This window comes from Rhinichthys klamathensis, unplaced genomic scaffold, assembly GCF_029890125.1.
Source record: "Rhinichthys klamathensis goyatoka isolate OS25496 unplaced genomic scaffold, OSU_Roscu_1.1 h1tg000068l_1, whole genome shotgun sequence".
Taxonomy (NCBI): Eukaryota; Metazoa; Chordata; class Actinopteri; order Cypriniformes; family Leuciscidae; genus Rhinichthys; species Rhinichthys klamathensis.
Window position 1 is genome coordinate 1,617,320 of NW_026606611.1, and position 107,219 is coordinate 1,724,538.

The window sequence follows — 107,219 nt, forward strand, 5'->3', positions numbered from 1 at the left end:
GGGAACATCTCTAGGCAGAGGTGGGAGTAAGTCACTAAATGCAAGTCTCAAGTCAAGTCCAAGTCTTAACATTGCAAGTCAAAGTCAAGTCAAGTCATTCTGTTGTAAGGGTCAAGTCAAGTCAAGTCAAGTCATACTCTTTGTCAAGTCAAGTCAAGTCAAGTCAAGCCAAGTCGCAACTTAGTCATCAAGTCATACCAAGTCGCACACAGGCTAGTTTTACACATTTTTTAACTCTGGGACTTTTATTACTTATTTAGACACAGAGGGCTGATGGGTTACAAAAATAAATAAATTAACTTGTGTGTAATAAATAAATTAGCATTAAGAAGCACTTTAAATGCTCTAAAATAAAAATAAATTAAATGAATACAAGTAAACAAGAATTAATACAACTTTTCCCATTTTGTAAAAAAAACCTAAAAAGATATTGCATTCTAAATTAGTACTGTATGCCAAAGTTTGTATGTTCTTACTCATCCAGGTGATTTGATCCCATAACACAAAATATTATATGGAAATTTTAAGAAAACAAATCTAATAATTTAAATGATTTAAACCCGACTATTTTTTTAATACGTGGGTCGTTATAACTGACGTTCTCAATCTTTATTACTTTCTCCCGCCCGCAACATTTATGTCTCGCTCCCGCCCGCAAAAATACTTTTTTTTTCTGTAGCCTACCTCATGCTTTTAAGTTAGCCTACGTGTCGCCACCATACACATGAGCATAAATGCTCCTGATAAATTATTTGTTATTAAAGCATTAACACACAAACCACTGTTAGACATAAAAGCAAGCAGCTGCGTGCATGGTTTGGCGTGACTGCGCGCCCTAATTCCTAAAAAGCTGACATCAGTTCACCGTGATCTCACACATCTCTGTTTTTATCAATGAAGCTTTCATAATATATATACTTTGTTTGTTATAATTCGAGGATTTGCCAGCATACAGAATTCAGCACTGAACAAAAAGTCAGTTTTGAGCGGTGAGGGAAGTCTATCGTAAATGCTTCTGATTGGCCATTGCGTTCCTAGAAATCAACACATATGTCTGTGATTGGCTACATCGCTCAACGCTGGAAACATGTTAGAAATAGAAACATCTGGCCTGTAAATCGTTGCTATTTTGTTTTAGTTGTTCTTATTGCTTTTCTGCAACAGATGAATAAAAATGTATTAGTTTTTATGATTTATTCATAGATATTTCTAGTTTGCGGGAGTCCCGCGAATCGTTTTATTCTCCCTCAACCCGCACACACAGAGTGAGTGCATTACCGCCCGCGCTCCCTCTTATGACGAATAAAAAATCCACAATAATTGAAAAAAAAAAAAAATCCACAAGTCATTTCAAGTAAATAGGCACAAGTCAGAGTCAAGTCTAAAGTCACAAGGAGCAAGTCTAAAGTCAAGTCGAGTCTTTTCAGAGATCTAGTCAAGTAAGTCTCAAGTCCAGAAAATTGTGACTCGAGTAAAGTCATATGACTCGAGTCTCCCACCTCTGTCTCTAGGGTCTTCAAGTGGGCACCTTCCGTCCTCAGTGTTTCGTCGACTAGCCCACGACACCTCAAGAGGGCTCGACAGTGACTTTGGCATCCCAGAGTCACCCCCCTCCGTCCCCCACTCAACTCAGCCCAGCTTACTGACCTTTACCTCCCTCCTGCTGCTGAGGTTGCTCCTTCCTCATAGTTCACATGTGACCTAACCACAATCTCTCACAATCTCTCCGCAACCTGACCATACGCGCCAACCCGTTTGACTGTAGGCCAATTTATACTTCTGCCTCGGGTGCGCGCAGTAGGTACGGCACAGACGCGTACCATATGCCGTACACTTTGCCGTAACCTGACGCGTACCTCCTCAAAAATGTAACTACACGTCACGACGACGCGGACCGCAGATCTGTGATTGGTCGGCTTGGTAGCATCGCGTTTCCTCCTACGCATGTCCCGCGTGTTCTTCTGCACCGCACACCATTTTTAAATTCTAAGTACAGTGAAACTGTTAAAAAAACAAAAAATTAACTGCTTTTTCACCTCGATAAGCTCCAACTCCAACATGATCCGCTCTCTTTCAGTCACCATTGCTTGTAGTAACCTAAACTCAAAATAGTCGCGAGGAATCTAAACACAGTGGAACATTAAAACCCTCCGCCGCCAACTAGCGTTTCGGCGCTGTACTGCAGAGCAACGCAGACCTAAACGCAGAAGTATAAATGCTCACGACGGCGTCGCCTACATGCGTAGCCTACGCCGTACACTACGGCGTACACTCGACGCAGAAGTATAAATTGGCCTTAAGGCTGTCGAGCCCCACTGCCGTCATTAAAGCAGGTTCAGTGGCAACGGTTCCGTATGGCATACTATCGCAAAACACAATATCTGTCCAAACACCAATCCTCTTTTACGCAAAATACACAGGAACATAATATTACAATGCAAACTACACAAATAAACCAACAGACTCTTCGAGTTTTCAAGAATTCTTCGAAACCGTAGAGTGGCGGCCTGTACTCAGCCAGCCAGAATCTTTCCGTCTCAACCACAGCCAGTTGCTGCTCCTTTCTGCTGCTTCAGATAAGTTCTTTACTGCGCGACGCAACTCTTGGCCGCTGAATCCGACGTCTCTGAGGAACCGGGTTGTAGAGTGTGCCACAAAACCTCGACAACCCACTTCCACTGGATAAACCTGGACTCTCCATCCTCGCTGTTCTGCTTTAGTGGCCAGATGGGCATACCGCAGTTTCTTCCTTTCATATGCCTCATCTACCGCATCCTCCCATGGCACTGTTAACTCTATCAGTTGAACAATGCGTGCTGATCCAGACCACAAAACAATATCTGGTCGTAGGTTAGTGGTGGCAATCTCAGGTGGAAAAATAAGCCGTTGATCAAGATCAGCCAGCATTTTCCAGTCCCTAGCAGCTTCCAGTTGTCCTGGACGAGAATTGGTGTTAACACCTTTTCTTGGTGGTTGCTCGCCTGGGCGGAGGAATATTGTCTTCTGCGTGTAATGTTTTGCTAGAACAGGCGGCAACTTATTGGTCATACTACGCTTGCCTTCCAATGCTGAAGCCAAACATCGCAGTACTTGGTCATGGCGCCAAGTAAACCGACCCTGGCTAAGAGCCACCTTACATCCTGTCAAAATGTGCCTTAATGTGGCAGGTGATGAACACAAAGGACAAGAGGGATCCTCTCCTACCCAGAGGTTTAGGTTCTGCGGTGATGGGAGAACATCAAATGTTGACCTAATAAGGAAACTGATCCTACTCTCTTCCATTGACCAAAGGTCTTGCCAGCCCATCTTGCGCTGTTCCACACTCTCCCATCTCATCCACTCTCCCTGCTTGGCCTGGGAAATGGCCTATAATATATGCCAATATTCCTTTACTATAAAGTCTCACTCTGCTGAGGCAGCGTGGAACTCCCAACCATTTCCTGATATATGAACTTATTAACGCTTCCAGCTTATCCACTGTTGTCAAAGAAACCTCGTACACAGTCAGTGGCCACAGCAACCTCGGCAGTAGACCAAACTGAAAGCACCAGAGTTTTAGTTTGCCTGGTAGAGCACAGCTGTTTATGCTCTTCAACCCTTCCACTGCTTGTCATCTAACTTCTCCCACTCGAACTGTGTCCTTTAGATCCCCATCGTACCATCTCCCTGGACTCTTCACTGGCTTCTCAGAAACTGTTGGTATTGCCTCACCATTAATGAAGAATGTTTTATCTACTACCTTTCCTTTAACTATCGAGATGCACCTTGATTTAGAGGGCTTAAATTACATTTGTGCCCATTCAATGTTATCTGTTAACTTCCCCAATAACCGATTAGTGCAGGCTACTGTTATAGTCATGGTTGTTATGTCATCCATGTATGCTTTGATTGGTGGTAGTCGCATCCCAGAAGCCAAGCGCTCTTCTTGAAACCATCACTCACTTTCTCAAAACCTTAAACACAAAACCAAATTTTCAAACCACATTCAGAGAACATCTGACTCTTCTTTCAAAATCAAACATTTGAACACTACAAACACTACAGATCATTCATTAGACATACATCAACAAAAATGGAGCAAACAAATTGTGCAATTATTTTAAAAAAAGTATAATGACAACTTACACTAGTAGGGTGAATATATTTTATACTGTATTTATATATATATACTATATATAATATATATATTATTTTATTGCAAGTATAGTGTACTAAATATTGTATAGTATTGAATGTCTGTATATTCAGCACTTACATACTGTGAAATTACAGTGAACTAACTGCAAAAGGCAAAAAGGTCAAAATACTAATGCTTTACAGAAAGAGAGATTTATTCAACAAATTTGTTCAGAGAATGGGATTTAGGGTTTTTGCAATTCAGAAAAACTGTATTATAAAATGTTGACAGTCTGATTCAGCTGTGGCAAACTAAATATTGTGGTCACTACCAACACATTTCTGTCATGAACGAAACATGGGATGTTTTGTCAAAAATAAAGTTTATTAAATTATCAACTAAGATGGTATGATATTGTTTGGTTCAATCAATGTATACTGAAACTATCAAAAGTGGGCAGGCACTGTTGCACTCTATAGAGTGACGCAGTGATGACGTTTTTTTGTAGACCAACCCAGAAGTTCGCATCATCCTGGTTCCCTCAAGAAAAAACAAATAAAATTTTTCCATTTGCTTTTGGATTATTTAAAAAAATAAGCTATGTGGCTAACAATGGTTTATAATGCTTACACATTTCATTAATCATGATAATCTTCACAATTGAAAACAAGATTTAGGATTTTTGAACCCTAAATACAATCGCTAGAAGTAAAAAGCTACACAATGTACAGCTCATTGAGGGGAGGAGCTAAAATAATAGGGCAGATTGTGGGCGGGGCCTGTTCTACTGTGACATCACAACAGATGCATTGCTGAACTGCTAATTTTGAGACACCATTTCTAAATTATGGGGGAAATAAGAGAGAACATGGATTTTTACCATAATAGGATGGTTGTGTACACACACTGCGGACACATATCTTCAAATCTTCATCTTATTGTCAAAAACAATATAAGAGTGATTTTTGCATACTAGATCCCCTTTAAAGAAAAATATATAACAGCATAATCAATGCAAATAAATACTGTACATATATGCACAATGCTCTGGTGCAAGCGGTTAGTAAATTTGGCCCTTAAAATTACAGCTGTTTGGAGGATTATTTTATGTTTTTTTTGTTTTTGTTTTACTTTACTGAAAGGCTTAATAGGTAGTCTAATGTCCACTTCTAATTTATTATTTTAACTTATTAAGAGCAAAATAAAAAAATAAATAAATGTATATATTACATGATGTTTTTGAAATCCACCTTTCTGCTGGGATCAGGATAACCAGAATTTTTGGAACAAGGGAATCCCAATCTTACTAAAAAAGTTTTGAACAACACAAACTGACGATTTGATCCAAATTAAAACCAAGATTGGATCTTGTGATCTAATCCGATTTCAGAATCTTTTTTTCTTTAGAACAACCCATTTTCAAAATGTTATACAATCTGATAGGATCAATTTGATAATTGATCAATTTCTGATCATTTACATCGAGAGGACAAAGTGCTTCCAAAGAATGAACTATACATCATTATATTGGCCATTCTATTGAAAATGTGCTTATTGAATTACTTAAAGTCATACACTGGGGGTGTTATTTATTTTGAGTGATATTGTAAAGAAACAAACTAAATTGAATGTGGTTATATGACATAAATGATATGTTATGATTTGTTGAATTTTCTGAATTTTATAAATATATTTAAAATATATTTTATGGACATTTTAAAATGCTTTCCCTTATTAAAAGGAAAAAAATAACATTAAATAAATTTTTTATAATATAAGACCAGTATGACTACTATACGTGTACTTAAATATGCGGTATTATACCGTGAGTGGTTGCATTACAGTAGTAACTTGCCATTTAGTTACTGTTATACTTCAATTACTTCAAGTACCTGGCAACACTGTAAATCCCTATTAGGTTGAACGGTATTAAAAATACCTGACAACATTCTTCCAACTGAATTCTCTCCACACGACTAAGCTTGTAGATTGTGCTTTACAACTTTTCATCCAATCATCACTTGAGAATGAGATAATACAATTTGTTTCCCTCCATCTTCCTTTTGTCTTTAACATATAATGTGTTATCAGACACAGTTTGAATCCATCATATGACCTCGAAATAATCTTATTACAACAACAACACTTTTTCATTGACTAAAGGGGTCAATCTTACATCTCAGAGCTGTACAAATGCTCAGCAAATTAAAGACTTTCTGATATTTACTCTAAAAAGCAAAGAATTTGCAAGCAAAATTGTGTGGTGTTTTATCACTTTTATTTCAGATTTAATAAAAATTAAAAGTATTTTATATATACATTTTTTTTTTTTTTTTTTTTTAAGGGATATGGGTAAGGTTAGAATGGAAGCTTGTTTCCAACACAGAATAAAAAAAATTATAAATAAAATAAAATGTTTTGAAATTATGACTTTTTTTCAGTATTGCGAGATATAAACTCATAATTGTGTGTTATAAAGTGAGAATTGCAAGTAATAACTGTGAGTTATAAACTCACATTTGCGAGTTATAAAGTTAGAATTGCATGATATAAACTCACAGTTGCGAGTTATAAACTTGAAATGTTCCAGATGTAATTAACTGGCCATTATCCTTCCCATACAGTGGATGACAATGGCCATGAATAACGACTGATCTTCAAGAAACTGCCTGATATGTTCCTGTCCGCATCCGTGCTGTGCAGAGCTCTCCGGTTGTTTCGAGGAAGACGAGCTGGACTGGCTCTGCTAAGAGCTGTTTGTGGTCGCTGAGGAAGAGACGGCTGTAGATGTGTCCTGAACCTCACAGGTGTCACAGTCAGCAGAGGCAGTGCTACATGCCTCTGGACACATGATATGCCTGTCAGATGTAGGCCATGGATCGAATTAATCTGTTGGTAGGATAACAATAGAAAACGATTCAATTATTGACATGTTTTTCAAGTGTTTTTACATCATTACCAAAAAGCTAGTCTAGATTTAAATGATTCGATTTTGTCTAATTCTTACTGACCTGCTGGTATAAATGGGCCGTCCGTGCGATGCACCATCTGCGCGTCTCGTCAGTGGAAGCTTGCTTGGCGTCCCAGAGTTTTCTCACGCTCTGTTGGAAATGGTCGAATTTACAGAGCTGAGAATGAACTTTTTTAAATGCCAGTCCATCCTTTAAATTTCTGGTCAGCTTGAAATTTTTATTGAGTGTCTTCCTGAATAAGAGAAAACATTCAGAAATGCAATGAGTTAATGGCACATTGTAAAGATGATTCATCAAAGCACAAAATTATAATCGGGGAAATTATTCATCTTTTGCGAACCCTAATTGCTTCAATTGGACGTGTCTGATGTATCTCTGTAAAAGACATCCAAGTCGCAGATCAACACTCTGAAGTGTTTGACTGATGTTTCCTCTGCACAGGTTGTACATTTCAGAGGAGATGTTGTTGTTCTGAAAAGATCGATCCAGATGTTTGAGGTTGTTTTCTTGAGCTTTGATGTCAATTACGAACGCTTGACCTTTCACCCTCTCGTGAAACAGTTTGTCATCATCCTCTTCACTGTTCTTGATGTACTGCTCTTCAGTGTTACCTGAGACTGCTGAAACATATTTGTTAGTCTCTGGCTTGTCAGGTGTCTGAAGTGATGGCTTTACTTCAGTCTGAATTTGAGACCGTTTCATGATTGAGGAAGGATGGGTGTGGGCAGGAGACCGGCTCTGGAGATCTTCCACTGGCACCGCATCAACCTTTGTCTCCTCAACAGACTGCAGGATCTGAGGGAGATGAAAAGATTTGACAGGGGATGGACGATGGATGTTCAGAGTTGATTGACTCTGGAGGTCTATCTGAGTCATCTCTTCAAATGTTGTCCCTGTTCTCAACATTGACTCTACATAAGCTTTTCTCTCCTCTACAGACTGCGGGATCCGAGGGAGATCAAAAGATTTTACAGGGGAAGAACGATTGATGTTAAGAGTAGATGGACTCTGGAGGTCTTTCTGAGTCATCTCTTCAAATGATGTCCCTGTTCTCAACATTGACTCTACATAAGCTTTTCTGTTCTCTACAGACTGCGGGATCCGAGGGAGATCAAAAGATTGGACAGGGGAAGGATGGTGGATGCCAAGAGGAGCCGGGTTCTGCAGCTCTTCTTGAGCCAACTTGTTAAATGAGGTGACCTTTCTTGTTTCTTCCATGGACTCCATGCTAACTTTTGTCTTCTCTACAGATCGTGTAATGTTGGAGAGAGCAGGGGCCGGAGGAAACCTGTCGTCGGCAGATGGACTCTGGAGGTCTTTTGGAGTCCTCTCTAGTGCTGTCAATGGTCTTCCCAGTCTTGCCTCCTGTACAGGCTCCTTGAGCTGAGGGAGAGTAAGTCGCTTGCTCACAGCATCAGTCTTTGACCTCTTAGGCAATTTGGCAGGAAATTTTGGCACCTGCTGCTGAACTGTAGAGCCATATTGCTGCCCAGATGAAACGTCAAAGTCTCTGTCCACCTCTTCAGCCACCTTTCTCTGTTTCTGTGGAAGCACCTTGAGACCCTCTACCGCTTTGCAGTGATCTTGAAAAGCCTTGTTGAGGTTTTCAATGGTCGCTGTAGTTATTTTTAACGCCAAGCTCGTGGCTGGACTACAGGTGTTTGATTTGGCGATGTTATTCAATACACTGATCAGGTTTGATGAACACTCTGATACAGCGTTTGAATTCGCCTTCATTAGTGGTACTGTGGGACAGCACTTCAGAGACTGGATGCTTTTAACCAACTTGGGATGCAGATCCTCTTTCCTTGTTTTATCTGAAAACACACATTCTACACTGTAAGCTACCCTGATACGAAATTTTAGATGATCCTAAATCACATTGCAACCAAAGCGATTCAAATATGCTTTTTATGAATGATGGTGTGTAGATTAACTTACCTTGTGTCTTCATGTTTGCACGCTGTTTAGCAGCAACCTCTCGCATTTTCTGAAAGGTATCCCGCAGGCGGCTTATGTTGTGCTGCATTATAGTCTGGAACTCATCGAAAGTCTTCTGCAAGCCCTCCAGCTGCTCCGTGCTGACCATAGAGTTTTGCACTTTCTCTATTTCCCATTCTAGCGATTTCTCTGTAAGTAGTAAAACATATGAATCGTTGACTGTTATGTTCAATAAAATTAACTGAAAAAACACATCATAAAATCGCAGTAGATTTTTCCCACCAAATCGTGCAGTCCTATATGGGTGTGTTCCATTTAATCAGTATGTCCTATATCAGAATGTCCTATATTTAAATGATTATATACAGTATAAAGTGTCGGTATAATTTGTATTATTTTAGTGCTAGTTTTCAGAGTTTTTTTTTTTTTTTTTTTTTTTTTTCAGAGAAGGCTTGGCAAATTAGACCATTAGCGATCACTCTGTCCCTGGCCAGTGTCCTGACTTTCGAACTAGGGGGCTGATTGAGACGCACCCTATGCTGTTTCTTAACATTGATTAGTAGCGGCTCCTGAACGCAAATTTAGGTAGGGCAGATTCTGGGTCTTAGCGCAAGTTTTTGATAAACATTTTGTTCCTTTATATTCGAATCACTGAACACATGCAGACACAGTCTTGGCAGAGGTCTAATGTCCTCACGTTATTCAGCCTGAGGGTGGCGCTATAATGTTGATTGACAGGCATGCATAGAAAGTTTTTCTTTGTGGAAGTTTTGCATTTGGTGAGCTAATAAAATATTAAAACTTAAAATCAATATTTTGAGTGCAGTTATTTAATTAGGCTATGCCATCCAGTACCGTGGACTCGCTCTCTCTTGTTTCATACAAACACAGCTGCTGCCATTTTGTGACTATTGTTTTGTACACTGTTGGATTATAAGATACAAACAGGTACGATTTTAAAAGAGTTTAATCTGAAATCAATATCTCTTATATATCTCCATAATTATTTTTGAGGCGAAATGCTGTGTAATAAGTGGTAACTGTATACCGTATCTCTTAAAGGGGTGGTTGATTATGATTTCACTTTTAGTGTGTAATGTTGCTGTTTGAGCATAAACAACATCTGCAAAGTTACAACGCTCAAAGTTCAAAGCAAAGGGAGATATTTTATTTTAAAGAAATTGCTTTTTAAGGATTACAACAAATGGCTGGTAGGGACTACATAGTCTCAGCCTCAGACGTCACGCCCACGGAACGTTGGCTAAACGTCTGATGCATATGGTACACTTAACTGGAAACACTTCAGGAATGTCGAAGTCGTCATCTGATTGGTTGAATTTTATCGGATTTCCGGGGGGCGCGAGTGTCGCGTTTGTTTTCGGTCCGCCGGAAAACAAAGTGCAGACGTGTCATTGCGGAAGAAAAACTGTTGTGTTTACATGAGTGACAATGAGCATTTATCAAGATCAGCTAAACGTAGGATTCTCAAAAGTATGCCGGTTCACGGCATAGACTCTTGAAGTTTTCTTTTCCTTCTTTGATTTTCTATGCTGACTGACTTGTTGCACGCAGGTCTGTTGTTGTGGGGACATTTCCACGCACCAGACGTGACGCTGAACGAAACGATCTGTAATTGGTTGTTTTACATGTCGGTCAAACGGCCTTATAGGCGGGCCTTGGCCAAAGAAAGCTGCTATGAGTTCCAGACCTTCAGCCGTCAGTCTGAAGGTCTGGCTATGCGAGACTAGGGACTACACGACATTCCTCTGGGGTTAGTGACATCATCAACCATAAAATTTACATAAACCCCACCCCCGGGAAGACGATTTATAGATTATCAAGACAGACAATTGTCCATTTTTAAAGTCCAAGGAAAGTCATTGTGAAATTTCCAAACATTTGGTATCTCTGAAAAGCTGTGCTTAAACATGTTAAGAAAAGCTGTTTTAAGAAAAGCTTAAAACTGTGACGTATGATGTCAGAGAAATTCACTAAATAATGTCCACAGGACAAAAGTCATGGGTCCCACGAGGTTTTATGTTTTGAATGTATAGTTTTGTCTGATGATCATCTGCCCTTACAGACGAGCTGCGGCTGACATTGATTTAAAAGTAAAAAAAAAAAAAAAAAACTTTAAACATAAATTAACAAATAAATAAAGAATACTAACGTATGTCGTTGAATCGCTCCAGCAGTGATTGAAACTCCCCCTGACGCTTTTGGCCTCTGTACTCAAGGTCCGAGATTTTGTCCAGCAGAAGTTGGCGCTTCATAATCCATTGTATTCTACTGGTGAAATCTTCCTCATCAAATGATTCCGGAGAAGTGTCTACGCAACAGGCCAATTCATCCTTAACGGATAATGTTGATGATGAAGAAGAAGATGATGATGAGTTATTGTCAAAAGACATCTCTGATCGTTTATGAGAACTATTCAGAGATGCTATTCAACAAAGTAGGCCTACTAATAGCCTACTTTGTACAATGTCTGGTCTTCTATGAGAACTATGATTCAACCGAATTGCCGTACTCGTTCAGACAGATATTCACTCACTGTTCACTGATATTTTCTCGCAGTTAACTCCTGCCTTGCATTTGTTAACTCCTATCAAGTGATAATGAAATAATGTGTGAAAGCTCTTAAAGAAGCCCGTCGTGACATCATAATCGAGAATTCCATATTGTCAGCGTCCCTTGAATAGCGCTGAGGCAGAGTTGCCATGGCAACCGGGATGAGTAAACATTCCACAACAAGTCCGCGTGAATGTTAGTCATTTAGCACTGCTACATAGTCCCCGTTACAAAGCAACCTTCATAAGCATGTAACGTTAACGTTAAATATTCCTAGCTTAATTAAAACAATGAGCGGATTATCTTCATTAGAATAGCGAACGTCATCGGAGGACAGACACAACATAGCAGGCACGTGCACAGGTAGGGCTCAACCTGTGCAGAGCACATGCCCTTTTTGCCGAAGTGCCCTTTTTTTTTGGTGATGTTTATATATATATATATATATAAATTAATGCTATTGGTCATCCTTTAAGTCTATCTGTCTGTTTTAAAAATATTTAGCCAATGAAAGATCTTAAAAAGAGCTTCTGTAAATCTTGTTCGATCCTCAAACGGTCAGTAAAGCTGATAACTCCGCCCCCTCTATCGTGACTGAATGAACTGAAGCTCCGCAGCGGCCGCACAGCAGACAGCAGCTGAACGAAGGTTTGCAAGGGTAAACTAAGATCTTGTTGTTTGAATAAGTACTAAACACGTTGTCTATAAAAGCTCATATTTTATTTATTTGATGTCTGACTAAGATATGTGGGACCTGAGAGAGAGGACTATATGCTAACATTTGCCATAGTCATAGCCAAATAGCCTACACTTAAATAGCCTGTGCATACAGCAGCATTTCATTTTTTATAAAATGCGATTTTGACCAATTGTATTTTACAACAGTAAAACTGAGCGCCTATATAGCTATAACAATCTAGTTGGTAAGCTGTTGATGAAAATGTAATGATGCCGCCGGCGCCGTTTCCATCGGAGAATCATAAGCACATGCGCGCCCCCGCGCTGTTCGTACTGGAACTACACAAATCGACGAGTGACCCTCGTCACATATATTTCTAAGAAATGTGTTCTTTGATTTATGATTGCTGCTGATACACTTAATTTATTAACATTTAATCATGTTATGGTAATAATATTACATTATGGTTAATTCAAGGCTGTTAATATGGACGTATTCGCTGTCTAATTCTTGGATCTATAGTATTTTATATACTCTCTGGTCGTCCTCACATGTATAAATGTAGTAAAACATGGCTTTACTACAGTAATGTTGTAGTAGTAACTAAAAAAAAAAAACACATTACAGAAGATCACTGTGAAATCTTTATATTTTATCATCCATAATGTAATTTGTGATTTCATTCATTCCCAGGCTTAATTTATTTGATCCAAAATAAGCAAAAACAGTAATATTGTGAAATATTTTTACAATTTAAAATAACTGTTTTCTATTTGAATATATTTTAAAATGAAATTTATTTCTGTGGTCAAAGCTGCCTGTCATGTGATCCTTCAGAAATGCTTTTCACTGCAACTGTACTTTTCACACTATTTTATAATTTTTTCATTGCTGGCTTATTTTATGGGAAGTGTAGTGATTAAGAGACCTTCAAGAGACCAACATTGGTCCTCCACAGTGTCAGGTTTTTGCCATCAACTGCAACTGTGGAGAGATCCTTTTCAAAAATGAGGTTAAGAACCAACCCCGAAGCCTTTGCTCAGAGGAGAGACTAGACCTTCTCCCCATAGCCATAGAGAGGGACATCACAGTGAAGTCATAAATATCTTCAAGCATGGCTCACAGAAGGTTGCTGTTGTAATATGGTTTAAAGAAGCCTTGAAGCCCTGTATATCTATATTATCTATATTATTATTATTATGGTTGTTAATAATAGTGAATAAATCTAAAGCTTTTGAGACTATTATTTTTTTTGTATTGAATTTGTCATGAAGATGTGACCATTTCCTCCTTTTATGTAGGCTTACTAAATAATCTTGATATAAAAAAAGGGAGGGGGGTGCTCTTTTTCAGTTTCAGCACATGCCCCTCAAAAGGTCTGTGCACGGCCCTGCAACATAGGCTACCGCAATGTCAAACCGCTCATTCTGAAATCTGAATACCGTAAAATGAACCCGAAAGGTACAATCTTGTATCACCCTGAACGGTTTATTTTGAGATATCAACCGACTGTGTTCATTATATCCCGATTATTACAAAGCTACTTGCCATTTAATTATAACTAAACACAAATACTTAATTGGCTCATTATCATTAAACGCAAAGCTTCCACGAAGGAAACGGTTCCACAAGCAGCTTTGAGCTCAACCAGTTGAAACAAGACTGAGATGTAATGGGTATTGTAGTCATATCACTTTCACCACAGCCTACAAAATGACAGGGACATGAATTAGTGGTAAAAAAAAATATCTTACCTGTTTATTATCTTATATAATCCATTACAGGCTATATCAGAGAGAGAGAGAGAGAGAGATTGGAAAGGCTTTGGCAATACATTGAAACAATCGTCATGCCAGTAAAGCACATTGAATTTAATTTAATTTAATTGAATTGAAGTGAACTGAGAGCGTAGAATGTCTCTTCATTCTGATGCATCCTCGAAATGACTCTCACATAGGTGATTGATCTGCCTTTTTGGTGACTTTTATTAAATATTTGGTTTTACAACAGATTGTGGAGTGTTTTTCTCTGTTCTCCTGTTCACGTTTATAATGTCACAAAACAATAGTTCAAATAGCAGTTGTTTTTGTGGATTTGTGATTCACTGAATGCATGTTTGTAAGGGCGAAGTGAAACCTGCTGTGCTCTTGGTTATTTACATCTGTGGTTAGATATGACCTCAGCTAGTAGAGGAATTAAGGTCAATGGGGAAAATTAAACCTGCTACTTCACATTCTCAATCTCATACATATCCAAACTGTTTTAAATTTACTTAAAGGCAACAGGGTATAAGCAAACTCTTATTCTTTTTCAACGGCAATCATTCTAGTGCAGATGACGCTGCGTTGGCTCCCCCCTGTAACTGAATATGGAAACACAGGAAAGAGGTGGCAAAGTGATGGTATAAAGAGGCAGTTTATTGAATAATCTTAGTCCTCAAACTAATTATTGCTTCACAATATCAACCCGCGCAATTCATTACAAGTAACGTGAGATTGCAGACGAGATAAGAGACCAGGTTAAACCCACAGAAAAAATGTAATTTCTAATGTAATTATTATTTTTTTTTAATATAAAAAAAAAATAGTGGTTTATTTTTTTAGCATCAAAAGAAAACCTTGAATATGAACTGTTTCGTATTCATGTGTCTAGAATGCATGTGTGTGATGCTGACTGCACTTTATGTTTCATATTTGTTGTTTGTTTCCTACTACTAAATTCTGAAAAAACAGAGATTCTAATTATTGAACAAAAAACTTCCTCACGTAATAATCTAGAATACTGTCTAACACTTGATGGCTGCTCTGTTAAGTCTTCGTCGTTGGTTAGGAACCTGGGTGTGCTCTTTGATACCAATCTTTCATTTGAAAGTCACGTGTCTAGTATCTGTAAACCCGGATTTTTCCATCTTAAAAATATATCTAAATTACGCCATATGATCTCATTGACAAATGCGGAACAATTAGTTCATTATATCAAGACTAGATTCTTGTAATGCTCTACTGGGTGGTTGCCCTGCACGCTTAATAAACAAAACGCAGCAGCTCGAGTTCTTACCAGAACCAGGAAGTATGACCATATTAGCCCGGTTCTGTCAACACTGCATTGGCTCCCTATTAAACATCGTATACATTTTTAAATATTGCTGATTACTTACAAAGCACTAAATGGTTTAGCTCCGCAGTACTTGAGCGAGCTCTTAACACATTATAGTCCTTCACGTCTTTTGCGATCTCGAAATTCCGGCCAGTTGATAATACCTAGAATATCAAAATCAACTGCTGGCGGTAGATCCTTTTCCAATTTAGCACCAAAACTCTGGAACAGTCTTCCTAACATTGTCCAGGAAGCAGACACACTCTGTCAGTTCAAATCTAGACTAAAAACACATCTCTTTGACCTAGCATACACATAACACATTATAGACTTCTATAATTCAATGTTAGGCCGCATAGTTTAGATCAGCCGGAACCGGGAACACGTCCGGTAAATCCTGATGTACTTGGTACATCATAAGAAGGATGCTACGTCTATGCTAATATTAGTCTCTCTGTTTTTCCCGAGGTTTACAGCAGTCTGCCGGATCCAGATCTGATGAAGGACCAGCAGCTGGTCACGACGACAACGCAGTCCTGAAGTGTCACCTAGTCTCTCCTCTATGGTGGACCTGCGCCTGGACCCATCCCAACGCATCCTAAAGTGCCAGCCTCATCAGCCCTGTGAAGGCCTCATCGACACGACAGCCATCGGCACTGATCCTCAACAACTCGTCTCCATACCGGCGTGATTACTTCGACTTCCAACCAGATGGAAATGGATAAATACTCTAAATGTTCCGATCCAATCTGACTTGTAACGCTGCCCGAATCATACACTGTTCCTTCTTTGGCCAGAGGAGAACTGGCCCTCTGACTGAGTCTGGTTTCTCCCAAGGTTTTTTTCTCCATTCTGTCACCTGATGGAGTTTTGGTTCCTTGCCACTGTTGCTTTGGCTTTTGGCTTGCTTAGTTGGGGACATTTAATATTCAACAATATTATTGATCTGCCTTACTTAAGGTGGACGTTGACGCAATTTCCTTCTAGAAACAAACTTTGTTGTATTATTTTCATGTTATCACTGTGAAGCTGCTTTGATACAATCTGTATTGTAAAAGCGCTATATAAATAAAGGTGACTTGACTTTAGGGTCTACTACGCTGTCCTCTTTGTGTGTATATTGTGTCACTAACCTCTGGAATGAGTGTTTTATCATTACAGATGAAGGGTTAAGTGAAACAACAAACTATACAGAAGCCGATTAATTTGGAGTAAATCTGACATACAGAACATTGAACAAACTTTATTTGTATTGGTTTTCTGCTACTGTTAATCATGACAACTTTTGTCATCTATGATGATGATTTGAATTACTCACTGGATTTGTATAATCAAGTGCATTTATGTATGTAATTAAGGGTATTTATGTACAGCCATCTGGTGTGTTGTCACGAAACGAGTGAAAGTGAAAAAAAGTTGCATTTTTTTTTCTTCAAAAAAAGATCAGACTAATTATGACATGTTCCCTGCTCCCAATTTATATATTTTTTCTTTTCTTTTTACTGTTATTTATAGTACAATTTCTCATATGTGACAAATAATAGCTGTGCTACTCTTTGACCTTATTCCTTATTTTTGTAAGAAATCTTCATTTTCCCCATTTTGAGTTCAACCTCGTTTAGACAATGACAATATATAATCAAATCAATCTTTATTGGCAATTCGACACGAACAACCCATCTGCCCTACCAAAATACACATGCATGCAGTTTCTAAGCAAGTCTTTCCACAATTACAGTTAAACACATACTTGGAGAGTTATTTGTTGGTGCACATTAAAGTGAAACTAAAATATCAGAGGGCCTTTCATTGACAGCCCCCCCTCCATTGGTTACCTGCTGTTGATCCTGTGAAACCTGAGACTTTCTGGGGTTTGTCATGGGGAACATTATCAAAACCTTCATTTACCAATATCCTGCTTTGCAAATTGTGCTCAAAACGACTGTATATACATACGTTACTTACAATGAATTTGGAAGTTCTAATGTAAGACAAATGTAAAACTAGCCTATATATTTGAAAAGATCCATATTAATTAGTTTTGCAGCAGAAGAAACCTCACATACGAACTTTACATCACAAAATGAGGGTATCAAGGATGGAAAGACTGCAAATTTTGATGATGGGGGGAAAAAACCCAACAAACTTCAGCCTATGTAATAAACTGTGCAAGATTTGAATCTACCCTGAAATCCAAAAAAAAAACTGCTTTACTATTTTACAATTGATCCTTTAGATCAAAAAACGGCACTAAATGCAGCATGAAGTTAACAACACCTTATGATATTGTTTTGTATAACACAACATACTATTAGTTAATAATAATAATAAAAGAAAACTCCTCCAAATGTAAGCATATCCATCAGAATTCAATCTTGCATACTTGTCCTTAAAGGACTTTGGTCATACACAGAAAGTTTTATTTGATGAATGATAGATGATGATATAAGAAGTCCATATAGTATGTACTGTGTAAACTAATGTGATTCTTTAACAAAAGCCTGACACCAAAGAACACTATAGTGTCTTTTTAGTCTGTACATCAGAGCAGAGCATTATTGCTATAAATGCTACAGCTTTTTTAACGTTACCTCATTAACTGAGGATGTCAGTCAAAATATCATATTAACATAAATGCATTTCACAGATTTCACAGGTGCAAAAGCAAGGCATCAGAGTGTTCCCTACAACTACCTACTCACAATCTACCTAAAAATAATGACCTAAATGGGTGCCCTTGTTAAAAAAACAAATGAATTATTCATTTTGTTAACACACTACAAGGCAGAAGCTCCTTTGAGATAAATTGAAATGGAGTCGCGTTGGTTTGTTTTACACTATTGAAAAGTTAAATAAATGCCAGACTATCAACCAGTTTAAAAACACCACACACACAAAAAACCTCCCTCATCACACAAGTCTGTTTCTCGCAGAACAACTCCATTGTGATTCGGAACAATCAGTTCAGAAAAGGTCTTGTAGGCCGGTTGAGGACAAGGGCATATTGTCAATGAATTTCACTTGCATGGAACAAGGGCCACAGGATTGACACCCTTGGACAAATGATGTCAACATGAGATTCACCCAGCCTATGATGGCTCCGAGAAGTAACGTTCCAGAGGTTTAGTAGAGCTCGCATCACATAATATAAACCTTCTCGGCCTGGGAAAAGTTGAACACCTCTTTGGTCCTGGGGCATACCACCTTGTCATCTTGACGAATGGACAAGAGAGACTGAAAACCAGAGGCAAGGAAATGTTAAATCACTATATATACACAGCATTGCTAACAGCATAATATTGGGCTGCACAATTTTGGGGAAAAAAATCTAACTGTGATTTTTCTTTAAAAAAAAAAAAAAAATCCAGTTGCTTGTTTGTAGGGGTGCACAATTATTTTGTAGGGCCAACATTTTTTTAAAATTATATTTATATGTTTACATTATTACTTCTACAAAAAACGAAATACAATTCGCCTTTGGCTAAGCCCCGCCCCCCTTAGTTACTGTTGCTACGTCCGTCAAACAAACTTCATCTGGGCTCTGGTATCAACATAGCTTATGCTGTGACAGCTCTTCCTGCTGAAATTTTATCAAACTTTTATAAAGCAGCAAATAAAGTGTCCGATAGAAGTAGGCAAAAGGGGCTGCAATATACGTTCGAAGGCTTTATTCACGACATACAGGCGAAACGCAAAGGAACAACAAGGCATCCAAATAGAGGCAAAAGCATACCGGTCACAGTCAAAAAATGAACCACCGCATATCCTACTAAGCGAGACGGAGGCTGGGACTAACAATATCAAGGAGCAAAGCTGGGTAGGTCTCTATTCACTTCTATAATCGTTATTACAAAGCAAACGGACTACGCGAATATAACGTTGTATTTATTAGCAGCATGTGCTTGACGACACTTGTCAGGATTTGACCGGTTTGGGAAGGGAAAAAAACGGACACCCCCCTCCAACCTCGCTGGGAAACGCGTATCTGTGTTACAAATTCCCCAGGCACAACGTTTAACCATATTTTTGATAAAACTACGACGGTAATAGCCTGCCGAGACCAAAAATATGAGACAATGGAGCGCTGTGAAAAAGTGTCGGACCTCTGTGGGAGCTCGTTCTTGGCTGCGCTGTGATTGGTCAATCTACATTGTAGGGTGTGGCTTAGCCAAAGGCGAATTATGAATAGAAATATTTCACTGTAAAAAAAACACAAAAAAAACAAACATTTTATTTTACATTACAATAGCAAAATTACAAAACTAATATTTATGGTCTTAATTCCTTCATTTTGAAATGTTAAACCACCAAACTTATTATTTGATGGAACACTGCATAAAGGCCTTAAAGCTTCTCTCCCGCTGATAAGTATTTCTCATTTCAAGTATAGGAAGATGACTGGCACATGTTGTATTCCCAAATGCATCAATGTCAATGCTTAAATGTTTTAAGTAACCCAAATTCAGAGCCGTGTGGAGCAGCGTTTACTGTGAACCAATCCCGCCTGAGATGCTGCAACCACCGGCGGAAGAACGCAGTGCCGCGCTTTACTCTGAAACACGCAGTGTTGAAATGTGATAATGGCGTTTTGAATATCGGTTTTATTTGGATTCATTGTGCAGCCCTGGCATAGAACAATTATAGCATATAAACACTGAATATGAAAATGACACAAAACTAGCTTCAAAACTCACATTGTATCCATAAACATAGCCATTAGGCAGCATCATGGGTGGGTTGTTCTCATTCATGACCTCGCCAGAGATTTTGCACACCAGCCTTGAGTTTGCACAGTGGGCCATGGGAAGAGGTTGAGCCAATTTGTTGAGCGACTTACTGCAGACAGGGCAGTCTGGGTTTTTGGAAGTGCCATCCTCTTTATAACACTGCCTGTAAACTTGGAATTAAGGTCAACAACTATTCAGTTAGAACCAACAGAGTACCATTTACAGTCACTTAAAAACAATGACCTTTCTCTTGTCATCTAGCCAAAAATACTGTTAAAATCGGCTATTACTCAGAATCAGTTGAATAAATGACCTGCTGAAAACCCTAAGGATGATGAACGTTACTGCAGAAAGGATACGGGGTTTTGATGGCGGACAGCCCTGCCTGCAGGGTAATGGTAAACACAGAGTTGTTCCCCAGCTGGTGTAATCTGTAGTTGTCATATCTGAATTGCTGGATCAGCATTTTCCAGCGAGCTGGATCCAAAAGATCCTGGGAGGAAAGACAAAAGAAATGTTGCAGACCACTGAACTTGTACCATATTCAGAAACAATAAACGATCAATATCAGAACAGTTTCAGATAACATAGGTCCAGAAATGTCATTTACCTTATACGGTGAGATGTGCGTATCTGAGGGAAACGCCAGCATGCCCATCACTTGCCGTACCTCATCCAACTGCCCTCCTTCTGCTTGGCTGAAGTGTTTGCGTGCATGTCTAAATCAACAAATACTTATGATCTATATTCATGTTTAACAATAAATGACAGTAATTCAGTTAAAATGGCACTCTACCCATGAAGTCCTAGGATTTGTCTCATACCTTACTGCGTCCATTCGTTTGTTTTGTCGAATGAGTTCAATAAATTCCTGGATCCTTAAACTGAACTCCAAACAGCTCTGGGAACGAGAACATATTTCAATAAAACGGAATAAACTTTACCTTTCAAATTGCATTGCCTTCAGGCTAGGGCTGGGCGATATGGCCCAAAAAAATTATCACGATATTTTTTTTTTATATCAGTCGATATCGATAATTATCACGATAAATGTCAAATCTTTATTTCTTTCAAGTTTAAAGGCAAATTTTTGCTCCTAAGTGAAAGTTGTATAAACCAGAGTGTTAATTGTGGTTTTAACTCTTCATTGTCAGAACATATCATGACAAACACTTGACAAACAGGTGAACATTTCACAAATCTGAGGTAGAACATTCAAACATTTGTCATTTTTCCTTAACAAAATTAATATCATAGAAAAATATTTCTTCAGCACAGTTTGCAATGCAGCCTGCAATATTCAAATTACATGTTTTGTCTCGAAATGCATATTTGACAGTGAGTTGACAGTAAATCTGCATCCTAACTCAAGCTAATACTACTCTGTTAAATTTATGTTCATTAACAAAAACAGTAACATCTGTAAAAAAAAAAAAAAATTAACCACATTTTTATTTGGTAAAATGTAATATTCTGACTGTTTGAGTTTTATTAAAATTAACCATTGGTCATCCAGTATCATGCATTTAGATCATGATAACCACAGATAAAACCAGGCATCGCCTAACGCTATAAATTAGTACCTCACTATCATGGCAAAATGTAACTTTATGGTTTCTATGGTATTTGTATGAAAAACAGTAGCCTAACAGTTAAATACATTATTAAAAACTATAATTATATTCCATTAGACATTTAATACATTGTTGTCTACATTAATAATATTATACAATTCAATATGTATCCCACATTTCATGGTGCAGTTAATATTACTAGGCTAACCTTACAGTAAATCCATGGTAGGCTAAATGGATTCAGTATCAATTCAGATTGACTGTATCGTTGCGCACAGTGTTTTTCCTGTTTGTCAGCGGTGTTTCATCTGCCTTTAAACATTTGTGTTCTTCGCTGAACTCTAGCGCTTCTCTCACTGGATCTCGTGAGCGAGACGATCAGAGTAAACACGTCTGCTCTAGTGAGCTTGCGCTGCGCTGCCGTTTGGACTTTGAGCCGAGCGGATAAACAGTCCGTGAGCGCGCGAGGTTCAAATGAGTTTCGTTCCGCTTTTGGCGCATAAACATTATCGAACATTTATCGACCTCTTGATATCGTTTTATCGAGAAGAAATTATATCGCGATAATTATCGTTATCGTTTTATCGCCCAGCCCTACTTCAGGCTACGTGACAAAACATCTCTGAAATGAAAACACAAGACTGCAAGGAATATAACCACAAAACATACTGTGGGTCCGTAATGACGGTTAAAACGCAAGTAAATGTTTGAATACGGCAACTGGGAGAGAAAACGAACCCAGCATCTTACTTTCATTTTCCGTAAGCGAGACTTGTTGTCGTGGCACCAAGCCAGGCAGGTAGCCGTTTCCTGACGTTCAAGAGATTCTTCAACCTCTTTTGCGGTAAGAAACATTTCTATGTTCACCAAATCCTACAAAAACAAAACACAGCCAATATGAGAACCAGCTCAAAACTCTTACATGATGCACTGTGTAAGTGGAGACGCACCTCAATCCCACTTTGTCTGGCTAGCTTGACTGCGGTGTTGTAATAGCCACATCGTAGTAAGTGTTCCACCATCATGCGGTCCATGCGCTTCTTCTTCCAAACGTTGGCGCTGGCCGGCTGGTCGCTGCTATGTTCCTTCAGGTGCTCTATGCGTCGCTTGCATAACTTAGCGCTCTCATCTTCTGCTTGGATAGACTCAGCTGCCTATCAGATGAGAAACCCTTTCACTCTTTAGTGTGAACAGAACAAATGCAGTAAAACTGAACTAATTCAACATGATGCATTGGCATACCTTTCTCTTGAGGGCGCTGAGCTTCTCAACCACCCCATCCAGGAGAGAGACTACGGTATCCACCACTGGAAAGTTACTGAGCGTTTTCTCCAGCTCTGCCACCACCATCGTCACGTGACTGGTCTCCCGGTCTATATTCTTTTGAGCTGCTCGGAAGCGCTTGTTCAAGGTTTCATAAGGAACCTGTTGAGGTAAATAAACAACAGAATTTCATTAGCAGGCACAATTTCGGCTAGCTACAACAACATCTTTGTATGTTGCTTGCTTGGTAATATTAATCTTCACAACAATTCAAAAAGCACCTCAGTCATACATCATTACATTTCTCTCTCTCTCAAATCACTAAAGGTTTAGTTCACCCAATAAATTACATTCTAGTAATCATTTATATCCTGTGATTTAAGCATTGAAATGTCCAGTGGATCCTTAGTAAGCAAATATTCTAGACTCGTAAGATTCAGCATTAGCTAAATAAGTAGTAAGTAGTTCCATTTGAGAGAAAGGCCATAAAGATGGACATGATCATTAGGCCAGAATGAAAAGCCCTGGAAGAGGCAGAGATGCATAAAACTTCAACCTTATCTCTCAGTATCCGCCAGTTTATTTTGATCAGGCCATCTGTCACCTTACAACCAGGGCAGATAAGTAGTATCAACATTTGCAGTGCTCTATTCACGTACAGATGTTTTAGAGTAGAAAAACTCCCTACATCAGTCAATGCTATAATTGAAGCTATAACCTTTGTTGGATTACAATGTGCAACCTAATTTTAGGCAGTGAGAAGTGAAAGGTCCTCAATGCAAGCCAGAATTCATGCAAACTACTGAAAACTGAAAAAAAAGCACTAATGCATAAATCAGCACACAACTAAGCCCGCAAAAACTAAATTATACAGAATCAAATATTTCATTTCAATAAACAATTTTAAGATATGGATTTATTTCATTATCAAACAAATATAAACTATAGTTCATTCATGCATGCCTATAACTTAAACCCATAATTAAAGGCCCACTGAAGTGCATTGAATCGCCTATATAGTGCACAATGCGTCACTCAACATGTAGAAAATAGTAAATGTGTGATCAAGTGACCGATTTTAGCCACAGCTTCAGCTATTTATAATGTAGGGGGCGGAGCTTCAGATTCTAGAGAGCATTTGATTGGACAGAAAATCTGATGAGAAACTGAAGTGCAGAGTGATGTCATCAAAATCATTGCTCCGTATTGGCGGAAGTGAGATAATAAGTTTTGAATGCTTAGGCCTATCTTATGTGAATTGTGTCATTGTTTTGGAGACGCACTAGCTTATAGATAGTATATAGATTACAGACTAACATATTTATACTAAAAGCCAAAAAACTTCCATTTTGATTTCATGGGGACTTTTAAACCTTACATTACAACTGACACAAACACAAGTGAAGTAAAAAGCCTAGTTTAGATAATAAATAATAGTTTAGCATTCAAATACTTTGCGAATATGGAAACAGTTGGATTCGTGCCGAATGAGAGAGGGAGGCTAGATGACGTGAGCCTGGCAGTGAATTTAGTTTCAGTTTCGCTTGAATGATTAATAATTCATCTCACATTTCAATCAACAATTTTAAGATATTGATTTCTTTATCAAACAATAGAAGATAAACTACTGTTCAATTATGCCTATAAACTCATAATTAAAACCTTTCATTACAACTGTCAAAAAAGATACATGTATCCATTTAGAGCTCTATTCTGTTACATAATTTGCTTGTTTAAATATGTGTTCATTTTAATGATCTCTGACCCTCTAAAATATTACAAGAATCAGTGCCTGCCTTACAAAAAGAGCTAGTTCATTCATTCTTCAACCAATGTGTCTTAAGATTTTGCACACGAAAAAAAAAAAGTGACTAGTTTACATGGTTAGATAGAACATGATGCAATGATTAAGAAGGTACTGGAAATCATTCTCAATGCTGCAAGACAAGCTCAGATGCAATATGCCCTTGACACAGCAGTGAAGACCATATATTATTGACATTCAGTGTGCATGTACATAAACAGGCGTCATTTTACAGGAGATCAATTAACTAAATCACGTTACAACGCATTCAACTCATCATTAAACAATAAAAGGAATCGATGAACGCAAGGATTCAGACAAATCGACGCTATCAATCGGGAAAACCCTGTGGCGCAGAGAACAAAGGTGCTGTATGCCAACCATTAAATAATAAGCCCCTCATCGAGAATCAACACCTGAGCTATAACCAGCTAAGATCTGCTACTGATCAACGCAACACGATGCAATGCGATCCTAATATGGTGCATAAATCGCTTGCATACCGAGCTCTGGTCACCATTGGCATGTGTCTATTCCTCCAGCATTTATCTAGAGACACGAATATCATGCTCTGTCTAGATCATATTTTCAGACGACAGCGTTCACAACGAAATGATCTCATCAGTACTCGATTATAAAATAGCTAACGTTAAACAACCGATTACGAGTCGTGTCACTATCCACCTCGCTAATGGTTCTCGTCAATCTGCATTGGTTGCACTATTGGACAAACCTGTGATGGGATAATACAGCGGCTGCCTAATAAAACAAGACTGTCGGAACGCAAAAGTGTCACGGATCAGCGATGACATTATTCGACTTATTGCTCTCCTTTATATAGATCCATCGGTTTATAACTGTACACAGCCGATGTCACAGCTCGACTGTTTGCGATCACTCCGGTGAAATGTGTTTGTGTGAGACTTATTTTGCTAAGTTGCCTAGCCCTAGAGCTAACCAGTTAACGTTAACTGTCTAAATGCAGCCACATACTTTCATCTGATCGATCATTTCCGTTTTGATGATCGGTTATGAAGGTCATATAGCGCTATAGAGAATCTGTTCAGTTGCACGATTAGAGTATTAAGAGGAAAGGGATGACAGACCTTTAAAGTTGGATATTCTTGCACCTTTAGGGCCATAGAGAGTTGAGCTGCTGTCTCCTGCACCGCCATCTTGCTTTGGGGAAACTGTGGAGCGTTTGTTCGTCTTCTTCTCGGCGTTGGTCTTCACTGCGGCAATGAAGCTAGACTGGACATTACTGCCTCCTAGTGTGGCGGTGCATAGATGTGTCCTGAAAGGGTTAGTAAGTTCATCCAAACAATGAAAATGCTGTCATTATTTCCTTACCCTCGTGTCGTTATAAGGGGCCGTTCAGCGGTTTTCCCATTCCACTACGCTACTTTTCCATTATTTTTCTATGAAAACACGCGTTAGACGGACGTGTTTGGCGGTTGCGCTCGCGTCAGTGACATCATGCGTGTTACTCAAACGGAAGGCTGCATCCTTTTTTTTTTTTTTTTTTTTTCAGAGCATACAATACAGATCTTTATTTGTTGGTCATTTGAGTGCAGATATACTGATGTGTTTGATTTCATCCACTCGGTTCTTGTGCATCTGGAAGGCCGGTGTCACCCAGCGCCCACACGAACACTGTTCACCGTACCAGTTAAACGAGCCCAGCTTTGAGCTGCACTTGGGACACAATAGCTGTCCATCCATAACACCTAGTAAGGCCTGCTCCATCCATTGCACCGGCTCTATGAAGAAGGATGTGCACTGTCTCTGATCTTCAGCTGTAAGGCTCACTATCCTCGTCTTCTTATGAGAGAATGAAGAGGCTCCTTCTCCCACACAGTGACTGAGAATGCTGGAGTGACGGAAAAGTGTGCGTCTGCACTTTCTACATCTGTATACAGCTTCTGCATTCTGGGTTTGTGCAGGGTCAACAGCGAAGACTTCTTTTGGCACATTTTGGAGCTTTAACATCTGGTTTTAAGTTTTGGAGTTTAGAATATGCATCATGAAGATTCAGGTGTTGTGTTTTCATCAGGTAAGCAGTCACCACTGCCGCACTTCTACTTTGCCCAACATGGCAATGCACAAGAACTGCTGGTGATTTGGACTCATCTTGTGTGCTGAGAGCGTCACGTATAAAGCTGACACAGTCATCCAGTCTGCTCAGGAGATCTGTGGACGCATCATCCAGAGCTCGGACAAATTTCGTGTCGAATCCAGACACAGCAGGTTCCTCTGAGTCAACGCTGAGTATGTGTGTTACACCGGCGTCTGTCAGGCTCTGAGGATCCTTCACATCGGACACAGATCCGATGTAGAGTCCAGCCTCCACTCCTATCATGGTTTACTGGGTAAACACAACAACACTTCTCATATCAATAAGTGTAACTTCTAACGTTACGTCTCTGTTACTGCTACATTTCCAGGGTTATTATTAAACTTTTTTATAAATTCATAAGAGAGTATTATAATAGATTTGATTAATTCAAAGGTATTTCCCCGCAGCTCTAGAGCTATGCCTGTAATGTAAACATCAACGCTACTGAACTCGGAAGGCTGCATCCTACCAGTGTCTATGGTCAAAGGTCCAGTCCTTAGGTGCTTCTCATTTCTTATTTGTGCATCCTCGTTTCCTTTCCTCGCTTCCTTTCCTCGCGTCTCAGCTCCACCCCCTGTAGGACGCGAGGGAAGGCTGCAAGAAAAACAAAATGAGGACGGAGGAATTGAATGAAAGCTTTTTTATACATTGGAATACTTGATCACTCGAACGTCACTTCACTGCGTCATCAGCAGTGCTCAAAGGATCTGCCCTTATGTTGTTAAAGTTTGTTTATTTAAGAAATTCATAATAAATAATAATAAAGCAAGATACCTTGTTGAAATATGTGAGTTGTGTGGTTTATGTAAACTACAAGAGTAAAGTATAAATTCAAATGATTGTGACAGATGTGAAGGGGGAGGAGAATTGATACGTGCGTCATGTTTAGTCGATAAAACTCTTCCGCAAAGGGTACACCTGTGTATCCTCGCTCATAGCTCCTCTGGAAGCCTCCTCACTCCTCGATCCTTGCCTCCTCGCGGTACAATTAGAGAATTGAGATGTCCTTCAAGATGGCTGAGCTCGATTGGTTTCCGGGTCATAGGATGGAGGACGGAGGAGCGAGGAGACGAGGAGGGATATTGAGAAGCACCCCTTGGGCTATATGCACGCATAACTTCCGCGTTTGACGCAAGGAAGCTCGTGCGTTTCCGGTTGGGGAGATTTAAAGCGGAGGAAAACCGAGGAAAACGGGATTATGGCAGAGTCTTCAAAATTTACTGTCCTCTCGTCTTTGAAACGAAACTTTAATACGTTTAGATATAATTTTATATATTGTTATGTTTATTTAATATAATAAACACAGAAGCATAAACAAAATGAGGAGTGTCTGTTTTGTCTGTTTTTGTGACTAACGTTTCTTTAGTATAGCAATAGAGTATAAAAACCAATATAAATTCTCGGTATAGCATTGGACTCTACGATCGGCGGAAGTAATCCAGCATCCTTAGACCTTCACCGGAAATACCGCCGTGCATAGAGCCCATTAAACGCTAGAATGAGAAGGTCTTGTAAGAGAAGAGCCTTTTTATTTATTTTATTTTTTACAGTCTATGGTAAGAGTGTATGGCTACGTCACACATGTTCCCGCCCCCACGGTCACGGCACGAAAATACTCTTGGAAAAATACTTTGTATTACAAATATATTAACTGGCTTACTATTAATGCAATACAGTGAATGACAGCCGTCTGTGGTCTCCCAGTGGCTAGCCTACATTATTGTCAGTTATAGTGTTAGATTAATTTACAGCAAAACAAAAGATAACATTTATGCTTTCATGAGCGAAAACATTATTTTTACATTTCATAATAAACCAAGACGAGCTCAGTACCGACTTGTTTTCCGTCAGTTTATTTTTGTTAATCCACAACCAAACTGCAGAATAACATCGGAGTTTAAATCTTTTTCATATTCAAATAAAAATATATTTGATTGTTTTAAAGCTGCCGTCCTCTTTGTCGGAATGATCAACTTTACGTGAGTTGTACCTTGGCACGGCACAGCGCGGATGAATCCAATGTTTTGAGGAGAATGTGCGGCTGTCAGCAGAGACTATTTATATAAATATAAAGTCCCTAAAAGGACTTTGCTGTCAGTCACCGCGCCCGGTCTGGATACTGGCATTCAGAATCACAGATTCTACTTTTTGGAAGTATTTCATAAGAATTTATGAAAGCATAAGAGCATAAGAATTTACGAAAGCATAAGAGCATAAGAGCATAAGAGCATAAGAATTTACACAGGAAAATGTCATCTGAACAAGTAAGTAACATCCACTTTTATTCTGACCAACTAAGGGGAAAAAAGCATTGCCGTAAATCACGCTTATCATATCACGTAAAACCGTGCAAATTATACTTTGTTCTCAAATTGTTAATGTTAACAGCATCAGCATTGCGTGACTACATTTAAAGCCCTTCCGATATTATCCTTGTTTTCACATGGGCTGGCTGGTTGCAGTCTCTTTTTTTCTGTAGCCACTTAGTCTCGCGTAGCCAGACCTTCAGACTGACGGCTGAAGGTCTGGAATTCATAGCAGCTTCCTTTGGCCAAGGCCCGCCCATAAGGCCGTTTGACCGACATGTAAAACAACCAATTACAGTTCGTTTCGTTCAGCGTCACGTTTCGGGGCGTGGAAATGTCCCCACAACAACAGACCGGCGTGCAACAAGTCAGTCAGCATAGAAAATCAAAGAAGGAGAAGAAAACTTCAAGAGTCTATGCCGTGAACCTCGCATACTTTTAAGAATCCTACGTTTAGCTGATCTTGATAAATGCTCATTGTCACTCATGTAAACACAACAGTTTTTCTTCCGCAATCACACGTCTGCGCTTTGTTTCCCGGCGGACCGAAAATAAACGCAACACTCGCGCCCCGGAAATCCGATAAAATTCAACCAATCAGATGACGACTTCGACATTCCTGAAGTGTTTCCAGTTAAGTGTACCATATGCATCAGACGTTTAGCCAACGTTCCGTGGGCGTGACGTCTGAGGCTGAGACTAGTAGCCACTCCGAAGTTCGAAGTCTTTTGCATTTTACAACGTGTACCTCCAGTTGTCACTGGTGATTGTCGTTTGAACCTTTCTGGATCCGCCATCAAATTAATAAGTTTAATTATATCAAGTGCTGTGAGAAAAGGCTATAAATTTCCACTTCCAAAATCCTCCCACTCATAGTCTACTAGCCGAGACTCCTTCTTTATGTGTACAGATGTGACGTAATGATGCAAAGACATGCTCGAATCTCCCGCGGAAATCCACCAGTACCACTGTTTTGCAAGCAAATAGTTTTGAACTCGGCTGGATATGTACTTGCTAAAAAATATATTTTGGATAATTTTTAACCCAAAAAAGTTACGGAATGCAGCTTTAAATATTGGTGTGAGAACAAACATATCAAGCTGAAACACCTCATTGATAAAGTCACCATAAAATTAAAATTGACTAGTATTTATTATATATTATAAATGATTTCCATGTACATTTTATTTATTTTGTTAATTTGTGTACCCTCTTTAATAAAAATAACTTTTCCTCGCAACTGTGTTTACTGCCGTGAGGACAGGTCAACTGTCACTCACATGACATCACAACAGTAGCAAACCACAACAATCCAATCAATTCCCCATGGACAAAAGCAAGTCCCGCCCTTTGTGCTTGTTTGAGAGGCCGTTTCACTTGAGAGGCCGTTACTTCACAATGAAAAGACTATCGAAACTTCCATTTCATGTCGACCTGAATAAAACCGAGGACAAAACTTGTCACATAAGAAATTAAAACGTTTTCTGACATAGAAAATATAAGCATGGAAAACTGTAAAACTCACAAGCACCTTACTGACCTCATTGTGAGTTGGCAAGCTTTAATTATGCAGATGTTTTTCAGTTTCATTTTATTTTTTAAATACTGTAGCTGACAATGCTAGGCCTACACACACATCTGTGAAATCTTATAATTTGTTTTTAAATGTCAGTAGGTCTTTAATACTTTATTATATATGAAGTATGGAGTTATGGTCTGAGTACAGCTGGGTTTAAGGGGGCACATCCATAGATATCCATAATAAAGGCTAGATGTCTCGTCCGCGCTGCTGGCCAATAGTCTCGCGTAGCCAGACCTTCAGACTGACGGCTGAAGGTCTGGAATTCATAGCAGCTTCCTTTGGCCAAGGCCCGCCCATAAGGCCGTTTGACCGACATGTAAAACAACCAATTACAGATCGTTTCGTTCAACGTCACGTTTCGGTGCGTGGAAATGTCCCCACAACAACAGACCTGCGTGCAACAAGTCAGTCAGCATAGAAAATCAAAGAAGGAGAAGAAAACTTCAAGAGTCTATGCCGTGAACCTCGCATACTTTTGAGAATCCTACGTTTAGCTGATCTTGATAAATGCTCATTGTCACTCATGTAAACACAACAGTTTTTCTTCCGCAATCACACGTCTGCGCTTTGTTTCCTGGCGGACCGAAAATAAACGCGACACTCGCGCCCCCCGGAAATCTGATAAAATTCAACCAATCAGATGACGACTTCGACATTCCTGAAGTGTTTCCAGTTAAGTGTACCATATGCATCAGACGTTTAGCCAACGTTCCGTGGGCGTGACGTCTGAGGCTGAGACTACTGGCCAATGGAGGTCGACGTCCGCACCTGGCGGCCATCTTGTCACAGGCAGCTCGCTCACTCGTAACATTGTGTTTTAATGGTGCTTGTACTTTTTAAATAACCATAACTTGCTCAATTTTCTACCGATTTCCAAACGGTTTGGTTTGTTATAAACGTCAGAGATGTAGTTATGACACTTATGAATAATAAGTGTATAAATAAATAATCATCCAGAATTATAGCCACATTAATAACGTTTGTAAGAAACCAAACCGTTTGTAAATCCGTCAAGATTTCAACGATGGGAGATGTCGTTTTCACCATGCAGAGATGTGTGGAATTCACGAATCATATAAATTATATATCAGCTAATAAATTCGTTTTTGTATTACCTGAACATTTGATCACACTATTTTATGTCATCGTAATGAATTATCTGCAAGGAACGTGAAATGTAATGCCTTAGCCTGTTACTGATATGTGACTATTTGTCAAATGATTTGGTGGGTTAATGCTGCGCAGTTTTACACGTTTAAAACAATCACACTAAAAGTACATTTGAACAAACCCACAGTATTTGCAAGCAATGGCTAAATATTTTTGTGCAACACATAGGTTGTATTTAATTTCACTGCCATAGACTTGGTCACCAGACTTGATAAAAAGCATTACTGAAGTACAAACAAAATGCAATATAACAGTATGTGTACAATAAATAATATAAAGATTTGCTAACCTTTCAATTAAAACACATGTGAGAGCGGAGTCTCTGTGGATAGATCAAGTCCAAGTTTGTTACGAGGCTCTCGGAATAAACGCCACGCCGATATTGATCCTTGTTTTATTTCTCCGTTTTTGTCCCAAAGCCTGCTTGCCTCAGTTGATCTACGTTTTTATTTTTATTTTCTGTACTCGCAATCAATAATCATGAACCATAATGACTGAACGACACAACAGCGGCTTGCGAGATATTGTATAGTTATATACATAGATTCCTCATAGTGGCGTACGTAGCAGCGGCCCATTGAAACGGCCACTAATGACGTTTCTATGTATATATTGTTTCTACAAGCGGAAACCGATGATAGCGCGGATGTTACGTAACTGATATGCAAAAATGACAAGGGACGAGCCATTATTTAAAACTGGAATTTCTCTGGATTTACAAATCCTTGGGAACTTTTGGGATAATGTACACAACAGCATGAAATATATCACACTGTGTGTGCAAGTGTTTTTTGAATGTTTTATTACAAAAATCTTACATATTGTACCTTTAAGTGTAGGCTACCCCTTCATACTTCATTATTTCAAAATGGAAATGTTGCTATTTTGACTAATGGTAGGAAAAGTTGTGGGTCGTGCATTGCTTATTGTCTCATTAATCATCTATTCAGTTAGATCCGCTATTTTATAAAAAAAAAGAAAAAAAAGTTGTTCCCTTTCCTCACCCTTCACCTCCTCCACTCTCACTTTCACCCCACATCGCGCTCACATTTCTCTTTCCTGCACGAACATGCGAGTGTGAACCCTCCCCCACCCCTTCGGTGTCCGCTGGAGCAATGAGTCTCGATATGATTGGTTCTCGTCCAAGCGCATCCTCTCCTGATTGGCTGCCTCACCGGTCAAACGGCGCTGATTGGTCACATTTTCGTAGCATGTTTTACCCGAATCCTGGGCACATTCAGGGACTTTAGCCTTCAAAGCGGGTGATGCAAGGTTTGTGATTGTTTTGCTTTTCTCTTCGAGCTGGCCTGGGTGCGTGTGCTTGTCAAACCGCGCTGATAGAGCCTTGTTTTCATTTGCGCTTTTTATTTCTGTCAGGCAGATGGACGCGGCTGTGTGGACTGGCTTTTGAGGGGCTTTCTTAGCTAACACACTTGACTTGCATTTAAGGGCACTTAGTTGTCAACACTGTGGCAGAGTTCGGGTTACTTTGAGTAAGTGTTCACAGTCACTTGATATTTTAAATTAGTCATTATTCCCTTTAAACAGCGGCAACAAGTGAGATACTGAAGCTGGAATTAGGACGTGCCGACGTGGTAAAGAAAACCCCAACAATATATATAAAACTTTAAGGGTTTTATAAGGGATTAGTGTTGGAGATATAAAAAAAAATGCAGGAATCCAGTCACGCGATTTGAATGAATGTATGATATTTGATCCTGCAATTGAATATTTCGATATATTTTATAACTTACAATATGAAGGATTGAAGGTCCCCCGACCATAGATGGCACAAAATCGCTTTTTTATTTTTGTCATTTCATCTTAATATCAACATTTGTGAGATTTAGTCAGTCAAAAGTGAGTTTAATTGACCTAATTTTGTGTCTCTGGAAAATAGTGATTATGACATTGTATTACGTTGAATATAACATGTTTGTGTCTATTAGATTTGTGGAGTAAAAATTCTAGTTTTTATTTTGAAGTAAAAAGATAAAATTAGACCCTTGGGGTAAGATGACCCCGCAGAATGGGCACAGAAGGCATGTTGTTATTAGTGTTATTATTTTTAATTTGAATAATTATTGTAATTAATATGATTCATATTTAGTATTCCCATGAATTAGTTGTAGGCTACATTTCAGTCATCTTCACTTTCATTAAAACTTATAGGTCAAATGATGACAAAATTTGCATTCATATTCCATAGTGTTCACACGGGCAATTAAACATGTAAATATTCATATGCCTGTACATAATAATTTTACCTTTCAGATTAATCTCTTTTACTGGGATTCTGCTTTGTCTGTCATTGGTTACTCAATTATTCAAATAGTCAAAATTCAATATTAAATAGAATAGTTGATTTAGTACTTACATTAATGACACTTAAAAAAAAGAGAGAATTATATCAAAAGTCATTTATATATTCTGTAAAAGTTTAGCTTCTTACCCCAGGTAGGGGGCCAGTAGTGTCCTCTTTTAATATTTTAACATTTTGTTCTATTACAACTAAATTAGCAAATGTTTTCTAATTATTTCCTATAATAACACATTGGCTGATGCATCATCATCCTGCACATGCTAAACTTAAGTTAATATATATACAAATCGAATTGGGCTGTGAATGTGCGTGACATTTACATCCCTGAATGTCTAAACTGCAGCTCATTCATCTTCATTAATAGTAATAGTTAGTTCCACCTTATTTATTTTCATGAATTCATAAATATTTTTTTAATGAATATTGTTTAGTTCTGAAAAAATGCCTCAGGCTGTACAAAGGCGCTAAGTAATGAACCTTTATATAAAAATCAAGATTTTAAGTCAAAATTATATTTAGCCAAAACGAAAAGAAAAAAAAGCATTGACTTATTCTTTTTCCTCCCATCTCATATTTTTTTCCACCACCATGTCCCCTTAGGGGCTCCGTGATATGATGCATAAGAGAAAGCCAGTAATTTCGACGCTGTAATGTTGGTTCACAACTTTTAATCATTCTATTTTTTTACCACCCTGTGACAAATGAGTTTTGCTTCATATAGTCCAAATTAATCATAAATGGTCATAAAAATGGCATGAATAATAATCATACATGAATTACAAAAATCTTTTTACTATAGATTTAGAGGAAATTTAGCTTGTCACACCACATAATCAACTTCCTCAAAGTATTTAGGGCCAGACTTACTTACAGCTTGCTCCAGTGCAAGCCCTCTTTTTGCTTTTTGCAAAAATTAGCGCTGAAAAGTCATGGACAGGGTTATTTTTTTGCCCTGTTAAGTAAATCCGGTCCTTAATGCCACATACCCTTCAGTCAGTGCCAGTCTAATTTCATTGCTATTCAGTTTTAGGTGTATTTAATTTGTATTGATTTAATGTCATATATTTATGTATCATTTTTATTTCCTAAGTGGTTGTGATGTGTGCAGTCTACTTTGGTCATATATGTTTAGTGTCTGTAGTTGCAGAGCAGAACATCGAGTGCTTTCATAGGATCCTGTATAATTGTGTTTGTTGTTTGACTGGAATCACAGCACCAGCTGCGCCAAGACTCCAAGACAGAGAATAATCTTGATCGAATCGATGCCTGTTCTCTGGCATTCACCATGTAGTTATTCCATAGATACAATCTGTTAATGGACTTTGATCTAATAATGGACTGTTAGGTCTCAGCGGGTGTTTTAATGAAATTCTCTTGCTTCTGCACTCCCCGATTGGAGCCGAGTTTAATAGGATGCGTTCAGTCACACTGAATTTATTTAGGGAAATGTTATCCGTGCACACTCTTCCCTTCAAGATAGGCTATGTGAGGGAGTTTACCCATTCGCCACGCTGCAGTGGGTGTGCGTGTGTGTGTGTGTGTGTGTGTGTGTGTGCTGGCAGGGAGGCGGCAGCAGCAGTGTGCGTCTGAGGCAGCGTAATCTTTCTCAGGGGCATCTTTCTTACGCTCTTTGCCTCTCCCCACCTCTATTTTTCCCTCTTTTATTGTCTTTTTCAATAGGTTTTTGAGGTTTTCACCGGTGCCAGTTGCGATATTCCTCATTCATCATAGATTGTGTCCTCTGACAGGTTCTTTTCCCAGCTGTTACTGTGGCTCAGAATTGATTTGACTGTGGTGGATGTGCGGTTTGGTGTTGAGATGTTCACCTTGTTCTGTCCTTGCGCTCTTTTACAAAGAGAAAATATGCCCAGTTGGTTTTAGAGAAAATATATTGCAGTGACAAAATTGACCAGCTATTTATTAAGAAGATTTTGACTTTCCTAAATCACATTAAAGTCGGCATGAAACAGAAGTTGCGCTAGTCTTTTCTTCCCTATTGTGACATATCTGAGTGAAATGTCTTCTCGAACAAGAACAAATGCAGGGCGGGGCTTGATTTTGTCTATGGGGAATTGATTGGATGGTTGTGGTTTGCTATTGGTGGATCTGATATGAGTGACAGGTTGTCCCGCCCTCGCGGCAGTAGACATATCATCAGAGAGGAGAAGAGATGATGCTACAAGAGGGAGGGGAAGTTATTCTGATTAAAGATCACTAGGCACATAAATAAATAAAACATAATGATGTTGTGGTGGAAAATTTAAGCTGAATATTAAGAAAACCATGTTTTAATATTTAACCTGCTAAATCTCATCTTCATAAATAAATCAAAGTTTAACTCACAAAAGTTTCTTTATGATTCAAAATTTCCTAATTATCTCAGAATGCATATTCTTATTTTTATGATTTATAACTTTAAAGCTGCTGTCCGTAGCTTTTTTTGGGTTAAAAATGATCCAAAATACATATTTGATAAAATACATAACCAGCCAGTGTTCAAAACTATCTGCTTGCCTTAGCTCGATGCAAAACGGTAAGCTTGTAATAATGTTTTTAATTTCAGTGGTACTGGTGGATTTCCGCGGGAGGTTCGAGCATTTCTTTGCGTCATTACGTCACATTCTGTACACATAAAGAAGGAGTCTCGGCTAGTATAAGCTATATTGCGTGTGAGGATGTTGGAGGTAGAGATTTATAGCCTTTTCTCACAGCACTTGATATAATTAAACTTATCAATTTGATGGCGGATCCAGAAAGGTTCAAACGACGATCATCATCAGTGACAACTAGAGACTCACCCGCTGTAAAATGCAAAAGACTTCGTTCGGACTTCGGAGTGGCTACAGAAAAAAAGAGACTGCAACCGGACCCATGCGAAAACAAGGATAATATCGGAAGGACATTACATGATGTAGTCACGCAATGCTTGCTGACGTTGTTAACATTAACAATTAGAGAACATAGTATAGCTACTTTGCACGGTTTTGCGTGAAATGATAACTTATAAGCAATTGTTAGATTTAATCAGCGCGATTTACTGCAATGTCAGAACCAGAACAAAAGTGAATGTTTCTTACTAGTTCAGATGACATTTCCCGGTGAAAATTCTTATGTTGGTCATACTTCCAAAAAGAATAATCTGTGATTCTGAATGACAATATCCACATCGGCGCGGTGACTGACAGCTGCACACTCTCCTCAAACACTGTGTTCATCCGCGCTGTGCCGTGTCGAGGGTGTTGAACTACAACCTACGTAAAGTTGATAATTCCGCGAATGACTGCAATTACAGATTTCGAACAGAGATGGCGACAAAGAGGAAAAATGCCGGGCTGCAGCTTTAACAATTTCTGTAATTTTTAAATTAATTTCAAAATGTCAAAATTCATAACTCTCATCATTAACAATATTGATCCATGTATATTGTCTCAACTCTTTCAACTGTATCTTTATATTCTCTCAGAATTAAACTTTTATTCAAACAAAACTTCAAACAAAAAGCAAATTGCAGCACCTCAGCATCTCGGGGCATTTTTCCCTCCCGGATCTGGTTTCCAGCATGACAAGTTGCTCTCTTTGCAGGAAGTTTTATTGACACAACAAATACAATACTCAACAAATACCAATTTGGTTGAATTTAACCATAATCATTGCTCATTGCCCTTAATAGACAAGGTAAAAACATTTTCTTCCTTACAAAAGATCCTTAAATCTTTTAAATGTGATCACCAATTTTCTTCAAATATTTGTTCTATCTGGCCACTTAATCTCAATCCTATATACACATGTGTATCTTGTTAAATAGAAATTATATCGTTGTGGTAAATTTAGTTGACTTTCGTCTTCTCCATAGGATAATGGGATACACCGTATGCGCTCAGCCAGTGTGTTTTCTCTTCTCTTCTCTTTTTTTTTTCTTCTTCCTTTTTTTAATTAAATTTTAATTTCAACCATCAAAACATAACAAATTAGAAACACATTTCAAAATCGTATCTTATTCTAAATTTTGTTAAGACACAACATAAAATTTCACTTTTGCACACAACAAAAAGGAAAACAAAAACTCAAGTCTGTGGGTCCTACCTTCCTAAGTTCTTTTTTTCTCCGCCCGTCCGGGATGGTCCCTCCAATGGTTCTATTTGGGTGGGGTCTGCGGCAAGTTGGCAGAATTAAAAATGGGAATCTAAAAAATGATAAGTTCCTTGCCGAACTTACAGTATACTTATATCTAGTCTCTCGTCCATTGTCCGGTAAACAACCCCACCGACAGAGGGAGTATCCTTGGGCTCCTGGTGGCTCGCCAAATTGTGATGGATTTTGTATCCTCAAACCTAACTATTTTAGATTTGTCTCCCTAAGACTAACTATTCTAGTATAACTTATACGCTAGCGCGTCTAATGACGTTAGCTACGTTCACACATCTCCAGTCGACTACAGCATCCGCTCCCTAACTATACTTCAGCGAGTCTCCAGTCGACTACAGCATCCGTCTAAATCTCCAGCGAGTCTCCAGTCGACTACAGCATCCAGAGCCGATAATCTAACTTGTTCTCTTGCTTGTTCTTGCTGCGCAGCTTTAATGACAGACAGACTTGAGTAATTGTCCTTTAAATGTTCTTTATTACGGCCAGGAATTCTCGAGCAGTCCTCAGAGAATCTCCCAAGAATAAACAAGGCCGGAGCATCTCAGACAACTTCCATTGAGAATCCCACCGAAAACACGGAAACAACAGTTTTTATACAATAGGGAGGTATGGCATAATGACATTAATTTGATTGGTTATTCCTTCTGTTACTGGGTAAGAATTTCTTAACGATTACTTCATTGATCACAAGTTCTAACTTAGTCATCTATCTAGTCTCATTTCCCATATTTGTTATTTATACACACAGTCAGGGGTTCGACACACATACATTCATGTAAAATACAGAACGTCTTAGAACATTGTTTTAGAGATTTAGAAGGTTAAACTAGGTCAAATATTAAAACATGGTTTTCTTAATATTCAGCTTAAATTTTCCACCACAATGTACACGGATAAATCATTTACAATACATATTGCAATATTCCATAAAAAAATAAGATTAGTCCATTTAGATTTCATGGTGACTTTAAAGTATAGGCCAGGGTGACACTTTACAATAAGGTTACATTTGTTGACATGAACTAATATTGAACCTCACGTCTACAGCATTTATTAATTTTTGTTAATGTTAATCTCAACATTTACTAATACATTTTTAAAATCAAAAGTTGTATTTGATAACATTAGTTAATACACTATGAAGTAAATTGAACAAACAATGAACAGCTGTATTTTTATTAACTAACATGTACAAAGAACAAATACAGTTAAATGTATTGCTAATGGTTAGTTTATGTTAGTTAATATATTAACTAATGCTATCAAATGAAACCTCATTGTAAAGTGTTACCAAGGGTGGCTTAGAGAACAAATTGTTCCACGAATTTGTAAGGTGTGACGATAATTATTACAGATTTTAGGATGTGTCATAACTCCTTAGATAGCATTTTTTTTTGTCGCCTTGTGTCTGGAATGTTATATTATGATGTAATAAGACTAGTTACTTTAATTTAATGGTTAATTGGAAGCAAGTTAAACCTGACTTTTCGTGAACAAATCATGGATTTTGTATAAATCTTCCTACTCGATCAATGCATGAGTGGCCGTTTTATGGCACAGGCATGATTAGCCAGCTTATTCAAAGTGCTCGGATCGCATACGTGATGCATACTTTGTGCTTCACTTGCCAAAACCAACGGTCCCCTGAGGTCCTGACCAGAGCTAATGAATTCACAAAGAATGGGGCTCTTCTTCATGAGTGCCAATCTGTCTGACTTCTCCACTGGAGCGCACACACGCAAGATACAGTATGTCTGTGTTCCCAGACTGCCTTGTTATTAACGTACTGTAGCAGAGGCCTAGCAGAAATACAGTACATGCCACACAACATACAGTACATAGTTATAACTACATAGTTATATATTATGTAAAATGTTTTGGGATCGAATTTCAGCAAATAACTTTTGAGATTCTTGAGCATTATATGTGTTACTTCTAAAAATTAGACTATGGTGGTAAAATTGCTTACTAACTTTGTTTGTTATATCAAATCCTTTATCTCATGTCATGAGCCACTAAATGAACACTAACTTTTGCATGATAGTAGAAAGGAAGTGGCCTCCACTTAAAGGAGAAGCATCTTTATTAACATTAACATTTTTTTTTTGTGGAGGGAAAAGAAGTCTCTTATGCTCACCAAGACTGCATTTATTTGATAAAAAATACAGGAAAAACAGCAATATTGTGTTTTCAGCATCATTTCTCCAGTCTTCAGTGTCGCATGATCCATCAGAAATGATTTTAATATGAGGATTTGCTGCTCAAGAAACATTTCTTATTATTATCAATGTTGAAAACAGTTGTGCAGCTTTATATTTTTTTTGTGAGAATTTTTTTTTAGAATACTTTGATAAATTAAGTTCAAAAGAGCAACATTTATTTGGAATAGGAATTTTGTAACATTTTAAATGTCTTCACTGTCACTTTTGATCTATTTAATGTGTCAATAAAAAAAAAAATACATGCAAACAAATTAGCATAGTACTGAATCATGTGGCCAGTGTAAACTGATCATAGCTTTGATGAGGATTGTAAGTTTATCTAAATGAATCAGCTGACAAATTATGCATGTTGCAGCCGAAGTAGACACTTAACAGTTTCTGTTCTACCATTGAGCAAATGACTCATTAAGTAAACGGTTAGAATGACTTTTAAAAACATGGTAAAAGTGGCGAAAAGTACAGTGGCCGAGAGAGCTCCTCGCGCTGCAACTGAAGAAAACACATGCAAATAGAAAAAACACCAGCAAATTAAGAAAACATCTTCATTAGTGTGACAACACGTGCTTCAAGTACTCACAACTCAACCATATACAGAAACACGCTGCAAATAGCACAAACCAGGGGACCCCAACAAGTGACAAACCTGGCTGGGACATGTTTATTGTTCAATGTCTATTTATCAGTGGTGTTGTCGATGACCTGATAGGTGAGTTTTTTGTTTATGTTAACATCCTGGTCGTATGTGCCTTGTGAGTATTTGCAGCGCTTTTTGTGTTTAGTTGAGTTGTAAGCATTTGTGGCATGTTTCTGTATTTGGTTGAGTTGTGAGTATTTGCAGTGTGTTTCTGTATTTGGTTGAGTTGTGAGTATTTGCAGCGTGTTTCTGTATTTGGTTGAGTTGTGAGTATTTTCTGCGTGTTTCTGTATTTGGTTGCATTGTGAGTATTTGCAGTGTGTTTCTGTATTTGCATGTTTCTGTAATTGCTTGAGTTGTGAGTATTTGCTGCGTGGTTCTGTATTTGGTTGCGTTGTGAGTATTTGCAGCGTCTTTATGTATTCGGTTTAGTTGTTAGTATTTGCAGCGTGTTTATGTATTTGGTTGAGTTGTGAGTATTTGCAGCGCTTTTCTGTATTTGGTTGTGTTGTGAGTATTTGCTGGGTTTTTCTGTATTTGTTTGCGTTGTGAGTATTTGCAGTGTGTTTCTGTATTTGGTTAAGTTGTGAGTATTTGCAGCGTGTTTATGTATTCGGTTGAGTTGTTAGTATTTGCAGCGTGTTTATGTATTCGGTTGAGTTGTTAGTATTTGCAGCGTGTTTCTGTATTTGGTTGAGTTGTTAGTATTTGCAGCGTGTTTATGTATTCGGTTGAGTTGTTAGTATTTGCAGCGTGTTTATGTATTCGGTTGAGTTGTTAGTATTTGCAGCGTGTTTATGTATTCGGTTGAGTTGTTAGTATTTGCAGCGTGTTTATGTATTCGGTTGAGTTGTGAGTATTTGCAGCGTGTTTATGTATTCGGTTGAGTTGTTAGTATTTGCAGCGTGTTTATGTATTCGGTTGAGTTGTTAGTATTTGCAGCGTGTTTATGTATTCGGTTGAGTTGTGAGTATTTGCAGCGCTTTTCTGTATTTGGTTGTGTTGTGAGTATTTGCTGGGTTTTTCTGTATTTGTTTGCGTTGTGAGTATTTGCAGTGTGTTTCTGTATTTGGTTAAGTTGTGAGTATTTGCAGCGTGTTTATGTATTCGGTTGAGTTGTTAGTATTTGCAGCGTGTTTATGTATTTGGTTAAGTTGTGAGTATTTGCAGCGTGTTTCTGTATTTGGTTAAGTTGTGAGTATTTGCAGCGTGTTTATGTATTCGGTTGAGTTGTTAGTATTTGCAGCATGTTTATGTATTTGGTTGAGTTGTGAGTATTTGCAGCGTGTTTCTGTATTGTTTGCGTTGTGAGTATTTGCAGTGTGTTTCTGTATTTGGTTAAGTTGTGAGTATTTGCAGCGTGTTTCTGTATTTGGTTGTGTTGTGAGTATTTGCAGCGTGTTTCTGTATTTGGTTGTGTTGTGAGTATTTGCTGTGTGTTTCTGTATTTGGTTGAGTTGTGAGTATTTGCTGTGTGTTTCTGTATTTGGTTGAGTTGTGAGTATTTGCAGCGCTTTTCTGTATTTGGTTGAGTTGTGAGTATTTGCTGTGTGTTTCTGTATTTGGTTGTGTTGTGAGTATTTGCAGTGTGTTTCTGTATTTGGTTGTGTTGTGAGTATTTGCTGTGTGTTTCTGTATTTGGTTGTGAGTATTTGCAGCGTGTTTCTGTATTTGGTTGTGTTGTGAGTATTTGCTGTGTGTTTCTGTATTTGGTTGTGAGTATTTGCAGCGTGTTTCTGTATTTGGTTGAGTTGTGAGTATTTCCTGTGTGTTTCTGTATTTGGTTGAGTTGTGAGTATTTGCTGTGTGTTTCTGTATTTGCAGTTTCTGTAATTGCTTGAGTTGTGAGTATTTGCAGTGCATTTCTGTATTTGGTTGCTTGGTGAGTAATTGCAGCACATGTGTTGTCAAAGTGATAAAGATGTTTTCTTAATTTGCTGGTGTTTTTTTTCTATTTTCATTAATTGTTTTTCTTTCTGTTTTCTTCAGTTCCAGGACATTGAGCTCTTTCAGCCACCGTAGAATATGCTATCAAAAACGACATTTTAATTTTTTTCTCACACATTTGTGCTATTTTTGAATTAACTTTTAAAAACGTGTCTCGAGACCCTACATTTAGTCTATTCTGCCACTGGTTTTAACGCAAGAATGTGTCCTGTGTGAGCAGTTCGTAACCCCGTTCGTACTTATTTTTGGCGACGTCTCTGAGCTGTCCATCAGGACTATAGGATTTAGTAATTGGTTTTCTGAGAGTTAAATAACCCAGAACCATCACTGTCAGAGGCGTTTAGTTAACTCTCACTCGGTATGTGTCACAATGTAGTCCACAAAGATGAAGATGAGAGCAGAAGTACGTCAAATAGTCAAGCAACTTAATTAAACAACATAAGAATCAAAGTAACAGTGTGTATGAAAACAAACAACACCAGACAAATAGTGGAGAGAACTGAAGGTCTTAAATACACAGGCAAATGAACCACAAACAAAACAGGTGTGCTCTAATTAGTAGTATACTTAGTAACCATGACAACTAATGATGGCTGGAACATAGGAACACAGACAAGTAAACTGAGGGTACGTTTACACGACAACGATATTCTTAAAACGGAGAAGTTTTTTCCTTTGAGTTTTCCACGTACAGATGACAACATTGTCAAAACAATCCCCATTCACACGGATCTGCGAAAACGACTAAAACCGCTGTATTCTGCTGCCAGACCAGTAGATGGCGAATGAAACACTTCAGACTGAACACGTTATACGCATGCATGATGTCATTGTCTTCAGAGATTCGCGTTTTGTTGTTTACTGTGCGTTCACACCGCCGCCGGCGAGAGCGTCAAAGTGGCCGGAAGTCATTCATTTTCAATGAGAGCCGGCGGCGAGCTCCGGCGAGGGCGGCGCGGCGCGTCATGGACGGTGAGAGCGCCGAGGAGCGGCGAGAGTTGAAATCACCTCAACTTTATGGTAATGAGCTATGACGCGGTTCGGCGGCAACCGGCGGCAACCAATCGGAATGCAGAAGTGCTCCGTTTGAGAGGATTCCAGAGAACGCAGTCAAGTAACTTTGGTTCCGACCACATTAGTTCCCAAGCAAAATAGAGGAGAGGTTTATCATTTGAATTTGATAAAAAGGCGCGCAACACTATTTATAGGCAAGATTTTCGCGCTAGAACGCTTGTTTTTCAGCGGGAATGCAAATTAGAATAGCACTTAACCATGAACACAAAAGCCACACCACACAAATGGCTTTTAATTGGTTTATTTCGTTAGCAAACATGTCACTATAATTGTTAAGTTCTTTCCATCGATCTATTTTCTGCAAAAATAACGCTCGACATGCTTGTTTGCTTTACGGCCCCTTTAAATAAAGTTTTAAAAAAGACCAAACATTCGATCTACGTCAGAGCATCAGAGCGTCCACGAATCTTTCCACGGCGTCGCTGCCAGGGCGGCGAGAGCGAATTTTGCCGCTCTCGCCGGCGGCGGTGTGAACGTACAGTTACACGGAGACCGTTTTCTAAAACATGCACTTTAAAACCTGTTTTCAAAACTTTGCGTTTTCAGGCACCCGAAACGCTGTTGTCGTGTAAATTAATGGCCAAAACGCATAAAAAGTGTTACGTTTTTAGTTGAAAACGGTGTCGTGTAAACAGCCCCTAAATGTCCATAATGAAAATGAAAGTGAAACAACGGGCAAAATGTGACAGTACGAGTATTCATCTACAGTTGGATGTGACCAAAAATGCTGATTTTAGTAAAAAAAAAATTCATTCTAAAAGACAATCATAAACAATAACATTTTTAACAATAGGAAATACACACCCAAATTTCCATCCCTTCATGTTGTTTCTTGCACCATTTTCCATGTATCTTTTTTTTTCTTTTTGCCCCCTCTCAGGAAACAAAAGATCAATTTTGTGAGAGCCCAGGCTCCACCCCATTCCTCTCCAGTCTTTCTTGTAGCCACCTCACACTCGTTCCTCTCTCTCTCTCTCACACACACACACTCTCCCACTCCCATAAATGCAGTGACACTTGCATTCTGTGTGTGCATGCGTGTTTGTCCGAGAGAGAGAGTCGAAATAGAAAGTGAGGGAGCGGGGGGGGGAGAGAGGGAGTTGGAGAGAAAGAGAAAGACAAGGAGGGGTGGGAGCGTGTGTGTGTTTAAGCTAGCTACTCACAGAAAAGAAGGAATAAGAAAATTGAAGTAGCCGCCATATGCTGAGGATTTTGGTGAATGCCTTGCTGAGGAGAGACGCTCGTTTTTCCGGCGGATCCTAAGAGATGGGAAGCTCTCATTTGCTGAACAAAGGCTTGCCTTTAGGTAAACATTTACCTTTCCTTTCTGCATGGGGCCACACGTGAAAGTGTTGTACGGATATCTGTGCCAATATTTGAGCGTTCGTTCGGCTGTCGTACAGTATTCTGGCTTCCCCTCCCCCTCTTCCTTTCCTCCTCCCCTCGTCTCTGCTCCGCTTTTCCCTCTTTCCTATTATCTTTCATCTCAGCCATTCATCCACGTACAATTGCTTGCTTTCTGCTTTCTGTTGCAAAAGACAATATTCATCCGAGAGCCGGGGCTACGGACCTCTGATGGCTCGCTTTGTTAACTGCATAAATCTTCCCGAGCTCGAAAGATTAAAAAAAAAAACACACACAGACACTATCCCCTTTGGAAAATTTAAGGGGTTGGCAAGGACATGACTCTCTCTCTCCTATGGCCCTCCCGCACATTGTGCAGTGGAAATGTGGCTTCCAGTTCCGGCCTTGACTTACTTCCTAATTTTGCTCTCTTCGAAAGAAATTCTCATTTTAGAAGAGTCCAAAAACGGCAATACTTAGCCTTAGGAAGAATAGGGTTTTTCCGGATTTCATTGAAATAGTGATGCCGTTGTATAAAATAAACAATTCTGTCATATTTGTTTGGGCGATATTCCTGATCTGACGGTACAAGAAAATACTTCTTTTTTTTTGGTCATATTTTTAGGTTGATTGATTAGGAACGTTGGGTAATGAAAGTTAAATACAGATTTAAAAAAAAAAAGATTACAATTTTTCAAGTCAATTTTCTATCTTTTCGAAAAAATTCCCAAGTGCACATTTCCTGAAAATCTTGGATGAGAACCAAGCAGTGCATTGGCTTTCCACAAATTACAAAAAACAAGATTCACCCCAGCTCACTCATGTGACGAGCAAAACGGTGTCATTAAAAACAGGTTTTGTTCTTTTCACACCGTGAACGCGAGGTTGGGATTTGAAATTGGCTTTCATTTTCACCAGAAGACAACAAAGGGGGGGATGTCAGCTTGAATTATCGCCCGTGGGCAGTTGAGGTCTTTAGACGCTATGTGTGACTGACCCTGTTGGTTTTTGTTGCTATGAACTAGCTAATTCAAACCGATCCAGCTCGCCCTCGGGGCAGGGCAATATGAACAGAGCGCCGAGGGATTTTGACAGAACGGTGTGGTGCGAGAAACCATGTGTGTGTGTTTTTTTTTCAACGCAGGATTCTTGATTTACCTAGCTACATTCAAAGACGGAGAAAGTCAAAGATTGCTCTTATGAGCAAAATATGTCATGCTTTTCTTCATTGTAGCATTTGATCCCAGAGCTGTGGGTGCTTGGAAGCATCTAGCCTATTGCATGTTGTTGGCAGTTTGTCCTAATCAGAAAAGGGAGATAACAGTGGCTGCGTTACAAGATAAACAGATCCTGCTGGGATAGTTTAGATGTCACTAACACATAATTTACGGATGTAAAAGTTCACCTTCATTACAAATGGAGAAAACAGCTGGTTCTGTGTGGAAACGAATACGTGAAGGCGAGGGATCTTTTCACAGAGGTAAACTAGGTCTTGTTTGTGCATAAACGTGTGTATTGTGTGTGTGTGTGGGTGTGTCCGTGTCTTTTGGACATGATTACACCATGTCTGCACTTGCCAGGCTGGGAGAGGTGTACATGTTCAAGCTTCATTCTTAAATATATATACACTACTATTCAAAAGATTGGGGTCATTGAGATTTTTAATAGAAATTAGGACTTTTATTCAGCAAGGATCGATCGAAATTGACATTAGTTACCTATAATTTGTATTTCAAATAGGCCTAATTGTGTTCTTTTGAACTTTCTATTCATCAAAGAATCCTGAAAAAATAACCATGGTTTCCATAAAAAATATGAAGCAGCACAAGCATAAGAAATGTTTCCTGAGCATTAAATCATCATATTAGAATGATTTCTGAAGGATCATGTGACACTGAAGACTGGAGTAATGACGCTGAAAATTCAGCCTTACATCACAGGAATAAATTATTATTATTTTTTAAATATATTACGATACAAAACAGTTATTTCACAATATTACCGTATTTTTGATGAAAAATACAGCCTTGGCGAGCATAAAGAGAGACTTCTTTCAAAAATCTTACCGACCCCGAACTTTTGAACGGTATATGCATATATAAATGGATTATCTGTCTGTTGGTAGATGTTTTTTCACTGACACTAGGCAGAATGAAGCCGAGCAGCAGACTTGTGGCCAATGTCAATACCGCGCAGCAGTGACGGCCCACTTTTTCAGCAGCCTTGGTCCTGGAAGTGTTTTTCCCATTTATTATATTTTTAGGGATTTGACCCAACCAACCAGCTCTGAGATGAATCAACATTACAAATATTTACTGAAAGCAAAAATATGTGAAAATCAGATACAAAGACAAGATTGTGTACTTTATCACAGCAGAAAATGCCATTGAAGTGCTGCACAGGGTGTGAAGACTCGGTGCTCTTTGGTTGCTTGGGATAATTTAACTCAAAAATCAAAGTAATACTCCAAGGCACTCGAATTGTGTATACAAAAATTAAAAAGCCTTTATTGAATCATGGCTTTTATCTTTAAAATTGGTGACAGATACAGCTACGCGTTGCGGCTATTGCCTTCGTCAGATTGTGTACTTTTTTTATGTTTGAATGAACTGCATTCCCATATATCATTGAGAATGCTGTAATAGAAAAAAATGATTTAATTGTCATTGATAATGTACAATTCAATATATTTGAAGTTTATTCCAAAGGGTTCAAATCTGACTCGATTACATCAATCGCAGTGCTTTATGATGGGAGTGGGCGACTGACCGCTGATAAGCACGTTTGGAGTGGTTTTTATATGGTAGAAGCAATGCCTGTGTGGGTCTGTAATGGGAATTTGGCTCAGAAATCTATCAGGTATGGCCGGCATATATTGGCTTATCACAGTGAAATGATAACGTAGGACCGAAAATGTTGAGGAGCTTAAAGGGATACTCCACCAGTTTTTCTTATTAAACTATGTTATTCCCTTAACTAAGACGAGTTGATACATACCTCTCTCGTCTCAGTGCGTGCACTATATCGCTCTGTATTGCCGCAAAACTATGTTAGCACTTAGCTTAGCCCATGCATTAAATATGGGCCAAGCAGAGAAGCGACCAAACACTTCCACGTTTTCCCTATGTAAACACAGTTACTCGAGTAGTGTAACTTGACCTGGGCTGGTGACACAAAATAAACCGTGGCGCTTTTCTAAGCGTTTAAAATTGATGACTATATTGTATGGCGGAATACCATAACAAGTGCTTTTGAGCACTTCGACTTGGCGCAATAATATCTTCACTCGTGAAAAGATTACCGGCTCCCGCTTCCTCTCCCCCTCCCTCCAATAGCATCCAGCTGCTGACATTTCCGTCAATACTACCAACGTGACTTTTACTACCTGTGCTATTAGCAAACTGCAGATCATTTGCAATGGCGGACTTTGTAGATGATTATGACTTCTTTTAGAAGACCCAGAGCCATATCTGTTTGAACCCGAGTACACGGAGGAGGAATTAGCTCTTGTGGACCGTGAGAGGCAAGAAAGATATGATCCAGAACAGACCGGAGCTGGCGAAAGACCACGGGCTTTCTGTAAGTGATCTGAATATTGTTGGTGTAGCCTCATCCTTTAGGCGTGTTCCTGTGCAGGTATAGTCCTTCTTTGTGAAATGTTCGGAGCAAACACGCCACTTCTTCAGAGTCATCAATGGTGTTTTGGGATTCTTGTTCAAAGCAGCTAACCAAGCTCTCCGCTGTATGTGGTGTGTTGGAATTCGGTGAAAAATGACAGCACTATGTACATTCTCCTTATTTTCACAACCCTTTACGATGCACGCTTTAACCATTATTGTACACAAACTAGCTTCCAACAACCTGTTACTTCGTCAACTCCGCTCGAACTACTACTACCGGCGCATGTCACGTTGGTTGTATTGACGGAAATGTCAGAGGGAGGGGGAGAGGAAGCGGGAACCGGTAAGAGGACTTTTCACGAGTGAAGATATTATTGCGCCAAGTCGAAGTGCTCAAAAGCAATTGTTATGGTATTCCGCCATACAATATAGTCATCAATTTTAAACGCTTAGAAAAGCGCAACGGTTTATTTTGTGTCACCAGCCCAGGTCAAGTTACACTACTCGAGTAACTGTGTTTACATAGGGAAAACGTGGAAGTGTTTGGTCGCTTCTCTGCTTGGCCCATATTTAATGCATGGGCTAAGCTAAGTGCTAACATAGTTTTGCGGCAATACAGAGCGATATAGTGCACGCACTGAGACGAGAGAGGTATGTATCAACTCGTCTTAGTTAAGGGAATAACATAGTTTAATAAGAAAAACTGGTGGAGTATCCCTTTAAAAACAGAACAGTTTGAGGTACTGGGATAAGACAGAAGATCAGACACGCAGGTGTTCAAGTCTTTATTACTCATCACCATCTGTTACATCAGCTGCAGTTACATGAAGATCATTGATTCATTGTTTTCCTTTAAAGCTGATTTCACACGAGCACTTGTGTATTTCATCATGATGTCATCAGTCAGTCAGTTATCTTATTAAGTGTTTGATATCAAGTGTCTGGTTGAGTATATATGTATCACCGCCTATAGTTAATTCTGTTATATAGCCATTTTTATGGACAGTTGTTCTTCTTCAGTGCAACTGGTCATCCGCGCAGTGGAACGGAAAGATAAATGGGTAACACTTTACAATAAGGTTCATTAGTTAACATTAGTTAAAGGTTCTCTAAGCGATCCTGGATGACGTCACTTCTTGTTGACGTTCGAACTATTGACAAACAAAACGGAGGCTAGCTAGAGCCTCCCTCCTCCTCATCCGCACACTAACCCCCCAAACCCTTCTTGTCGGTCATTGGCTGGAACAGTTTGTCGTGTTTTGGGGAGCGGGTCGCCGCAGTTTGTTTTTGTTGCTGTTTGTGGAGCCTGGGCTGTCTACAGAGATCGCGTTTCTTTACAGTGTGTTCAGGGGACAGGCAGCCAGCGGATAGTGAGGAGATGTTTGCTGTATGTGACAAAAAATGTTTTGGCCTAAAAAACGCGTGACATCGCTTGGAGCACCTTTAACTACCTTAGTTAACATGAACTAAGAATGAACAATACTTCTTCAGCATTTATAATCTTAGTTATTATTAATTTCAACATTTACTAATGCGTTATTAAAATTAAAGGTTGTATTAGTTAACATTAGTTAATGCACTGTGAACTAACATGAACAAACAATGAACAGCTGGATTATTATTAACTAACATTAACAAAAATGAACAAATACTGTAACAAATGTATTGCTCATGGTTAGTTCATGTTAGTTAATACATGAACTAATGTTAACTAATTAACCTGATTGTAAAGTGTTACCGATAAATATATTTAACTGAATGGTACTGACATCATCAGTGTTGATAATAAGCAATGGACATTTAAATGGGTCTTGTTCACAGTAAAATAGCAGCATTAGTCCTTTTGATGTGTCTTTTACGAGTGGATATAAAACCCACAACAGCTCTCCGTGTTACTGTACAACAGCAGTTGTAAAACATGAAAAACATTTTTAATATTGAGCAATAAAAACAGGAATCAACTGCTAATACATAGTGTTTTCTGTGTTTGTGAGTCACTTTATTTTTAGAATCTGAAACTTGGCATTCAATATTTGTGTTTATCTTTGAGCCGAATCATTGATATTAGAACAGTTAATTCACTTTGCTTATGCAGACCAAGTGAACACACCTGAACACAAGCTCAGGACATGTAACATATGTGATTTATTACTCTCTACAGGCATCAGGCCTCCCATAATGAATGGGCCCATGCACCCTCGTCCTCTGGTGGCACTGCTGGATGGGCGGGACTGTACTGTGGAGATGCCCATCCTGAAGGACGTGGCCACCGTGGCCTTCTGTGATGCCCAGTCCACACAGGAGATCCACGAGAAGGTAACTGTACACGTAGCACTTAATGGCACATACTTTGGTAGAGTAGTACTATGTTAATTTTTGCTCTTGGGTTAATTAATACAAAGTTCTGTCATGAAACTCTAGATGGCTGCTTGTAATCACATCATTCTCCATAGGGCACAGATGATTGGTTCCTGCTGTATTAGTAGTAGGGATGGGTATTGTTAAGGTTTTATCAACGGTATTACTACTCATACCGATACTGCTTATCGAACCGGAACTATACCGGTACTATCGGTTCTTTTTGTTATATATTTTTTAAAGAATTAACATTGTTTTATGAACTGAAGTGTAAAATAAATATGGTAACACTTTACAATAAGGTCTCATTTGTTAACATTAGTTAATGTATTAACTAACATGAACCAATGAGCAATACATTTGTTACCGTATTTATTAATCTTTGTTAATGTTAGTTAATACAAATGTTAGTTCCCAGTGCATTAACTAATGTTAACAAATACAACGATTTTGATTTTAATGATGTATGAGTAGGCTAGATGTTGAAATTAACATTAACTAAGATTAATAAATGATGTAGTAGAAGTGCAGTTCATTCTTAGTTCATTTAAATAATAACTAATCAAACCTTATTGTAAAGTGTTATAATAAATATCTATAGCAAAAGAAACAGCAATGTTTGAACAAAACAAATGAATATAAAACATCAATTGGTAAATGCACCAGTCTGCAGGCATTTCTTGTGTTTAAATGCAGATAACATACTATAAGAACAAGAACAAAGAAACAAAGTACAGTCAAATGGACAAATAAACGCAGTATAACAAATATACTAATAAAAATAAGCAGTGTGCTTCGTTTTAGCTTTAGTGCCTAAAGTTATTCATTCAAGAGCAGTGAGTGATTTTCTCTCTCTTTTGTTGTTTGATTAACATTAATGGCCAAGCGGCAGCCAAGGTTTATTAGACTATGTATTAAACTGCTTTAACTTTAAGACATCAAAAACACACGTCATTTTTCTCTCTACTGTTTACCTCCCCTTAAGACAGAAATGACTGTGTTTAAGTGAATACACCAAAACCGGTCATGTTGACACATTTTTATGTGTATTTGATCATTGTGGACCCGAAGCCCAACGTATAATTTGCTTGTAAATTGCGGCCCGGTTTGGATCGCACACACAGAAAGCCTCCTTGGGAAAGCGTCTCTTCCGCTGATTATTGTGCTTTTAATAAGCCTTTATTTATCAAAATAGTCCCGCAGTTTGGCAACATTAGACTTAATTTTACAAAAAGCACCAATTTTATGGCGTTATATGTGTGCCTCAATCCTGAGCCAGGGTTCCAGACTGCGACCAAATTGGTCGCATATGCGACCATTTTTTGAGAATGTGCGAGTTAAAATGTTAAGTGGTCGCATTTGTGCGAGTGGACGCTTGAGCAACAGAACGCCGTTGTATCAGCAGCTGCAGTCCGTAACTTATGTTCAAAATGAACGAGTAGGCTACATCATGAATCCATTTTCCAAACCGTGTTTTTGACTTATTCTGAATCACTACGGTACGCCTATAATAAGTGTTTATATTCGGACTATTTTATCCCGGGGTCGTCTCGGCTGCGGAGTAGCCCAGTGCCTGCGTGACTCGCCATAGACATTAACGGAGAGAAGTTCCGTCTACAATGTTCTTCCGCAAGACACGTGCAGTTTATTTATTGACGAACGTAGACGTCGCGCGCATTGCACACTGATGGTGAAACGCGCCAATTACGAATTCACGAATTAAGGCATATAAAAATTATAAAAATGGTCTCACGAAACACAGAGCCCCTTCCTCCTACGTCTTTTCAGCGGTTATATTTTCCTCTGTCGAGCGATTACTCTTATGATTGCTCGACAGAGGAAAAGGAAATTATTATAAAATGCAGAAGGTAAGGAGTGTGAGATTTCTGCTTTTTGTTACAACTATAAACTTTGATAACGAAAAATCTGTATCAGTTTATTATAATACTCTAATCTTTTAAAATGTAATGCATACATTTTAATGTTTAATGATTTTTAAAAGATAGAAAGATGATAATAGACAGATAGATAGATAGATAGATAGATAGATAGATAGATAGATAGATAGATAGATAGATAGATAGAATATGATTCAAATGTAAATAGATAGATTGTATATAATTCAAATGTAAAATGCTTAAAATTACAGATTAAAATTACTGTCCAAAATCCATGAAAATCCTGAAATTTGGCAATGATAATTAATATATTACAGGTATTTCTGCTGCAACCCAGAAAGCCTTTGCTAGCCTTGGTCCATTAAAACCACTATTCATCAGCATGCATTGATTAATCCCATGGCATGTAGCAAAAATAAATAAATAAGTGCGACCAAATCATATGCTGGTGCGACCAACTGAGAAAGTTGGTAGCACCAGTGCAACCAGTGGAAAAGTTAGTCTGGAGCCCTGTGAGCGAGTAATTGTAAGTTTTGAGCAAAGAGAACTATATTTTGCAAGCACAGTGCACGTTAATATGGATAATAGCAAATACATTTATTGAGCACGGAATCGTTTTTTCTTTGCTCAAACGATTTTTTTTTTTTTGCGATTGTTAATTTCTGTTTAAAATATAATGCACTGTGCTTGCAAAATATAGTTCTCTGTGCTCAAAACTTACAATTACTCGCTCAGGATTGAGGCACACATATAACGCCATACAATTTTGCTGATTCCGACGTTAAGTTTTGGCTTTTAGGGAGGAATGAAGGCACACCACTGTGAAGGAAATCAAAGGAAGGTGCGCTCGATGGAATGCGGCTACTTTTAAATAATTTTACCTCAAACTAATTTTTTGCAATAATTGGAAGACAAAATCAAAATAAAATTCGATTAATCTCACTGCTCTAAAGTACAACCAGACTAAACTTTTGTTTATTTCTCTCCTTCATCGTCACTCACTAAAGCAGGGGATTTCGTGTTGTGCGCGCTGTAGATCCGTGAGAGAGATCTCTCTTCTGGATTGCAAATTTAAAAAAATGCATAATAGACAAATGTCTTAATATTATCGCATATAGAAACAGCTGGTGAGATACTTGGTTAGCACCTGAGTAGCAGTTTGAGCACTTTCAGAAACCCTCCACCTTCCCCAGCTCCAGCTGTATAGATCTGCTATGCATGCTATTGTAGAGCAGCAGCAGCAACCAAACATATCAACATTGTCATATCTATCACCATGCCAAACACTCCCAGAGTTGTCATTACAGAACTTATTGTTGTATTATTCTTGTTTTAAATTGATTTGGATAAGAGTGTCTGTAAACGAAATGTAAAAATATAAGCATCACAGTTCAAAACAGAGCCCTGAATTAAGACGAATTACAAATGAATTCCCTCGTTTTAGTAGATCGTGGCCATGAATTAAAGATGCCTCACTTTAGTTAAAACCCTGGCCACAAATTAAGAATTTGGAAGATGGACAATAAAAAAAACAAAAAAACATGCCATTCATTCTCACTATTTCACTAAGGAATGTCACGTAACAGAAGTAAAATGTATTGTGAATGCTGTTCATGTGTATTCATTACTGTGTGAAGTGGTATTTTTTTCATCACTGGTTCATACAGATTAATATATCATGTAATATATGTTTGAGAATGGTTTTGCAATTTACCACAGATACTACTGCCTCGATATGATGGAGCCTCTTTGGCTTTGTTACATGGAAAAAGCACTTCATCTGCAGGCTAAAAAAGTAGATTGCACAATGGGGTAATATTTATGAGTCTGCTAGCGTTTTTGCCAGAAATGAGTCGATGATTCATAAGATGAATTCACCGGCGGGAAGCGTGATGAAATCTCACAGCCATCCTAACAGCTGTACTTCGTGTGATTTATTTATTTCATTCTCAGTCTCACTTGCTGGCAGCCATTGATCAATCATTTTCTTTAGGATTTGTTAAAGCTAGATCTGTCATGTTGTGTTGTTTCATTGTGAAAGAACACGTTGCTCTTTGTCAATCATTACGAATGGCGTTTGACATGTTTCTCAGCAATGAACTCCAGTGTCAATGTCTCCAGTGTCGTGTCTCCGAAAGAAATGTGCACCTGTAAATTAAATTTGGTAATGCATTAAAATATATCATGAACTAACAATGAACAACAATTTTTACAGCTTTTATGTATCTATAAATGGTTTAATGTAACAAAAGATTTCAATTTTAAATAACATACAACTTGAAAATGTATTACATCATGTAGAAATCAACATTAACCTAGATTAATAAATGCTGAAAAAGATCAAATACAACTGGCTGGAACAAGAGCAAGAGCAAGAGCACCGTTTGATAATGCGTTCGTACACAGAGGAAACCTGATTTGCTGCTGTCAGTGATGGTTTTCTCTTTCACACTACCCGTGAACCTAAATGAAAATCATTTGCTCCATTCATTCAACTGGCTACACGCGAAAGACCATCCATAAATCATTCCCTCTCAACACAATTCCCTTAATTCCATGTCATATAAATATTTGCTCCCTCTGAATGCGTTTATGCTCATTCAGACAATTAATGCAGCCAGGGCCCGCATTGGTTTTCTGCTGAAGTGCTGATTTTGGCATGTTTTGTGTGGTTCTGGGCGGCTGCCAGGTTGATTCTCTAAGAACACTCCCCAGGCCTGCACAGACAGATGGCACTCGCTTTCTGCCCCTTCCCACAAACCTGCAAACAGCCTCCTTATTCGACTTATTTAATCGCCCACTGCTGAATGGACAGGAACTGTACAGTCTCTTCATATGGAGAAAGAACTTCTGATAAGATCCTAAATCAATTAGTAAGTGATAAAGTGACATTGAAATGTAAAAAAATGGCTGTAAAAATCTCATTCTTTTGTTGCTCGTTGTTTAAATAGCAAATGCATTTGCGCCTCATCTGTGCGCCCATGGTCGTGCTGGTCTGAAAACGAGGTGTGTTCAGGCGCATTGTTGACGCGTTCCTGTTTTGAGGCAACTGAAATCTAGACTGCGCCATTGACCAACAATAACCTGGTCTAAAGTCAATGGCTCAATATTTTTTTGGTTATTTAAAGAGCGCATTAGTAATGTGCGCCTATAGGCGGGTCCACAACGCACGTACACTCTGCTTATTACACACACAGGGACACACAAACAATGTAAAAGATTAATATAAGATATGGTGGAATCCGGCTTGTCCCGTAGATCAGGGGTTCCCAAACTTTTCCATTCCAGGACCCACGTAGACAAGAATAATCTATCTCAAGACCCACCAAAATAATTTTAAAGAATGAATGGGTGGGTGAGAGGCGTTAGTTCTCTTTAGAGCATTTTTTTTTCTTTGTCATAGTATGACATATAAGTTTAATTGCAATACAAACTTATGGTACATTATCAAAAAGTTTGAGAATTAAAATAGTAGCCTAATGGCTGTTGAAATAATGTGAAGAATACTGAGTTTTTGTCTGCTGCCTCAACTGATTTACCCAAACATGGCAAAACAAATTTAAAGAAATGAAAAAGATTAAGATTAAGTAAGCTTAGCTTAATCGTAACTAAAGGTTTGATATGACAAAAAATCAGAATATAAAAAAAATAATAGACTAATAATTTTATTTGACAGTATGCCCAGGACCTAGAATTTCAATACTAGTATTTATGCTGCGAGTGGTGTTAAACTCATTGCGTTGTTCAGCGCAGAAAATGCTTTCGTGCTCGTGTGTATACATTTTAAATACTTTTTACATATATATTTTCCTTATGCGTTGGTAGGTATCAAAATGCATGCGAGGGAACCCAAAACAACGCACTCTTATATCGACAACCATATCTCTGAAAGACAACAGCGCTGTGTTGAACAGACGACAGAGATTAATGCGTTTCCCGAAAGCATCGTAGGCCTAAGTAGATCGTAGAACCCATAGACATAATAAATACATAGACGCCCTATTGGCCGCTGCAGCGTACGTCAACGGCGCCGCCATGTTGGGGATGGCAACTTTCCCATACCTCTCATACCGGGAATTGAGAAAAATGCCTGTTCTGTGCGCTGCTTGGGGCTGCTGTACACATCGCCACACAATTGAAAACAGCTTTCGAGGAATTACCTTTCACAAGCAAGACTGAACGTTTGTTTTTGGTTGTATTTGGTCATGATTTAATTAGTAATAGTAACGTTCAGAGGATAAATTTAATAATACTACTGTTATTGTGTCACGAAATGTAGTTTTAATAGTTTTTCAGTCGACAATGTAGTTGTTTAAAGCTCAAATATGTGGTTTGTTTATAAAGATAGCGCCTATTTAAAAATTTGATCTGACGCTTTCGGAGTTGTAAGATGCTATCACCGGGGCTCAGCGCTCGTCTACCCCGCCTGGAACAGCCGTACCTCGGCCAGTGCTTCTGAAGTGTTGCCCCTGACTCGGATGTCTGTAGTCTAGTGGTTAAACATGAGATATAATTCGTCTTGTGTATATCTAACAGGCGATCTTTGGTCTCATTAATCTATAAATGGTTCCCTGGTAAATCGTTTTGGCTGAGGGCAAAGTGAAGTTTCATAACTTTATATTTAGGCTATTTTAACGTTGTATCCTGCAGCTGTATGTTTGACTGAAGCTACTTCTGTTATAATGGCTATTACTGATTAATAAAACTGAAATTTAACAAAAAGAGTTAAATATTAAAATCACTATTTAACTTATTTTTTATTGTGTATATTCTGTAATTGATATTTCTTATTCTATTGCTATTATTATAGGATTATTAATAAACTATATGCTATTATCAATATTTTTATGATTGTATTGTACTTATGATATGATATAATTATACTATTCATTACTATTTTATTTGCTGTATACTATTCGTTTATTTTATTGACTAAACTATTTACTATTACTTCTCACTTTATGTTATATTTACTATTTGCACTGCACTGTAGTTGTACCATAACATATGTATTATCATAAAGGATCCATCAGTTATCTTTGTTATTGCTAAAATCTGGTCAATCACAGAAAATGCTTTTTCCACAATAAGAAAACTTAAATTATATCTCAGTATGGGGGTCTTCACCATAATTATCCAAGAATAAAAAGCCAGATACATGACAAGCTATTCGAGATTTTAAATAACTAGAGATGGAACTTTTTGTACACCACATACAAACCACTGAAATCGGTTGATAAATGTAAAAACAGTTTGTTTTTATCCAGAAAAAACGCAGCTCACCCGTTTACTTACATTTGATTACAGTGCAGTCTTGCCCTCCGCAAAATGGCGGACCCATTGACGTATCGCAGCAACGTTCCAAAGCGGCCAATAGGGCGTCTATGTATTTATTATGTCTATGGTAGAACCATTGCCACCTATTGTCTCTACAATCAACTTAGCTTAGCTCATGATGCTTCTGGGAAACGCAGCCCAGACCTGAATCAGCCTTTCGTGACATTTGAATTCTCCGGTGTAATGCGATCTCATGCAGAATGCATTGCAGTGATTGGAGTAAACTTTCTTCTCGTTAATAATGCGCACCAAACTGCTTAATGAACGTCTCTGGTTACTGGTGTAACCTATGTTCTCTTTCATAGGTTCACTCAACGCTGCGTAGCTTAGGACGCAGTGGGAACGCCCTCTGGGTGTGCCGATTGTCTGAAGCCCTTATAGAATCACGCCAATTCATTGGCTGATGGCGCGGGCGCCGCCCCGACGCTCTTGCGTCGTCACATTATATTAGTGCGCGCGCGCCATCTGCTCCTCAGATTTCTCTGCCGAAAAAGGAGCTTGTCGGCAGCGCAAGGAGCTTGGCAGCGAACGCAGCGTCTTGTTCCCTATTCAGAGAACATAGGTTACACCAGTAACCAGAGACGTTCTCTTTCATAGGTTCACTCAACGCTGCGTAGCTTAGGACGCAGTGGGAACGAAATACCAAACTCGCCAAGCTAAGCGCTGCCGTAACTAGTACAAAGACCAGATAACTCACACGACTGGTTCAAGCAGATAAAACTTGGGAACCTGGAGTCATGTCAAGATCCAAACTATAGAATCTGACAAAAGTGTGCGGAGAGGACCAGCCTGCCGCTACACAAATGTCTTCCAGGAGGGCACCTCTAAAAAGTGCTTGAGAGGAAGCCACGCCTCTGGTGGAATGTGCCCTGATGCTAAGAGGTGAAGGCAGACCGCGCACCTCATATGCCAGTGAAATAGCCTCTGTAACCCAGTGGGAAATTCTCTGCTTTGATGCGGCAAGCCCGCGGCGGCCAGCACCAAAACATACCAAGAGCTGGTTGGATTTTCTCCAACCGCCAGAGCGATCCACGTATAAATCCAATGCTCGGACAGGGCAGAGCAAATTAAGCTTCTTGTCCTCCTCAGAGACAAAAGGAGGAGGATGGAAAGAGTGAAGGTTAATAACCTGAGACCGGAATGCTGTTGACAATACTTTGGGCACATATCCCGGTTTTGGTCTCAAAGTCACCCTGACAAGACCAGGAGCGAAGTCTATACAAGTCTTGCTAACAGAAAGAGCTTGTAAATCCCCCACCCGCTTCAAAGAAGCCAAGGCTAACAAAAGAGTAACCTTGAGAGTCAGAATCCGCTCTGGAGCTGACTCTAAGGGCTCAAAGGGAGCTTCCGTTAAGCCCTCCAGGACGACCGACAGGTCCCAAGAGGGAATTCCAGGGGAGCGTACTGGTTTCAGGCGCCTAACCCCACGCATAAATGCTGAGACTAACCTCAATTTACCTAGGGGGATCTATTGCCGCTCATAGTGAGTCGGATGAGCAGCAACATATACTCTCAGAGTAGTAGTGGCCGCTCCAGAAGCAAACTTCTCCTGTAGGAATTCCAGCACTGAACCGACTGGGCAGCTGACTGGGTCCGTAGCGTGTGTCGAACACCACGACTCAAAAACCCTTCACTTGGAGGAATATAACCTTCTCGTGGAAGGGGCTCTTGCACTCCCAATGGTCTCCTGGACGTAAGCGGGAAGACCAAAGCTCAAAGCTAGCGGCCTCTGATGGGCCATACGCATAACTTCCAAATTTCGGGGCGAGGATGCCATATCCTGCCCTGAAGCTGGGACAGCAGATCCTCCCTGACCGGAATCTCCCAAGGGGGAAGTTCCAGAAGAGGAACCAGCTCCGAGAACCACGGCTGGGAGGGCCAGAATGGGGCTATAAGTAGGAGACGGGCTCCGCTCTCCCTCACTCTGGACAGAACTGCCTGGATCAACTTGACAGGCGGGAATGCATAAAGTTTCTGCATTGGCCATGGGTGGGCGAACGCATCTATCCCCAATGGTGCTGGGGGGCTCAGGGAGAACCAAAGTGGGCATTGGGACGACTCCTGTGATGCAAAGAGGTCCACCTCTGCTTTTCCGAACACTTCCCAAATCAGGGCAACTGTTCGGCGGTTCAACATCCATTCCCCCGACCTGAGCTTCTGCCTCGACAGAAAATCTGCTGCGAGGTTCAGGATCCCAGGAACATGGACTGCCCTCAGTGAAAGGAACTTGCCCTGAGACCACAGGAGAAGGTGGCGCGCATGCCTGTCCAGGGTGCGCGACCGTGATCCCCCCTGTCGGTTTACATGAGACACTACCGCCATATTGTCTGTTCTGACAATGACATGGTGTCCTTCGAGAAAGGGGAGAAAGTGAAGAAGGGTCAGGGAAACAGCTCTCAGCTCCAAGCTGTTTATGTGCCAAGAGAGAGTCTCTCCAGTCCAGACCCCACATGCTGGCCTGCCCTCGAAAACCGCACCCCAGCCGGTCAGAGAGGCGTCCGTCGTAACCATTTGGCGACGGAAAACTGCACCCATATCGACCCCTTTCCGAAGGAAGAGAGGGTCCCGCCAAATTGAAAGGGCGCGGAAGCAACTGTGCGACACCTTCAACAGGCGAAGAGCCGGTCCTGTGGACCGGGCACCTGAGAGTTTCATCCACCACAGAAACGGTCTCATGTGGAGCAACCCTAGGGGAAGCACAGGGGATGCTGCGGCCATGAGACCCAGAAGCCTGCGGCAAGTGCCCACAGAAACACGATGGCCGAGCGTGAAGCGAGCCAAACATGTCAAAAGACTGGAAATCCGGGCAGGAGCCAAACGGGCCTGCATCAGAACGGAATCCAGGCGCACCCCTAAGAAAACTGTGCTTTGAGTTGGGGTAAGAACACTCTTCTCCGTGTTCAACCTCAAGCCGAGAGACTGAATGTGACGGAGGACAATGTCCCTGTGGTGAGTCACTAATTCCCTGGATTGGGCTAAAAGGAGCCAATCGTCCAGGTAGTTGAGTATACGGATGCCCTGGAGCCGCAACGGGGCCAGAGCAGCATCCATACACTTTGTGAACGTTCTCTGTGCTAGAGCGAGACCAAAGGGAAGGACCCTGTACTGGTACGCCCTCTCTCCAAAGGCAAACCTGAGGAACCTCCTGTGTCGCCGTACGACCTGAATATGAAAATATGCATCCTTCAAGTCTACTGTCACGAACCAGTCCCCTGCTCGAATTTGAGATATGATAGCTTTCAGCGTCAACATCTTGAATTTCCCTTTGTAAAGGGAGAAATTTAGCCGGCGCAGGTCCAGTATTGGTCGCAGACCTCCGCCCTTTTTCGGGACCAAGAAGTAACGGCTGAAGAAGCCTTGCTCGACTTCCTTCGGAGGAACCTCTTCTATTGCTCCCTTGAGGAGAAGGGACGAAATCTCCTGCTGTAGTACAGAAGCCTCTGAGGCGCTGTTGACTACAGTTGGAAAGACTCCGTTGAAGCAAAGGGGCGGGCGACAGAACTGAAGTGTGTAGCCGAGCCGAACCGTGCGGAGGATCCAAGGCGATACCCCTGGCAGACGCCTCCATTCTTGAAAGAAATGAGAGAGAGGAAGAGGAGTGTTGCAATGTGGCGGACATACCTGAGTTAGGGTGAGGCGCTGACTCCTGTGGGGTGGCATGGTCCAACGTGAAGGAGGGCACTTGACGTCCTGACACGTAGCGGGAGGTACCACTGCCTGTTTGATCAAGATCATAGGGTCTGCCTGCTCCTGAGGAAAACCGAAAGTGTCTCCGAGGACGCGAGCAACAGGTATCAAACGCGTCGGAGGCAAGGGAAGAAAGCTGAACGCGTCTCCGTCCTCCTGCGCCGGACGGTTTGAACGAGGTCGAGTAGTAACTGCACTTCGAAACACGCCGGGTGGCGAAAGTGACAGGTTTAGAGAAGGAGAGCGAGTTAGAGGTGGGCAGAAACGCTTTCGCGGTCTGTCCCAACCTCGTAAATCGGGGGAAGCTCTCCTCTTTCTGACCTGCGGGTCAGGAACGATTCGAGGAGGCTGGAGCGAAGGGTTTGTTAGACCGCTTCAGCTCCAGACGCTTATGAGGTCGCTGGCGGGGGAACGGGCGACCGCGGGCTCCCCAAACCGTAGCAGGTGGGGGATGAACCGAGTCACTTCTCCTAGCAGCAAAATCCGGCCTATGAGACGAACGTTCTCTGGGTTGAGCCGGGGATGGGTTAGAGGATTCCCTAGCCCTCCTGGGCATAAACTGCCTGAGGGCAGCTGACTGGGATTTTGCGGCCCGAAACTTGTCAACCACAGTGTTGACCGCCTCCCCAAACAGTCCAGATTGAGAAACTGGGGCGTCCAAGAGGAAAACCTTCTCTTTGTCACGGATCTCCGTGAGATTAAGCCATAGGTGGCGCTCTGCAGCAATCGCCCCTGCCATAGAACGACCTATAGCGCGTGCGGTGTGTTTGGTGGCTGTTAAGGCCAGATCCGTGGCCTTACGAAGCTCTTTGACAGCTTCTGGCGTAATTCCTGTTCCCTCGTCCATCTCCTTCAAGACATCCGCCTGGTAGGCTTGGAGGATGGCCATAGTATGTAGGGCCATGCCTGCCTGACCAGCTGCCATGTAGGACTTTCCGATAAGGGCGGAAGTAGTCCTGCACGGTTTAGAGGGAAGGAGGGGGCGAGATTTCCACGACGGAGCAGACGACGGAGAAAGGTGAGTAGCCAACGTGTTCTCAACCACTGGAATGGCGGAATAGCCCTGCTCCACAGAACCAACGAGGTTGGTGAAGTCAGCGGCTGCCGCGTTTGTTAGACGCGCGGAAAAAGGCTGCTTCCAGGATCTGGAGATCTCGTGATGCAGATCACTGAAGAAGGGCAGCTTTCTCCGCTCAGGCCTAGAATTAGGGCCACTTAAAAATCTCTTGTCGAGTTTAGACGATTGTGACTCGCGGGGCTCGTCGGGCCAGTCGATAGAGAGCTTCTCCGTAGCGCGCGAAAGCACGTCGATAAGCTTCGTGTAGGCCGCAGTAGGCCGCGCCTCCTGGCCGCTAGGCGGGAGACCGTCAGTAGCTAAAACAGGCCCGAAATCCTCAGAGTCGGATGCTGTAGTGTAAATAATATCTTCCAGGCCGAAAGAAACCGTCTCGCGCGCCCTCGGGCTGGGGCATAAATAATCATGCGAAAACTCGACTGGCCGAACACCGCGTGCGTGCTCGGGAGAGGGAGGGAGAGAAAGGGCCTGGCCCGTCTGCTCGTACTCTATATCCTCGAGCTCTACATCCGAACCCCAGGTCGCGGATTCCAACGAGGCCTCGGCAGCCTCGGGAGCGCGACGGGGGGGAACGAATGACTCCTTCTCAAATGACTCCTTCTCAACCTGCGAGCCGAGAGCGGAGGGTTTTGAGAAGCAGGTTGTCACAAAACTTGCATTTAGACAAGCCTAAAACAGCCTCTGGCGCATGCGAAAAACCCATACATTTAACACACTTACTGTGAGGGTCGTCGTTCGCAATAAAGCGAACGCATGGCGGCGGGCAACGACGAAACTCCATGGCACTTCACCGCAAGGAGAACTGAGTTCCACTATTCGCAGTCGCTGAAGTGCAGATGAAGAATGCTGATGATAAATCCGAACTATTTGGGCCAGAAAAACCGAGACCGAAGGGCTAAGATGGCCGCTTCGTGAAGGCAGAGAAATCTGAGGAGCAAATGGCGCGCGCGCACTAATATAATGTGACGACGCAAGAGCGTCGGGGCGGCGCCCGCGCCATCAGCCAATGAATTGGCGTGATTCTATAAGGGCTTCAGACAATCGGCACACCCAGAGGGCGTTCCCACTGCGTCCTAAGCTACGCAGCGTTGAGTGAACCTATGAAAGAGAACCGAAGCCGCTCTGAGACGGTGAAAATTGTTATCACCACAAGTCGCACGGGCGCGCTTCATGAAACACAATACTGACATATTTATCTAATTTTAAATCGCTCTAAGCAATATAGCGATTTCTATTTAACATTGGTTCATCGTGCAACCTGTTTGTATGTGTCACTCATGAAACGTAAATTCAGCTGCAGCCAATATAGTGATTGCGCGACCCACCTCTTCCCAATCTGCGACCCACAGTTTGAAAACCCCTGCCGTAGATGGTCTGCTTGCACGCTTTAACCTCGTGCACGAGCAGATCCGTTTACTCTCTGGAGACGTTCAGTCTTTCCGCTGGCAAATTTCGTCATGTAAATAGCGAATCCGCCATGGCGCGAGCGCAACTGGCTTTTAAAGGGAATGGGAAATTACACTCTGATTTGCACGTTACAGCCAAAACACACCCATTACTCATTTAGAGGACACTTTTAGACCATGCGTCGAGCGCGCCGACCATTTTTCCCGTCATTAAACTAGCAAAAGTGGATTCGGACACGCCCTAAGTGCATTTGAGCCGTGAGCTTTAGACCATGCGCTTAGATTGTTAAAATAGCGCCCATGATGTGGTAAATCTGCTTATGCTGTCTAGAACTTGATGGTTTATTAGATTGACAAGTGTTTTCAAGTAAACTGATTAATCATAATGAACCCTTCGTTAGTGAAGTTGTACAGTGAAGCTCTTGTTTTTGGTCATCAGCAGAATCGAAACTCATGCTGAGTCATATTTACAGTGAAGCATGTTGCAGGCGTAGAGTGTGTGCCTATACTGTCCACAAAGAGTCTACATCAGGTTTTCCTTATCAGATTCACATAAAAACATGATCACCGAAGCGCATATTATCTCATGACAATGAAACGCATCCCCACATTCTCATTACCGTATAGGAAAAACATTACTATCATTACTTTAATAAATAAAATGGAAGATGAATAAAACGTGGTTATGAGGTTAAAGTATTTTTACATCTTGGTAGTATTTTTGCAATGGTACACACCTGAATTTCTATTGATTAAAATCAGTTAAATTCAGTACATTTAATACCACCATGATGTAAAGTATTCTACAATTCTAATAATATATTGTTGTTTCTGAATTGTTCAAATAAAAATGCGCCAAACATAATATAATGTAATGTATGTAATTACACAATTACACAAATAATGCGCATTTTAATTTACTTTTTTCTTTCTTTTGTAATTACTTCAATTCATCTGGTTTAATGTTTACCCATATGAAGGTGTAGAACCTGGAGTTTGAAATTAATTTCATTTCATAGCTTAATCTTCTTGGCCAGGATGAAATTGGCTCAAGTCTGCAATGCTGTGCATGTTAATAATGAGTATTCATTTTGTTCAACTTTCAAATAACTTGTATTGTGCGCATTTGAAAATAAAATAAAATAAAATAAAATGTTATTCTTGAGAAATACAAAATAGTGCAGGGGTCGGCAATCTAGTCTCAATTTATGTTTTTTACTTAACTACTTAACCAGCATTTTTGCTCATTTTCACAAAAAGTTGAATGGCCCCCAGAATACTTTGTTGTATGAATATGTGAACATGCAATATATCAAAAGAAAGAACAGACTCTGCTTTTAAACAAAAAAAAGTTTTATTCTAGCTTAATACATTCTTTTTGATCAACAATTGAATATGGGTATGTTATATAAAAAAAAGCAACATTTTGAGCAAAAAGCTGAGAAAATCACATTTTTGTCAAAGTCTACGTATGAATCAGATTCAGAATGATGATCAAAACATAGATGGAGTAGATTGAGTCCTATAGCTTGTCCTGGGTCGACAATTCATTCAATAACATTAGGCAGTTTTGATTTATTCTGTTTAATGTTGATGATCACGTTGTTTTACATATGCATCTGCTTATGCTATCGCTTGTTTCTGCTTCTTCTTCCCCTGTGTTTTGATCTGAAGATTCAGTAGTCTTTCAGAAGATGTGTAATAGCGCCCCCTACCGTATTACAATGAAAACACTGAAAGCCGGGAATTTCCGTCAATGGCGGGGAAAGAGTTAAATGTCCTAATCGAACTAAGGCCTAATCCTGGCTTAATCTGAGCCTTGTCTGTGAAACTGGGCCTTAAGGTTCTGCACTATTTCTATGTTACTAATCAAATAAGTACGTTTGTGATTGATCAAGTAAGGTTTGTCTCTTCAAATCGTCATCTGTAAAATGTGTCAATCAATCACTGCACTTTCTCTTAGTTAGGAAAAATCATTTCGACTTTTTGCGCTTCAGTTTTGGAGCTGTTGTACTTGTGTGTATCTTCTTAGCACAGACTGACTGTAGTTTCTGTATATTGTCTCAGGTGTTAAATGAAGCAGTGGGCGCCCTCATGTACCACACAATCACGCTGATGAGGGAGGACCTGGAAAAGTTCAAAGCACTCCGTATAATTGTCCGCATTGGGAGCGGCTTTGATAATATCGACATAAAGTCTGCTGGAGACTTAGGTAATGGTTAAGAAAGTTTTCCATTAAACAACAATGTATGTGTGTGTGTTTGCTGTATGAAGAGCCTGACCGTAACCCTTCCACATCTGCAGGTATAGCAGTCTGCAACATGCCAGCAGCTTCAGTAGAGGAGACGTCAGACTCCACCATGTGTCACATCCTGAACCTGTACCGACGCACCACCTGGCTACACCAGGCTCTCCGGGAGGGCACGCGGGTCCAGAGCGTGGAACAGATCCGAGAGGTCGCGTCTGGGGCGGCCCGGATCAGAGGAGAGACGCTGGGGATCATTGGTCTAGGTGTGTTTTTCTCACATAGACCCTCGACATGAAGTCTGATCCACTTTGCTATGTATTCTGGCCAGGAACAGCCCACTGAGACAGAAAGAGATCTTCTGAAGGAGATATAAAGTAACAGTGGCGGTTTGTTTTGGTTTTATGTAGGGGTGGGTAAATATGAATAGACTGGTGCAGGCTAAGTAAACATTCAAAATTCTGATGAAGGCGCCACCAGTGGCTATAAAGATAACAGGAAACGGTAATGTGTGGAGACTATGCGATCTGCATTTCTCTCCATCCAGAGGTTATAAGCATTGATTACTTCACAGACCAAAAAGAGAGTTAAAGATACAGTTGTGCTCATTTCAGGGCTCAACAATAAGGATTTTTTTTTAAAGAAGTTTCATTTTTAGCAATATATAATATTTCATACATTTTTATTTTAGAAAATTACACACACACACGACTGGTTTACTATCTTTGTGAGGACTCTCCATAGATGTAATGGTTTTTATACTGTACAAACTGTTACTGTACTAAATTATTTTTTACATTTTACATTTTTACATTTTCAAAAAAACTCATTCTGTATGATTTATAAGCATGTGTACTAGGGGTGTCACGGTTCTCGGTAAAAAATCGAACCGTACCGTTCTCCACCCTCGGTTCGGGATGCACTTGCACCGCGGTTGATCTCAAAAACTGATGACGCATCTCTAATCTGGTTTGTTGCAAATAACAACGCGTAAAACAGACAGTTCCACTGTCAATAAATTCACTTGCTGGCTTCCCAAATAATACATTACAACAGCGATAATCAAAAAAACGTGAACAAAACTGTTACTCTTTGTAAACTCTGTTCAATGCGAGTGCCAAATGCTCGAACATGACCGGTCATTTACGCCGTCATCACCACCCGGGAGTCGATAGCGCGCGAGCGCAGGCGAGACCTGAACCGCCCACGTTACTATCGGTGTTTAAAACTAAACTCATTTAAGCTTTGCCAGTGTAAACATTCCAGAGCAAGACGCGAAAGAGAACTCGCGTGCGCTGTGAGAATATTTGTGTGTGTGTGTGTGTGTGTGTTTCTATCTCGGTGGGGACTTAAACCTGAATGCACACAGACTCATGGGGACTCGTGTCACTGTGGGGACCTAAATTGAGGTCCCCATGGGTACACATTCGGTTTGGTTTGTATCACGGTTTTAGGCTCACGGTTTTGGTATGGTTCGGTATGTGGTATGTTCAGGGAAAAAAGACTACTGTCAAATAAAATAAAGAAAATATAATATACAAATAATCTTACCACAAGCAAAAGCACAAATTAATACAATAGAGCAAAGATACTAATAAAATAAACTATGCTTTTCAGGTAGGTATAACAGTAGTTTTCAGGTAGGCTACAGAAATTAAATAAAATAATCAAATGTAAAATAACATTGCATATTTGACTGTATAAATAAAATATTATTCCTTATTAAAGTTACAAAAGCTATTCAATTCAGAGGTGATTTAGTAGGCCTACACTGATACTATGAGTGTCTTTCTTGACCATATAAGTTCACTTAAGGCATAACAGTATATGTCTGCTAGGATACTCATCAAGACAGACATGTTGACATACTTTTTGTGTGAATTTGTCCATTAAAGTGCAAGACTTGAAAGAGAACTCAATATGTGCGCGCTGTCTGAGATGAGTAGGCTACACGACACACACACACACACATATATATATACAGACACACTGTGTTCCAAATTATTATGCAATTGACATATCAGTCATTTTAGCACAATAGACATTCAGATTTTTATTTTTTTATTTTTTTTATTCCTCCAAATCTTTTTAGATAACTGATATCAATCTCAGACAGGTTTGTTAAGAAACGTTTACAGTGGGTGTAGAAAGACATTTTAAAAATGTTTTATTGCTGTGTGCTTTTTTGCAGCATTTCCCTGCATGAAAATCCTTTTATTTCAGAAGGCACTATCCTTCTTTTTATACCAAAGTAGAAAATGGTCAGTTATGAACTCCACATATCTTGCAGAAGTAATTTTGACACCCTCAGGGACCCTAAAGGGAACCTTCCATCTCACTCCCCAATATGCCAGCTCCTTGCTGACGTCGCAGTCTGGTTGGAACGGGGTAGGCCATTCACCAACCATCTAGAAATCCATCCATCTAGAGGTGGCGGACGTCGGTCCTGGAGAGCCTCAGTCCTGCAGAGTTCAGCTCCAACCCTGATAAAAGTTCACCCGTCTGTAGCTTTCTAGCAACCCTTCACACCTTGATGAGCTTGTTCAGGTGTGTTTGATTAGGGTTGGAGCTGAACTCTGCAGGACTCTGCATGTCCACACTAAAACGTTTTCGTTTGAAAACGCATCTTTTTGGCCTTCTGTCCACTCTGACACGGCATTTTTATTAAGGCGAGACACGGCAGGCAAAAACATAGTTTTTTTTTTCACTGGTTAATTTTGAGATTTTTGAGAGTACAAGCTCTTTCTCTCCTGTACATTACTGTCGGATCCAAATATGGTCATTTCCTTTTTATCAGCAACTAATCGTGAAAGTAAAAGGGGGGGATTTAACTCTAAATGCGCGATCTCATTGGCTGATGCCAATTTCTGACAATGTGATTCTCAAAATGACTTTTCTCTCATACTTCAAGTCCGAAATCTCCACTTCGGTAGCACCTATATACACCAAACTTTCCAGTCTTGTACCTAGTTATATTATGAAGACATTTACTGAGGGATTTGTTAATATATTATTCCTAGCCTGATTTATATAACATTTTATTCCAAAAAACATGGCGAAAATATTTTTTTAAGGCTATTGACAGTATATTCTGATTTACAGGATAACAAAAGTAGGTGATAAATCCCTCTGTAATTTGTTTCCCATCTAATATGTGAACACAATGAAAAAATAATTTTGAACCTGACTTTATCCAATATCCAATTTTTTTTTTTTACATATATGCAAATTAGTCCATATTTAATTAGATAATGCATAATTTGCATATTTCAACATTAAATTACAGAAAACTTGCAATACATTTTTTCTCATCTTAATGTAGGTAATCAACTGGGAAAGTGTCATGGTGATATATGCTAGTTAAAAATGTTACCCTATTCACCTGTAGTGTCTCGCCTTAAACAAAGCTTTTTGAAAACGCTCTCCAAAGTGGATAAATTTGAAAACGCCGTTTTCTAGTTGTAGTGTGGACTGTCAAAACGGAGGCTTTTAAAACCGATGACGTGAGTTTAGTCGTGTGACGCATATTGTACCAATAGATATTCATGTTTATACCGGTATTGTGCCTGTTATGTGCTATTCACTTTCACACCGTTGCTGAAATATGTTACTTTGCACACTCTACACATCACAGTCCTGCAAAGATGACAGAAAATGTACTCCACTTGCTGTCCTGTGGCAAAACATGAGAGCAGTTGCGTTTAGACCAAACATATAATGGTGAGTGAGTGTGACCAGAGATATTTTGCTAAATAAAGCGCGATAACTTTATAATTTATTTTTCCGTCTGTATCATCTCAGTGAGCTTTTTTGACACTCCAGACACGCCGGCGGCTTCAAATACCTGTTTGCTGCTCAACAGTGGCTTTTTTATAGCTGTTTCATGAGTTCACCTGCCCATTCGGTCTTAATATTTGGCTTGCTGTCCTTAAAGGAGGCTCGAACCCGAGGCTAGACCCCCTATATCAGTACTGCTCTGAGGAAGAATAAGAGAAATAGAGGAGGACATGGGGAGGAGGAGGGATGCCGGAAGAATTGTCGCTGGGATGATGCAGTGACTGATGCTTATATACACTCGTAAATTAATGATGATTGACAGGAGTCACAGGACTGAATGTTTAGGCTCCTCCCGAACCTATGTTTGGAACTTTATTTAATACAACTACTTTGTTTGACGGAAACTTCCCTTGTCATAGACAACCGCGAAGTACAAACATACGTACTGCGCCTGGAAAAAATGAGCGCGCCGCTTCAATTATGAGCGCGCTTGCCGCGCGCCTACATTTGAAATAACGAACTTGAGCGCGCAAAATATGTGAGCGCGATATGTGAACGGCCCCTTGGCGAGCAACCACCAATCAGGCCACGAGCTACTGGTAGCTCACGAGCTACTGGTAGCTCACGAGCGACGTGTTGGAGACCGCTGTTCTAAAACAATGTGAGAGTAATAATTTTGAGCTTGTAATATGTGTCCAGCAGGTTGATAAGAAGGTTTGCTTTGATTTGTGCAAGGTCAGTAATTTGCCTGAGACACTATACATGTGTAGAAAGAACTCAATAAGACGGGCAGACATGACTGCAAATATTTGTATTTCAAAAGCAATAATTGTTTTTCTAAGTATAATAAAAGGAAACGTGCCTTCCAAAAAAACATTCAATATCATATTGAAAATAAAAAGGACATGAGCAAATATAAGAATCACAAAGATGTTGTGTATAAGGAAAAGACAAAGAAAGTTTGTAAAATGAACTTCAACTGTCAGAAGGACAGCTCATGAAGAACCAATCATGTACAGAAAGGAATGTTTAAATTCAGAGGAACAGTTCAGAAGAAACGTTAATAATAAAGATTGAGAAGATTTTTTTGGAATACTTGAATACTATTTTTTGTGGAATACTTGATGCGGCCCAGCCTGACCCCGACTCTACCTCCAGCTCCAGTGGCCCCCAGTTAAGTTGAGTGTGAGACCCCTGACTTAGAAGACCTGGCAAACTACTTAACAAACCTACACACACACACACACGTGCTACTGTTCAAAAGTTTAGGATCAGTTTTTTTCAAATAATACTTTTATTTACCTATTAAATTGATTAAAGATGACAGTATTTATAATGTTACAAAAGATTTCTATTTCAAATAAATGCTGTTCTTTTGAACTTTTTATTCATCAAAGAATCCTGAATATTTTTTATCACAGTTTCCACAAAAATATGAAGCAGCTGTTTTCAACATTGATAATAATGAGAAATGTTTCTTGAGCAGCAAATCATCATATTAGACTGATTTCTGAAGGATCATGTGACACTGAAGACTGGAGTGATGACGCTGAAAATTCACATATATAATATTTTACTGTATATTACTTCACTGTATTGCTGTGCCATTTATTTATGTATTTTATTTGATCTTTTAAAAGAAGCTGGAAATAATTGAGCAATAATATAACTCCAGTAACGAAATGAATTAAACACACTTTTGCTGTAAATTAAGATGGCATTGAAAACATTACTCATAATATCAGCCTGGTACCTTTTAAACACTTTCTTTGAGCATACTGTAAGGAAGCAAACACACCATTTTAATAGAGCCTGTTTTATCAGGTATAATTATTACATGGCTCTTCATTCACGGCTGAAGTTGATATGTTTGCTCTCAGGTCGTGTCGGACAGGCGGTGGCGCTGAGAGCCAAAGCATTCGGTTTCAACGTGATGTTCTACGACCCGTACCTGTCTGACGGGATGGAGCGAGCCCTGGGGCTGCAGAGAGTCAACACCCTACAGGACCTGCTCTTCCACAGCGACTGCGTCACCTTACACTGCAGTCTCAATGAGCACAACCACCATCTCATCAACGACTTCACCATCAAACAGGTGCTACTCACAAACACCAGAGCACACACGCACTGCTGTCACGTTTGTGTACCATCACCGTTTTGTGTTGATTGTAGATGCGTCAAGGCGCCTTCCTAGTGAACACTGCGCGTGGTGGTCTGGTGGATGAGAAAGCGTTGGCCCAGGCTCTGAAAGAGGGCAGAATACGGGGAGCAGCGCTGGACGTCCACGAGACAGAGCCCTTCAGGTGAACAACAACATTTGATGATGAAGTACTGTGTTGTTTTGACATTCGGTTCGATTGCTTGCTCCAAACCCCATTCCTATTCCACCCCCGGACTCTGCAGGGCTTTTTTTTTTTGCGCATTGTATTATTTGGCTCTGATATATAACACGCATCTGTTTGCTACAAAGGCATTCAAGGGATGTAAAGAATGCGAGCTGCTTCCTGAAGGCAGTTTATAAGGAGAGAATTAGCTATGAGAAATGCTGGAATTTATACGTCATCAATAGGGATTCACTTTTAAATGTACACTACACTTACATTTACATTTAGGAAACACTTGTATCCGAAGCCACTTACAAAAGAGGAGCAAAAACAATTCATCATAGACAACCAGATTTGGAAACTGAGGTTAAATTGCTTTCATACCAATTGTGAATTCTAGTGTTATTTTAGTATTTTATATATATATATATATATATATATATTAGGGGTGGAACGGTACATGTATTCGTATCGAACCGAAACGGTACGGGCGTCACGGTTCGGTGCACGAATTTACACGGAGAATACACGGTATAAAAATAAATAAAACTGTAATGCGGAACTACTGTTAGATACGCGGGTTCTTTAGGGACACATAATCTGTACCATCGGCTTAGCTCTGAACCGGCGTTCATTTCAAACGTTGGCTTTATACGCGCGTCCTATTCGCTTTGGACTAGCGTCGAACTAGACGCGAATTTGACGCTCTATTCGCGTTTGGTGTGACCGTGACCGCATAATGGACAGGCTGCGATGTCAAGATTGCAATGCTGGAGTGTGTGTGTGTGTGTGTGTGTGAGAGAGAGAGCAAGAGAGAGAGGCGCGCGGGCGCGATCGACCTGTGTGTGTGTGTGTGTGTGTGAGAGAGAGAGAGGCGCGCGATCGAACAGTGGAAACATAAAAAACATACTCCGTCATTTTGTTCATACAGATCATTAAACCTGCAAAGTGTTTACTTATATTTGTGTACACTCGCAATAAAACACAACATTGTGCTTTTGTCACACTGTAAACTCTTGTCAAACTGTAACCTACAACTGTCACCCAACCAAAATCACACACACACACACACACACACACACACACACACACACACACACACACACACACACACACACACACACACACACACACACACACACACACACACACACACACACACACACACACACACACACACACACTGTTTTAAAAGCAAAACATATTTATCCAAATCCATTTCAAAACAGTCTGTTGGTCCCATCTTTTGGACATTCGTCATATTGCATTGGTTTTCATTTCTTGTCCTCGGAGCGCTAATCTTAAACATTCTACATTGATTAAAAAAAGAAAATTGAATGTGTAATGGTAGTATTATTTTATACAGAAATCAATTATTTATAATTCAGATGAGAATAATGTTACATTGTCAATTAATAATGTTAATTAAAATTAAGGAAAACAAATATATTGATCTGAAATATAGCAAAATAATTTTAAATTAATTCAGGTACAATTACCAAACATATCGCAAGGTCTTTTTATTAATTTAATTAATAAAATAATTATATAAAACAATTGTCAGTGCACTACAAATAAATTGGTTCTATGCCTTTATTAATAAAACTTATTTAAAAAATACAATGCCTTCTGCATTTTTGTTTTGCTTTTCCCTCCATTGTACCGAAATCGTACCGAACCGTGATGTCTGAACCGAGGTATGAACCGAACCGTGACTTCTGTGTACCGTTCCACCCCTAATATATATATATATAATTATAGTTATTATTAATATTTTATTTTATCTTTTACTTTTATATTTTCCGTTTTTTGACTTTTTAGTAGTTTTGTTATGTGCTTTTTGTTATTTTTATAACGTTTTTAGGATTTTTTTAATATTACTATTTAGGTTTAATTTATTTTTATTTCAGTTTTAGTTTTAGTTATGACAATAGCATTTAGTTATAACACTTCCAGTTAGTAATTTTGGTGCTTTTATATGTGTGTGTGTGTGTGTGTGTGTGTGTGTGTGTGTGTGTGTGTGTGTGTGTGTGTGTGTAAATATTTTAGCTCTATGTCAATTAACAAAAGTGTTTCAGGGAATGATAATAATCAAACCTCAGGCTGTTTCCAGGATTTCCAGCTCTAGAAAAGTCATTGTAATATAAAATCTATGAAGGCATGAAAATTAAGTTTAGTTCTCAGCTCTGAAATATTTCATTGGCTAAATTTTGCTCTTTTTAGCTGGAAAATTCCTTGGTCTCATTGTGAAAAGTCCTTATTATACTGAAGTCATTTTCACTCAGACTCTTATACAGCTACATGTGTGTGTGACAGTTTCAGCCAAGGTCCTCTTAAAGACGCCCCCAACCTGATCTGCACCCCTCACGCGGCCTGGTACAGCGAGCAGGCCTCCATCGAGATGCGGGAGGAGGCGGCGCGGGAGATCCGGCGAGCTATTACCGGTGCGCTATCAATACCACTTTTTATTTTACTTTATTGTTTAATTTTGTTTAATTTTACAGGGACAATGCACAGTTAAGAGTAATTGCACCAGAGTTAGCTAACAGCTAATTTACATCTGCTGTCCCTGGGCAGGTAAACAAATAAAATAACATACAACAATACATATTGTAAGATTTACAAAATGTAAGAATTACAGGAATGTAAGATTTACAAAATCAGTATATGAAAACAAATAATTTACAACACACTACAGTCATCAGTGATAGAAGCCAGTGCTTAAGCTTGGTTTTAAAAATTGGGTAAGGAATTCCATATCCCCACTACTCTAACCGAAAAAGCTTTTAGACCAAAGGCTGTTTTTCTATACTGCGGTACCAAATGTCCCCTAGCAGATGCTCTAGTCCTACCTGCACTTCCGTTATGGGCAAGGGGGTAATCCACCAGCCGGAAACTGAAGTCTCCCCGGGGGCCGCCATTGGCCAACAAGCCTTCACCTGCTGTTAGCATCCCATTGACTCCCATTCATTTTTGCGTCACTTTGACAGCGAATAACTTTACATCTGAGGCGTTTAAAGACTCCATTTGTCCATTGTTTATTTCTAAAGAAACACGACAATGTATAAAAGGCTCCATTACCTTGTATCTTACGTTATGGCCTCGTAGAAGCCGTTTTTGTAAAAATAGGCTAACGATAACACGCGACTCTCTGTCGCACAGTAGAGAAATTACCGTGTAGACAGAAGTAGAAGCTCGCGGGCAATCAGGGGGACGTGGAGGCATAAAGTCAAGGGAGAAGCCCATAGAGTGTCATAAAGTTGCTCCTGCTGCTCATGGACAGCTAATACTCACGAACTCCGGCTCTGCAAGATTCGGAAGGGAATGATTCAGATTCCTCTTGGCACAGCTACTAGAAGACGTACATGTTGCTCACGTCACATCTACGTCGTAAAGCTCAGTTTGAGCCTGCGCAGTTCGCTTGGCAATCAGGAAGTGAGTGCTTCTAATTGACTTCACTTTTCTCCGTTGAAGTCTATGGGGTCGCTGTGTCCATTTCTTTTACTGTCTACGGTTATGGGCCAGGCATCCCTTAAGAGGAGGGGGAGCAAGACAATGGATCATTTTGTACATCAAGCATGCATCAGTGTAAAATATAACATTATAACAATTTAAAAAATGTCACCTTTTCAAGATGGTGCAATGTCTTGCACTTTCATAATTTGTTTATGAAGGGAGTACACCATGGGCGTAGGTTTGGTCTCAGCTTTGGTGGGGACATCCCATCTGACACCCTCCCCCCCCCCCCCCCCCCCCCCCCCCCATCTCATCTCATCTCATCTCATCTCATTATATTGTATCCTGACCCCCGATACACCATCCTGTATACTGTCAATAAAGAGCTAGTATAACTGTATAATCTCAAAAATGCACTCTCAAAAAATAAAAACCTGAGACAACCAAACATTTTATTTAACATAAATTATTATGTATCTTCTATTCTATATCAAATTCTATTGATATATTCTATCCTTAAAAAAAAACAAGTTTAACCCTCCTACCAGATATTGTTATTTGGATATTATCAAACAAATAATGATTCATTATATTTGAATAACCAACAGTGTTTACTATTGCCTTTTTAATATTGCCAACATATTTTTCCAGACATGTGTCTAGCAAGTAGGCTACACTCACAAATACATTACATAAACAGAATGTAGAAACGAAAAATGTCTGAGATGATCCACTGTTTATGACTGCAAGATTCTAAGTTAAGGTAGGCTAATTAACATTCAGTGACTTGCTAACGTCTATCATGATAGCGCGACTTCTATGAGTCTATCCCTGCTGCACACCCCTAATTAATGCTCCTAACCTTGAAAGATTGCAGAAGCTAGGTTTAACTGTAACAATATCCTGGGTAACCAGGATCACCAGTTAATACTATTTTCCACAGTAGAATCTGCATTTGAAAGCCTGGTCAGTCACTACTACTGCTAGTTATTTGTGTGGCTAGTTATTTTTGCCTACTTACACTGCTTTATGAAAAGCTTCGTATGTCCCCTTTCTTCTTCTTGGGTGACATAGCTGATCTACAAAGTACAAAAAGGGGCAAAAAACGGAATATTAAAATGTTTTACCCTGGCCTTTGTATATGGCATGCAGAGAGACAGACAGCCCTGGTAACTTACCGTCGGGCGTCGTCACGCGCGCACACACACACAAACACACACACGCACACACCACCCGCTCGCTGCCAGTGAGTGCAAGCACAAAAAGTAGTCCCGGCCCGCGCGTGTAGCCTGCCTGTCAGATACCCCGCCGCCAATCAAATTACGGCGTATCTTGTACTGTCGTCGTCCTGGCCGTTGGAATCGATCCAAATAGCAGCGCAAATATCAAAATAGCAGTTCAAAGGAGCTTGCTAAATATTGGTGGGGACAAATTTGTCATCTCAAAATATTGATTGGGACTAGTACCTAGCGTCCCCCCCTAAACCTACGCCCTTGGAGTACACAGGCTTAAGTGTAGTTGCACCTGGCTGTGACCAAGTTGTTATACAAGGCTTTTAAATGCCTCAGACATTTGTCAAATGATTTGAGAGCCCCGGGTGTCTGATCTCTTTCTTCAGTCCAGTGAAAACCGTTCTTTAATTGCAGCTCTGCAGGCTTGATGTACTGTGATCAATGACTCTGGGTTTCCCTGTAACAAAGCTGTTTTCCTCCTCCAGGTCGCATTCCAGACAGCCTGAAGAACTGCGTGAACAAAGAGTTCCTCACACAGACCACGCACTGGGCCGGCATGGACCCGGCTGTTGTTCATCCAGAACTCAATGGCACCTATAGGTACAACAAACCATTGAGAAACTCATTCCTCTTAACTGAATGTAGCATATAGATGGTGCTGTGAAACAATAATGCATTGTAAATGCATGTTTACTGTGGTTAAAATCAACATGATGTCAGAATAGACCATTTTGGACTTCTTAATACGTGTTCCTGGTCTTATTGCACATAAGTGCATGTTATTAGAAAAGTCTTCACAATCTTTCATCAAGATGTCATAACTTGTTGCTGTCTCTGAAACGCCTAAGTTAAGTGTGTGGGGAAAATAATTAGTGGTTGACTGAAGTTTGTTCATTTTCCATTAGGATCTAGAGAGCCAGTATTAATTATGATGTATACATAAAACTATTTAATGGCAGCAAATGAGATGAGACACAGAATTGCTTATATAAAATGCACATATTTTACAGAAAAAAACAACAACCTCGGTATGATAACGATCAAGACATTAAAAAACAGGAATTGTTTAATATCTACTGGCAAAGTTATTACATTTTGAAACCGACGGATAGGGTACGTAAAGGGTTCCCACAGTTTTTTAGCGGTGAATTTCTGTGACCTTTCCAGTCATTTGTGAGTACTTGATAAGGATTGTTGAAATCATTTTGATTAAGACTGATTAGCCAATGAATCATTCAGACCAATATGTGAATCTGTATGACTTATTCATTGAAAAGAACCGATTCAAACGAATGATTTGCTCGTGAATCAAACATTACTAGCAGGGCTTGACATTAACACCCGTCAACCCGCCAAATGCGGGTCGATTTCAGCGGTGGCGTGTAACGCAGTCACTCCTACTAGTCACTTTGACAGGTTGAATTTTATATATAATATGTACATTTTTCAATTGTAGCCTTTCAAAAAGGCATCTGAAATAATAAAACAAGTGTTGTCAAAAATATCTATTTTTCGATACATATCGATGCTGAAATATGAATATGAATAACACTTCCAATACTCATTTTCCGCAGAATAGATACACCCTATCAGCTGAGCTTTCTCTCTCTCTCATCTCTCCAACAGTGAGTTACACACAAACCCGCCTCCCATCATTCACTCATTTCATTTGCTCCGGATGAATATTGTTGGTGCATTGTACTCATTCCCGCATATTGTGTTCTTAGACCCAAAGTGCCCGCACATAAAGCCGCCTCTCGGTACTAAATTGAGTTCTTTTTCGCTGCTTATTGCGCTTAACAGTCAAGTACACACAAAATAATGTCAAAATGCCGGTCTTGGCGAGTATTCAAGGAAACACAGTCAGTTGTTTTAAGTGAACGTAAACAGTTGAGAAAGAAAACGCATGTGTAACAGTATAATGGATCAGTACGTCAGGTCTTAAAGTGACGGCAGCCTAATAAACCTGCTGCCAAATTATAAGATACTAATAAAAACATCTATATGGGAGTTTTTCCACATGGTATTGATGTCAAAATTGTGGCCAGTGAAAATGCTGAATAGCTGGTAACTTTTGTAAAACCACTAGTCACAGTGACTGGTGAGCAAAAAAGTTAATGTCAAGCCCTGATTACTACAGTATAACTAGAATATATATTCACTAGTGAAATTTTCATTACTTTTACGTGGCTTTTAAGAAAAACGATCCTTGAAAAACACAGTTTTAGTTTTGCCGTGCCATTATAAAATCACTATAACACACGGCTTCGAGCTGCTTAATGCTTTTATAGAACAGCAAAATTATGACAAATTTCCAATTTAAAAAAAATACATTATTAAAAATATGAATCCAATCTTATTGTAATATAGCCATGTACAGAGCCCCTAAAGGGACCTTTGCAAAAATAAAAAATATACAGACTTTCGCGTGTGCATGGGAAACTATTGCTCAATCATTTTTTAATTGGCCGTTAAAGTTTTTATGGGACGATATAAATGTATCGCCCTAATGAAATCAAAATTTTGAGCCTTTTTTTACTGTATCAATCTTGTTTTGTGAACCATTAAACTTAACATATACGATGCACACTGAGCCGCATATTGTGCCATCAGCCAGTTTTTCGGCCGCCAAAGCAGACATAAGGCCTTGATATTATAGATACTGCCCTAACAAAAGCCAAATATTGAGCACACTGATCTTTATTAATTCATGCACATCCATTCTCTCGTTTACTTCAGAGTAAGATGGCAGTGACGCACAAAGGAAATAGGTTAGTATACATAAACCGGAAATTATGACCATGCTCATATGAAAAGTTTCTCGTGTGCATGCAAAAGTCTGTATATTTTTGTAAATTCAGTAAAAACATTAATATTGTGAAATTTTATTACAATTTAAAATAACTGTTTTCTATTTTTTAATATATTTTCAAACGTCATTTATTACTGTGACGGTAAAGCTGAATATTTCCAGGATTCTTTGATGAATTCCATTTTTTTTTTAAGAGAAATCTTTTGTAACATTTTTACTGTCTTTACTGTGACTTTTGATCAGGTTAATGCATCCCTGCTAAATAAAACTAGATCTCACTGACTTTAATGGGAGTGTAGTATATGATGTATGGACATTTAAATTTGGCCCATTCAATCAGATTGTAGAGCTGGATGAAACTATCAATTTTTTTTAATCAACCATTATGCACACATAGTAGTTTCATAGAGACATGGAGGGCTTCACTGCAGGGACAGTTGCTCTATTGCAGGTGTTTAATAGGTTTTAACATTATTCCCCTTCCGCAGGTACCCCCCGGGCATAGTGAGCCTCGCATCAGGGGGTCTACCACCACCAGTGGAGGGCATTATGCCGAGTGCCGTGCCCATAACCCACAGCCTGCCCACCGTAGCTCACCCTCCGCACGCCCCCTCACCCGGCCAAACCGGCAAACCCGAACCCGATAGAGAGCAGCACCCCAACGAACAGTTGTAGCCCCCCCCCCCCCCCCCCCCCCTCTTCCCCTCTTCAAAGGCTCTCCGTACCACTATAGAACTCTCCTGGTCCTTCTTTACCCCAAAGAAGAGCAGCGGAAACAGGCTCCCGGGCTCAGAACCAGCCACTAAAAACAACCACGACTCCGAAGCAGCCAACTCTTTGACTGAAGCTGGTGGACTGCGCTCTTTGAAGTACTAGTGGGGGGAAAAAACAACAACAACAAAAGAGAAAACCGTGTGGATTTCAAACAAAGTTAACTTATCCCTGATGCAAAATCCTGCTGTTTTAGATTGTAGTCTGTCCAAGTGCAGTGGGCGATCTTTTATCTGTTCTTTTTTTTTTTTGTCTAATGGGTTTCATTGTTAAAACAACAGTAGCTATTACATGAATGTAACCTGTTTGTGTACAGTTTTTAGGAGATGATTAATGGTTTGTAGACGATAAAAAAAAATTGAAAAAAAACTGAAACCGCTTTACTGGAGGCATCTCACCACCTGATAATAGATGCGATAAAAAGCATATTAGTTTCACTCGTTTGATTTTAAAAGCCCCGAAAGAGGCGGGATTTGCACACCCTCTCAGGAAAATTTATTTCCCCCCTTCCTTCCTACCTTCCTTCCTTTTAAATTAAACCACATAGTGCATTGTTTTTGTACCCATTTGTCTTTTTGTAGTCAAAATTAAGTACAGTACATTAAAGAATTACACTCAGTATGTTTTTATTTTTGGAGCATGTATTACCTTATGTGTTAAAGGTTAAAAAAGAAAACAGAAAAATGTTCAGAATTTGAACAAAAAGTAAAAAAGTAAAAAAAAAAAATTGTCTTGTGCAAAGCTGGCGGTAATGCTTGCCTGTTTGTGTGTGACTTGATTGTACCGTGTGTGTTTTCTTTTTTGAGGATGCCGGGATAGTTGCAGCTCTCCATCGCCTACATAGTTTCCTTCCTGGTAAAGTGGTAGGCTAGCAATATACATACTATATATACTATGAGATATTAATATTTTTTGTTAAACAGAGTCCAAAAAGAAATGTTTGTGACTGTATGCATTTGTATGAATTATTTTAAATGAAATAAAAGTCTGAGTTAAGCGACACGACAACATTGCTGTGAGTTTATCGCACTTTCGTGAATAAAGATATGCCAGGACAACAGAAATAGTGGAGGTTCAGTTCAGGTTTCCTTTGTATTTGAACCCATTTCCGAATATAAATGACACGATCACTGTGAACGTCCTCTTGTGGACATTGGTCTCATCCCAAGGCGCCAAAGCGTCTATATCCAACGCACATGGCATCCTTTAGCGTCAATATGAGACGCAGATATATGGCGCCTCCTAGTGGTCTAACCCTAACACTACCCCAGACCTAAACCTACCCATAACCATGACGCTAAAGGGTGCCATGTGCGTCGGAAGTAGACGCTTTGGCAAAAGCGTCAGTATATGACGCTTTGGGATGAGAATGCCGTGAAATAATGCAGATCAAAAGGTACCAACCAGGCATCATGCTGCATATAGTTTGTATACAGGGGAATTGGGATCTTATCTTAAAGCTGCGAATTAGCTCTGAAGTATTGGTATTAAAGGATTCCTTCACTCAAATTTTCTGTTTTTCTTTACTTGCTCTCGTGTCTTTCCAAACCAGTTTTGAAGAATGTTCACCTGGGGATACCGAGCTCCAGAAAGGCTTCGTTGAAAAAAAAAAAAAAAAAAAAACTTATGTTAGCATTTGTTTTAGTGTAGTGTAAGGAACAGACCAAAATTTAAAGGGGTCATGACATGAGAAATAAAATTTGCCTTGATCTTTTGACATATAAGAGGTCAGCGTACCATTAAAACATCTGGCATATTTCAGAGCTTAAAACGTCCTCATTATAAACAAAGCATTTATTTAGTCAAGCACCAAAAACGGCACTTTTTGATATTTGGAGGACTTGTGACGTCACGTAACACAGGCAAATGCATTCATCAATGCGCATGTTTAATTTTCCACAATTCCTAAATAATGCCATCTTCCTGTGAAACGACAGACTTCTATCTGATGACAAACTCAGGATTTTCCCAATCATTTAGTCTCTCAAACCCCACCCCTTTCTAACAATCGACCATAAACTCGTATTCAGATCTGCCTCCATTCAATCAACAACCGATGCAGATTTGTATTGTTACAATGTCGTAGAATATGTAAATGAACAATGCTTACTGTTTCTCTGTGTTACCTGGACAGAGAAATTCACGTTTATTTGTCAGCAAAAGTCTGACTGACAGCTTCAGGGCTTTGTACTTCTGCATTTTTGTATCCCAGCCCAAAGACAAGTCAAATCGACTACAACGCTTTGGATCCTTCATTGGAAACAGAAAATAACTCGCTCCCGATAAACATTTACTCTTTGAATTCTTGCACCCAGGAACAATACAAGTCGACAAGTTTGCTAAGAAGTATTTCCTACTCAAGCAAAGCAGTATTTGACTCTGGTCAAGCCTATTCAATAAGAACAGACTTTTTGTCAGTGGTTATTTACCCCTTTAAGTTGTTTATAGCCCTATTCGGATGGGATTAGGTTTACAAGGGTAGATGGAGTAATATAATTTACACGGGATAAGAGATAGCAGAAGTGGGAGGGGTAACTCGATTTACACACCGCCGTCACCGTCCTGTCATCATGTGCGCAAACACATATAATCCCACCGCCTAGAACGCAACTGAATGGATTTTCAAGCGCCTCCATACTTGAAAAAACGCGGAAAACTCTCTTTTAAACAGGAAATGACGGAATATTTACGTCCGTATTTACAGCGGGTCTATTCTCACGGGATTAGTATTACCTGAGGTCATTTTCCCAGACCTTTTTACAGAAGGTAAAAGTCGGCCTAATCTTTACTGACATTGTCCGTAATGATTACTGAGATGTACATTCGGACGGGACTGAAATCACTGAGAAGCTCTTGTGATAATTACTTTATTCCATGTTAAACTAATCCCGTCCGAATAGGGCTTAAGTTCGCTGAAAATGGTCCCCTCCACTGCACCGTTAAAAAACTTGTACGCATATTCAAGCTTGCTATGTTTGACGTCAACAGCGGCAAACTACATTGGTCCTTGCATGTCTCTTAAAGGGTTAGTTCACCCAAAAATGAAAATTCTGTCAGTAATTACTCACCCTCATGTTGTTCCAACCTTTCGTTCTAAGACTTTCGTTCATCTTCGGAACACAAATTAAGATATTTTTGATTAAATCTGAGAGCTGGATCACTCCTCCATAGGCTTCTTAAGGGATCGAAACTGACCGGCCCAAAAGTTATTAAAGACATCGTTAAAATAGTCTGAGTGACTACAGTGGCTCAATCTTAAGTTTATCAAGCGACGAGAATACTTTTTGTGCGCAAAAAACAAACAAAAATAACGACTTTAGTCAACTATTCATTTCCTTCTCTGTGGGCCGTGATATTTCACGTAGTGAAACTACGCAAACCTTCTAGGTTGTACGTCACGCATCACACACATGACCAGCGTCGGCCAATAGTGAGCCTACGTGTGACGTGCAACCTAGAAGCTTTTGCGCAATATCACTACGTGAAATATCACGGCCGTACAGAGAAGGAAATGATTAGTTGAATAAAGTCGTTATTTTTGTTTGTTTTTGCGCACAAAAAGTATTCTCGTCGCTTGATAAACTTAAGGTTGAGCCACTGTAGTCACTCGGACTATTTTAACGATGTCTGTCTTAACTTTTGGGCCGGCCAGTTTCAATCCCTTAAGAAGCCTATGGAGGAGTGATCCAGCTCTCAGATTTAATCAAAAATATCTTAATTTGTGTTCCGAAGATGAACGAACGTCTTACGGGGTTGGAACAACATGAGGGTGAGTAATTACTGACAGAATTTTCATTTTTGGGTGAACTAACCCTTTAACTGTGGCAATTTTGAAAACGCAGAATCGCAATGACCTTGCAAGATACTGAAGAACTACTGTGTTTTTTCCAACGCTATCTCACGATCAATTCGTACGTTTAAACCCCAGTGATGGGTAGGTTTAGGGGCGGGGTCAGGGGTGGTTCATTCGTTCAAATTCATACGAATTGGGCACCTCGTAAATTATGTACGATTTAGCAAAAAATCGTACGAGTGAGGTCGTATGAATCCGTACGAATTAGCCACCTCGTAAAATTCATACGAACTGCCGTGAGATCGGATTGGTTTTTTCATATTGTGTGTAAAAGAGCAGCATGAACATCCCGCTGAATTTCTCTTCAGGAAGAAAATCAAACAGATTTGGAATGACATGAGGGTGAGAATTTCTTTTTCATTTTTGGCTGAGCTGTTTCGTCAACACATGAAATAAAATCACCCAAAACCAGTGCACTAGCTAGCAAATGCCTGTAAGTATGTGTTCAAAAGCGTTGGATTGGGAATGCTCTTTACACATTGAGGTGGGGGTGGTGGTGATGACTCAGCATTGAAACTGATCCCTGCACATGCTGTTTTCCTTCCAGCAATGTCTCTCAGCAGACCTCCATAATTCCTGCATCCTGTCCTCTGCTTGTTCTGGATTTCGTTTTGGTGAGTTTTGCCATTGAACATAGGAAGAGGCCTTAGAGAGTCCCTGAGCAGTTTTGTCAAACCAAAGAAAACCGAAGAAAACTCAAGCCTGAGAAGAAAGAACAGACACGACATTCTATACAAGCAGTGCAGAGCGTTGTAAAGCATTGTAAAGGCTCTGATTCGCTTACAATCATCATTGTTAAATAAGCCCTGTTCATGATGAGCAAACAGCTTTGTAAACATGCATGTGCGATCTGTATGTTTCAGGGTAGCTGAACATTATCTAACCCGAGTGTTCATACTGCATGCCATGCTATAGCACTGAATCTGAGCGATACATTTTCATTCAAAACCACAGTTATAGTTTCTATTATTCAATTGTTGGGGTTATATATGTTCGTGATAGTTTTTGAGATTGTTCTGATACTGGTGACACTGAATGCAGATGGGAAATGTGATAATAAAGGGCAATCGAATGGACTGGATCTTGCACGTCTTTTGTGCCACAAGACTGTGTGACATTACATAGTCAGATTTGGGTGCGTCTGTCATTTGGGAGGCGCACTTTGTATTTCCGGTGTGTTGTGATGTCCGTTGGCCGTCAGTCTGTCCTGAAAAATGTAGAGGTTGTTGCTGGCGGCGATGGCGATGATGTTTTCTTTGGGATGCCAGGCGGTGTGGAGGATTTTCTTCCTGAAGTCCAGACTGTCCACGCTGACGTCCGTCTCTTTCCGTTTCTTCCCCACACACACGCGCCTCGGCTGCAGGACGGCACGCCGCTTACACATCTCACGACTGGCCTCCAGAGTCACGTCACGCCGGCTCGCCCGGTCAAACATTCGGAAGTAGTTGTTGTAAGCCCCCGTCATTATCACGCTGCGGAGGAAGAGAGGGATTGAGAGGGAACAGATGCACAGCAGGTGGATCCACTCGTGCTATATTTCAGAGGTCAAAGGTGAATGTTGTAAAGGTTACGGTTAGGGCCTCACCTGTCTGTTCCATTCCAAGCACATTCAAACTTGTCAAAAATACAATCGCTTTCATACAAAGAGCACAGTTTGGTTCGCAAGTAGTCGTGGACCTAAAAAGACAAGCAAAAATGAGAGAGAATTCTGTAGGAAAAAAAGCTAAGCGCTCATGATAAATGGAGTGAAGTGTCATGATATATAACTGGAATTTTGCTTTATACTGTAGGTTAAAAACATAAGCTGTACTTAAATAAAATCATTTTGGTTTTGGCTTTTCTTCAATAGAGAATTAAAAGGATTTTTAAAGGTCTCACCATTGAGGTGCTTTTTGTCCAACTACATCAAGATGTTTGATGGAGCTGCCCTCTCCCTTTCCTGAAGATTTATTTAGATCTATTTCTATCATGACAACTCTTTAGCACGGTAATGGATATGACACTGTTAATGTATTCGGTCTTGTCGGAATAGATCTGCTACGCTGCTGCTGCAGAGCAAGTACAGAGACTGCGTGTCTGTGTATCTATTAGCAGTAGCATGATGTAAGACATCCTGTTGCTGCACAAATAGCATTTATGATATTACCCGTAGCAGATCTATACAGGTGGAGCTGGGGAAGGTGGAGGAGGGTTTCAGAAGTACTCTGAATGTGCGCAGCAAACACTGACCAACTATTTCAATGTTGATCAGCAATCTCAGTTGCTAAGGCAACATTTTGACTTTTCATTGATTGAGAAGGGTTTTAAGTTTAAGCTTTTCATCTAATTTTTATATTTTCTATTATTTCAGATTTATTTCATTTAAAGAAAACAATGTTTAATAGTTTTAGTTTCAGTTTCAGCTAAAAACAGTTGATTGATTTGAATAATTACTCTTAATTATATATTTTCTTAATACTAATATACTCTTAATATAGGGTAGACAACAGATAAACTGTAAATTTAACACAAAGTAATTTTTTCAGATATTTGAATTTCTTTTGGCTTTAGTGCAATAACTATTAAAAGTCAGTTTAATGTAGCAAACAACATTTTCTCTTTATAATATCACACTTAATATTCCTTTTACATGAATTGAAAACCACTGGTATGGTACTATCATCATATAAACAATATTTCTATGCTATTTTTGTGTTAGTGAGGCCACTTCATATGCACTGAGAGGCTTGGATCCCTTCCAGCTAAAACACTGTGTGAGTTTGTGGATATGTTTGAGTGAGTGAGTAGGTGAGAGACCTGGTATGTTTCCACAGGTTTATTTTCCATGTTGAGGTCCCAGACTTTAGCAGTGAGGTAATCTCTAGTCATCAGGTAGCGGCCGCTGTGACTGAACTTCACATCTGACACAGAGGAAACAATCTCTGAGAAGAACGAGCGGCGGGCTGGATCCACTGCCTCTTCATACACTGTAATGGAGTGAGCACACAGATATAAAAACACTTCATTTAATACAAAGCATTATGACATTAACAACCATTTGAATGTAAACAAGCATCATCTGACCTTACATTAAATATGGACTATGGCAAATTGAGTTTCAAATCTGAAAGTCTAAGTGCTTTAGGATATCTTAAGTTCAATTTAATTTCATAAAAAAAAAAAAAAAAAAAAAACTTAATAGGCTACTATTAGTGGATATGCTCCTATTGTAAGTCTTGGAACAACATTACTGCCAACCACTAAGATTTTAGGTTTAGGCTTAGGACTGAAGGAATTGATGATTTCAGGGGTAGTTACAGGTTATGGTTCACAGGAATGTTGTTTCAAGACCAACAAAATCAGTACATTCAGGCAGTATGATTTGGCATTATAGGCATGTGCGTGGCTTACATTTGGCATGCTGGTCGCAGAGCGCGCGAGCTCTCATGTCACAGAGGCGTGTGGTTCCTGTGCTGCTGCTGAAGGCCAGCAGGTGGCAGTGGTGAGGGTGAAACTCTGCCACTGTGATCACCTCACTGAGGTCCTCCATGTTTTCCGGCTTTAAATCTACAATATCTGACAGAAACTCACTGAGGAACCCTGACAAACTGAGGTTTTATATCATCACTAATTCACAACAACATTTCTAACAGTAACTATTAACAAAAAGTCCCAAACAAAATGCTTTCGTCTGGATTTCTGTAGGGTTGCACCAGCCGTTTGCAGGTTCTTGCTTAAACTGGAACGCAAAGAGGCTACGACACGTAACTACTAGCTAGTTTGTAACTAACTCTGTACTTTATTCACTTGCACCATTTGTTCTGTAATGGGTTGGCATAGGAACTAGAGATGTGAGGTACAAAACTGTTTGGCCCAGTGTCAAGTGACTCTGTCTCTCTAAATGAGTAATTGAATCATTCACTCAAATGATTAGTTTAACAATATTGATTTATTCAGGAACGTAATACCACTGCTGTGTGCTGTTTAGAGATGCAAAGGTCGATTCTGTGATACAGTCTTTGATTCAGATTTGATGGGAATCTTTTTGATTTAAGTGAAGCAAAACTATAGGCAAAGTAATCAGCAAATATCTAGTTAAGGGACTGAACAGATACATTTACACTAAATATAAATGTTTCACCCCTGTTCCAAAACTCATTTGTTCGAAATTCCCAAGGCTGACGAACTTAGGCCTTGTTCACACGGACACGGGTATTTTTATAACCGGAGTTTTTCCTACAGCGTTTAAAAAAAAAATCCCGTCCACACATGCTCGGTCTCCGTCTACATGAAAACGCAAAAACCCGCTATCAAGCGCGGTCAAGAGCATGCCACGCCAGCAGGCGGCGATATAAACCTTAACCGTAAAGCCACGTTGGCCAATCAGAAGCGCAAATCTGACGTCAAACACAGCGGATAACGGCGCACACTCTGACGTCGCAAGGCAAAAACCCCGGTTTCACTGTCTACACGACAACACTGTAACCGGCGTTTCTGAAAATCCTCACCCTGGCAGGGGTTTTCAAAAATGTTCGGTTTCAGTGCGTTTTCGTGTGGACGAACGGCCGAACCGCGTAAAAAAAGTCACGGTTATAAAAATACCCGTGTCCGTGTGGACAGGGCCTTAGAGTGGTTTCAATTTATTTTAAACACTGTTCCTGAATATTATAATCCCAACGTTTATCTGTGTGCTACACATTTTGCGGAGAACAGCTTCCAGAACCACAATGCAGGCTAAACGCACAAAAGCTTGGAGCAGTTCCCACTTTGACTGGACAATCTGTTGTTTGTGGATCACAACTTGTAAGTATGTCTTATTATTTGTAGTTACGTTTTCTATTAACAGTTCCAATTATAAGTTTTATTTTGTTGCAACAACAATGTAAACAAAGGGCAAAGCTTTGCCTCCGCTCACCTGCAAGCCAACATTAGTGTTTAGTTTACTGTAGCTTTTGTAAGACGGTTCACCTCCCTTTAGGAAAATTAACCTTGGTTTTGTGATCGATTACTGCTTGTATTACCATAGTATCATGATTAAAATGGTGTATAACATTGTATCTAAAATGTATGAGAAAATTACAATTAAAAAAACATTCCACCCTGAAACGTCCTGTGAAATCTGTGTTTGCAAAGAAATCCGTTCTGGTAGCTCCTCTTGTCTGTTAACATTGTCAGGGTCTGAATCAGTTTTGAAATTGCCGCCATCCCTTATATTTACACCTGAGGAGATGAAACTCGCGGTTATAGTAAGGGACGTGACATTTCCCAAACACTCGCTTCTCTGCTAAGCGGTGCCAATCACAACACACTGGGCCAGCTAACCAATCACAGCATATTTCAGAAGGAGGGGTTTCATCAAAACAGAAACTAAACGATGCATTCGGGCCAGACTGGGAAGAGAGGAGCTGTAATAATGTAAAATATGTGAAAAATTATGTTTTTTTTTTTTTAACAATCAAGCATGAAAGCATATTCTAGTACACCCCAAAAAGAAAATCAAGACTTTGTGAAAGGGCATAATAGGACCCCTTTAATTTGCAACTCACGCACAGCTGATGCAACTGGCTCCTGCTAAAAAGATTGATCACCATGTTGTTTGGTGCTCAGCAACATGCTAAAAGCTACTCAAAGCACCTTAGCACCTTTCAAATCTAGTTTTATCCATATCTCTGTGCAGCTCTCTCTCTCACTGTAAAAGGATGAGGATACTAAAGCTGCGGTCCGTGATGCTGAGATGCCACAGGTTAATTCTCAGGTCATCAGCAGACAGGTACGTCTCGCAGTCGCTGTTAACACTGATGGAGTTGATGTGATATGCATGTGCGTTAGCAAAAACACGGCGTGGGGTCGCCTCCACCAGCAGATCCATCGGCCGCAGGACAGGGACCTACACCAGCAGAAACTCACATCAGACAATGAGAAGAAACAGAAAAGAAGAAAGGAGAAGTACCACACACCTGTAGAGTGGTGACTGTTGAGAGGTCCTTCAGTCTGCCTTCCTCATCTCGCAGATTATAGCCTTCTGCTCGCTTGTCTCTCTCACTCACCTTCCACAGCTTTACGGTCTTATCTGACAAGAATCACAAAAGGTATGTTATTCTTAATGATTCATCACTGTGTTTTGGCATTGTATGATGTAATGTTATCAAGAGTTTTAGCGGTTACCATTGGTGGAGAGGAGGAAGTGGGCGGGATTATGTGGAGGCAGCCAGCGAATCTTATTGATTTTCTCTTCAATCTCCAAACTTTTCAGGTAATCAAACTCAGGCTCATGACTCTGAAATGTACTATAAACATTATATTCGCCCTAAAAGAGAGAGGTAGCGGGACAAGATAACACGACGTTTTTAGCATAAATGAATTATGAATGAATTGTTTTGCTGTTAATTTAGCTGCTTCCTGTGTTCAGATATCTGAGGAAACGTTATAATAAAAGGTTAAACTAGCTAAATATTATAATATTCTAAATATTATTTATTATAATAATGATAATTTCCATATAACAATGTCATTTAATTATTATTAAAGTCCCCATGAAATCTAAATCAAAGCTTTGTGGTTTAGGGCATCTGTATAAAAGTTAACCAAAAAAAAAAAAGTAAACAAGATTTGCATATTTAAAATGTATTGGGCCTCATTCTTAAAACATGAGGGGAATGAATTTTGGCTTGAATCATTCATAAAAGCATTCTTACGTAAACTCTCAAATCTCCTAATATACCCCAAAGAGCAAATGACATCTGGCCCAGTTGTGGCCCACATCTCCCACATTCTTCTGGCCCACATACTCAACCTGAGTGTGGCTGGCAATAGCATACATATCCGGGCCTCATCTGGGCCAAATGTGGCACATATGGCTCAGTTCTGGCAGCGGCAAAGTAAAAATGGGCCGGATCTGGGCCAGACACAGCAAGCCACAATTCACAATAAAACCGGCTTGATGTGTGTGGGCAAGATACGGCCCGTATGACCTTTGCCGCTGCCAGAATTGAGCCAAATAGTTGGCCAAGAATGTCTCCTCCCACATTATAAATACCACCTGCCTTTACTGTGTTACTATGATGTAAACTAAAACCTATTGACTTTAGAAATGAAATCTCCCATCCCAACTTCCAGTTTTAATAGGAAGTTTGTCAAAAATGGAAAAGTGTGTTTGTCGGAGATATCTCTCACCTGTGGTTCTCTCTGAAAGATGACAACCCTCCCACCCTTATCACCCGTGGCCAGGAACTCTCCAGTCTGGTTGAACTCCACCGTAGAGATGACATCCGCTGAAACACAGACATTTCTTTTTTGTTTTTGTAAAATCCACAGGCCTCTATTTATTGTAATGTGCTGTCAATAAAACTGCAGATCTGCTCAGTCAATATTTTAGTTGAGACTAATTTCCACATTTTAAAATAATGGGGAAGTCATCAAAACTGTGAATTACTATGCATAACACAAATTGAAATATGGAAATTATGTAGTAACCAAAATTATCTTATATTTGAGCTTCTTTGTCGAGATTCCAGCTCTGTACACCTGGGTTATTATAAAAAATGTATGTGTTACTTGAAATAAATATTAACTGAAATACAATACAATGTTAAAAAAAACTTACAATTATTTTATTTCAACTAGTTGCCAAAGAAACATTTCTAATTTTTATTCTTGATGTAATAAAAAAAACGAACTGAAATAAAAATGAATAAAATCTATAAAGACTTATATATAACCAGACCATTCTTAGTTGTAACTGAGTTATGGTCTGGCAAAGCGTCAGACAAATCATTTCCAGAGGGGCGTCACCACCGGACGTCGCGGATAGACCTAAACCCAATCAGAGCGATGAAGGAGATGACGTATGCAGAGCGGCGGAGAAACATCTCCGAGTGTTGTTCTTTGCTCGGTTTTTAACAAAAAGGAAACGTTCAAATTGCTTAAAACAGACGCGATAGCTGATTCGAACGAGTGATGTTCGACGGCGGCATCCATCTGTGTAATGTAGGCTACAAAATCTGCTTCAAAATCCCAGCGCTGTCGTCATCGTGTAAAGCCCGCCCCAACGTTTCTGATTGGTGCCTCGATTTCGACGGATTGGAAATGGGCTTGAATGAGCTCTTTGCCAGACTAACTTTCAGAGCAAATCTAAATTTGCCGGAAGTTGTCTGGGTTTTCCCAGGCTATATAATAGTATCTCAATGATACTAAAATAACACTGATGCATACTCGTTCTCTCAAAAACTTCAGAAGGTGCATCCTGGGATGCTTTGAAGCAGTATTGAAGTTGTTCCTACTTGTTGACTGCGTCATATAAAGACATTTATCTATGTCTACAAAACTATTTCAAGTATTTCAGCAAAGCCTTTACAAGAAACATCAGTGTGTCCAAACTTTTGACTGGTATTGTAGATCCACGAGAGTTTGTGGGGTATGATGGTGTGTGTGTGTACCCTCAGTGTACTCTGGCTCCAAGGCAGCGAGGTCTGAACAGAGAACCGGGCTCAGCATTCTGGGACGGAACCAAGGGCGGGGCTGCAGCTCTACCAATCCTGCAAAGAGGAGGAGTCTCATGATGAGCGTTAAAAAAGCGTGAGTGGAAGGTCTAGAACATGCCACCGGTGTTTTAATGTCTGCCAGAGAAAGATGTTCCAGAGGCTGATGTTCAAAGCAGGTCACATGAGCGGAGCAGAGATAAACCACAAGATCTACACGATGGTTTTGATGTGCTGAAATGGGCCTAGATTTGAGATTAGTTGATGTAATCTTGTTTTGCATCAATATAAACAAAAGATTATCAGAGGGGAGGGGCTGGAGGGGATGGGGATCCCAGATCTGCCACACAGAAACAACTCCCTCTGGTCTAAAAGCTTGAAACGGCCTCTGAGATGTAGTTTAGGGTGTTTTAAGAGGATCACATGGCTCACTTTTGCTTTTAAACATTCAGACAGCAAAGCAAGCATGCAAATTTAAATGAAAAACAAGACGTTCATAGAAAAACACTCTTACCTTCTGTCACATCGCTGTGCTAGCAGTCGCGTTCAGATACTGATTTATTCATTCAGTTCCATTGCTGAGTTGGTGTGTACAAAAGGTGTCTGTGAAGGTGTGTGTGTGTTTGAGGAATGAGCAACACACCATCCATTTTTCATCCATCAGCATCGAGGTCTGCTGCAAAGCGTCATGGGGTAAATGAGGGCTAAGTCCATGCGAAGAGACTGATGACACTCTACAGGATATGAACTCCACAATAAAATGCTGAAGAAAAACCACAAGAAGAATCTCTTGGCTCAGTTGGGATGCATCTACACCCAGAGGACCCTTCCGGTCAATTCATTCCTGTTGGGTTTTCCTGAAATCAGAAGTAAACACATGACAGCTGGATTTGTGCGTGGGCATACTGATGTTTGTGCAAAAGAATGAGGGAGGGGTAAACATTCTGCCTATTCTGCTGCATAGACTCCTCCTCCAAAGCATATCACAGAGAGGGAGACACAAAGATGCGGAGTGACACGCACTCGTCCAATCAGGCCACTGGTCAGGGAGTTGTAGCCAATGGGAGAGCAGATCAGCATCACAGAGAGCAGCATCCCCCCACTACAGCATCACACTGATACAGCTACAAGAGCGGTTGCCTGGTAACCGCATCTGTCTGTGAGAGCACAGCACGAGTCTGGCAGGAAACATGAGGCTTTGCAATGGTTACATAAAGATGTGAGAAACCTTACATGATGCACTGTCAGGAAAAAAGTGCAAAAATTGTACCTTTAGTTGTACAACAGTTTGTCACTGGGGCAGTACTATTAAAAGGACAACTTTGTAGGGTGTATTCACACCAGGAAAGTCCGATAGTTCACTTGCTTTGGTCCGGACCAAATATATATATATATATATTTTTTGGTACGGTTCGCTTTCACACTGCTCTTTTTCCAAGTGAACCAAAATTTGTAAAACAAAACCACACGTGTGCTAAGGTCGTCCATTCATTGGACAAGGATTCTCAAGTAGGGAAATCAGGAAGTGCAAAAAAGGCTCAGCATGGAGATATTTCGTACTGCAATATTTGTTCTTTTACTAATTGTGTGTTATTCTGTGCTACATGGGCATCTGTGCTACATGGGCATCTGCCCAAATGTTAATAAGGCAGCTCGTCTCTTCGAAGCTCCAGGTCAAACCACGACTCATTTTATCAAATGTAGTAGGCTACAACAGATCACTTTCCCATAACGCAACTCCGACTACGGAAGCCTGTTAACTCAAAGGCGCAGTGCTTTCTTGCAATTGGGTCGGTTCATGTTCACACCGTAAACGAACCGTACCAGAGTTCGTTTGGAACCGTACCGAGACCACCTCTTCAGCTGGGTCTCGGTTCGGTTGTTTGGTCCGCACCCGAGTTCGATTGCTGTATTCACACCTGCCCAAAAGGTCCGCACCAAGGGGGGAAACGAACTAGAGTTCGATTCAATCGAACCAAACAAGGCAGGTGTGAATACACCCTATATACCTCCAAAAGGTGCCTTTTAAAAATAATATTTCAATCATGACGACTCTCGAAATTTCCACATGTCAAAATGTGTGAATGTTAATCGGACTGGACTACGATTCTGCTGCGGAGCAAGTACTGTATGGACTTGCTACTGCTAATAGATACACAGACATGCTGCTGTGAGGATGTAAGGCCCTGTTTACACCTGGTATTATGTGTTTTGGTCAATCGGATCACAAGTAGACGAGGGAGAAACATTCCCGTTTACACCTGGTGTTTTATTGCATCTCTTTTGTCCACTATCGACCACTTCTGTCCTGATTTCTTCAAGGGGTATATGGGCGGGTAAATGTATGGGCCTTTTCAGGTATGACTAAATAAGCTCACGCAATTTACATATGAACACGACCGGAGACGACAGAAAAACACACGGATAGATTCAGATTTCGTTTCTGCTCTGACAACCGCAAGACCGTGTGTGTTAGAAATCAGGAATGGTGAGAACATTGTGCTTGGTACATTTTTTCATCCTCAAACCAAACTTGGGTCTTCAGTCGATAAAGTTTAAATCCCGTCTGGCTAGAGCGCTTCCCATAATGTTTACGCAGTATAGGCCAGTAGGAGGAGAGCAAGGGTCTTTTGTGGCTGTTCAAAAACATTCGACCACATGAGCGTCTACACTAAGAAAGCAATCCGGTCGAATGCGTTTTTGACTCATTCTGGAAGTTTGAGTCTCATGTTCTCAAGACATTTTAGACCCCAACCTGTATTTAGCCTCGTCCTATGCATCTGTTCCCTCTCAATCCCTACATAGCAGATCTTGGCAGGTGGATCTGGGGAAGGTGGAGAGTTTCAGAGTAAATCTATAAAGACTAACCTACAGCACAACACTGAATCAGACCATTTAAATGTTAAGTAAGCAATCTCATTGGCTGCAGGATCACCAATCAGTTTACGCCATGCGGTAATGATGTGATTGAATGCAGATTGCATGTAAATGACCTATCAGTCTGCGCCATCTAGAGTTTAATGACTGAACTAGATACTGTACTACTATGGACTTTTACGGGTAAATAAGTTAGAAAGTTGTCCTTTGTACTGCCCCAGTGACAAGCTGTTTTACCCCTAAAAGTTGAATTCTTTGCACATTTTGTTTTCTCAGTGTATTTAGCATTTCACATCCTGTCCACACTGTAAAAAATGATTGTGATTTTAACGGTAAAAGACTGTAAAAATGCTACAGTGAAAAACTGTTAATTGGTTAACAGAAAGTTTTCGTACTATATACGGTAAATAACTGTGAGATCTAATAGTACATTTAATGTAATCTTACTGTAAAATTTACAGTTTTTGAAAGTGAAAAAGAACAACTCATTGTATCATTTACCGTGAAAAACCATAAATTTACATTCCCACAATTCCCTGCGTGACACTTCGCATTTTATGTATTTTTGTTGAAATAACTATGTTTCTTCATAGTTTTCTTAGTTTTTTTCTAATCAGTTATGTACATTAGGCTTTTATGTTACATTTAATGTTGTTAAATTAATGTTTATTGCATTTTTAAAATTTCATGTGTTACCATGATGGTGTTTAATGTTTGTGTGAATGAAACTGTGCAGCTTCTATTAACTTTCTAGTGAAAGAGCTGCTTGTGATGAGCTTTATTTGATCATGTGACTCTCATCACCACTGTGGTTGTTGGTTGTCAGCGTATTAATGGTATAAAACAGATATTAATACTTCAATAGGTTGGTAAATCAACATTATATCAGATAATGAAATACGATTTATTACTGTAAATTTTAAGTTAAGTCTGTAAAACCTAATATGTTGCTACCATATTTAATACGGTAAATTTCTGGCAACCACAGCTGCCGGTATTTTATCGTAAATTGAACAAATTTCTTTTTACAGTGTATGATTAATAATGAAGACTGCTTGAATTGAATTTCATCAGCTGAGTTCTGTCTTCGGGCAGCTTTGAGACTTCAGACCATAGCAGCAGGTGTTGATGAGAGTGTGAAGTTCAGGGTGCGAGAAGATAAAAGTAGACTGGGCTTAATTCACTTCCTGACCTGCAAAGACAGCATATATAAATTCTGTTAACATGCTGCTTTTACAGATTTTGATCTTTTGCAACATCCTGTAATGCTTCATAATGACTATAGATGAAATGATGTGGTGTACTGATGGCGTACTGATATATTGCAATTGATGTGAGAAAAAAAGCATGCAGAAAAACGTGTTAAATATATTTGTTGTCTTGTGCTATATTTTTGAGTTTCTGACATGTTCACTGCATGAGTTTCACTTAAACTCACTGCCTGGAGGGAGAGAGGGAGGAGTCTGTCTTCACACAGATATAAGCCTTCTGAATGAAAATGAAAATGAAAATTGGAATATCAAAGACAAGAGCAGCACCAACATTAGGTAAAGCATGCAATCTCTCAATTTTATGAATTATTTTGCTCAGAAATGTTTCCTTTACACACCGCTTAAGGGGCTTTAGAATGATATTTGAGCACTATTCTCAATAGTTGAAAAGACTGTGTTGGGTTGGCAGAGGAACTAGAGATGTGAGGTACAACACTGTTTAGCCTATATCTTTTATTGAATCATTCACTTAAGCGATTACTTTAACAATACTGATTTATTCAGGAACGAAAAACCACTAATTGTGTGTTGCTTAGAGGCGGTGTTCTCGATTTGATTCAGCTTTGATTGGAACTGTTTTCGAAGCAAAATATAGGCAAAGTAGTCTGGTGCAAAAAAGTTTAGGGACTGAACAGATACATTTACACTAACTATAACTACAACATTGTTGATATAACTGTGTGATAGTTGGTTATAAACAAACCTTAAATGCCATATAGAGACTCAAATCAGTGAATCTTTTTGTAATCTGTTAATTTACAAGAACAAAACGTCTGAACGAACCGATTAACCAGAACTAATAAGATTTTCCAAAGTTACAATTGAGGACGGTTTCGGACGAACCGTCCCACTATGATGAATCAGACTTTCCATGCTTTGTAAAACAGAGAAAAGTTCATTTAGGAGGAACCGATACGCTGGAATGAAGAGAGAGCTGAGAATTGTTATTTAACACTGGGTAGTAAACTAATACTACAAATGTGACATTAAAACTGTGATCGTTGTGCTACTCGCTAATCATTGGAAAAAGTAGCTTGTTACTGGAAGTCTTTGGTTTAATTTCCCTGTCCTCCATTTATTTTGCAGAAAGAAATAATCACTCAAAAAGAGAGTCAAATCCGCACAATGTGAATTAATTATGTGCGCTGATCGGCGGTGGTGCCATACACTTCATTGAATGTCATCGTGTCTTTCGAGAGCCAAGCAGATTCGTTACAGGTGCGAAATAATGTACACTTTATAAACTATATGCTAGGCTCTTTTGCCAGACCATTAATACACTCACCTAAAGGATTATTTGGAACACCATACTAATACTGTGTTTGACCCCCTTTCGCCTTCATAACTGCCTTAATTCTACGTGGCAATGATTCAACAAGGTGCTGAAAGCATTCTTTAGAAATGTTGGCCCATATTGATAGGATAGCATCTTGCAGTTGATGGAGATTTGTGGGATGCACATCCAGGGCACGAAGCTCCCGTTCCACCACATCCCAAAGATGCTCTATTGGGTTGAGATCTGGTGACTGTGGGGGCCATTTTAGTACAGTGAACTCATTGTCATGTTCAAGAAACCAATTTGAAATGATTCGAGCTTTGTGACATGGTGCATTATCCTGCTGGGAGTGGCCATCAGAGGATGGGTACATGGTGGCCATAAAGGGATGGACATGGTCAGAAACAATGCTCAGGTAGGCCGTGGCATTTAAACGATGCCCAATTGGCACTAAGGGGCCTAAAGTGTGCCAAGAAAACTTCCCCCACACCATTACACCACCACCACCAGCCTGCACAGTGGTAACAAGGCATGATGGATCCATGTTCTCATTCTGTTTACGGCAAATTCTGACTCTACCATCTGAATGTCTCAACAGAAATCGAGACTCATCAGACCAGGCAACATTTTTCCAGTCTTCAGCTGTCCAATTTTGGTGAGCTCTTGCAAATTGTAGCCTCTTTTTCCTATTTGTAGTGGAGATGAGTGGTACCCGGTGGGGTCTTCTGCTGGTGTAGCCCATCCGCCTCAAGGTTGTGCGTGTTGTGGCTTCACAAATGCTTTGCTGCATACCTCGGTTGTAACGAGTGGTTATTTCAGTCAAAGTTGCTCTTCTATCAGCTTGAAACAGTCGGCCTATTCTCCTCTGACCTCTAGCATCAACAAGGCATTTTCGCGCACAAGACTGCCGCATACTGGATGTTTTTCCCTTTTCACACCATTCTTTGTAAACCCTAGAAATGGTTGTGCGTTAAAATCCCAGTAACTGAGCAGATTGTGAAATACTCAGACCGGCCCGTCTGGCACCAACAACCATGCCACACTCAAAATTGCTTAATCACCTTTCTTTCCCATTCTGACATTCAGTTTGGAGTTCAGGAGATTGTCTTGACCAGGACCACACCCCTAAATGCATTGAAGCAACTGCCATGTGATTGGTTGATTAGATAATTGCATTAATGAGAAATTGAACAGGTGTTCCTAATAATCCTTTAGGTGAGTGTATATTCTGGTAGTGTTGTTTGGGTGGGCCAGCACCAAATAGACTTGTGGCATTGACCCTGGTTTAACTATGGGCACTTTTGGCCCTCTGGATTGTAAAGCACTCAAAACACACTTTTGAAGTTTTCAAGTTTTAATGTAAAATAAGTTCAAATCTGGTAACCCCTGGCTGGGACATAGAAGCATCCAAAGTTAAACATGCAGTTGCTCTATATTCAACTTAGGCCCCGTTTACACGAGAACGATTCCGGGTGAAAACGTAAAAATATTTTTTCGGATGTGCCTTTCGTTTACACGGCAACGGCGTTTTGGGGGCTTAAAAACGCAAAAAAGTGAAACCACCCTCCAGAGTGGAAATCTTAAAAACGCTCCACCGTCGCGTTCCCGTCTAAACGGTAAAAACGCAAATCTGCTCACGGTGGCTCTCGTCGCGTACGCGTTTACGTCACATGCATGCGCCAGTACAGGAAAATAACAACCAACATGTCAGATTATTTCCATACGCATGACCTAGCAGCTCTGAAAAACATACAAGAGTCTTTTCAACAGTTGTACAAAATATTCTAAGATATGGTGTTGTTGTGTGGCAGTGCTTCACATTGCCACCTAGCTGCCTGGAGTGCATACTACATCGAATTTCACACACTTTTGCGTCACCATATGCACGCGGATTTCCCAACCATAACGCTCGTCTAAACGCAGAATAAAAAGTGATAACGCAACGCCACTTTTGCGTTTTTTCTTCAGATCGTTTCCGTGTAAACATAGCCTCAATCAACTTGTTGAGCTGTTGTATAAAAGCAAAAACATTGTGTCTAAATCACAGCTGTGCTGATATTCAGACCAGAACTCTTTTAACACGTGAAACTGGTTAAGTAAAGGCTGTCAGTGTGATTGAAAGAATAATGTTGTACGCCTCAGCATTCTTTAGCTCCATAGTGACTCTTTCACATTGTTGGGAAGCAACTCTTCAGGTAAATCTTGATTCCTAACTTTAGGAATGAAAGCGTGATCAGTGACGTTTGGTTTCTAGGCACTAGGCTTTGGCTTATTAGAAAGAGAAGACGTGTAAAGGTACTCTCTGTATGTTTAAAGATACTCTCTGTATGTTTAAAGATGTCAAAAGCCACTGATGTGATGATGAGCACTGAAGTTTACCAGCAGCAGTATGACGTCTCCCAGTTCCTGAAGATCAAGCCAATGGCTTTGGGGGTAAAACACACTTTTTTTTTTACATTCTGTTTTGTTTCTGTAACTTTTTGTTCGTATGTTCTTATTTTCCTGTGTTTGAGTTTTTCTTTGTTCCCCTGGTTCCTGTTGCTATAGTTGTTTCCATACTTGTCATCATCTTAAGTATTCCTTTACCTTTGTATTTAATGCCGTCAGTTCTCTGTCAAGTATTGCATTTATGTTTGTTAGTAAAGCTGTTGCGTTTTACCTTCTCCTGTGTTAATCTTTGTTATTTCGGTTAAATAAAGTAACAGTAAAGTTAAATAAAGTCCTTGCCTCGCCTGTGTTTAGTGAGTATGAATTAAAAGGTATAATATCTAATGTTTTTCTATCACAGATATTGGAAATCTTGATAGGTTTATTAGGACTTGGTTTGACAATCTGGAATGATAGGCCTTTTCTTCTCTGGTCACCAATTGTTGTAAGTCCATCATTTCAATATCAGTACAACATTATGCAATGAACAAATACTGAATTTTGTTCCATTTCTATTCCGCAGTTCATTATAATTGGAGCTCTAACATTCTCGGCTGCACACACATGTAAACCACGTCTGGTAAGTGTCAACTGTACTGCCTTGAGAAGAAGCTAAACTTTTTAATAAATTGGCATATGGGGAATTTTATGTTTTCTTTTGTTGTCTTGTAGGTAAAATACTCCCAAATACTCAGCTATATCAATTTTGCAGTAGCTGCTTTCTCCCTACGCTCTCACTTTTATATCACTTGGGTAAGTAGTCACATACAGTATCTGTGCGTGTGTCTAAATTAAAATGATTTACTGTCAATTCTTGTTTGTCCAAGTCTACAATCCATGAAACAGTCTAAGTTTCAGTCTACAACAGTGTAACATAGCAGTGAACTAATCCACCCTTTGTACTGTTTAGATTTGACAACCGGTTTTTTCATTCATATTTTAGTTTATAATCACTGTCTCTTTATTTTTCAATCAGGGTGTGTCCTGCTTTCTCCTAATGTCATGTGATATTCTGATCTCAATCTTCTCTCTTGCTGTTGCCGCAACCTTCTGTCCCTGTTGTTGCAAACCAAAGGTAAACATCATCAAGAGATTAAAACATTCATTTTGAGAAAAACCGAATAAGATTAAATAGATGTATAATAAATGTGATGTTGGTTCTCTCTTAGCCAAGACCTGTCACGGTCAGTTATATGAATACAGATTTGCCCGTCAACCATATTGTGCTGATGGGCCAGCCGGACTCTTCTGCAATGGCACATCCTGGTACTTCAGTCCTGTACATGATGCCAACAGCAGATGGCCAAGTCTCACCTGCACTTATGCCAATGTGGGGTCCATTTTCCAATGCACCTCCACCAAACTACAGTCCAGTACCAATTACACCTCCACCAACCTACGACCAAGTCACAGCTGCACTTCTACTAAACAACAGTCCAGTCCCAAGGGCGCCTCCACCAGCATACGAGGTAATCATGAGCATTTTTGAGTAAAGGCCCGTTCACACCAAGAATGATAACTATATAATGGCGCTTTTCCACTACACAGTACCAGCTCGCCTCGCCTCGGCTCGGCTCGACTCGACTCGCCTTTGTTTGGTTTTCCACTGTGTAAAAGTTGTACCTGTACCTGCTTTCGGGTACTTTTTTTCGTACCACCTCCGGCGAGGTTCTGAGCGAGCTGAGGCGATACTAAAATGTGGCGTGAAAACAATGCCGACTGCTGATTGGTCAGAGAGAATCGTCACTATTCACTGCGTCATCATTGCACGCGCCAGATGGAGTATCCTGAATAACCCCGCCATTTTTAAATAGTTTGGCCAGAGATAGTTACTAAACTTACTATTATTATTATGGCAACTCGGAAGAATACGCCGTGGTCAAACGAGGAGGTGCAGACATTCCTTTGTTTGGTTGCCGAAGAGAGGATCCAGCGAGAGCTTGATGGGGCAACGAGGAACGAAAGGCGTCGCTATGACGACCGGGTACTATTTGTGGCGGTACTTTCTGCAATGAAAAACAGAGCGAAAAGCGAGCCGAGTCGAAGCGAGCCGAGTCGAGTCGAGCTGGTACTGTTACGATGTGGTTGAGACAAGAAAGAAGCAGGATCCACTTGCAGCACAATTTATTAAACAAACTCCAAACTGGACAAGGACTCAGACAGGGAACAGGACTCAGGAACAGAACAACCAGCATCGACGTTACAACAACAAGAACTCACAAGGACTGGACTGAAACACAGGGCTTAAATACAAGTGGTTAACGGGAAACACCTGGGAAGACTAATAGACAGACAGGGAACCACTAAACATGACAAGACAAACCCACACCGTGACAGGTACTGGTAATGGAAAAGCGCCATAAGTGCACACCAACGCACAATAAGCACGCTGCAGGTTTGTCGTCTGCCGCTTCAAACGCCCAAGGTGGATTCTGATTGGCTGTCAATGGTTTTATCGTTCATCAGCTGGAAAAAAAAAAGTTCTGAAAGTGAATCCAACAATGTTTTTTTCTCTGTGCCGTTATAGCACATTCTTTCATACTTAGAACGATAACTTTATTGTTATTGTTGGTCTGAATGGGCCTTAACTCTAGAAAATCAGAAAATGAATGTAGAATGGTTTACACATTCAAATCCTATGAATAATCTTCACCTTTAATCATATTTGCTTGCTACCGTATTGTAATTGCTGTACCGCACGGTTTTGACAGTGTGTTTTACAATTGCAGTATGAAGATTTACAGGCCAGAAGATGAACTAGATCTCCGACACAAATGGGGAAATTGGACGTTTACACTATTTATGGCATTGAAATATGGTGAATGGAAAAAGGTTTGTGAATCATTTGTAAATAATTGTAATATTACAAAAATGTATATATATATATATATATAAAAAATAAATTATTTATGAAAAACAGAACGGTGAATGCATGCTTTAACTGCATTTTGTCGTACAAAAATGATCTGTAATAAAACTAAAAAGAACTAAAATATATGTCAAACACAAACACAACCACTTTGCTTAACTATTAGTTGTTATTATTACTAGTAGCGTTTTGCCCCATTAACGCTGGAGTCGATTTTGTAGTCTTGAGACCTCTCGGGATCACATGGCCTTGGCTGGGTTTTGGCTTGTGCTCTCAGTGGTGAAATTCTAGTGTAGTAAATTATTTTAAACATTAAGTGGCATATTCTCATGACTCTCTTTAATGTGCCTCATAAATACGTGAATGCATGCATGTGTCAAAATACAGAAAAGAGTCTTTGTGTGATTCTTGTGCTTTCATTATGTTTATTAAGATTTTTTATTTATTTGATTTTAACATGTACGTAGACAAAGTAAACTGTTACTTTATATTTCTTTTATAAAATGTCAACAAACCCAAAGTCATGTGAGGGCACAAGTGCCTATCAAACAGTGTTCAGTGTGTACTGTAGAGAAAAGACAAATATTCAAGTTTGTATCACTCAAGATATAAATGGATTATTTATTAACTTCTAGAATTCGCTTCAGAAAAGACTCACATGGAACAGGATTCACATTTTATATTAATATTTGTTTGCACTGTCCTGCCACATAAATGTTTCCAGCATGAACATTTCAGAAGACCTGTCGACGCCTATAGAAGAAAAGTGGGTAACGCTTTAGATTACAGCCCGGAAAGTACTCTGTAATAAAGAGGAATTTACAGAGTAACTTTCTGTAATTATAGTGTACCTATAAAGTACTTGCATGTAAGTATAAGGGAACAATATGTAAAGTTTGGGGAATAAAGGGGTAACAACCAGGAGAAATAAAAAAATATTTATACTGTAAGTATTATAGAACTAAGGGGTACTTATTCTACTATTATGATACAACAATCTTACATTTGGGAGCAATTTAGCGAGAACACTGCATACCTTTTTGTAATAATTGTGTACCAATACATACTGTATAGGCTTTTTTTAAATTACAGGGTACATATCTATGCATTTATACTTTTATTTATTTATTTTTTGATAGCAAAAGTGCAGATGTTTAAGTTGGGCTAACATGTTTCAAGGCAAGAAAAGCTAAGACTATTGCAATTTTTTTAAATACTGGGAAATATATCTTGTTTCATGTGGTTACAGGGTAAGTGGTGCTTGTATAATAAATAAAGGTTTCTGAGTCAGTGATATAAGATTGTGTGTATGCATTTTTATTGTTACCCTGTAACTACATGGAACAAGAGGGTAACAAGCACCACTTTAATTTACGGCCCGCAATGTCACACTTAATCTGTAACTACATCGAACAAGAGGGTAACAAGCTACATGAAACAAGAGTATCTTTCCCCAATATTTAAGCAAAAGTTGCAATAGTTTTCGTTTTGAGTCCACTTTTGTTAAAAATATTACATTTTAAAAATTACAGGGTACATATCTATGCATTTATAAAGCCTATACAGTATGTACTGGTTCACCATTATTTCAAAAAGGTACGCAGTGAGTGTATGTTCTTGCTAAATTGCTCCCAAATGTAAGATTGTTATATCATAATAGTAGAAAAAGTACCCCTTAGTTCTATAATACTTACAGTATAAATAATTTTTTAATTCTCCTGGTTGTTACCCCTTTATTCCCCAAACTTAAAATATTGTTCCCTTATACTTATATTGTAAGTACATTATAGGTACACTATAATTACCGAAGGTTACGCTGTAAAATTGCTTTAATTACGCAGTACTTTCCGGGCTGTAATCTAAAGCGTTACCGAAAAGTGTAATTTCAGAGAAAACACAGCACTGGATATTCACATTACACTTTATTCTGAAAGTCCACTTTAGACATTCTACTAACTAACTAACTCTGCAACTACACAAACCCTAACCCTCGAAGTGATAAAATAAAACAAAATTCTGTATCAAAATTTATAGGCAAGAAAAGTAGTTTGTTTAGGCTGGGTTGTATGAATTACAAACCTGCGCACATATTTTAAAAAGCACATAACTATAGAATTCTGAATGAGCATGTGAACGCCGTCAGCGTTAATCACAGGTTCGCGTTTAAAGTCTGATCATTTCGACGGAGGTGAATCAATCAAAGTTAACTTTAGCTGGAAGTAACATTATTCAAGAACCGCTATAACGCCAAAACAATCTGTTACCTTAAATTATATGTTTATCTCTGTAAAGCTGCTTTGAAACAATCCATTGTTAAAAGCGCTATATAAATGAAGATGACTTGACTAACCTAACCTAGCAGTCTACTATTACTCTAATAAGAGTTAGTTGACATGTAGTTGCAAAGTTACTTATAGTTAGGAGAATGTCTGAAGTGGACTATGAAAATAAAGAGTAACCCAGATAATAAAGGCAGTAAAAATGTTCACAGAATTACATTATAAATTAGATGATTATCTGACTGTATAAGACTTTGACTATAAGACAGTTTTGTGAATATTCAGATCTTCTCTCTCCTTTTAAT

At 39.7% G+C, this 107,219-nt stretch overlaps 5 protein-coding genes across 10 annotated transcripts; 2 read left to right on the top strand and 3 right to left on the bottom strand.

Annotated features, from left to right (window-relative positions):
* Positions 1–17,729: 17,729 nt before the first annotated feature.
* maea (macrophage erythroblast attacher, E3 ubiquitin ligase) lies at positions 17,730–26,001 on the bottom strand. The gene is made up of 9 exons (XM_056250226.1): positions 25,851–26,001; positions 22,920–23,102; positions 22,628–22,831; positions 22,428–22,550; positions 20,928–21,004; positions 20,714–20,822; positions 20,463–20,596; positions 20,071–20,266; positions 17,730–18,610 (listed from the first exon to the last, which is right to left on the bottom strand). Exons 1-9 carry the CDS (start codon positions 25,917–25,919, stop codon positions 18,515–18,517), a joined length of 1,191 nt encoding a protein of 396 aa, XP_056106201.1. The 5' UTR covers positions 25,920–26,001; the 3' UTR covers positions 17,730–18,514.
* A 280-nt stretch (positions 26,002–26,281) lies between these two features.
* On the bottom strand, positions 26,282–27,125 carry LOC130084766 (dual specificity protein phosphatase 12-like). The gene is given in 2 exon segments (XM_056250235.1): positions 26,282–26,725; positions 26,727–27,125. Coding segments are annotated over 2 exon segments (798 nt in total). The 5' UTR covers positions 27,104–27,125; the 3' UTR covers positions 26,282–26,304.
* Positions 27,126–33,307: 6,182 nt separating this feature from the next.
* Positions 33,308–81,534, top strand: LOC130084758 (C-terminal binding protein 1). 4 transcript variants are annotated; one of them, XM_056250215.1, is made up of 10 exons: positions 33,308–33,411; positions 51,390–51,544; positions 67,057–67,201; positions 67,294–67,500; positions 72,892–73,106; positions 73,184–73,314; positions 75,652–75,779; positions 78,509–78,623; positions 79,598–79,648; positions 81,324–81,534. In XM_056250215.1, exons 2-10 carry the CDS (start codon positions 51,407–51,409, stop codon positions 81,508–81,510), a joined length of 1,317 nt encoding a protein of 438 aa, XP_056106190.1. In that variant the 5' UTR covers positions 33,308–33,411; positions 51,390–51,406; the 3' UTR covers positions 81,511–81,534. The 4 variants fall into 4 exon arrangements, with proteins under 4 accessions (XP_056106190.1, XP_056106188.1, XP_056106191.1 ...); XM_056250213.1 differs by lacking the exon at positions 33,308–33,411 and adding an exon at positions 45,298–45,570; XM_056250216.1 differs by lacking the exons at positions 33,308–33,411; positions 81,324–81,534 and adding exons at positions 45,301–45,570; positions 80,763–80,794.
* A 4,262-nt stretch (positions 81,535–85,796) lies between these two features.
* Positions 85,797–93,960, bottom strand: ppp2r2cb (protein phosphatase 2, regulatory subunit B, gamma b). The gene is made up of 9 exons (XM_056250242.1): positions 93,874–93,960; positions 92,612–92,709; positions 91,604–91,745; positions 91,396–91,508; positions 91,148–91,325; positions 88,850–89,014; positions 88,256–88,425; positions 87,045–87,136; positions 85,797–86,931 (listed from the first exon to the last, which is right to left on the bottom strand). The coding sequence occupies exons 1-9, from the start codon at positions 93,929–93,931 to the stop codon at positions 86,604–86,606; spliced, it is 1,344 nt and encodes a 447-aa protein (XP_056106217.1). The 5' UTR covers positions 93,932–93,960; the 3' UTR covers positions 85,797–86,603.
* Positions 93,935–104,643, top strand: si:ch211-175m2.4 (uncharacterized). 3 transcript variants are annotated; one of them, XM_056250244.1, is made up of 8 exons: positions 93,935–94,012; positions 101,677–101,772; positions 102,128–102,211; positions 102,290–102,346; positions 102,439–102,519; positions 102,743–102,841; positions 102,936–103,235; positions 104,496–104,643. In XM_056250244.1, the coding sequence occupies exons 2-8, from the start codon at positions 101,677–101,679 to the stop codon at positions 104,520–104,522; spliced, it is 744 nt and encodes a 247-aa protein (XP_056106219.1). In that variant the 5' UTR covers positions 93,935–94,012; the 3' UTR covers positions 104,523–104,643. The 3 variants fall into 3 exon arrangements, with proteins under 3 accessions (XP_056106219.1, XP_056106220.1, XP_056106218.1); XM_056250243.1 differs by lacking the exon at positions 93,935–94,012 and adding an exon at positions 98,219–98,339; XM_056250245.1 differs by lacking the exons at positions 93,935–94,012; positions 102,743–102,841 and adding an exon at positions 98,218–98,339.
* Positions 104,644–107,219: the final 2,576 nt, after the last annotated feature.

Bases quoted from the DNA above. Each gene is read 5' to 3' on its own strand.
- ppp2r2cb (XM_056250242.1), bottom strand. From the start codon at position 93,931: ATGCTGAGCCCGGTTCTCTGTTCAGACCTCGCTGCCTTGGAGCCAGAG. The intron at 91,746-92,611 runs GTGAGAGATATC...TCTCTCTTTTAG, and splicing joins TCTTTCAGAGAGAACCACAG to GGCGAATATAATGTTTATAG. The intron at 89,015-91,147 runs GTATCCTCATCC...AGTTTCTGTCAG, and splicing joins CATCACGGACCGCAGCTTTA to ATATTGTAGATTTAAAGCCG.
- maea (XM_056250226.1), bottom strand. From the start codon at position 25,919: ATGGCGGTGCAGGAGACAGCAGCTCAACTCTCTATGGCCCTAAAGGTG. The intron at 22,832-22,919 runs GTATGCCAATGC...CTCATCTGATAG, and splicing joins TCAGCGCCCTCAAGAGAAAG to GCAGCTGAGTCTATCCAAGC. The intron at 18,611-20,070 runs GTGAGTTTTGAA...TCTGGTTTTCAG, and splicing joins GCTATGTTTATGGATACAAT to TCTCTCTTGTCCATTCGTCA.
- LOC130084758 (XM_056250213.1), top strand. From the start codon at position 45,531: ATGGGAAGCTCTCATTTGCTGAACAAAGGCTTGCCTTTAG. The intron at 67,202-67,293 runs GTAATGGTTAAG...CCACATCTGCAG, and splicing joins AAAGTCTGCTGGAGACTTAG to GTATAGCAGTCTGCAACATG. The intron at 73,107-73,183 runs GTGCTACTCACA...TGTTGATTGTAG, and splicing joins ACGACTTCACCATCAAACAG to ATGCGTCAAGGCGCCTTCCT.
- si:ch211-175m2.4 (XM_056250244.1), top strand. From the start codon at position 101,677: ATGTCAAAAGCCACTGATGTGATGATGAGCACTGAAGTTTACCAGCAG. The intron at 101,773-102,127 runs GTAAAACACACT...TTTCTATCACAG, and splicing joins TCAAGCCAATGGCTTTGGGG to ATATTGGAAATCTTGATAGG. The intron at 102,347-102,438 runs GTAAGTGTCAAC...GTTGTCTTGTAG, and splicing joins ACACATGTAAACCACGTCTG to GTAAAATACTCCCAAATACT.